We start from the raw sequence: 136,965 nt of genomic DNA, 5'->3' as shown, positions 1-136,965 counted from the left end.
GAGTTCTAACATTCCATTAAAATTAATACCTTAGATTTGTTCTCAGTGGTTGTTTGTCCCAAGGAAAAAATGAGAACAACCAATTTCTTTGAGCTTTTGGTCACCCCCAAAACCAACCAAACAAATAAACAAATCTATTTGGCCCTTGAAAAAGGACACATCGGATAGAGCACCAGCCCTGGATTCAGGAGGACCTGAGTTCAAATCCGGCCACAGACACTTAACACTTACTAGCTGTGTGACCCTGGGCAAGTCACTTAACCCCAATTGCCCCACCCCACCCCCCCAAAAGAAAAGAAAAGAAAAAGAAAAAGGACACATTACATGAGTTGGACAATCTATCTATAATCATAATATTTATGGTTGCCTCAAATAAGGAAAGTTGTCTAGGTTTACAAGGAGAAGGTTGCTATGTATGCATGGACAAAAAACTTACACAATATCCCCAGGGTTACTGTAGTTATTTACACTCATGGAACAAACCTAGTAATAAAACTTACTGGATGTTATAGCGGATTTTCTAGTGTCTCATTGGGAACTAGGTAATGGCAGGTTAAAAACTGGGGCTATAAAAACAAAGGCATTATTTTATGGATCCCAAAGATGTTGGAGTTTTGAAAAGGCAACATATGGGTCAGAGTAAGAGAAAGCAATAGATGTGAAGTGATTTAGATAGAGAACTAGGAGGACACATTTACAGAAAGGTTGAGGAGGTATCGATGCATTAAGGAAGCCAGGGTATCTAAGCTGTGGTTGTGACAAATAGGTATTGCAGGAAATAGACCTAAAGATCTTATCAGTTGATCTCTCACTCTGAGGCATCCTGTGGTGAAAGTTGAGAATAAGAATTAGGTGAGACCTCTTAATGAAGATGAAGGATTTTTAGAGATGTTTTGTTCTTGGGTGGCTTTCTGGTCCATCTCTGTGCTTCCCTATTCTGTGTGTATCCTGAGGATGTCTTGTGGGTTGGGTTTTCCTGTATGTTAAAAAGAGCTTAATCAAAGAGAAGAGAGGGTTTGTGTGGTGATGCTTCTGAATCATGAGATCACTAACAGTTTCATAATGGGCAGAATCCTATAAGGAGCCATTCCCTATTCTTTCAGGGGTGCTTATGTAAGAAATCAGGGACCCCAGTCTTCTTGGCTTTGAGGTCTGATGCATTCACTATACTAAATTGCCTCTCTAGGGTGTGAGAGAGGGAGGGCAGAGAAAGTTACTTCCTGACAACTTTCTTTTGGTAATGTGCCAGTGGTGGTATGGTCAAACGTAGCTTTGTCAAAATGGCTCACTTTGATGTAGGCTTGAGAAAAAGTCGAATTACCAAACCAGGGGCGTGTTGGAGCTGTTGCTGTTCAGTTATTCCAGGTGCGTCCAACTCCTTGTGACCCCATTTAAGGGTTTTTCTTTCCAAAGATAATGAGGTGGTTTTCCATTTCCTCCAGTTCATTTTACAGATGAGGAACTAAAACAAATGGAGTTAAGTGACTTGCCCAGGATGACACAGCTAGTAAGTATCTGGGACTGGATTTGAACTCAGGTCTTTCTGATTCCAGGTCAGATTTGCTCTGATTGGGTCCACTCAAAATTTATGCTACATGACCTTAGCTGGACCCTCAGTGCTACTAGGCAATTCTTCTACATCTTTCTTATCACCTCACTTTCCCACTTAGCTCTTCCAAACCTTTTGGTCCTTCCTCAAACCTCTGATGGCTTCCCCACGCCTTACTCTTTCAACTAAGAACCTTGAATGCTATTTTACAAAAAAAATTGAGACCCTCCACTGTGAGCCCCCTCTTCTCCTCTCCTTCCCTTCTCTCCACTCAAATTTATCTGCCACCATCCCCTCCTTTGCCCCTCTCTCACACAAAAATGGTCTAACTCTTTAACCAAGGCAAATCCTTCTACATATACAAGCAATCTCATTCCATTTCATCTTCTCCAGCAGATTTCTCTTTTTGTCATCTCTATTCTCTCACTAATCTTTCTCTGTCTGCTAGCTACTTCCAAGCCTACAAATATGTCCATGACTCCTCCATTCTCAAAAAGCACTCACTTGATCTTTCCATTCTTACTCTCATCTTCTATCTCTTCAGCCCTTTGTGGATAAACTCTTTGAGACAGACATTGATACTAGGTGCCTTCACTTTCTCTCCTCTCCCCCATAGAGTCTGGCTTCCATATTCATCATCCCACTGAAACTGCTCTCTCTATTATTAATAATGATCTTTTAGTTGCCAAATCCAATGGCCTTTTGTCCATTCTTATTTTTCTTCATCTCTCTGCAGCCTTTGACCCTGTTGTCACCTTTTTTCTTCTTGATACTCTCTTCTCTAAAGGTATTTTGAAACTCTACTCTCTCTTGCTTCTTATCCTATATAAATGACTACTCCTCAAGTCTTCCTTGCTGGATCCCCATCCAACTTATGCCATCTAACCATAGGTTTTCCACAAGATTTGTCCTAGGCCCTCTTCTCTTTTCTCTCTATACTACTCCACTTGGTGATTACATCAACTTCCATGGACTTAATTATCATCTTTATGCTGATGATTCTTAAATCAACCTATCTTGCCCTAACTTCTCTGCTGACCTCCATCCTTGTATCTCCAAATGCATTTCAGAAATCCCAAACTGGATGTCTAAGAGGCATTTTAAACTCATCATGTCCAAAACTAAACCCATTATCTTTCCCCTAAACCCATCCCATCGCTTACTTTCCCTATTAATGTAGAGGGTGACACCATTTTCTCATCTCTCAGGTTCACAAACTATGAGTCATCCTGGAATCAACACTATTTCTCACCCCCATATCAAATCTGTTGTCAAGAACTATCAATTTAATCTTTGTAACATCTTTCAAACATGTCCCTTTTTCTCCTCTGCTACTATCACAACTTTGGTATAACCCTTCATCACCTGATGCCTAGATTATTGACATATCCTGATGGTGCCTCAAGTCTCTTGACACTCCAATTCATCCTCCATTCAGCCACTGAAGTTATTTTCCTAAAGTGCAGGTCCAACTATGTCACATACATGTACACATGTACATGTGCACACGCACACACACACACACACACACCCCTTTCTAGTCTTTTTATATCTTACTCCCCATCTAATAACCTTTGATCTACTGCCCTTCTTACTCTTCCATGAACAAGACTCTCCATCTCTCAGCTCCAGGCTCTGGCTATCTTCCATACCTGTAATGTTCTCTCTCCTCATCTCTACCTACTTGACTTTCCTCAAGTCTCAACTGATACCCTTTCTTCTACAAGAATATTTTCCGGGGCAGCTAGATGGCGCAGTGGATAGAATGCTGGCCCTGGAGTCAGGAGTACCTGAGTTCAAATCTGGCCTCAGACACTTAACACTTACTAGCTGTGTGACCCTGGGCAAGTCACTTAACCCCAATTGCCTCACTAAAACAAAAACAAAACAAAAAAAAAAGAATATTTTCCAATCTCTCTTAATCCTACTGCCTTCTCTCTTTTAATTTTTTTTGCTATCCTTTATATAACTTGTTTGTACATATTTGCTTTCATAGTGCTTCCACCCCCTACCCCCATTAAATTGTGTCTCAAGATACCATTGTATCTAGTAGGACCCTCACCCAACCAACCATTGCCTTGCTCTGGACAAAGTAAATAGATACAGATTCAAAGATGAGCAGTATAAGATTCAGAATCAATAGATACTGCTCCTTGGGTGACAACTTGAAGTTACTTTAAAACACTTTTTTTTTTTAGAATAGTCTACCTCCTGAAACAGTTTCATTAACTCTGGGGAAATTATTTTGCTAAGTTGCCTATACATTGGTTTTTTTTGTTTTGTTTTTTTGGGGGGGATTTTTGGCGAGTCAATTGGGGTTAAGTGACTTGCCCAGGGCCACACAGCTAGTAAGTGTTAAGTGTCTGAGGCCGGATTTGAACTCAAGTCCTCCTGACTCCAGAGCTGGTGCTCTATCCACTGCACCACCTAGCTGCCCCACATTGTATTTTTTTAATGTTTATGACATCATTTTTTATTTTATTTATTTTTTTGTGGGGTAATGGGGGATAAGTGACTTGCCCAAGGTCACACAGCTAGTGTCAAGTGCCTGAGGTCAAATTTGAACTCAGGTCCTCCTGACTCTAGGGCCAGTGCTTTATCCACTGCGCCACCTAGCTGTCCCCTATACATTCTATTTTAAAAGAGTACTAGCTCTTTTTGAAAAGGTAAAAGATGGGAAAGTATGATAATTTTTCTCCAGCTAAAAGGTCCTTACAAGGAAGATCCTCTCTGAAACTTCAAGCAATGACATTTTTGACTTTAGGAATATTGTTGTTGATGACTCCTTTCAGTCATATTCAACTCTTTGTGACCCCATTTGGGGTTTTCTTGGCAAAGATACTAGAGCGATTTGCCCTTTCCTTCTTTAACTCATTTTACAGATGAGGTAACTGAGGCAAACAAGGTTAAGTGACTTGCCCAGTGTCACCCAGCTATTAAGTGTCTGAGGTAGGATTTGAACTCACAAAGACTCAAACCACTGTGCCACCTAGCTCCCCACATTAGGGGGGCATACAGTATATGCCATATATATATAAATTACTGTCCACACATTGCCTTTCCTTTCTCTTCCTGTTTGGAGAGCACACTTAACATCAGCCAAACTGTTCTGGACTGATAGCATCATCTGACAGGCAAGGCATAGTACTCTCTCTTACTAAATGTCTCTTCCCTTCTTATTCTGAAAAGCCATCTAGGAGTATGGGTGTAACCTTGGAAAACCTATACAAAACTAAGCCACATGACTCATCCTCTGACATATGACCTATACTGCTTTGTGTCCAAGTATATCATTAAAGAAGCTCTCGGCTGAACACTTGTTGGCATGCAGGCCGCTGGCTGTGTCCATCTGGGGAATCTCCTACTTTTGTAGCACCTACACAAGGACAGAGGGACAGACTTTGAGGTGAATATACTGTCTTTTTTTTTTTAATCCAAAGGGAAGGCATTTGCTGAAATAGGATAGGAAGAAAAGAAGCAATATAGCTTTAAAATTGGGATATACACTCTCATAAATACACATAGTACTGATGGCCAGGACACAGTCATAGAAGAGTGACTTACCCTCTGATGCTGCAGAGTTGCCACTGTCTTCTGGTGATGCCACTAGCCACTAGTCTCATGAGGCACATAGTCTCTGGCAGTCTTTGTCCTCTACTGGTCCTGTGTGGTCACTGCTCGGTGCTTCTCTAATGGTTGGGTGGTGGTTGTTGGGCACTGACAGGTGTAGCTCCACTGGTCCTGAGATAATGGAACTTCTCCCAGCTTACAGCTTCTGGCTTTGACTGGAATCCTTGGCCAAAGTGCTACTTCTTCCTCACAGTGGTCGTTTAACTTTAACTTTTTCTAGAGTTCTTTTAGAAAAGCAAAAACTTTAATACAACCCAGTTATCAGACTAGGAGAAAAAAAATCCCTAGTTGTTTTTTGTTTTAGGGGATGTTTTTTACTCATCAGGAAGATAGTGTCTATCTCCCAGAGCCTTGGTTATAATGGGCCTTTTCTCTATACAAAAAGATTCCTCCTTGCTCCTGGGCACCAAGCTCTTTGGAACACAGAAGAGCCCCAGGTAAATAGTGCCTTTAGGCTTAAATCTATTCATACTGTCTTTTCTATCCAAGCTCATCAATTGCCCCTTCCCTTATGAAGAGGCCACAAAGAAGCCTCAGGCCAAAAACTGAACTGCAGAGAGCTTAGAGGGCCTAAGTCTGCCTAGGAGAATTTTCATAATTATATCTACCAGTCTTCTTATACTCTTCCCACCTTAACCATTATACTGCTGAGTCAGAGGAAGTCTGAGGAAGGGCAGAAGCCATGAGAGTGGGCTGAAGAGGATGCCATGGGATTTCTTGCTCCCTTTTCCCCCATTGCTGCCTGAAAAAACCTGGCCAACCCCTTACCTGGTTAGATTGAGTTATGGCATGAGTCGTATTCTTTGGGATCCATGTTCATTGAAATACATGCCCCTGTATACACATTTCCCCCCACCTACTTCACTCCAGTATTGCCATATATCAAACCCCCTATAGTGTGATTTAAAACAAATTATTCTCCTATTCATTTTTTTTTTTGCAGGGCAATGGGGGTTAAGTGACTTGCCCAGGGTCACACAGCTAGTAAGTATCAAGTGTCCAAGGCCGGATTTGAACTCAGGTACCCCTGAATCCAGGGCCGGTGCTTTATCCACTGCGCCACCTAGCCGCCCCTCCTATTCACTTTTGTAGCAATTCAAAGGCATCTGGAAGCATAGAATAGATTAAGGGGGGTAGTTCTAGATCCAGTAGATTTTTTTGTTTGTTAACCAGAATCAGCTGAGTATACCAGAGGGCTATCCAAGGTAAGGCTAGATGGTGCCCAGAATGTTTTATCTGAAGATAGAAAACGCACAAAAATGGGTCTATGGAAAAGTACAAACTAAGACACTAGCAACTATAAGATTAAGCCATGCCATTAAGACAGGAACAGTTTCAACTTGGTGAAACTGACATGGGGCTGAGGATGAATCAGACAGAAGAAGCTTCTCCTGTGAGAAGCAAAATCAACAACCAGATAACAGGACAGACATATCGAGAAATCAAGGCACTATTAAGGTTTAGATTGAACAACCAGATATCAGGACAGACATACCTAAGAAATAAGGGGAGATAAAATTCTACAGCAGGAAAGTCACTTAGGTGACTACCTGAGGTGAGCTAGGAGAAAGAGATAACCCCAAAGGTCAGGACTATCATTCCAAAAGAAATCCCCCTGACTCTCAGGAATATGACAAGCATCCAAGCTTTCCCCGCCCCCACCCCACCCAAATAGGGAACTTTCCAGTTTTCAAGAGGAAACCCCATCTATCCTCTATGAAAACTGTTTCCTTTCTTCTGTTCTGAGAGGAGGAGAATGTTTCTGAACCCTCCTTTCCAGGGCTGAAGTCATTGACTTACCCCTTGGTCACTTTTTCTATTGCCAAAGACCACTTTAATTTTAATTGGACTGTGTATGAAAGTGTAATTCTTTATTGAGGAATACCTAAGGACCCCCATCATTTTCCCCCATGATAAAATCAAGGAAGAAGATCCATAGAGAGAATTTCCAGAGTGTAGACAGGACAGATTTTTAACATAGAGTCAGTCAATAGGTTGAAAATAATTTGTAGGTTGATCTAGTAACTAGTACCTGTAGCAAACATGAAATCCCCATAAAAGAGGAATAATATTTTTGGCATTAAAACCAGTCTGGTGGGATGGGGGCAGCTAGGTGGTGTAGTGGATAAAGCACTGGCCCTGGATTCAGAAGGACCTGAGTTCAAAGCCTGCATCAGACACCTGATGCTTACTAGCTGTGTGATCCTGGGCAAGTCACTTAACCTTCATTGCCCCGCAAAACAAAAACAAAAACAAAAAACCAATCTGGTAAGGAAAAGAAGAATGTACCTTTTCTGGCATATAAATGAGAGTTCTAGCCTCTGCATTTTTATACGTGCCTGACACATAGTAGGTGCTAAATATTTTTTGAATGAATGCTTCCAAATCTTTGTTTTATGTGATTGAATTCAAGTTTCCATCTATTCACTTTATATGCTTATCACCATGATTTCTGTCCCTTTCCCAGGAAGGAAAACGAGATAAAGAACATAACAGCATCTTGCTGAGCAAGCTCTATAGATTAGCATGGTAATGTTTGTTCTTTTTTTTCCCTTAAAAACATCCTTACTGATATCTTTTTTTATATCTTTGTCATTTCTGATATGCCTCTCCCCTTGATCTTATCTCATGGGGCCTTCTTGTGACAAATAATAAAAGTTAAACCAACCAACACACTGACCTTGACCAATAATGTATTTGAAACATTCCATGCCCATAGTCTTTCCATAAAAGTATTTTATTATTTTCCAGTTACATGTAGATAGTTTTCAACATTTGTTCTTATAAGATTTCTAGTTTCAAATTTTTCTCCCTCCCTCCTCTCCCTACCCCCTCCCCAAGATAGCAAGTAATCTGATATAGGTTATATATGTACAATCACACCAAACATTATACCCATAGTCTTTCACTTCTCAAGTGAAAGGAGAGAGGGGCATTTTTCATCTCCCCTTCACTCAAAGATCAGTTATAATAATCATGCAGTGTTTGGCTTCACTTTTCATTTATATTACTATAGTCATTAGGCATATATTATATTCCAGGTTCTGTTTACTTAACTCTACATTAATTCATACAGCTTTTCCCATGTTTCTCTGAATTCCTCATACCCATTATTTCTTACTGCACAATAATGTTCCATTATATTAATATGCTACAATTTATTCAGTTAATACCCAGTCAGTTGATACCCATTTTGTGTCCCCATAACAAAAAGTATTGCTATGAATACTTTGCAACAAATATTTTGGGATATATTTTTTGTCTTTGACCTCTTTAAGGTTCATGTTCGGAAATCTGATCTATGCGTAAAGGGTCTGTCAATCAGTTGACAAGCACTTATTAAGGTTCCTATAAAAGGTACTCTGCTAAGCCCTTGGGATACAAAGAAAGGCAAAAACAAGTTGCTGATCTCAAAGGTCACATTCTAATGGGGTGGGAGGGAGGAACAATATACAAACAACTATGTACATAAAGGATATAAAAATGGGAGGTAAACTCAAAGGGAAAGCACAAGCAACGGGGTGGGGGTGGGGATGAGGGAGCCTGAGATAGGACTCTTCTAGAAAGTGGGATTTGAGCTATGTCTCAAAGGAAGCCAGGAGGAAGAGGTGATTAAGGAGAGCCTTCCTGGCATGGGGAATAGCCAATGCAAAAAGAGGACAGGAAAGAATGGATTTTATTAAGTGCCTACTACGTGCCAGGCACTGTGCTAAGCATTTTACAAATATCTCATTTGAGATGCAGAGTCTGGAGATAGAATATCAGAAACAGCTAATCTAGAAGACAAATGTCACTTTTCATTTATATTACATGATATTCATATGCCACAGTGTATTCAGGCAATACCCAGTTGGGGTACATTGAAGAGAGTACAGTATTAAGAAGACTGGAGGGGGCAGCTAGATGGTGCAGTGGATAGAGCACCGGCCCTGGAGTCAGGAGTACCTGAGTTCAAATCCGGCCTCAGACACTTAACACTTAGTAGCTGTGTGACCCTGGGCAAGTCACTTAACCCCAATTGCCTCACTAAAAAAAAAAAAAAAAGAAGAAGAAGACTGGAAAAGTTGAAAGAAACCAAGTTGTTGAGGGATTCAAAAGCCAGAGACTTTTATCTTTGATTCCATGGGGAATAGGGGGCATTGGGATTTATTGTGGAGGAGTGACATGGTCAGACATTCACTTTTGAAAGATTTCTTTGAGAGCTAAAGAGAGTATAGACTGGAGTGGAGAGAAAGTTGAGAATTGGGAGACAGTGGGATATGGCAGTCGTCCAGGCATAAGGTAAGGAGAGCCTGCCTGCACCAGGGTGGCGCTTATGTGAGTGGAAAGAAGAAAACCAGTAGAAGAGGTGCTAGAAGTAGAAAGAACAAGATGTGATAGCAGGGTAGAAAAGTGAGGTGATTAGGAGTGAGGAGTTAAGGTTGACATTTAGGTTGTGAGCATGGGTAAGTAGGATGAGGATGGTGCCCTCAACAAGAACAGGAAGAGGAAAGAGTTTAGGAGGGAAGATATGAAAATATAAAGTTTGGTCTTGTTGCTGTTGCTGCTCCTGCTGTTGTTGTTGTCAGCACTTTCTCCACTGCACTCTATCTGCCTTAAGTGACAGTTTGGTCACTTTCCATATAATTCCATTTTTCTCCCTCAGAATGGCTGGACTAGGACCACTAGGGAGCTGTGTACCAGGAGAGCACAGCAACTTTTTTTTTTTTTTTTAGTGAGGCAATTGGGGTTAAGTGACTTGCCCAGGGTCACACAGCTAGTAAGTGTTAAGTGTCTGAGGCTGGATTTGAACTCAGGTACTCCTGAATCCAGGGCCAGTGCTCTATCCACTGTGCCACCTAGCTGCCCCCCCACAGCAACTTTTAAAGACGATGGAGTGGATGGAATTCTGGGTCTGAATGACTGTTGTTCCACTTGCTGTTTGGCCTGGTGCCCATTGAGTGCCTCTTCTCTTATCTCATGCCCTTTATCAGCAGGATGTTGCTAATAGTATATACATCACCTGGGTGTTGATAGCACTAACCTGTTAATGTCTGTAAACTGGTAATTGCTGACTTCATGAGAAAAACATTAAAGAGCTCTGTACAATTAGTACAAACAGACTGCTCTGGAAAGAACTTGGTTCATTTAGCCCTTCCTTTCAATTATGATGTTTGCTTTAAAAACTATAGCTTCAGGTAAAAAAAAAAAAAAAGAAAAATTAATTTGGGCCTATAGTCTGATGATGAAAGAGGGCTAGATTATACTACCTACCCCACTTAAGTTAGTTCCTATTGACCAGGTCTTTGAATGCTACTGGGTGTGTGTGTGTGTGTGTGTGTGTGTGTGTGTGTGTGTGTGTGTGTGTGTGTGCATGCGTGCGTGTTTGTGTTTGCCAGTTTCATCAAGCAGTTTTTACTAAGGTCATAATGCCTACAATGCAAAGTCTACTACAATTTCCTTTATAGCATTTTACTTCCAGTAAATATCACATAGAAATAGGTTCTCTCCTGTCTTACTGTTAGATTCTCCTTGCTGCTTCAGAACTGGGTAGAAAGTATGGTTGTTGATTAACTGTCTTTCCATAATCCTCAAGACACAAAACACTTACCAAAAGCCCAGTTCCATTTCAAAATGGTAGACACAAGATGCAAATTCTGGGTTGTTTTTTACTATCACCTATCAAAGTTGCGGCCTCTGTCGTCCAGGGTAGTAAATTTTCTGAACTGGGGCTCCGACAGGAGCAAACTTTTATCATAGTTCTTGTCAACACAAATCTTTTGATGGTAAAAAAAAAAAAAAAGTCAAAAGAGAAGGGCCCATAAGTTTCCCTCATATAATAACTAGCATAAAAACTACTATTTAATGGCTCATATTTATATAGCACTTTAAGGTTTCAAAGTGCTTTACCTATCATTCAATTCTCATACCGAGCCTGTGAGGTAGATGTTATTATTTTCCCTCTTTTACAGATGAGGAAAGTGAGGCTGACAGAAGACAAACGACTTGTCTGGGGTCACACAGCTAGTATGTGATTGGGGCTGAATTTGAGTTCCAGTCTTCCTGATTCCAAGTCAGTCCTCTATCCACTGCACCACCACTCATTTTTATTATGAAGTGAGTATCTTGGATTAAATCTAATAGTCATAGGGTCATAGATTTAAAGCTAGAAGGGACTTTTGATGCCTACTTGTCCAATCTCCCTTATTTTTTTATTTTTATTTATTTTTTTATTTATTTTAGTGAGGCAATTGGGGTTAAATGACTTGCCCAGGGTCACACAGCTACTAAGTGTTAAGTGTCTGAGGCCAGATTTGAACTCAGGTACTCCTGACTCCAGGGCCGGTGCTCTATCCATTGTGCCATCTAACTGCCTGGAGTGGCATTCTTTTCTTTTTTTTTTTTTTTTTGGTGAGGCAGTTGGGGTTAAGTGACTTACCCAAGGTCACACAGCTAGTAAGTGTCAAGTGTCTGAGGCTGGATTTGAACTCAGGTACTCTTGACTCCAGGGCCGGTGCTTTATCCACTGCACCACCTAGCTTCCCCAATCCCCCTTATTTTTACAGATGAGGAAACTGAGGTCCAGAGGAACATTTGACTGAGATCACACAGGTCATAAGTGGCAAAGCCAAGGTTCAGACCCACGTCCTCTGATGTCAGATCCTATGCTCTTTGAATTGGGCCATACTGCCTTCTGCAAGTGAGTAAGATTTATTCAGGACAAAATGAGTTGTCCTGAAGTTCAACTGCTAGTTCAGGTTAGCAGGTTTTAGCATAATGTGTCAGTAATGGTCTAACATTAGATGGGAATGTTTCCCTAACCAGTTATCCTATCTCTTTTCTGGGGAATATTTACTTGAGGTCCAAGTTGTAGCCTGCCTCTTTGGACAAGCCACAACTCTGGCGATGGCAATTTTCTTATCCCAAAGATCTAAGATTTGATGCCTAATCCTATTTGGGTAAGTGGTTCACAAATGAAGCATAATCTTTCAACAAGTCATAGATCTGAAGTCACAGATAAGTTCAATTGAACATTTATTAGGTATCTTCTATGGGTAAGACAGGGGCATCTAGGTGGTATGGTAGTTTGTCAGACTGGGAGTCAGAAAGACTATAATTCAAATCTGGCCCTAGACATTTACTAGTTATGTGACCCTAGACATGTCACTTAACCCTGTTTGCCTCAGTCTCCTCATCTATAAAATGAGTTGGAAAAGGAAAGGGCAAACCACTCCAGTATCTTTGCCAAGAAAACCCCAAATGGAGCCACAAAGAGTTGGACACAACTGAACAATAAAACATGTATGCGGCACTGCCCTGGGCATATAAAAACAAAACTTTGAAACAGTGCCCATCTTCAAGGACCTTATATGGAAACAAGGAGAAGGATAGAACATATACTACATTACTCTAATCATTTTATTATTACTTTGATGTTGGTATTTCTTCCAATAATGCAGATCATGACACATCTAACCCTGTCCATCCTGTGAAAATATTGTCCATGTCTTTCCATAGGGGAAGATACTGAGAGGCCTTCTCTTATTTCTCTTGACATTACAAGGATACCAATGGACTATGTGGTCTTTGCATAGGTTAATCCTTGCTCTTTCCATGTGACTGAAACATTTTTTCCATCATGCTTAACCTCATCCCTTCCCTCTGAAATTAGCTCTAATTTTTCCCCCTGTATCTTGTTTATGATTAGTTGTTTTCATGCTGTCTTCCCCATTAGATTATGAGCTCTTTGAAGGCAGGGACTATTTTTTGCCTTTCTTTGTATCTCTTTCTTTGTAACTGACTAGAAAATGGGGTGAAGCAAGAGAGAAAAAGTCAAGGATAACTGCAAGGTTGCAAGACTGGGTTATTAGAAATAAGGAAGTTTAGAGGAGGGATGTGGGGCAAATAATGAGCTCTCATTTGGACATGTTTAATTTGACATGATGAGGGAATCATGTAGAGATGTCCAGCAGTCAGTTGGTGATGTAAGACATGTCAGACTGGAGATGAGGAGAGAAATTAGAACTGAATAAATAGATTGGTTTGCAAAGAGATGATAAATGAACCTCTGGGAGCTGATGAACTTTTCAAGAGAAAGAGTGCAAAGATGGAAGAAAGCCCAGGCCAAGGGCCTTAGGGGACACTCATATCTATAGGATGGAAGATGAATGAAGATTAAGGTAAGGGGACTCAGGAAGAGCAGTCAAATAAGGGGGAGGAAGAATAGAGTATAATTATAGTGGTGTCATGGGAAAAGAAGGTATCCAGGAAGAGAGCAACAAATGATATTGAAAGCTTCAGAAAGGTCTAGTAGCATGAGTACTAGTAGGAAACCTTGGAACTGAATGCTTGAGAGATTTGGGGTAGTCTTGAAGAAGATAAGGCTAAGAGATTGAGGACATGATATGTGATTGGTACAGGGAACTACCCTATACCTCATTAGTATAAGGAAAGTCCCTTTACCAACATAGGTTGGCATGTTTTCTGCAACTTATAGTCCTAGAAACCATTGAGAGGTTGTGACTTATCCTAGGTTATATAGACAGTATGTATGAGAGGCAAGACTTAAGCATGTGTCTTCCTGGCTTTGAGGCTGGCTCGCTATCTAATATAGCACATTGTCTCTATGTTGGAGAATGCACTCCCCCTGAGGGGTTAAGATGAAGGCCAGATTGCAAGGAGATGAAAAGGAAAGAAAGGAAATGGAAGCAAGCGTCAGAAGCTTTTTCTAGGAGTTTGGCTATGAAAAGTTGAGAAGATGATAGATTAAGGGGATGGCAGAGGTAAAGGAAGCTGATTTTTTTTGAGGAGTGGGTTTGTTGTTGTTCAGTCATTTTCAGTCACGTCTGACTCTTCGTGACACTTTTTGATGTTTTCCTAGCAAAGATACTAGAGTGCTTTTCCATTTCCTTCACCAACTTATTTTTACAGATGAGGAAACTGAGTCAAACAGGGTTAAGCAATTTGCCTAGAATCACACAACTAGTGTTTGAGGCCAGATTTGAACTCAGGAAGATGAGTCTTCCTGACTTCAGTTTCAATATTCTATCCACTACATCACTTAGCTGCCCAAGGATTGGGTGGACCTAGACATATTTGAAGGTATAAAATAAGGGGAGAATGAGGAAGAGAGGGGAAATTGAAGTGTTAAGTTCCTGGAGGAATCAGGAAGAAATAGTATCAAGGACCAAGTAGAAGAGTTTATTTTGATTGTTGTTAATCCTTTGAGTGGCTTTCCAGCTGCCACTGCTGATCTTCACAATTAATGAGCCTTCTATCCCTTTTCAAATAATGGAGTATATTCTGGGTTCCTTTCAGGGGACTTTGGCCAATTGCTAAGTAAACTATTATTACCCCCAAAATACCTCAATTCACTGAATTTACTTTTGAGGGAAGCTGCATCTTTTTTCCTTTGAAATAACTGACAGTCTGCTATTTCTAAGCTTTCATTTTGTCTTATTTGGCTTTAAATTGTTTCTTTGTCTTATTCATCTTCCAATGGGAATAGCTTAATGTGTTTTGGTGTCTCATTGAAGATAATCAAATAGACTCCTATTGTTACTACCCCTATTTCTACTGCCTAATCACCAAGAAACTCTATTCTGACATATTGGAACAGATGATTTTCAAAGTCTCATCAGAAATCCTGTGATCCAAGAAATTAGGGAATTTGAGCACTTTTTATGTTCTGTAATTGAGAATTATCTTTTCATAGTTATATTTAATAGCTTTCTGGTACATAACCTAATTTACTCTAAAATATTAGGAGTTCCAGTCAGTATTCCTGTACCCCACCAACCATTTTGAGTAATGAATACATAAAGGATTAAATATTACTGAATGCATAACAGAAAAGCCATCTATTTTCTAAGATGAGCAAAGGAAAGGAAAATGTCCTAGTTAAACATTGCCTAAAAACTATTAGTGAAAGCATAACATTCACACTTTTAAATAGGTATGGGTTATGAAAGTTCACTTGAGACTTCTTCCTTTGAATTCCTTTAATGATAATCAGGGGGAGGACAGGGAGAAAAGCACCTTAAGGTAGGGGGCATTTGCAATTTCATAAGATAGTAGTTAGAACATCATGTTCTAATGCTAAAGAATGTAATAAGAATAACTTGCCTTGGGAAACTGTGAACTCTAATAACCCAAGTGGTAAAACTAATTAGCAAACTCCTGATTTAAGAGATTTTGTAATGGGTACCACAGAAAATCAGACAGGACCGTGCAAATGTGTCATGGGAGGTAAAGAGAGGACCAGGCTCATATCTATTTCCATAGTCCCCAGTGTTACAGTGACTCTCTGTTTATTACATTAAAACTCTTTTCCTTTGCAAAGACATTAAGATTACAAATAATATTGGGGGTAGGGGATGGAGAGGGGCCAAATCTTTGATTTTATCAATGCAGAGAACTGTTTTGGGGAAATTTCTGCTGATGCAGATCCCCAACTGCTCTGTAATTCATGATAAAATGAAAGGTTAAGGCACTTGTCAAGAATCATAAAACCAGTATGTGTCAAAAGTGGGAGTGGTATCTGGATCATCTTGATTCCCAGATCAACCCTCTATCCATTAAGTTATAATGTCTCCCTTTTCCAAATTATGTTAGTGTTCAGTCATTTCATTCATGTCCAGTTCTTCACGACCTCTCCTGGGGTTTTCTTGGCAAAGATACTGATGTGGTTTCCCATTTCCTTCTCATTATACACCAGATATAAATAGTATTCCTAAGCTGGGTTGAGTAAGGTATGAATGAGGGGTGAGAATGAAGTGGGGCAAGGTTGTATTTTCATGACATCATGAGAGAATGATTGTCCAGAGTCACACATAGTCCAAACAGTTCAGGAGATCCCTGGGACATTTCTATACCCTCAAGGTTAGGCAGCACTATACTTTACCTAACTTCTCTGGCATTTATCAGATCTGCCCCTTGACCATGCTAGAAAGCAGCAAAAGTCAAACTTTTTTTTTTTCATTTCTAAGAACCACAGTTGTCTGATTTATTGGTGTTTATTTTCCTGCTATTTTAATAAATATCCTACACTGCCTCTAAAGGAAGTTTTTTTTTTTAATCCTTAATGGTGGTGGTATGGAAATTTTTGAATGAAAGCTCAACATGAACTATAAGTAACCTCATTTTATCTTTTGTGTTGGTATCAATAAATTGTGGTGAGATGTCCTGAGCATGGGTCATCTCTTTTCATCAAATTCATAAGTGAATCATAACAGATAAGGACATAGATTATACATCGGCATCACTTCTGCTACAGGATCCAACCAAGCTGAGTCATACATTCTCCTCAGCGGACTGTTGCAATGTAGGTTGTTGACAGTTGGATACAGAACAGCTTATATTACATTTCTATTAGTAAATAGCAATGGCTAACATTTATAAAGGGCTTTAAGGTTTGTAAAACCCTTTACATATGTTAACTCATTTGTTCTTCACAACTCTGTGATGTAAGTGCTATTATTGTCTTCATTTTATAGATGAGGAAACTGAGGCACAGAACTGTTAAGTGACTTGTCCAGAAAAATTGTCTGAAGCACGATTCAAATTCAGGTCTTCTTGATTCCAAGTGCAGCTCTCTATGCCCTGACCATCTAGCTGCACCAGTGGTTAAGTGTTTGTTGTTGTTTGTCCTTCATTCTTGAAGGGGACCATGACATCAGGGCGATATCATGACTTGCAATGAATTGGATTTTCGTGAGGGAGGGCTGTGAAAGGTCACCAATCTCACTCTCTCCTCCAGAGCAATCTGGGTCCAGTGGCAAGACAAGAGTCAATATGACTGGGGGCAGAACCAAGATGGCAGAGGAAAGACATTAAACACACAGAGATCCTGACACAATTACCCCCAAAACAGCAATAAAACAAGCCCTGGAGCGGCAAAAACCACAAAAAGACGCTGAGATTAGTTTCCAGATTAAAGGGGGCTGTACTGGGCTGCGAGCAGAATCTAACCCCCGATCATGCTGACACAGACCCAAACACGCTACACAAGGGGAATTTACCCCTATCCTCTGAATCAGCTGAAGCACCGGTGTCTTCTGGAACTAAGCTTACTGTCAGGTGAGAGGGCTGAATGGCTGGCCTGCGGGGGAGGCACAGGGGTGTCTGTGGGACCTGAGGAGGAGTTTCGATATCTCACCCCAGCAGGGAACCAGGAAGAAATATCGAGTGGCAGGAGGCCCAGGTGGGGGAAGGGCACAGGTTCATCAAAGCTAAAAACCACCACAACACTCTGCTGGTTGGTTAACTAGCAAGTTGGATGGAGGTTACCTTTGGACCAGAGAACAGGCCAGGAGATAAAAACCTACCCTCCCTCAAACCAAAACACCTGGGACCCTCTAAAGCTTGACACAATGTAGCTTGCAAGTAGGGCCCCCCTGTAAGAGGGAGTTAAAAGTCAAGTAAAAAACGGCAAGATGAGCAAGCAAAGAAAGTTGAGAACAATAGAAAGCTTCCTTAGTGACAAGGAAGATTGAGGTGCACCCTCAGAAGAGGATAACAACCTCGGGCCCCCTACATCCAAAGCTTCCAAGAAAAATATGAATTGGTCTCTGGCCATGGAAGCACTCAAAAGGGACTTTGAAGAGAAAGTAAGAGAGACAGAAGGCTTAGAGAGATGGAGGAAAGAATGGAAAGAGAAATGAGAGCAATGCAGGAGAACTATGAGAGAAAAGTCAACAGCTTGAAAAGCCAAATGGAAAAGGAGATAAAAAAGCTGTCTGATGAAAAATATTGCCTAAGAACTAGGATTGAACAAATGGAAGCTAGTGAATTTATGAGAAATCAAGACACAGTAAAGCAAATCCAAATGAATAAAAAAAATGGAGGGTAATATGAAATATCTCCTTGGAAAAACAATTGACCTAGAAAATAGATACAGGAGAGATCATTTGAAAATAATTGGACTACCTGAAAACCATGACTAAAATAAGAGCTTAGACACCATCTTCCAAGAGATTGTCAGGGGAAATTGCCCTGATATTCTAGAAGCAGAAGGCAAAAATGGACATTGAAAGAATCCACCAATCACCTCCTGAAAGAGATCCCAAAAGGAAAACTTCCAGGAATATTATAGCCAAATTCCAGAGCTCCCAGGTCAAGGAGAAAATATTGCAAGCAGCTAGAAAAATGGAATTCAAATACTGTGGAGCTCCAATAAGGATAAAACAAGATCTAGCAGCATCTACATTAAAGGACAGAAGGGCATCGAATATGATATTCCAGGGGGCAAAGGAACTGGGACTACAGCCAAGAATCATGTACCCAGCAAACCTTACTATAATCTTTCAAAGGCAAAAATGGGCCTTCAGTGAAAAAGAGGACTTTCAAGCATTTGTGATGAAAAGACCAGAACTGAATAGAAAATTTGACTTTCAAATACAAGACCCTGGAGAAGCATAAAAAGGTAAATACGAAAAAGACTTTATGAGGGATATTAAAAGATCAAACTGTTTACATTCCTACATGGGAAGATAATACTTCAAACTCATAAGATATTTCTCAGTAAGGAATTCACAGAAGACATAGGTCTGAACTGAATATGAAGGGATGATACCTGTAAAGCATTTATATTTTGTTCTTTGTGGGGCAAACAGGGTGGGGTGTCTTATGTCTGGGGTCCGATTTGGTCTTGGGGCCTCCTGGGTCCAGAGTTGGTGCATTGTCCACTGTGCCACTTAACTAACCCATGATGACATCATTAAAATAAGGTTGAGGTGTAGGAGGAATAGACTAGGGGAAAGGGAAGGGGAGAGATAGTTTGGGGAGAGGTAGTTCACATGAAGGAAACAAGAAAAAAGCTTATGGAGGAGAGGGGAAGAAGGGGAAGGAGTAGGGGAGTGAGTGAACCTTAATATCATCAGAGAGACTAACATACATACTCAAGTGGGTATAGTAATATATTTTTTCCCTGAGGGAAAGTGGGAGGGGAGTGAGATAAGGGGGGGGGGGTGGTGGAGAAGAGGGGAAGGAGGGAAGGGCAGATTGGGGGAGAGAGCAGTAAAAAGCCAAATACTTTCAAGGAAGGTGAAGATGTTCTACATAACTGCACAAGTATGACATATTGAATTGCTTGATTTCATAGGGAGGGTTGAGGAGGGAGGGAGGAAGACAAATTTAGAACACAGAATTAGCTCAAAGACCTCAATCTCATCAGAGTGGGCTCAAGGAGGGAATAACATTCACACCCAATTGGGAGGAGTAATCTATTTAACCCCAGAGGAAAGTAAGAGGGGAAGAGGATAAGGATAAGAAGGGAGTGCAGAGCAAGGGAGGGGACAGTCAGAAGTAAAACACTTTTGAGGGGGAATAGGGTAAAAGAAGATAGAAAATAGAATAAATATCATGGGAAGGGAACAGGATGGAGGGAAATAGTTATGATGATTGATTATAATGGCAAAACGTATGCTACCTACTTTGCTGGGCTATTATGAAGAAAATTATTTGTCAAGTTCAAAGTACTATACACAGGTTATGATGAACAGGATACTATCAGAAAAACCTGGAAAGACCTACATGAACTGAAGCAATACAAAATAACAGCAATAGTGGGGGATGATCTGCTGGGAAGCATGTGGTTATTTTCAGCAAGGAAATGATCCAATATAACCCTGAAGGACTTATGAAAATTGCAATCCAAGAGTCAATATGACTGGTGATGGCCCTGGATGTGATCCTGGGCAAGTCACTTAACCCTGATTGTTTCAAGAAAAAAAAATTAAAGATGAAGACTAAAGAAATTCTTTGTCTACCAAGAAAAAATGGTCCAGAAATTACTAGGTTTCTTTACCCAAGAATGTCCAAAGAAATTGAACTTGTTACTTGGACTTGTGATTGAAGATAAGAATAAGAATAAGAGGTCAAATCACTCACTAGTTAGGATAAAATAGATGTCCAGCTCTGGACTTAATATAAGCAAAGAGATGTAACTTTTAACCTTTTAATTGAATGGGGTATGTCCATGTTATAAACTTACAAACTGCAAAAAATATATATAGTCCAATAGTAGAAATGATATGATGAATTGAACTAGATATTCAGAAAGTATATTAGGAAGTGTTTACATGCAAAGAGGATCAAATTCCTTTCTTTAGCTTATCCACACTTATTTTTATCAAGCCCATATAAAAGAAGAGCTTTGTACCTCAGTTACCTGTTTTCAGTAACAAAAGGCCAACATCAAAATGCCCACTTAAGGCAAAAATGAATCATTTTAGGCAGTGTGATCAGTTTTCAACTATGACACGTCTTCCAGTATTGTCCATTTCTATCACACAAACAAAAAATTCTCCTTAGGCCATCTAAGCACATAGAGAAATAGGATCATAAGAACATGGTTTTACAACTGAACAAGTTCCTAGATATCATCTTCTCCAACTCTTTCACCTTATAGATGAGGAAAAGAAGGCCCATTGAGGGACTTACCTAGCTACCCAGGTAGTAAGTGGCAATAGCAGGGATGTGCTGCAGCCTGTTAAAACAGGTTTACCAGAACCAATTGTTAAATTTCAGGCAGAGCATTTATACCCTGGAAATTGGCAAATGTTACAAATCAAGGCTTGGCTTATTGTTTTTTCAATAGTATAAGCTTAAGAAAGTGATGAAGAAAATGTTAATAATGCAGATTAAACTTAAAATTATGTCATGTGTTCATTTTTTGAAGAGTTGGTTGTTTAAACATACCAATATATGCATGTCCTGTCCTTCTAAAAAAAAAGAGAGGAAGCAAGGAAATTATAGACATTTAAAAATCAATAACAACGTTATCACATGAATATTCTTAAATCTTGTATTCTCAGGAAAGTATTTTACAACAGTTTGTTTAATTAATGTCTTAAGATTCAGATTACCCTTATCAACTACTTTAAGAGTCAATTTCTTCTTCACCTTTTCTGGTCATCCAAGTTTCTTACAAAAGAAGCAGTCAAAAAAATCTTTCATTCTTTGTTATTTTTAGGTGGTCAGTAGCACAATTGAGTTTCATTTGGGCAATAGGAAGTAACAGCTTCTCATAGCGGTGTGAACTTTTCATCATCTGAAGCAAAGGCTCTGTTAATACGTCCTTCCTTGGAATCCAGAGTATCACAGGGAATACCATTTTCTATTGTCACCATCGTTTCATATTTGTCTTCAACATCGCCTGTTTCTGTCGATGCTTTGTTCTTTCTAAAAGCACAAGAAAAGACAGATGAAATTCGTATCCACCTTGACTGATCATAGAGTTTTCCACGCACCTATGAAATCGTGAAATTTTGGCACTAGGACTGATCATTAACAAAATCAAAATTCACCTAATTTTAGACCTATGGAGCTAGCTTATCTCTTTGTCATAGTAATGAATAGACACTATACAAGAGAGAAGTGACATTTCATTTTGTTGTTTAGTCAGTTCGGTTGATTTATTCCTTGAAAGAATCTTAAAGGTCATTTAGTCTAATTCTCCAATTTTACATATAAGGAAACAGACTTTTAGAGACAGTGACTTGCTCAAGGTCAAACAGGCAGTTAACAATAGAGAAAGAAAAAAAAACAAAAAAAACCCACGGGGCAGCTGGGTGGCGCAGTGGATGGAGCACTGGCCCTGGAGTCAGGAGTACCTGAGTTCAGATTCGGCCTCAGACACTTAACACTTACTAGCTGTGTGACCCTGGGCAAGTCACTTAACCCCAATTGCCTCACTAAAAAAAAAAAACAATAGAGAAAGGATTTGAACCCATGTCCTTTGACTCCTGTCGTTTTTTTCCTACTATATTACATTCAGAATCAGGTTTTCTGGCACTAAATCTAGGTCTCTCACGTAAAGAGCTCTGGATTTGGAATCCAATTGGATTCCAGCTCTGTCATTTACTATCTATGGGCAAATCAATTTATCTTTGATAGCCTAAGTTTCCTCATCAGTAAAATGAAGAGATTAGACTAAAAGGCCTCTGAGTGAATGAGCCTATGTTTATGAAATTCAAAAATTAGTAAGTTTCCAAGTATTAAAGATCTCTGTCTTCATATTCTTCTTCCTTACCCTGGCCCTACCCAGAGGGAGACTCTTAAGGAAATGAAAAATGATGAGGCAGAAAATTAGATAGTAACAATAAACTGCTCATCTTTAGATAAAAGTAATCTCATCATCAAAAAAAAGGTACTGAGGGAAATTACCAGAAGTATTGATCCAAATGAAGCAGTGTCAGCAGTAACCATACCCACATTGTTCTTTTTTTCTTTTTTTAACCTTTAGATACAGCTGTTCAAAGTCTGAGAAATTGCTGTGTTCCACAAAATGCACCAAACTTAGGGCCATTTGGAATGATAAGAAGCTCAAAGGTTGCCTCATAGTAAAACAGTGCTCTGCCACATCTCATAGCACATACCATCATAAACTGACTCATTCACAGGCTATGTATTATTCCTAATAAGTATAATAAAACTCAATTATATCCCTGGAGACATCCTGATTGATTGTTTTCCTAAGAGTATTTTTCCTTTCTAAAAGAAACATTGAGTGTTAATTAGTTTCCCTCTTTCTAGAGTGGTGTGCAAATTACTTGGGACAAGAAAGAATTTTTAGGTGGCTTCCTTCTGTGACAGCCATAGAAATGGCTGTGTGTGTGTGTGTGTGTGTGTGTGTGTGTGTGTGTGTGTGTGTGCTTCCTACTGATACCAGGCTGTCTCAGAATGTTTGACTTTGACCACATGAAACCAGATTGAGCTGGTTTCTCCCCCTTTAGTTGTCTTTGCCCTCTTTTCTTATGTTTTTAATTCTGTGATTTTTAAGAATAGATATCGGGGCAGCTAGTTGGCCCAGGGGAAAAGCACTGGCCCTGGATTCAGGAAGACCTGAGTTCAAATCTGGCCTCAGACACTTAACACTTGCTAGCTTTGTGACCCTGGACAAGTCACTTAACCTTCATTGCCCCACCAAAAAAAAAGAAAAAAAGAATAGATATCACTCCAGGTAAATGTGAGGAAGTTGAAACTCTTTAAGAGTACACTTCAATGAATGTTAGTTGTATCACAGTGGCTAATAGTATGAGGAAGTCAAGCCTCTCAAGGTTCAGGAAAGCCCACAATGAAACAGGATCAGTTGCACTAAAGCACAAAGGAAAGTAAAAAATGAACAATAATACCATGAACTGGAAAACTACTGCTGCAAAAGAGCCTAATTAACCCTCAGAAAACAAGTGAGGACCTTTAGAGTGACCTGGCACCTTCGGGGGTTGTTATTGATTCTTCTAAAGTGTAGCATAGACTTCTTGAAGTTGAAAGACCAGGGAGAAGACCAGTTAGCAGTTACTAACCATTGCTATGTAGAAAAAATATTTGTCAGGTAGGATGACACAAAGACTAGGATACTGAAGATGAAAAAAGGTAATTTTTTTTTTTTTAGTGAGGCAATTGGGGTTAAGTGACTTGCCCAGGGTCACACAGCTACTAAGTGTTAAGTGTCTGAGGCCAGATTTGAACTCAGGTACTCCTGACTCCAGGGCTGGTGCTCTATCCACTGCGCCACCTAGCTGCCCCCAAAAAGGTAATTTTTAAGGTGAAACTTCTTTTTTCATTTAAAGTTATACCAGAACACTGTCACAAGAAGTCAAAGTAAGCCCATAAGATCTGGGCATCTTCATTAGAGTGTGAAGCACATACACACAAGGAAATTGATGGGAGAGGGAATTTTTTTTAGAAGTCTTGTCCCTATTAAGGGAGTGGTGAACTCTGAACAAATATATTGTTATACTGACACAACATAGGTTTAAGAATTACCTGGTACCCTAAGTACACTAGGACCTGTGGTTCAGACGGATAAACATTCTCTCTCAGACCAGAGAGTGCTATTTGGTTCTATCATGATGTTTGAGCCAGAAGGTAGACCTGAGTCCTGACTGGGAGTTCCAAAAGGAACACACATAGTTTGTGAGAGAGTAGCCTGAGAGGAAGGAGCAGGAACTTCTATTGCTGAGCAGAACCAGCAACCATGGGGAGACTCCCAGCTGCACCTGGGACTTAGTGACTGAAATTGAAAGAATCAGAGGCCGAAAGAGAAACTGAGAGGACAGGGTTGTGGTGGAGAAGGAAGATTGGGGACATTGGCAAGCATGTTGGGATAGAAGACTCAGACTGAAGAACAGTTTATACCAAAGGAAGAAAGGGAAGTTTCCAAATAAAGTCTGATCTTTCCTCAACTTTTCCTTCCCATGACTATCTGACTACAGACATTGTAATATACTCTGCTTGCTTCTTTTTTATTTAAACACTTCCTGGATCCTCAATTTTGCCTCAAACATAAAGATGCCAAGGGTCAATTAGAGATAAAGAAAACTGTTAATTGAAGCTGAAAGCAAAATCTCTTTCTGAATGAATTTTTCTAACCAAGGGCTCCTGTATACTCTAATTGTATTGTTAACACTTTATCTATTATAAGGTCCAAAAAACGAAGCGACTCTGTGGACCTGAGGCCAAGTAGATTGCTCCTAGGCTAAAAAGCAAGCACATTTTTACAGAATAAAGTGGATGAAATCACTAGAGAGAAAATGATGAAAGAGAAAAGGGGTACTGAGGAGAAGGGAGAAGGGGTGACTGGAGAAAAGATCACAGCCTGAATCATACTCCTTGGAAGGAGACAGGAAAGTACTGAGGAAGATTTAGCCCTTCAGCCCTTATCTATCAGGGAGGGAGTAGAACTCTACCTTACCCAGCAACATCCACTGGTACCACATTGAAAAGCAGAATTGTTTCAGAATTCCCAAATGGGAATGGAATGCTGCAACACAACACGCCATGATTTTTTTGTTTTGTTTTTTTGTTGTTATTGTTTTTTCTTTCTTTCTTTCTTTGTGGGGTAATGAGGGTTAAGTGACTTGCCCAAGGTCACACAGCTAGTAAGTGTCAAGTATCTGAGGCTGGATTTGAACTCAGGTCCTCCTGAATCCATGGCCAGTGCTTTATTCACTGTGCCACCTAGCTGCCCCCTGGTTTTGGTTTTGTTTTGTTTTGTTTTTCACAGATTGGGTCTCCCTATCTCAACCAGGCTAGAAATACAGGATCCACTCATGGGACACTCCCACTGCTGACTGGCCCAGAACCTTTGGTCTGCTCTGTTTCTAAACTGGGCCAATTTTCTCCTTGTTAGGCAGCCCAGTGGTGCCACCCACCCTGCCAAACCTCACATCTTCTTGCAGCTGAACTATCAAGCTCAAATGATCCATCAGCCTCAGCCTCCTAGTAGAAGGGGTTATAGATACATAGAGAAGTCTAGTATGGCCTGAAATGTTAATAATTTTTTTTCCAAGTAATGGAGATAAAGATGCTCCCCAAACCTCATAATTTACATGATTGAAAACTTAGAGGCTATAATCAAAGCTGGATTTGGAAAAGTAGACTGTCAAAGACATACATAATATCTCATGTTCTAAAAGTATGGTTTCATGTTGAAGAGCTAAAGAATATGTGACAAAAATGTTGTGAACTAGAAACATATTGTGTCTATTATAGAGTCCTTCTCTTCCTTTAAGACAGCTTAAGAACTACCTTCTTCATGAAGCTTTTCCTGGTCCCCCCAGCTGTTAGTGCCCTCCCTCACAAGCTACCTTGTATTTAACAGCTTTGAATTTATTCTCTTTATTATTGTTTTTGTTGTTCATCCTTCCTTCTTGAAGAGGACCAATGGCTTCATGAGGGTGATGTGTATATCTACACTACATCTACTTATTTATGCCCTTGTTATCTTCCCTGTTTGAATGCAAGCTCTTGCAAGTAGAGATTATTTCCTTCTTTGTATTGTGGAAACATATTTAGAACCTCCTTTTTAGTATATCTTAAAATATTAAGAAATAGTATTTTCTTCCATAGTTCTTTCCAAAATTATCAGGAAATCCTCTTGAAAGGATCAGGACAAAAAGAAGGAAACAATAAAGCTCTTCCATTAGGTTAATGGATGGAATAGTAACCAGCAGTTGAACAAAGAGTACCTCTTGTGTAGAGAAGCTCATTGCCTTCCCTACCTCTGAAGAGATAAGGTTATTGAGTCATTTAAAGGCAATATCCTTCAGATTGATTAGGCCAAGGTTCACCACTTGGGAAATACTCTCTTCCACTCAATGGGAAGTACTGATAAAGATTTCTGGGAGGAACTCCATTGATTCTTCCAGAAGAATAGTCTAGGAGGAATGGGACCATAATTTGGTTACTCAACAAATTCCAGAATATACATTTAAGATTTATTTTCCTTGTTCAAAATATGTTTCAATGTTTTTTTCTTTCTTTTTTCTTGGTTAGAGTTTTTACCCCCACCAAATGACTCATATGGAAATGTTTTTCATGATTGTACATGTATAACCTATATCAGATTCCTTGTCTCAAGGAAGGGGAGGTGATAGAGGGAGGGATAGAATTTAGAACTCAAAACTTTTTTTAAAATGTTGAAAATTGGTTTTATATGTAATCAGGGAAAAATAAAAGATTATTTAAAAAAAGATTTGTTTTAATGTCACTTGAAACCTTGAGGCAGAGAGTTATTTATGTCAGAGGATATGGAAGACAATGTCATCTCTAAATGTATTCACTGGGTATGGAAAGATACATGATTCCTGGGAAATTTGGAAGTATCCAAATGACAAGCTTGGTTAATTCAGGGAAAGAACGCCTCTTTTTTTTTTTTTTTTTTTTTTTTTTTTTTAGGCAATGGGGGTTAAGTGACTTGCCCATGGTCACACAGCTAGTAAGTGTCAAGTGTCTGAGGCCGGATTTGAACTCAGGTACTCCTAAATCCAGGGCCGGTGCTTTAACCACTGCGCCATCTAGCTGCCCCCAAGAACGCCTCTTTTTAAGAATTGTTTGGATTAGTTTTCTGGGTCATTCCAAACTGACCAAAAAAGAGTAGGTCACTTCTTGCATACAATCTGATCACCTCCCACTTATCTATATTTAGTGAATACATTGTTATAGCATAGGAATGGTAATTTTATTTGGGGGCTTAATATTTTAAGATGAAAGTGGAGAAAATAGAGAGTCTAGGGAAGAACAATGAAAATGATGAAAGTATTAGAAAAGAAAATTTGTGGGAAAAAATGAAAGGAAATAAGAAAATAGTTTATAGAATTATATTTGGAGAAGAGAGGGATACATGAATTTAAAACACAGACCTACATTGTCATATGAGAGATTAGGTGAGGCATAAGGAAGGACTTGGTATTTCTTCCACTAAACTTTTATCTAATTTAGATGGTTTAGGTGCTCTCCTGCATGGCCATGGGACTACATGAGTTATAGATTGATCCCTTACAGGCCTATGATTTTTAGGGTCTTTACTTAACCAGCCCATTTCCAATGTTATCTACTATACTAAATTAGACTATTTAACTTCTATCTAGCTTTCTGCTTTTCATATTGACCTTTCCCATGTAATCCTTTCTTTGCTTTCCCCTTGTCACCTGGAGGAGAGAGATGAAAGGTGACTGATAGAGTCTCCTTGCAGAGGCAAAGAAAGGAAATTTTGGACTCTATTTTTATCCTGGATCCAAAGAAAAATGGAAAAAAGGCCTACTGGATAAAGAAATATACATGGATTGTGATTTGTACAGTTAGAAGGGAGTGGCCACAGGGATGAGATCACAAATAGATTAAAATAGTGGAATATCTTTTAAAGAAAAAATATTCCTTGATAGAAACCATGAAGCACGTATAACTAAAACAACGGTAAATCAATTTATCTCCAGGGTTTTGTCATAATTTTTCTTACTACATTTGCTAATTATTGAAGAACTTTGTGTTTGAACAGGAGAGCTCCCATCTGCTTTTGGTCTTTGAGCCTTCGTGATTTTGTAAGGCAAATTTATGACACTACATTCACTTCTCCTTGGCAACAGAAAATGATGCTACAAATACAATTATTATCTTCTGCTGGGTATGCCCTGAGGAGGAGGGAAGGTTTTATGTCCATACAACTATCTGAGAAACAACAATAACTAGAAACTCATAGAAAGGTAAAGGATGGATGATTTTTTAAATTTCAAATAACTTTTTCATAAGCTTTTCTAGATATTAACTCACATTGAAATAAATACAAGAAGTAATAGCAAATCTCATAATTAAGCTACCCATAAATCTGAACTTTATTCATTATTTCAAGTCAAATTACCTTATATTAATTTGGCACATATTGGGTATATGCTTACATATGGCTGGGGCCCAATTAAGGTGAATAATGAAGCTGGTAAAGTGTTTGCATTATTTGAATTCACACTCCATCTTTCCATTGGACTGGAATCAATGACTATATTTTGCCTAAATATAACTTCAAATAGTGTGAGTGGCATGCCTACGGCAACTTTACAGGATTCATTATTGCACTAATTGGTACCTAACTATATGTATATGTTGTTTTCTCTAACAGAATGCAAGCTCCTTGAGAGTAAGGGCTGTTATACTGTTGTTGTTTTTTGTTGAGTCATTTTAGTCTTGTCTAACTCTTCATTGACTCCCTTTTGGGGTTTTCTTGGCAGAGATACTGGAGTGATTTTCCATTTCCTTCTCTAGATCATTTTACAGATGAGGAAAGTGTGGCAAACAGAGTCAAGTGACTTGCCCGGGGTAACTGGGGCCAGATTGAACTCAGGTCTTCCTGACTCCAGGGTCAGCACTCTACCCACTGTACCACCTAGCTGCCCTGTCTTTCTATATTCCTGTTTTTTCTATTCTCAGCACTTGACATAGTATTTGATACATGGTAATATAGCATAATAAACGCTCGTTGGTTAATTTATTGATAAATAAATGGTACATTGTGATGAGACTTTACTAGACAGAAATCAGTGAAGTCACGGGACTCATATAATATAGGGCTAAAGGTTTATTGAATGTAATATGGGTTAGCATCGGTGTAATACAGTCAAAATGTTTTTTAAAAGTAATATTATTTGAAGCTACACAGAACTAGAGTCAAGAAGGTTATAAATAAGGTATGATAGGAAAAGAAGATGGGCTTGTTAGGTCATGAAGATGAGGCTCACCAGTGAATAGCCAACATGTTCCATTGGTATCCTTGAGATATTAGCAAAAATTGAGCAAGACCTCTCTTGATGAACTTATGGGAGAACATGGAAAAGAATAACAACCTGCGTTCAGGCACTGAAGGGCTGTATTTGCATGGTTGGATGGAACATTTACATGTATGAAATTACAGATCCATTTGAGTGGTCAAATACTGTTATTTAGGGAGAAAAAAGGATACTCTTGAAGTCAGAAAGACATGGGTTCTTCAAGACATGCTTCTCATACACACACACACACACACACACACAATTATGTGACCATGGGCAAGCTGCTTATCAATCAGTGCCCTAGACATCTCTCTAAGACCATAAGAAATCATAGGTAAGGACCCAAAATATCATTTGAACTTCCAATAAAATCTAACTCTGACACCTCCTCATGGCATGGAGAAGACCCAAGATTCTTGAAAGCATATGCAAGCAAAGCAAAGGTTCTGGCTCATCATACTATGCCATAAAAGCTTTAATTAGAAGTATGATTATGGGCTATATATCTGTCACTCATGGACCAGGCTAGCTGAATCTGGAGAGTTCTGGGGAATATATATGGTTAATAGGCATGACCTGGATGATGATCCAGTAAAGAAGTCTAAGAAGAAGTCAGACAAAAAGGAGAACCATGAGAGAACAGTGTCACAGAAACCCAGAGGGCAGATGGCAGTCAGGAGGATTATTCATGGGGCAAAAGTTTGTGTGAGGTCAAAAAAGATGAGGACTGAGAAAAGATCTTGAGATTTGGCAATTAGGAGAGCAATGGTAAATTTGACGAAGGCATTTTCAGTTGAACGATGATGCACTTATGTAATATTGTGTATTTCGGCTATGTTGGTTTCATATCCCTCTATGGGATATACACTCCATGAAAGCAGAAACTGTATTTTATCTAAATTATTATCTCCCCAATGCCCAGTACAGTGCTTGATCCACAGTAGATGCTTAAATATTTGCTACCCTTATTTTAAGCAACATAATGTTATTTGAAACTGTTGGATCATGAGAGTTCTCACCTGTCTTTTTCTATGGGGGTATAGGTAGAAAGAATGGTACTAGAATAACCTAGAAAAGTTCCAACTTCTACCCCAAAATCTTTCCAGGTTCTGTAGATACCCAAGTCCAAATGTATGCAGCACTCTCTAAGGGTAGTGTGGTATAATGGGTCAAGTGCTGGACTGTTAGACTTTGGTTCAAATCTCATCTCAGATACTCACTGATTCGAGCAAGTGAATTAATCTCTCTGAATCTCAGTTTCCCCATGTGGAAACATCTCTATGTTGTTATTCAGTCATATCATGCATGTCTGACTCTTTGTGACCCCATGTGGGATCTTCTTGGCAAAGATACAGGAGTGGTTTTACAGATAAGGAAACTGAAACAAACAGGATTAAGTGACTTGGCCAGGGCCACATAGCCAGTAAGTGTATAAGACCAGATTTGAACTCAGGAAAATGAATTTTCCTGATTCCAAGCCCAGTGCTCCACCTAGCTGCCCCAAAAATATATATAATGATACATAATGTTCTACCTCATTTACAGGATTGTTATGAGGAAAATCCTTAGGAAACTGTAATTATTTAATTTTTAAAAAGTATTGGCCATTAAGTTCCTTCAGCGACTGATTGGACTCTTGTTAGACTCAAAGTAATGAGTCTTTTTAAATTCTGTTACATCTTGCCAAAGGCCTTCTTTGCTTCTGAATTCAAATACCTTGGCTTGCTGGTGTCCCCAATATATGAGGACCTTAATCCACTTGGCACTCACACCCTCAACATACCATTCCACCAATTTTATTTTTCTTTTCCCAAGTAGCATATTCTTTTTTTTTGTTTGTTTTTTTGTTTTGAGGGGCAATTGGGGTTAAGTGACTTGCCCAGGGTCACACAGCTATTAAGTGTTAAGTGTCTGAGGCCAGATTTGAACTCAGGTACTCCTGAATCCAGGGCCGGTGCTCTATCCACTGCGCCATCTAGCTGCCCCAAGCATATTCTTCCTAAAGGCTGCACACAACACTTGTTGCTTAACTTTAACATTATTCATTAAGGAAATTCCTGCACTGTGCTATTTCTCACTACATCCCACAGTCACCAAAAACAACCCTTTTCATGCTGTTGTTTTGACATTTTATTCTTTAACTAGACAAGTCACACATTTAATTTCTTTAAATTATCAATTGAGAAAACAATGGAAAAGTACAATATTCACTAAAAATGCAGATGTTGGGGCAGCTATGTGGCACAGTGGATAAAGCATTGGCCCTGCATTCAGGAGGACCTGAATTCAAATCCAGCCTCAGTCACTTTACACTTACTAGCTGTGTGACCCTGAGCAAGTCACTTAACTCTCATTGAACTACACAAAAAAATGCAGATGTCTTCTGTTTATAATATGCATCATATAGCTGAGTACTAAAGAGAATCTGAGGGAAAAAAAACATACATTAAACTGGTAGGAGATGATTTCTAGTCTTAGTTCAATCACTGATTTGCTGTGTGATATTGGGCAAGTAGTTTGCTGTCTCTGATCCTCATTTTCATCATCTGTAATATGAAAAGGTTGGGCAAAATATTCTCTAAGATCCTTTCTAACTCTATTTTACAATCTGTACTCTAAACTCTATGGTGCATTCAACCATCCACTCTCCAAATGTGCAGAATGTCAGATGTGGGTTTTGGAAGAGAACATTTTCAATTTAAAGATAAATTTGATGCCAATGTTTAATCTTACTTCCCAAGATTCTACTTTCTAGGGCCCCATTTGTGGGAATTGTGTGCTAACGAGAGCCCAGAAATAGTTCGGGGACACATGAACATCTAAGGAACTGAGGTGGGACAGGGTAAGATAGATACATAGTCAGCATCTGGAATCCCCAGAGAAGCCAATGGCCCCACATACTCCAGGTTGGTTGTGGTCCTGCCAGTTCTCCTGTCAATAGGCCAAGGCTTGAATTGCTGACAACAGAGGCAACATTTAAGCAGACAATGGAGCTTGGGGGGCTGAAACCCCCGCCAATCATCAGTTGCCAGCTGTTACACAGCCTCACAGTCAGTGCTATGAAGTTGCAATCTGGGGAGCAATGCAAGAAACACCTAATAGCCTGGAAGCAGTCTTGCATGTCATACACCTGGATTCGCGCTATCCAGGGGCCACTTCCTCCACCTAGAAATAGTTAGACTAGGCCTATTTCCAACAGCCTCAGTGAACGATGAGCTTATCAGCTCATATTCTTTCTTCTCCCCAGTGTCTCACTTCCCATGCCTCACTCCAGCTCCCTGTGGGAAGGGGGCTTACAGAGAACTTCTGTATAATTCTACAGCTAGAAGACAGGGACCGCTCTGGGATCCTTCCAAAGCCCACAGGTGAGTAAGGAGAGATTGTGACCAGCAGGCCGTCATCATCAAAGGATGGCTAGCCTCATTCACTGCTGATTTAAACCTTTGAGCCACATTCTTTGATGCCCCTAATGGAAAGAATGCTTTCTATTCTGAAGACTTACTGTTCCATTGCCCTCTGATTATATTCTCCTCTATAGGCCCTAGAATAGTCCTATTGCTTGCAGAAACCAGTGGCTGTATCTGACCTTGGACTTACCAGGTGATCTGCTTTCTCATTCCCCTTTCAATTGTTTCAGTCCTGTCTGACTCTTTGTGACCCCATTTGGGGTTTTCTTGGCAAAAATGCTGGAGTGGTTTGCCATTTTCTTCTCCAGCTCATTTTACATATGAGGAACTGAGACAAACAGCAGCAATTGACTTGCCCAGGGTCACATAGATAGTAAATATCCGAGGCTAGATTTGAACTCAGGGCTTTCTGATTCTAGGCCTAGGGCTCTATCTACTGTACCACCTAGCTGCCCTTCACATTCCCCTAAGCTTATCTTTACCTTCCAGGTTTATTAATTACCCACTAGTCAGAAGGGGAATGGGGAGAAAAACACAGATCCTTTCCTCCCCTGACCCTTTGTATGAGTTTGTGTGATCTCTTCAGGGTCAGAGCTTCTTTCCTGTCACAGGATGTATCTTTCTATTCGTGGGAGATGCCTGCTAGTCTGGTCTATTGGTAGTTGGGTGGAAAGAGTCAGGAAATTGGCCTGAAGTAGTTAGGATTTAATATAGAGATTCTTAACCTGGGGTTAAGAAATTGATACAAACATACATCCATACACACGTGCATGCATGCATGTATGCACATGTGCATAATACACATATATGTACATGCACACATATGTATTGTTTACATGTATGTATATATTTGGATAACTATTTCCATATAAGTGGTTTCCTTTGTGATCCTATATACTTTATTTATGCCTTTAAAACATTCTGGGAAGTGCCCATGACCCCCCAAAATTTAAGAACTCTGTTATAAAGATTGATAAGTCTGGATAACAACGTCCCCAGAGTAGGCTAATCGGGCTCCTCGGACTGACATCCAGTCTCCAAACATCATATCAACATGGGCTCTATAGGATAGGTAAGTTCCAAAGAAGAAAGCATAGGGGGCAGCTAGGTGGCACAGTGGATAGAGCACCAGCCCTGGATTCAGGAGGAGCTGAGTTCAAATCCGGCCTCAGACACTTAACACTTACTAGCTGTGTGACCCTGGGCAAGTCACTTAACCCCAATTGCCTCACCAAAAAAAGATAAAAGAGAAGAAAGCATAGTAGACTAGAAGCTTTTAGTGGTCAAGGAACATCCTGAGGGCAGAGGGCCTAGAAGAAAGTTTCTAGGGTCATAGGGCATCTAGGGTAGATGCTCAGGGCGGGATGAAGCCACTGAAGACTGTGGATACTTCAGAATCTCCACTTTAAAATCTGACCATTTTGGACCAGCATCCTGACTCTTTCAAACAGCTATGCTAGATCAGACTAGCAGGGATTTCCCATGAATAGAAAGATTAAATACATTCCCATTTTTTGAAAGTGTAGAAGTTCTGGGCCTGGGTGGGTCACCCAAATTCACATGAAGGGTCAGATGAAGAAGATATCTGTGCATTTCTCCCCACTCCCACTAATGTATAATTCCCCCTCCCAATTTCATGCCTAGTAATGTTCCTTATTTTCCTGGTTTATATAATAACATTGTAAGTTATAATATCCCTCAAAAATCATTAGGAAGATTATATAGATTGTTGTTCATCCTTCATTTTCAAAGAGGAACAGTGACATCACAGATGATGTCTTGACTTGCAAGTAAATTGGATTTAAGTGAGGCAGAGCTGATCAAAGTCATCAGCCTAACTGTTGCTGAGTCAACAAAGTTCAGTGCCAAGACAAAAGTCAATGTGACTGTTGATGGCCCAGGATACAGTCGATGACCTTTGTATCTTTGATGTCTGACCGATGTCAGCTTCCTTCGTGGCCACTGGAACAAATTGTTCTCATCTGCCCATTTCACTGAGGGAATTCTTCATATGCTTGGGGTAGACATCTTCTTATGGATTTTTTTTTTTGGTTTTGGCAATTCTGACACAACTTATATTTTTCATCTTAATAGTATTTTATTTTTTTCACAATTACATGTAAATATAGTTTTCAACATTCATTTTTGTAAGATTTTGAGTTATAGATTAGTTTGAGACTGTCAGTCACCCTCAACCACGTTTAGCCTGTCTGCTGAGATGGTTTTACCAGGTGTGGCCACTGCACATGCTACAGCTTCTTGGAGCCACAGGTGAGAGCTAGGTAAAGGTCACCAAAGGTGGATGAGCAGCCCTGAAAAGAGCTCAGCAAACACTCCCACCAGAGGTGCTAGTCCTCCCTGAACACTTCGGGTATTCTCATAACTAGGGCATGGAGTAAGGAGAGGAACCCTTTTTAAAATGCCTTTTGCATTCTTATATGTAAGTAGAAACCATGGTGTAATTATTTCAGTATCACCAGTTTTCTACAGGTTTTACCTTTTGGCCAAGACAACCTCCACCTTGGGAAATAGTCATCTATATATATATTTTAACTAAAAGTATTTTATTATTTTCCAGTTACATGTAGAAATAGCGTTCAACATTTGTTTATATAAAATTTCCAATTCCAAATTTTTCTCCCTCCCTACCCTCCCCATATATTTCTAAAAGCACACAAATAGAGCAAAACAAAATGAGTCAGCTCTCAATTTTCTCAACTCCCCTCATTTAGAAACAGTTGGCCATATACTAAGTTTCTTACCTCCTCCGTTGATGGATTCCTGACATAATCAGCAATACAATTCCAACTATGACAAGGCAAAATACCACACCAAATATGATTATCCAGATAGGGGTTGATGGTTGAGTGGGGGGTCTGAGGGTGGCAGGAACTTCTAGGAATTCCAATGTCTGGTCATTCAAAAGGAAAGCATTGTTGATCCTATTTCTGTTCATCCTAAAGGGGCAAAAGCAACAGTAAAACAAGTGCGATTATAAATTACTTCATCAAGAGAACGATACAGTATATATAATGTCTTTCCCTGTGACTGTTTGCTGAGTCCCAGGTGTGCTCTAGGTTTCTGTGACTGGGTGTGGGGGCTGCTAGAAGCCAATAGGGCAGCTGGCCTTGGTGCCGCTGCCCTCTGCCATAAGAAATAAATTTTCAAGTTGTTAACTGTCTCTGGGGCAAATTAAGTTACTTGGGCTACTCCAAATTGGTAGATCACAGAATCACTGAATTGGCAGCAGGCTGAGTCCTCAGAAAAATGGTGATGGAGATGCATTTGCCTACCCCCTCTATACTCCATACTCTATACTCTTGGTGATAGCCCTTCTACTCTGCTCTTTCACAAATTCTCTAGGGTGCTCCCCAGCAATGATCTAGTTAATTCATTCTTCCTGAGGTAGAAATGACATAAATATTAAGGTGTTATCTTTCCTAGGTTTACTTGTTTTTAAGGCTTCAACAATCCCATTGGAATAAACCAAAAGAAAGCATTTTTAAAGCTTCAGCAAGCTAAGTGCAGGTGGATTTTTAGAGAATAGAAGATAAATCCGGGAAATCACTTTACAAAAGTATCTAACCCATCTGCCTACAGGTAGAATCTAAAAAAGCTACTGATTTGGGAGAAGACTCTTATATAATTGAGAATCTCATCCTAAATCAGATCTAGATTACTATTTAATATGGATATGAGTCATCATGCAAATACTCTAAAACACTGGGTCATTTAAAGTAATTTCTACTTCATTTGGAAATATTTCTATATCCATATTCCAATATGGATGACTCAGGGGGGGTGATATTTCCAAGACAACAGTGAAGCTCATTGTATAAGTATGACATGCACAAAGATGAAAACTTGTCTAACTTTTCCATCCTACTTAACTGTTCAAATTTTTCCATTCTTCGAATGGATTATACCACCTCAAAAACAAATATCAAACTTCAGTTTAAACAGTCTTTCCCTTTAAAATGCTATTTCATATCTTCCCTGGGACAGGGAGGAAGCTGTTTTGGCTTAAAGTCCTTTCTCCTCTACATTCTGCTGGGCTACATTAAATATTCTGCTTATATTAGCAAAACACCAAGGAAATAAGGCAACAAATTGAAATCAAAATAGTTAGCTGATGGATCATCCTTAATGTGATAATAGGCATACCCAACCTAACATCATTAATTGAATCCAAGAAAAAAAAAATCACTTCAGGGAGATACAGTTCTGAGATACACATTTTATACTTAGGAAATCTTAAAAATTGGAAGAGAAGGATAGGGAGTGGGAAAAGAAGAAAGAGGGAAAATGATGTGTGTGTGATAGGCAGGGGGTGGAGAGTAGAGGTAGAAGACACAGTAACTGTCCAGAAAAACACAAAAGAAAAATTTTGGGAAGATTTTATTATAATCTATTAGCAATGTTACTGTGAAACAAAATAGAGCATTATCTATAGCTGTGCCCTAGAATTTGATCAACAGTCAATAGTCAATAAACATTTATTAAGCAATTACTAAGTGGAGCAGTTAATTGGTACTGTGGATAGAGTACCTGGCCAAAGACTCATCTTCCTGAGTTCAAATTTGGCATCAGACACTTACTACCTGTGTGAGCCTGGGTAAATCAATTAACTCTGTCTGTTTTGTCATCTGTAAAATAAGCTGGAGAAAGACATGGCAGGGGCAGCTAAGTGGTGCAGTGGATAAAGTATAAGCCCTGGATTCAGAAGGACCTGAGTTCAAACCCAGCCTCAAACACTTGATACTTACTAGCTGTGTGACCCTGAGCAAGTCACTTAACCCTTATTGCCCTGCCCCCCCAAAAAATGCTTGCTAAATAAACATTTTAGGGGCAGCTAGGTGGCGCAGTGGATAAAGCACCAGCCCTGGATTAAGGAGGACCTGAGTTCAAATGCAGCCTCAGACACTTGACACTTACTAGCTGTGTGACCCTGGGCAAGTCACTTAACCCTCACTGCCCTGCAAGAACAAGAACAAGAACAAGAAAAACAAGAACAAGAACAAGAACAAGAACAAGAACAAGAACAAGAACAAGAACAAGAACAAGAACAAGAACAAGAACAAGAACAAGAACAAGAACAAGAAGAACAAGAAGAAGAAGGACATGGCAAACCACTCCAGTATTTTTACCAAGAAGAGTCCGACACAACTGAAACAACTGAAAAACAACAAAGTGGCAGGCACTCACCAAGAGTTGAGGATAGGGGGAAAATGCAAAAACAATTTCTGACTTCAAGGAACTGACTTTATTTTAAAAGACCTGCATAAACTTGCATTTCTAGCAACAAGATTAAGAGGTTGAGCTAATGAATCTTTCAGAGTACTTGCTTGGTCAATAACTCAGGTCCAAATACTTGTTTCTTTTTCATTCAAAAGCAACAGATTTTAGAAAATAAATTAGTAATACATCATCGAGACTGCTTTAATTTCTCATTAGTCTTTACCCTTAGTCTTTATAGATCTGTTACAGTTTGTTGTGAAGCAACAAACCAGTGGAGCAGTCGATTAGTTCTCCAAGTTACACTTGTCCAGTGTAATTGACCACAAGGTACTTGAAAATGAATCCTGCCTAGAGTGGTCAGTAACAAATAATTTGAATTTTTATTATTTTCATGTAATGAAGAGGGAATGTGACCCCTCTCTTCCACTTCAGTTGATGGAGATATATAATGCAGTTGCACATGATCAAGTATTAATGTGATCCCTTCATGAAATGGAATTACTTCTCTGATGGAGTCAAGAAGGAAACAACAGGATTAGCTGTGCAAACAAATTAGCTTCACTGGTGGAGACTTTAAATAGCTAAGCCCTGGACAAATTTCAAAAGTTTCAGAGTGGGAGAAATTATATCCCTGGAGCTGCCTGGGGAGAGAGAATTAGGGGGAGTGGGTGGAAAGAAACAGGTAATTTCTCTTTTCTCCCCCTTGAACCTAAAAAGTATTTCCCATCATCCAGGGGTCAGCAAGCAAACTAGGGCCAGTATTTTAAAATATTTTTTTAAACCCCATTCTTAACTTGGTAGACCTAGAAATATAGGAGGTGGGCTGTATATTATATATAATAATGACTCTGGGTAGAGTTTGCCCACCACTGCCCTGTGAATAACAATATTTAAAGGAGATAAATCTTGTTTTTACCATTCCCCCATGTCTCTAAGGAGAGCTGGGTGGCCAGCCTCAGACCTCAGCTTCCTGCTTCCCCTCCTGGCAGGAATCAATCTCCCTTAGAGAAGATCAGGGGATGGAGAGAGGAGACTCTAAAGATACTACTGTAGTTACAACCCTGTAAGCCACATCTAGGCAGAACCATTCGGATACAAATAACCTATGTGAGCAAAACACAGCACAGCATACCACTTACATCATTCCCCACTGCACTGCACTCTTCTGTCCTCCATCATGCCCTTTTACTAAATACTTATTCTCTTTCTTCCCCTTCTCCTCTCTCTCCTCCCCTTTCAGCTTAATTTTGGGTTGATTTCAAGTTCTTTGAGGGCAGGAACTGTCTTTTTTTTTTTTTGGTCTTATATTTGTATTCCCACAATTAGCACTGTGCCTGATACATGGTGTTTAATAAATGCTTGTTGACTGACTTAACTGACTGACCCTCCCCCCTATCTTACAACATTGACAATGTAGCTTTGAAGGGAAATTACTAGATCAGTAGAAGATACTGCACCCAGCAATGTGCAGATACATGCATCCCAGACAGCCATGGACACAAAGACAGGTGTCGTTGCTTGTCCTTCTTTCACAAAGCGGATCATGACTTCAGGGTGATGTCATGACTTGCAATGAATTGGATTTAAGTGAGGGGGCACTGTGCAAAGTCATCACTCTCACTCTCTCCTCCAGAGCCATCTGGGTCTAGTGGCAAGACATACATCAGGATGACTGGAGATGGCCCTGGATGTTTAAGGCAATTTGGGTGAAATGACTTGCCCAGGGTCACACACTTAGTAAATGTTTGAGGTGAGATTTGAATTCAGGTCCTTGACTCCGGGACCAGTGTTTTATCTGCTGAGCCACCTAGCTGCCCCCTTCAAAGAAAGTTACTCAAAGAGGAAGCACCTTCAAAATGTGACCCCTCACAGCAGAGAAGAAAGTCACATTATGGAGAAGGACAGACCCGGGAACCCAGCAACAATGCTGCATACAACAAGGACTCTACAAAGAAAGAACTTCCAGATCCTGTAACACCGAGAGTTGTCTTATAAGATCATGCATGTCTTACATTTATGTCTCATGACTATGGTATTTTAAATTTATTCCAATCCATCCCATGGATGCTATGTGTATTAGTAGGAGAAGGCATCCCAGCTTTGAGGGGGTGGGGATGTTTGTAACTGCTTTTGTTGCTATGTTGTTTAGGTACATGCCTTTGCTAAAAGCTTACTGGATCTACTGGCTGATTGCTAATGGGAAGCAGTAAGGCAAGGGGAGAGAGAGGGAGCCCTAATATAATATCCTCTTATAATATAAACTATTATAATAGGAGGGCAACTTGGTGGTACAGTGGATAGAGTGCTGTGCCTGGAGTCAGGAAGACTCATCTTCCTGAATTCAAATCTGGCCTCAGACACTTATTAGCTGTGTGACCCTACACAAGTCACCTAACCCTGTTTAATTCATTTTCCTCCTCTGTAAAATGAGCTAGAGAAGGAAATGGCAAACTACTCCAGTATCTATCTTTGCCAAGAAAAGCCCATATGGACTCACAGAGTCAGACATGATTAAAATAACTGAATAACAACAAAATTATAATGAGAATATAACCCTATAACAATTACCCCTTGAACCAACAAAGTGGTAATCACTCTCTGGGAAAGTAACCTAAGAGAGGCTGCATTAGTAATAAAATGCAATTTTGATTGATGAAATGTCAATAAGGTAGTCTGGTATTGTGTTGTAATTTAGGGCATGCCAGTTAGATTCTCTCTAGCCAGAACCCTTGCCAAACCCTTGGGGGTTAACCACACATACAATCTGGAATTCCTTTGGAGGCTTTGCTATCTATTGAGAGAAGACAGCCCTGCCAGAGGAGAATGATAAGAGGGACCCCAGACTGAAATGATGAAGGCCTTCTTATCTAGACATGGACAAGTCTGGTTAACCAGTGGGTTATACAGATAGCCCTAAGAGACTATAGCTTTGCAAAGCTAGGGTAGCTGGGTGGTATAGTGGATAGAGAACTAGGTCTGGAGTCAGGAAGTCCTGAGCTCCCACCTGACCTCAGACACTTACTAGATGTATGCTTAATCAACTAGAAAATGCAGGTAACACTAGCACCTACCTCCAGGGCTGTTGTGAGGCTCAAATGAGATCGTAATTGTAAAGTGCTAAGCACAGTGCCTGGCCCATCATAAGCACAGATAAATATTAGCTAGTGTTATTATTAAAATATGAGGCTGGGGGCAGCTAGATGGCGCAGTGGTTAAAGCACCGGCCCTGGATTCAGGAGTACCTGAGTTCAAATACGGCCTCAGACACTTGACACTTACTAGCTGTGTGACCCTGGGCAAGTCACTTAACCCCCGTTGCCTAAAAAAACAAACAAAAAAACAAAAAAACCCAAAACCCAAAACAAAAGATGAGGCATCTATAGTAGGTTCCTGAGAACTTTGCTATATAAAAATGCTAAAATGGAAAGGGTGTAGGACTGAGAGTGAGTTCGAACCCTTGCTCTTCTGCTTACTGCCTAAGAAATATAGGAAAGTCGATTCATCTCTTCTCATCTAGAAAATAATGGGCTTGGCTTAATGCCCTCTAAGGTGCTTTCCAGCACTAGATCTCTGATCCTGTGGAGCCCTGGTCCTTGGCCCTATTTTATATCCTTACTTCACTAACTCAGGGTAGATATAGGCTTTCTTAGAACTTGGTGCTTGACGACACAGTGAGCAGTCCAGGCTATCTTATGAGGCTCTTGTCTTCTCATCTCTCCCATAGCACTCAGCCCTTTGTGACCCAAACCAGAAACCCTGAGATGTATAGACCAAAGCTGGCTCCACCTTCCAGATAACCCAGGCACAGTGATGCTCTATACTAAATATTTTCATTAGATTGGGGGGGGGGGGCAATGGGGGTTAAGTGACTTGCCCAGGGTCACACAGCTAGCAAGTGTCAAGTGTCTGAGGCCGGATTTGAACTCAGGTACTCCCGAATCCAGGGCCGGTGCCTTATCCACTGCACCATCTAGCTGCCCCTCATTAGATTTTACATCAAAAAGTCAACATTTGGGGATATCACAGTGTACAGCACACACTGTGGAGTAAGAATTAACACAGAAGATAGATGCCAAAAACTGGGGGCCCAGAAAATATTGCCAGAAGTATTAAACATGTAATATGAAGTAAATGCTGTTTATTAAATGTCATCATAAGAGTAAAAGAAAACTAATATTTTCAGTTGCTTTTTAACCATGTCTGACTCTTTTGTGACCTCATTTGGGGTTTTCTTGGCAGAGATACTAGATTGGTTTGCTGTTTCCTTCTCCAGTTCATTTTATAGATGAGGAAACAGGCACACATGGTTAAGTGACTTGCCCAGGGTAACAGTGCTAGTAAGTGAGATCACATTTGAATTCAGGTCCTCCTGATTCCAGGCCCTTCACTGTATCCACTACCTACCTTCTTATAGTTACAAATTGTGAGAACCAGAGTGCCACCCCCTGCTGAGAAAGACATTGTGAGAACCAGGGCGATGCTCCCTGACGAGGAAGCATGTGACTAGCGTCCTGAAGCTGCCTGGCGTCTGGAAGTTACCTCTATTCATATACAATCAATGGACTTGAATGTGACCAGCCAATTAGCTTGGAGCTGTGTGTGGGGACCGCTCCTTTTCTGGTCAGGCAGGGAGCTTCAGCTGGAGGAAACTCTCTTTGGTTTAGAAAGGAGCTTGTGGTGGCAGAAGGAGGAAGGTAGCCAGGTTTCCTAACTTTTGCAAATTCACTCTCTTGGATAGCTAGGTGAAGGCGGCTTTCTCTCTCTCTCTCTCTTTGCTAACCCCTAATACACTTTAATAAATGCTTAAAAGCCTAAACTGTGGGGGCAGCTAGGTGGCACAGTGGATAGAGCACCAGCCCTGGATTCAGGAGGACCTGAGTTCAGATTTGACCTCAGACACTTTACACACTTACTAGCTGTGTGACCCTGGGCAAGTCACTTAACCCCAATTGCCTCTCACACACACACACACACACACACACACACACACACACAAGCCTAAACTGTGGCTGAATTTAAAAATAAACTTTAGCTAATTCTTCACACACACACACACACACACACACACACACACACACACACACACACACACACTGGGGTGGGGGGGGAGCAGGTAAGGCCCATTAGATTTTTAAACATCACAAAAGTTACCAAATCAGTTAGGAGTTCTCATGGTAGGAGTACCATACAGAAATAAATTCATAGGTCAGGACAAAAAAAAAAAATCCCTTCACAGTCATGCATGGATGGTCTTATCATAACTCAAGAAGAGAGACTGACAACTTTACACAATTCTGCCTCACTTAAATCCAATTCACACACAAGTGAAAATATCACCCATGATGGCATTGGTCCTCTTTGAAAACAAAAGACCACTACCACCACCAACAACGTATGACTTCTTATTTCTTTAGCTATTACTCTGTTTTCCCTTAAAATGTATATGATTTGACTCTATATAGTTGCTAAGTACCAGGTCATATAATTTTTTAAAATTTAGTGTTGTGAGAGTTATTTGCTCATCTATTTACTTATTTGCTCATTTATTTGTTTATTCATTCACTTATTTATTTGTGTTTATTCATTTACTTGTCTATCCATTCATTCACTTATTTATTCACTCATTCATTCATTTATTTATCTGCTTGCTTATTTATTTAATCATTCATTCCTTTATGTATGGGTACTGTTTCTTAGTAGACTATATCATGCCTTAAAAAAGACATGGACAATACTTCAGAAGGTCATGTCTAACAGCTACAGCTAATAGGATGCAATTTTTGATCTGTTGGCCCACTTACATAAGGGAGGAAAAGAATAGAATAGCCTTATCTGGCATTCATACATATATGTGTATATATACATATCTTTTAGATAAATCAACTTGTTTGTTCACCAAAAACAAGAGCAGTTTAGAAGAGAATAAAATTGAGTGACAATTACCTTATGGCTGCCTGTACTTCACCTGCAGGAAGCGTCTGATTTTTAGAAGGGTCTGTAACTACAAACCAGAACGACACACGTTTCGTAACATTGCAAACCAGGACATTGGAAATTCTGTAAATGTTGGGGAGAAGGGAGAGAAAATGCATTATTATTATTACGACAGTGGTATAGGACATTAGATAGGGTATACTATACTGCTATTACCAGTATTCAATGATTATTTAAAAAATCTTCTTAGGTACATATTATTTGTAAGCCATAGAACTCCCAAAAGAAAAGCAGTATACTCTCTGCTCTCAGGAACCTACATTCTAATAGGGAAAGATAACACATATAATGAGGGTTAAGCTGCAGGGAGGATGGAAAGGCCTAGGGGTCCTTGGGTACACATGCAGGGAACATGGCAAGAATCAATTCTCTTGAAAGCTTTGAAATAATTCAATATTTGTAATTTAGCCTATGATTTCATTGGTATGAGTACCCCTTTAACCAATGTAGGTCTCAAACCCTTCACCCCTCCTTATACAAACATATACTTTAGGAGGCCATTTTCAAGAGAAACTGTGACCAAAAATACTTCATCACCTCTTGGTCAATTTAGCTAGGCTGGTCTATAGACAATAGCCATGCCACTCATAACCAGGCATGAGTGCAGTATCATAGGACCTACCAAAGTTTGTACTGTCATAGCTGTTAAGCACCCAGGATCACTTCCATATCAAAGTAAAACTTACATGTTTCTTAGGTATGACAGAGAATATCTTATTTTTATGCAACTCATCAAGTCACACCTTAAGTAACTAAGGTATGAAGAGGTTGCAATTTCTCCTAGGGGAAGGAGTCTCCATAACAACAAAATCACAGATTTCTTTGAAGTGTTGAAATGAATAATAGAGAAAAAATGACCCCATCTTTTGGTTAGAATTAAAAAAAACCCCTCAAATAACAAGTAATTCTTTACAAATTCTTCTAAATATTTGCCAAATAACCTAAGTTGACTCTCAGAATCATAGCTCAATACTTTTGATTTGCTTAAGTCCATGTAAACAAGTGCTGTTTTTCATTTTGTTCTTGTTCAATCATTTCAGTTGCATCCAACTCCTCGTTACTCTATTGGAGTTTTTGGAGGCACAAATATTGAAGTGGTTTGCCATTTTCTTCTCCAGCTCATTTTAGGAGGAAACTGTTAAGGGCTAAAATTCTAGCTAGTCTGTCTAAAATATCTAATGAGTGGTCGCCAATAAATTATAAGCTTTAGCAAGAGTTAGGCTTTAAGCATTTATTAAGAAGAATTAGAATTTGGTAAAGAGAGAAAAAGGCCTACATTCAACTATCTATTAAAGGGAGAGCACGTTTCTAGCTCCGCTCTCTGCCAGAGTCCCTAGGAAAGTGCCCCAGACAGAGCACCAGTCTCTTCCTTCTTCCTCCCACTAGCCAATGTCACTTCCTGACACCAAAGAAAAGACTCCTGGTCTTGCCCTCAAAGACCTTCCTTTCATGGCGGAACTTTTCTACAGTAAGTCTCCAGCAGGTGGCATCAATCCAATCATTACAAAACTGAGGTAAATAGTGTTAAGTGACTTGCCCAAGGTCACACAGCTAGTAAGGGTCCGAGTCTAGATTTGAACCCAGGAAGATAAGTCTTCCTGTCTAGGTCAGGAACTCTATCCACAGCAACCTAGGTGTTCTTGGGCATTTAGGTGGCACAGTGGATAAAGCACCGGCCCTAGATTCAGGAGGATCTGAGTTCAAATCCAGCCTCAAAACACTTGACACTTGTGTGACCCTGGGCAAGTCACTTAACCCTCATTTCCCTGCAAAAACAAACAAAAAACCTAGCTGTTCTTTAGGTAGCCATTATAAATTTTCCACTTTATAAGCAAAATGAGTAAACTAAGGAAAATTTTCTAGTTTCATCATAGGTTTTATTTGTAATAAGTCATTTATCTAGCTAGGAGAGATAAGGGCTCAAATAAATTCAGTAAACATTTATCATGTACTGTACTTAAATGATGGTTTTTCTTTTTTTCTCCAGGACTGTGATTTCATTAGTGTAGGAAACACCTGAAATTTTGCAGGACTCCTGTAAGAGATGTATAAACCTTCAAAAAAGGTTGGTCTGATTGTCCAACCAGAAAGGCCACATGGAGAAAGAATGTCATTTGCTCAACTGGATGGACCTCCATAGAGCTTGTGATCCAGTATCTGTAACACAGTTCTCAGAGTCAGCATGCACACACACACACACACACACACACACACACACACACATACACACACACAACACAACACAACATACTATAAAAGAAAAAATATATAGTAAGTGCATAAGAGAAGTATGAAAGGGTTATGAGAGGTTCAAGGAAGTAAAGATCATTTCTGGCTCAGTGACTCCAAGAAGGGATCATGAAGGAAGGATCATAGAAGTCAGTGTTACATAGAGAATAGAGCACTAGACCTAGAAGACCTGTGTTTGACACTAACTGTGGGACCATAGTAAGTTACCTGATTTCTCTCATGCTGTTTCTTTATCCAGAAAATGAGGTTAATCACAACTGACATTCATATTATAATGGCTAACATTGCTATATAATCTTTAGGTTTGCAAAAAAAAAATGCTTTGAGGTTCATCATAACAACAACCCTGGGAGGTAGATGGTATGATTATCACCATTTTATGGATTGAGAAAATTAAGTGACTTCCCCAGGATCTCAAAGCTAGTAAGTGTGAGAGGCTGGGCTTGAATTTAGCACTTCCTAATTCAAGCTCCTGTGTACTATTCATTGAACCACCTAGATGCCTCACATTCACCTGGAGCTTTAAGTTTCATTCATTCATTCATTCATTCATTCATTCATTCATTCAATAAACATTTATTAAGCACCTACTATGTTTCAGGCACAGTACTAAGCACCAGGCATACGAAAGGAGATTAATTTGAGCCTCATACAATCTTGTGAGATAAAAACCCATGTACATTTCCATCTTACTATTTAGGAAACCTGAGGCTTAGGAGGAATGACAAAATTTATTGGCTGGTGGCTTGAGTGTAGCACCACCTAGTGGAAAAATCATATTTTCCAAGAACTTAATGGTCAATGAATTAATTTAAGCTATCCGTAAATGTAGGGAAAGTACGCTATGAGATTGGGGGCTGCCATTGTCCTCTGAGATGTCCACCACTATATACTTATCATGGACTATTTTCATATTTATTACATGGGAGAGTTCTGGGGTGGGGTGGGGGTGGGGGATGGAGGAGAATAGTGTAATTTTTAAAAACAAAGAAAACAAGACTTTTTTTTTTTTGGTGAGGCAATTGGGGTTAAGTGACTTGCCCAGGGTCACACAGCTAGTAAGTGTCAAGTGTCTGAGGTCAGATTTGAACTCAGGTCCTCCTGAATCAGGGCCGGTGCTCTATCTACTGTGCCACCTCGCTGCCCTGAAAACAAGACTTTAAAAATAATAAGAAAGTACTTTGATTCCCAACATCACAAGTGCATGTGTTTTGGGGTCAGTGGGTGGAGAGGGAAAAATAGTTCTTTTAGCTTTAAAGGAGAAAGGAGGTAATCAATTTATGATTATACAAAAGTAGAAAATGGAAATATGGTAATAATAATAATAATAATGATAGCATTGTGGCTAGTTCTGATACATAAATCACAGAAGTTATTCACCACTATAAATTGAAATGAATATCATTAACAACCACTCTAGAGAAGACTATATATCCCCAATACAGATAAAACTGGAACACTATTATTTTTATTCCTCTGAAGATTATTGAAGCACAATATGTTTGTTCTTTATTATGATGACAAAGAATACCTTCTCTTATTAGGTTAACTTCAGTTTTTATGCCCTCTTAAAATTATTTTATTTTTCTTAAAAACTAAAGTAACTGTGGTTTTATTATTGCACAGAGTGTTAAATTTCCTTCCTCTAAGAACCATTTCCTATGATATTGTTTCACAGCGATCTCTATGGGTAGAATTAATTGAGCTTAGCTCAATTTAGGAAAATTCCTGAAAGGTCTTATAATATAATTCTAGGCTACTTCTATGCAGGTAAAAGGAATTGGATAGTTGAGGAAATTAACTAAATAATTCAGCCAAAATATCACCTAAGAAATTGCAGGAAATGTCTGGGACTTGTAGGTAGAGTAGGACTGGAGGATATCTCTTAGGGCATGAACTAAGCTTTCCTGAATGTTTATTATTTGCTACATTTACTGACTCAGCACTGAAAGACTCAGGTAATTTGGGAAGACTATGGATCCCTTGATCCCATTAACAAGTGGTTCTGTATCAGATGGATTAACTACTAAACCAGGTGCCCACTCAGTGCACCATGAAGAAGGTGTCCCAGCCCTTTAGCTCTTTCTCTTACTTCAGAGTTTCTTTTCATTTTGTTCCATAATATTTGTTTACTATCAGTTTCATGCCATTATTTAGCTTTAGATACTTTACCATCTACTTTTGGCTGCATTCCCAAGCAACTCAACTCTAAAAAGAACTGGTTGCATCTGTGGACTGTGTCTTGAATAGAAGGACTGACCCTGGGGCGGCTAGGTGGCACAGTGGATAAAGCACCGGCCCTGGATTCAGGAGTACCTGAGTTCAATTCCGGCCTCAGACACTTAACATTTACTAGCTGTGTGACCTTGGGCACTTAACCCCCATTGCTCCGCAAAAAAAAAAAAAAAAAAGGACTGACCTCTCTGTGGTTTTATACTATCTTGAATTAATAAATTTTCCTTCAGTCCAGGATCTGCCCATCTCTATATTTCTATTTGATCAGTATGGAAGGAGCATTGGGCCCAAGAGAAGACACATATGCTCTCTGAAATGTGCTGGCTTCATGGTCAGGGTAGGGGGAAGGGCATGGGCCTCTCCTCTATGCCTTCACTACAATTCATACTGTCTTTAAGGTACACTGAGTAGACCACTCCTCCTGCCTCAGTGGTCAATCTTTTTTATGCAAATACCCCTTGTTGTAAATAACTCATGACAGGACCATAGGACTAGCCAAAAGTGAGTCGTAAATTCCATTGCTTCATTATAAAAGAGCCAGAGTCATGCAGGATTGAATCAGAACTAAAATGACTAACCAGAAGTAGCCAGGACTGTTCATCTGATGCTCATGGAATGTAAAACAGTCCAACTCCCACTTACTTATTTACCCTACTCTATATTCTCACTTGTTTCACTAACTAGCTGTGTGATTGGGGGGAAAATCGTTTAACTTCGTTTTCTGATATGTAAAATGAAGAGTTGTACTAGATGGTCCATTAGCCCTCTAACATTTAAAAATTATAATTTCCTTAATTCTCCCATTTTTCAGTCCCCGAGGATTTGTACTTCCTCTCAAAAATAAGGCTGTCAAAATATTCATTGTACTTTTTTTTTAAGCAAAAAATCATTTTATTAACTGTTTTAGGGGGAAAGCTGCCACATCTATTCTTATTATATAATTTTAGTTCTGACCAGTAGAACCAAAACCTCCTGATCCACGTTCAGTGTCATCTAGGCCTTGGACTTCTTCAAGTTCTGGATAAAAAACCCTTTCACAAATCAGCTGTGCAATCCGATCACCTTTCTTCACTTCAAATGTTTCTTTGCCAAAGTTAAATAGAACGACACCAACATTTCCTCTGTAATCTTCATCTATGACACCAGCTCCTACATCTATGAAATGTTTTGCAGCCAAGCCAGAACGTGGAGCAACTCTACCATAACACCCAGGAGGGAGAGAGATCTGAATGTCTGTTTTCACAAGGGCTTTCTCCATGGCCGGTATTGTATAATCATAGGCATTGTAGAGATCATAGCCCGCATCCCGCGCCGACCCCTTGGATGGGGCCGTGGCGTGCTCCGAGAGGCGCGCGAAGCGGAGGCGCACGGGGGTCTCCTGGTGCTGCTCAGACCGAGGCCTCTTGCTGGGGAGACGGCTGCGGGGGTCGCTTCGGAGCAGGGCATGACTGCGGAGAAAGAACAGGAGACGAGAGGGGCAGCGCAGCAAATGAATCACTCAGTCCCGTGGCCAAACCTCATTGTACTTTTGATGGTCATTTTGCTTTCCAAAAAATGAGGAACAAAGTAAATGGCCAACACTTGGGATATATCTAAACACACTGTGATTTATGAATATAATGGAATTATTAGTATGCCATAAGAAATGACAAACATGAGGAATTCTGTGATGCATGGGAAGCCATATAGAAACTGATCCAAAGAGGAGTAAGCAGAATCAGGAAAACATTAATTACACAGCCACATGGAAACATTATTATAGTATTTATAATAATATTTATAATAATTACTCTAGCCACATAGAAACAAAAAGCAAAACTGAATACTGTATAATTATAATAGCCTATCTTAGCTCCCTGTTTTGTAGAGGCAGGGCATTATGGGTGTTGAATATTGCATAGATAGCTATATATAGTGAATATATCAGTTGGTTTTGCTGAATTGTTTTTTTTTTATTTAAAAAATTCTTTGTTACAAGGGATAGCTTGCTGGATAGGAAAGAGACTGATTCAGAAATGAAGGTGCTGTAAAAACTGAAGATATCAATAAAAATAAATAAAAAATTTTAAACTTATGTTATTTATATTATAGATTAATTGCAATGAATTGCAACATGCAATTCAGTATGTTTTAAGAAAGCCATTAACTGAAGAACTGAAATTATTTATGTCTTCTGCAAATAAAATAAGGCTCTTTTACATACACACAAAAACACAACGATTCTTTAAATTGTTCTAAGGATGTAGAAAATATTCAAATTAAGTAGAAATCTGTAAGGAAGCTGTTTATATTTGGATATGTAGAATGGTAGAAGGGGCCTGAAAATGGCCATCAGGAGACTGGCCACTAATAAGCCCTGGAACTCTGTGCAAGTTATTATTTCCCTTGGACCTTGGTTTCCATGTCTGAATACTAGAAGTTTGGGTCAGATGATCTCTGAGGTCCTTTTCATCACTAAAATTCTATCATCATACTTGAATAACTATTCTCAGTCAATTATTCTTTCTCCTGTTTTGGGGAAGGCCACATCTGGTAGTGTTATATAGTCAGTTTCCATAGAAACCATTTTTCTTTTTATATTGAGTTGGTTTTTAAGAAATGTATGTTGTGCATGATGTGCTTTGTTTTAGATATTTAGCATATATATTACTTTTAAGTTTCCATAATTCTTCCCTGCCTATTTAATGTTGTTACTAACACTGCAGTATATTCTAAATAAACCTAATTTCTAAGCTTCCCATTACTTTGACAGCTATTTATTTTAAATGAATGGTTTGAGAGAAGACAAAGGATTATAGCACAAGTTGGCTTGGATGGGGTGAAATGAACTTCAAGAACATGAAATGAGGCAGCAATGACTGACTTCACAATGCTGATTTGGTACATTACCTTAGTAATGACCTAATGGATGTGAAAGCACTTTAAAATGGAAAAAGAGTTATATAACATAAGGTACCAGTGTCCCTTCTTTGTAATTAAAGAAAAAGTCAGCCAGGGTATGTATAGAATGTTGGACCGGGAGTCAAGAAGACACGTGTTTAAACCCTTACTCTGACTTATGTGACCATAAGCAAGTAACTTACATTCTTGTAACCTCAAACAGCTAAGTCTGAGTTATTGACACATTGCAATAGGTAAGGAAGTTATTACACCAATGTATTGTGTACAATATAGCAAGGTTTTATTTTTTAAAATAACTTCAGAGGGGGTGGCTAGGTGGCGCAGTGGATAAAGCATCGGCCCTGGATTCAGGAGTACCTGAGTTCAAATCCGGCCTCAGACACTTGACACTTACTAGCTGTGTGACCCTGGGCAAGTCACTTAACCCCCATTGCCCTGCAAAAAACAAAAAAACAAAACAAAAAACAAAAAAAAAAACTCAGAGCAATTATTTGTCTTGTATCTCCACTATTTCCCTGCCTGTCCCCTACAAAATTTTTTATGTTTGTCAACCAGTTTGGTGGAGAGGATGGGGGAGTGGAGTATAGATAGATTTCAGCTACTTCAGCCATGCGTAAATCAAAATATTATAAATAGGAAATCAATATACTATTTCTACTAGGAATTATTTTTTCCATCCATAACACATGGATTTCTACTGGCCTAGAAATAATCATATTGCTGATATTTCATTGACTCAGAGATAATGTCCCCAAAATAATGAAAGTCAACCCACCTTGGATATATAGCTGGAGAGAAGCCAGCAAAGAAAACAGAATTAAGAATCAAAACACACACACACACACACACACACACACACACACACGCACACATGCACACATGCACACATGCACACGCACACACAGATTGAGACTCCAAGAAAGAAGCATTTAACTACCTTGGGAAAGTTTCTTTGTCTACATGTGATAATGAAGAAATACACTTGTGCAAAGCAAAACAAATTAATACACACTAAAAGAGTAAGATGGAAGATAGTAAAAATATTACGTATCTATCTATATCTATCTATATATGTACATATATTTATACCTATTTGTAATAACAATTCACATTTGTAAAGCACTTTAAGGATTGTCAGTCAGTCAATAAGCAGCTAGGTGGCACAATTGAGTGCCAGGCTTGGAGTCAGGAAGCCTGAGTTCAAATCCAGCCTCAGACACTCATTAGCTCTGTGACCCTGAGTAAGTCACTTAACCCTATTTGCCTCAGTTTCCTTGTTTGTAGAATGAGCTAGAGAAGGAAATGGCACCACTGCAGTATGTTTGCCATGAAAACCCCAAATGGTGTCATAGAGTCAGACATGGATTCAACAACTAAACATTCATTAAGCACCTATTATGTGTCAGACTAAGTGCAAGGGATACAAAGAAAGCTGAAAAGCACTTCCTTGGTCTCAAGGAGCTCAAAGTCTAATAGAGGAGACAACATGCAAATAACTACATATAAATAAGCTACATATAGAATAAATTAGAAATAATCATTAGAGGAAAAGCACTAAAAATATGGGTTTGCAAAGTACTTTCCTTACAAAAGTTCTATGAGGTAGGTAGCATAAATCTAATCATTCCTATTTTACAAATAAGGAAACAGAGGCTCTGATAGTTTAGTATGTAAGAGAGAAAGTAAAAGGATGAATAAGTAGTAGAAGTTTGGGGCTACCTGGAAGATAGGAAGAATGGGTCACTGGGGAGAGAGTAAATGTTCAATAAAATAATAATTCTTCAAAGTAATTAACAATAATCATGTCATGAGCCAAACACCACCTACCTCTCTTCATGAAGATTATAGATTGTATCCAGATGGAATCTAGGTTATTTTCTATGACTTGTGTGTGTGTGTGTGTGTATGTGTGTGTATACGTATACAGACATATATACACACATATATGCACACATGTGTATATGTGTGTGAGTATATATGTATGCATAGGTATATATAAATTATTATATATAGCTCCCAAAAGACTTGCTCAGCATTTATGCAACATGAATAGCAAAATCAGTCAGAAAGGTTTTATTAAACAAAACATGACTCCACTTTAGTACATTATCATTAACTATTTTAATTTATTTTTTAAACCATCATGCCCTCAGTACAACTGAATATTGAGAATCTGTATCAATAATTTTCACATTTTCCATTGTATCTTAAAAAATGCATCATAAAGTGAAAAAACTTGCAATTTCTTCAACAAAAATGTTGAAATAATTGTAATAGGCCAATATTATTAAAGCAATCTCAACTTTATAACCTTCTCCCTGCCAAAACAAAGAGATGAAAATATAAATTTCTTTTATCTCCCAGTATAAGAAGTGCTGGTCTAATACTCTAAGATTTGGCTCTTTTGCCACTTTGCATCAAGGAAGCCTAAGAGGCAAATCGATCTAAGCTACAAAAACAAACTAACTAAAAAATCCCCAAACTATTGTTTCTGGAAATCAAAAATTGCAGAGGACGCTGAGATAGATTTCTGTTGTACAGGCCCAAGGCCACTAATCTCTTTATCATGGATACACTAAGCTGTTCTTTTTCAATCACAAGACTTAGTAACATAAGATCAAGCATATGACCAAACAGAGGAAGAAATCTACTCAACTTCTTAACTATGAAAGGATTATTTTGGATTAGAAAATTTTTTCACCATTCTTGCTAAAAATCATGAGTTACTCTTGAAGAGCTGGTATTTTAAGAAATTTGGTAAACAAACCAGAATGATTTCTAGAATGAAACTAAATGTAGATCTTTAACATCAATGTATCCTTTAGTAACTTATTCCAATAATTAAATAACTGTTAGGAAGGGTTTTTTTATACCACAAGATAAAACCGATAATTTTAATTACATAAAACATAAATTCTTCAACAAATGATAAGGAATAACTAGTGACCTTTTTTTTTTTTCAATATATGGTTCAGAAAAATCTCAGGTGACCAGAATCCACCTTATTTGAACATTCAATTTTCTGGGATTCCCATCATTCCCTATTCTTTATTTTTAAGGGAAAGAAGCAAAGTACAAGAAATATGTTAATGGAAATGCTTTACTTTTAAAGATCTATGGTTTTATTGGTATGGGTCTTCTCTCCACTGATAAGTTAAACAAACAAACGTATTAACTCTCACTCTATGCAACACACTGCACTAGGCTCTGAGGATGCAAGCTGAGATAAAAAAGACAGTTCTTACTCTCAACAAATTATATTCTAGTATGGGGAAATAAGACCCCTTTATCCAAGGAGTCAGAGTACAGCTGAAACGGATGCCTATAGAACTGGGTAGAAACCATTAATTTATTTCAAACATTAACATTGCATTTTTCCCAGAAAATGATGAATGTCCCTTTCCCCTTGTCCCAAAGGAGAAGAGCTGAAATCTTTCCAGAGGAGAGAAATGTGCAAGCAAGCGAAGGGATGCTAAAAGAGCTGAGAAGCTCTGCTGTTTTAATGTATGAGAGAGTTTGCATCCACTCCTCCATGGCTGCTGCCCTGACTGGGGAAAAAGACACTTGGAAAAGATTATAGCTGAACAATTCAGGGCCACTCAGAGTCCTGACAAGACTGGAGGGGTCCTTGTTTACCCAGAACTACAATAATAATCCTCCTCCTCAACCCTCTCCCCTCTCCTATCCACCTCAAAACTTATGGCTCTTTCTTGAAAGTGTTTTGCATTTCTGATGATCTAGTTTCTTAAAATTTATATTAATATCAAACTAATGCACTACTGGTTTGTATGTATTTCATTTGTTCAAAGATACTGAGAGGCAATGCTTAGCCACACAGAGACCATTTTTCATTTGCTGGAATTTTTTAGCAGCCAGGACTAAACCAGAGATTTTTATTGATCTATATTCTTATACTTCTTCAAAAGCAGGTAAAAGATTAAACAAATCCATACCAAAACCAAACCTGGACACTGAATGTGTTAGTAATATTCTGGTGAGAGGTTGGTTTGGTAAGTAGAGAACCGGTTTAATTTTCGTGTGTTAAAGAGACCCATCTTTCCACTTCTGAAGGACGGTGTAGAGGGAACTAGACTAAGGGGAAAAGTCAGTCTCCAGGCACCCCTGAAGGAAGGAACCAGAAAAGAGTGGTTCTACTCACAAGGAGGTAAGGACCAGAGTCCCCTCCGCAATGTTCCTCTTTAGACACAAAATTTCTACCACCAGCCAGTTACATACAGATAACAACATAAATGCATGAAAGGTCCAACCACAATGGATTAGGTCTTTGATAGAGGAAGAGTATATGACCAAACAAGAAACAGAGAGGATCACAAAATAAAATAGATAATTTTAATTACACAAAACTAAAACTAAAAAGGTGTACAAACAAAACCAATGCAACTAAAATTAGAAGGTAATTGGGGAAAAAAATCTTTGCAGCAGTTTTTGCCTGAAAAGGGTTTTATTTCCAAGATATAGAAGGAACTAATTCAAATCTATAAGAATGAACCATTCCCCAGTTAGTAAACTATCAAAGGGTATGAACAAGTAAGTTTTCTAAGGAACAAATACAAGCTGTCACTATAAAGACATGTTCCAAATCAGTAATAGAGAAATGAAAATTAAAGCAACTTTGAGGCTCTGCCTCATATTCATTAGATTGTCAAAGCTGGCAAAAAAAAAATGACAAATGACAAATTTTGGAGGGACTGCAGGAAAATAGGCACACTGATGCACTTTTGGCAGAATTGGGAATTGGTACAGCTGTTCTGAAAAGTAATTTGGAATTCTGCCCAAGAAGTTACTAAATTGCACATACCATTTGACCCAATAATGCCATTACAGGTCTAGATCCCAAAGAGATCAAAAAAAGAGAAAAAGGACCTATATCTACAAAAGCATTTATAGCAGTTCTTTTTTATAAAACTATTTATAACTACTACTTTTTTTTTACAGTAGCAAATAACTGGAAACTAGGGGAGGTGTCCATCAATTGAGGAATAACCATATAAATTATGGTATAAGAATATAACAGAATACTATTGTGGCACAAGGATTTATGAGAGACAATTTTGGTGAAACTTGGGAAGACTGAAATGAACTACTGCAGAATGAAGGGTGAATAACAAGGAGAACCACTTATATAAGAACAACTTTATAAAGAAAAACAGCCCTTAAGAATTCTGATTAACACAATGACTAACCATGATTCCAGAGCAACGATATTGAAGCATGCTACAAATGTCTTGATACAAAAGTCATAAGACTCAGGGTGCAGAATAAGATGTATGATTTTTAGACATGGCCAATGTGGGAATTGCCTGTTAGAAGGGTCTTATTTTAAATTTTTTTTAATTTTCCAATTTGGGTTAGAGTTGAGGATGGGTGCAAAGGAAAGAAAATATATTTTTCTTCATGGGAAAAATTTAATCAAAAAGAAAGGAATAGTCCAGATTATCAAAAACAACAGAGATCAAGGAGCATAGAGCTTGAAAAAAAAAGGCAACTGGATTTCCCTATTAAGTGGTCATTAATGATTTGAGAAAGCCTTTTCAGTAGAGTGGTAGATAAAAGTCTTTGTAGGTCCTATACAGCTAAGTGGTAAAATGGATAGAGCATTGGGTGTGGAATTAAGAAGACTGGTCTTCATGAGTTCAAATCTGGTCTCAGACATTGACTAGCTGTATGACCCTGAGCAAAAGGTAATTTAACTTTGTTTGCCTCAGTTTCCTCATATGTAAAATGAGATGGAGAAGGGCATAGCAAACCACTCTAGTATCTTTGCCAAGAAAACTCCAAATGGGGTCACAGAGAGTCAGTCATGACTCAATAACAACAACAGGTCCTATAAGCCTCTGTTTGAGATCTTTTAGTGGATATAATTTTATAGGCATATTTTATTTTGCAATGAAAAAGTCTCAAAGTTTTTCTCCAGTGTTAAATAATTTCTTTCACTTATTGATATGACACTTTTCTCAGTGTATACTGTCCCTATCTTTGCTGTGCATGTTTGTGTTCATGTGTATGCATGTGCATGTGTGTCTGTGTGTGTGCATGTATGTGAAATTAGGGACTGTGCATCCACAAAATGCATCAGGGTACCTGACTTGTGAAATGTCATCCCTTTTATGTCCTCACCACTTTCCTAGAATCAGGCTCCTTAGAGTCTTCATTTGGGGAAGCTGACTGAGCCAAGCACCCTGAGATACTCAGTGCATGTCAGTCCATTACAAATATATGCATATTTCAAGAAGAAATCCTTGTTAATACTTTCATTGTAAAAATTTAAGAACCACTATGCAAATGTAATATCTCATTGCTTCATTTGATTTGACCTAAAGATGAACATACTGGTGAACCTAACACAGTCCCCAATCATCCAAGATTCAATTGTGGTCAATAACTGTACTAATTAAACCTGGAAAGCATATCAATATGTATTAGAAAGGTTTTCAACAATGGCTTTCTCCCCCTCAGAAAATGCAATTAATTATAACACCCTCCCTTCAAAGCATTATAGTTCACCAAAAGTTTACTTTAAGAGCACCTAGGTTTAAAAAATCATTACTATTGGGGCAACTAGGTGGCTCAGTGGATAGAGAACCAGCCCTGGAGCCAGGAGTACCTGAGTTCAAATACGGCCTCAGACACTTAACACTTACTAGCTGTGTGACCCTGGGTGAGTCACTTAACCCCAATTACCTCACTAAAAATAAATAAATAAATTTTTTAAAAAAAAATCATTACTATTGCACCATAACTATTTTTTTTCTCTAAGAAAAATAATCCAGTATTTATTGATTATTAAGGAACTTGATGAAATCAGCACCATGTCATATGCAAACAGGGGCATTGGAAAACCTCAATTACATGAAGCCCTGGAATACTGCAGAGCCACCAAGGTGAGATAAACACACACATGCACGCACGCACACACGCACGCACACACATGTACACACAGATAAGATTCTGGTTGACCCATCTACCCTGGAAAAAAAGCAAGCAACTGAAGAATGTGTATTTGAATTGTCTGTGTTTCAGCTAGATGAAAAACCAAGCATAAGTGCTTCTTTTGGACAGACTGTTCAAAGGGACAAACAGCTGGACCCAGAGTTAAAAGGGAAAAGGAGAATAGACTGGCTTTCTGAAGAAAACTTCCATTTTTTTTCAACACAAATATTTTTTATGTGGCTGTTAGTTACAGCATGGCACAATCTCTAAAGAATTTAAGTTGATCACTCAAAGGGAGAGGGAGAGGCACAGGATAGAAATGAGCAGTCTGCTGCACATGGTAAATAAGATATTGTGATGGGTAAATAGTGTAAAAATTGTCATTAACAACATATGAGTGGAATGTGGAAAACTGGCCACTCACTGGAGGAAGAGAGGGATAAACAGAGGATAAATGACTCTGCTTTATGGGTTTCCTTGCAATGCCAAGTAATCCAAAGCAGGACTTCTTAAATTTTTTCCACTCAGGACCACTTTAGGCCTGAGAAATTTTTATGCAACCCTGGGTATATGGGTATATAAAGGAGGTATATATAAACTTTTACTGTTGCCAAATTTTTCATGACCCCCATATTCAGTTATATGACCCCATATAAGTTATGACCCACAGTTTAAGAAACTTTGATCTACAGAATGGACTTAGGGATGTTGAATGGACACTCTCTAGCAGATTTATAGGAGGTCATAGAGAAGAGTTACATTGGACCAGCATGATGGGTCACAATCTGTATTCAATTAAATATAATGAGAGTTTATTGAGCACTTGCAATGTACCAAACATTATGCTAGGTGTTTGTTATTTACTGGAGGGTAGCTAGGTGGTACAGTGGATAATGCACTGGACTAGGAACCAGGAGACTTAGCTTTCTGAGTTCAAGTCCAGCCTCAGACATTTACTAGCTGTATGACCCTAGACAAGTCACTTAACCCTGTTTGACTCAGTTTCCTAATCTATAAAGTGGACTGAAAAAGGAAATAACAAATCACTCCAGTATCTTTACCAAGAAAACCCCAAATGGAGTCATAAAGTCAAGGAACATGACTGAAAAACGACTGAACAACAAGGAAGGAAATGACCTACACACCAAAAAGTTGATTTAAAATACAGGAAGTGTAAATACAAAATAATTTGTGATCAGGGGAAAACACCAACAACTGTGGAGCTCAGGAAAGCCCTTCTTTAGGAGATGGGATCTGAGCTGTGTTTTGAAGGAAACTACGGAATCTGCAAGGCAGAAATGAGAAAGCAAAGTATTCTATGAATGGCAGACCAGCTGTTTAAAGACACAGTGGTGAGATATGGAAGATCATGTATGGAGGCTGGGACTCAGAATACAGGAGAGAAAAAAAAAAAACACAATAAGCCTAGGAAGGTAGGTTGGAGCCATAATGTAAAGGTTTTAACCAAATAGGTAGCAACTAGGTGGTGCAGTGGATAGAGCACTGAATCAGGAATGAGGAGGATCTGAGTTCAAATATAACCTCAGACACTTACTAGTTGTGTGACCCTGGGTAAGTCACTTAACTCTTCCTCGAAAAATATTTTTAAAAAGTCAAATAGAGGGGGAGGAGCCAAGATGGTGGAGGAAAGACATTAAATACACAGGGCTCCTGATAAATCACCCCAAAAACAGCAATAAAAGAACCCTTGGGCCAGAAAAACACCCAAAAATTCGGGCTGAGAGTTTTCTACAGCTATAGATAGATTTCAGGGGGCCGTGCTGGGGCATGAATAAAGCCTAACCCCGCAATCTGGCTGACACACCAGACACCCGCCAGAGGAATTTGCCCCAGTGCCTCTGAATCAGCTGCAGCACCGGCGTCTTCTGGAACTGAGCAGGCAATTGGGCTGAATGATTGGCCTGGGGGAGGGGGGTGTTAAGTGCAGGAGTACCAATGGACTGGGGGGAAGGATTCCACTGTCCCACCCCAGCGGGCAACCAGGAAGAAATCCTGAGCAGCTGAAGGCCCAGGTAGGGGAGGGGAGCAGGCAGGCTCACAGGAAGCTAAAAACCACACCACAGAAAGTTTTGCTGATTAGTGGCTTAGTAAGTAGGCCTGAGGTTATCTCCAGACCTGAGAACAGGCTAGGTGAGATTAAAACCTGCCCATCCTCAAACCAAAACACCTGAGACCCTCTGAAGCTGGGAACAGGAGCTGAGCAGAGAAGCAGCCCCACCTACCCCCCACCCCACAGTGGAGAGTTTAAAATCAAATGAAAGTGAGGCCAGGCAGGCTGAGAAGAAGCTCAACCATCCCCTGGGCCATGCTGTACCTAGAACAGTGTGTCCTGGAAGCAGCACCACACTAAAGAAGGAGTTAAAAGCCAAGAAATAGTAAGCCAGGATGAGTAGGCAAAGAAAGCAGAAAACTCCTTTGGGGGTAAGAAAAGGATAATAACAGGGTCAAAGCTCCAACATCCAAAGCTTCCAAGAAAAATATGAACTGGTCTCAGGCCATGGAAGCTCTCAAAAGGGACTTTGAAGAGAAAGTAGGAGAGATAGAAAGAAGATGTAGAGAAAGGGAGGAAAGAATGGAAAGAGAAATGAGAACAATGCAGGAGAGTCATGAGAAAAAAGTCAACAGTTTGAAAAGCCAAATGGAAAAATGGATTAAAAAACTGTCTGATGAAAACAATTGCCTAAGAATTAGGATTGAACAAATGGAAGCTAGTGACCTTATGAGAAATCAAGACATAGTAAAGCAAATCCAACTGAATGAAAAAAAATAGAGGGCAAGGTGAAATATCTCCTTGGAAAAACAGCTGACCTGGAAAATAAATCTAGGAGAGATCATTTGAAAATCATTGGACTACCTGAAAACAGTGACCAAAACAAAAGCTTAGATACTATCCTCCAAGAGATTGTGAGGGAAAAATTGTCCTGATATTCTACAAGCAGAAGCTAAAATAGAAATTGAAAGAATCCACCTATCACCTCCTGAAAGAGATCCCAAAAGGAAAACCTCCAGGAATATTATAGCCAAATTCCAGAACTCCCAGGTGGAGAAAATACTGCAAGCAGCTAGAAAAAAGGGAATTCAAATACTGTGGAGCTCCAATAAGAATAAAGCAAGACCTAGCAGCTTCTACATTAAAGGACCGAAGGGCATGGAATATGATATTCCAGAGGGCAAAGGAACTGGGACTACAGCCAAAAATCACGTACCCAGCAAAACTGAGTATAATCTTTCAAAGACAAAAATGGGATTTCAATGAGAAAGAGGTCTTTCAAGCATTTGTGATGAAAAGACCTGAAATGAATAGAAAATTTGACTTTCAAATACAAGATCCTGGAGAAGCATAAAAAGGTAAACAGGAAAAAGACTTCATGAGGGATATTAAAAGATCAAACTGTGTACATTCCTACATGGGAAGATAATACTTCAAAATCATAAGAACTTACTGAGTTTCTCAGTAAGAAACTCAGAAGACACAGGTCTGAACTGAATATGAAGGGATGATATCTGTAAAGCATTTATGTTTTGTTCTTTGTGGGGCAGACAGGGTGGGGTGCCATGTCTGGGGCTGGATTTGGTCTTGGGACTTCCTGGGTCCAGGGCTGATGCTTTGTCCACTGTGTCACCTAACTAATCCATGATGACATCATTAAAATAAGGTTGAAGTGTAGGAGGAATAAACTGGGGGAGGGAGAAGGGGAGAGAGGGTCTGGGGAGAGGTAGTTCACATGAAGGAAACAAGAAAAAAGTTTATGGAGGAGAGTAGAAGAGGGGGAAGGAGTTGGAGGAGTGAGTGAACCTTAATATCATCAGAATTGGCTTAAAGAAGACTAACATAAGATACTCAAGTAGGTATAGTAATATATTTTTGCCCTGAGGGAGGGGAGGGAGATAAGGAGAGAGGGGAGGAAGGAAGGAGGAAAGGGCAAGATTGGGGGAGTAGAGCAGTTAAAAAGCAAAACACTTTCAAGGAAGATGAAGATGTTCTGCATTACTGCACTAGTATGACATATTGAATTGTTTGATGTCATAGGGAGGGTTAGCGAAGGGAGGGAGGAAAGAAAATTAGAACACAGAATTAGCTCAGGGACCCTGATCTCATTGGAGTGGGCTCATGGAGGGAATAGATTTCATATCCAATTGGGAAGAGTAATCTATTTAACCCTACAGGAAAGTAGGAGGGGAAGAGGATAAGGAAGGAAGGGTGAAAAAAAGGGAGTACAGAGCGAGGGAGAGGATAGTCAGAAGTAAAACACCTCTGAAGAGGAATAGGTAAAAAGAAGATAGAGTAAATGTCATGGGAAGGGAGTGGGATAGAGGGAAATAGTTATGATAATTGATTATAATGGCAAAATGTATGGTACCTACTTTGCTGGGCTTTTATGAAGAAAATTCCCTGTCAAGCTTAAGGTACTATATACAGGTTATAATGGACAGGATACTATCAGAAAAACCTGGAAAGACCTACATGAACTGAAGCAGAGTGAAATGTACTGTATACAAAATAACAGCAATAGTGGGGGATGATCTGCTGGGAAGCATGTGGTTATTTTCAGCAAGGCAATGATCCAATATAACCCTGAAGGACTTATGAAGATTGTAGCCCATCTGCAGAGAAAGAACTGATAGTATCTGAAAACAGATGAAAACACATTAAAAATTTTTTTTTCTTTTCCTCTTTGACAATTCCTTAATCTGAAGTTTTGGGTTTTTTGACTGTTTGCTCTCACAACTAGCTAATATGGGAATTTTTCCATGACTACTCATGTATAACATATTTTGAATTGTTGAGTTCTTATGGGTGAGGGGTGGGAATGGAGGGGGGAAGAGAAATTGGAACACAAAGTTTTAAAAAAATTGATTTAAAAATTTTGTTTTTACATATATTTTGGAAAATAAAATTCTATTCAAATTAAAAAAAAAAAGATTGCATTAACTCTCTTGCTCAGACTCCATCCAACCATACAAGGAATTTAACCTAGTGTGGGGAGGTTTATTTTATTATGCTCTGGCTTGGGTGGAGATGGATTCTTTTGTCTAGATAACTGAAGGTGGTTTGAATAGAGATAATCTTTTTGTTGTGGGGTCACTCAGGTTCTCTATCCCATTGAAAGGGGTATTCATTTTTTGAATTGATAGCTTAAAGCTATGGTTGATCTAGTATAGCCCACCTCTGAATACATTAATCAATTAGATTTTATTGCTTTTTGATGAACCACTTACTGTTTCAAAGGGTATATGAACTATAAGCCCACCACCACAATCATCTTTGCTCTGAGAGAGATGGCCATCCTTTTATTAGTAGACTACCTGCCTTATTAATAAAATGATTAAATTGTCTGTAAAAAAAAAAAGTCAAATAGAATGGTTTGTATTTTATATTGAGATATAATAAAGAGCCACTGAAGATTCCTGAGTAAAGAAATAACACAGTCAGACTGATGGCCACAGTGGGGTCACTCCTTTTTGAGTTTGGTCTTGATTCTGCCAGCTAAAGGTCCTGAGTGGGACTTTGGTTTTTTTTCTTCTCTCCTTTTTCAATGGCATTTTGAATCAATTAAGTGAGAATCTGAATCCGAACCCTCCTCCCTTTAAAAAAAAAAGGGAGGAAAATTGGATTTTTATACGTCTTTTTAAAGAAAAAAGAGACCAATTAATCTGGCTCAAATTATAGGTCTTTAAGGATAGGAGAGGACTTAATTTGTGCATACTAAATTATCATAAGATTCTTTACCATTATTGTTTTTGTGTCTGTCCTTGTAGAATGCTATTTGTGTTAAAAGGTTCTATATGTGCATGTGTGTCCATTGCTATTCAAGCTGAGTCCTTTATCTTGCACTTGGTTAGCAGTCCTCTTTGCCACTTAAAGTACAATTGTCAGAAAGGTAATTTACACAGAGAGGCAGTTAGAGAGACTATATCTTGATTTTATTTTTACCTGTTTTTAAGAAATTTGTTAAAACTTTAGTTGAGAATTGATCTCCAGTATTAGTTTAAATCCAGGTTTTATGAACCCCAAATCATGGTTAATCGGGTTCTATTTAAATTTGGGGAACCATCTGGCTTCTCAAGTCACCAGTGTTTATCACCAGGTAAAAATGAGTTTATTGATAATAATGGTCTGATATTGAAATGATAGGAGATGGACTTCAGATAAATTGAGAATTTTACCATATGGAAATAGTTCCAGTTGTAAGTGAATTCTATTCATCTTATTTTAAGTGAAATATGTCTTCTAATAAGATGTGTGGGGTTTAAAGTCACAGTTTATTTTGCATTAAGATAAAGTGTTTAAAAAATTTGGATCTGGAAATTTAATTGCATGATCTTAAAGCAAGTTACTTTAGTTTGTTAATCTGTAATACAGATATGTGATAATTAAATTGTTGTAAATGCAACTGTTAAAAGAATGTCAAATACTTGAAACTGTTTGCTTAAATGCAGTACTACTGTGAATTCACAAAGAAGTGATCTCAAAGTCTGGGTTTAAGTTCTCCCTCTGGGATACTCCCTATCTAGGTATAATGAATGTTTGACTCTGGGGAAAATAAGAACATATTTTAAAATTATGAAAACTGGAGGTTTCCCTAATATGCCAGAAAAACTTCCATTTAGCAGTGGTGCTGTTTCATAGCTTTTCTCAATAACTGTTAAGCAGTAATAATTACACGCATTAATAATGCTATGGTAGTTAAAAACAACTTTGTTTTAACTTTGTTAAACTTTTACTGTTTTCTTTCTTCAAGCTTCACAGGTATTTCAAGTTTTCATACCCCTAGCAATTCAAATATTATGATGGTTTTGTGTGTTTAATAACTTTTAATGTTGGAGTAAGTTTTATTTCAAAATAGGCTATTCCACTGTAATTTGTTTTACTATCTGGTGTTATTGTTAAATACATTTATGCTGTTTTAACCTTTTTCTTTGATAGGATCACAAATTTCCACAGCATTCATCTACCTTTTAAAAGTTGTCCTATCAATGGTATTTTTAGGCAAAAAGTGTGAATTATCAGAGCCAACTTTAATGACATATTGTCTATTTTTTTTTTGCTGAAATATATGATTACTGTTAGAATTAATTTCTAATGAAAATGTAAAAAGATGCACCTCCCCACCTTCTAGGCCATGACTTTCACCAGATATAAATGTTGTGGGGCCCAAGTCCACCAGAAGTTCTCTGGGGCACATTGAGGAATCTTCTCCTTGAGAAACTAAACCAGAGGGGCAGCTAGATGGCGCAGTGGTTAAAGCACCAGCCCTGGATTCAGGAGTACCTGAGTTCAAATCTGGCCTCAGACACTTAACACTTACTAGCTGTGTGACCCTGGGCAAGTCACTTAACCCCCATTGCCCCGGAAAAAAAAAACAACAAAAAAACAAAAAAAACAAAAAAACAAACCTAAACCAGAGGACAGATATGCCTAGAGAGATAAGCGGAACCAAATGGGACAGAGCTAGCTTTGGTACCTCCACCCTTCATTCTCATCTCCCTTACCCCTGGGGAGATAACTTTGGGTGTGGTTGTGTCCTGAAGAGAGAGATGGCTTGAGAGATCTGTAGCCATAGGAGATGGTCCTCCACTCCTCACCCAACTCCTTTAGCCACCACCAGTGGGGGATGGTCCTCCCTTACTAAAGGAACTTTCCACTGGCAGATGGTCCACCCCCTATAAAAGTACCTGCTGGTCTCCTGCTCGAGGAGATTGGTACCTCAGAGCCACATGCTTTGTTCCATACCTATCTCCCCATGAAAAGTCCAAAGATTTCTTTCATGGTTTCCCTTCCCTCCCTGCTTCCCTTCCCTTGCCCCTAAATAAACTACCACCTTATTCTAACTGCTTTTGTGTGCAAGAGGGTGTCATTCTTTAAAGAGGAATTCCTAAGAACCCCATTTCCCCCACAATATATAGAACTCTTTAATTCTCTCCCCACGATGATATCCAGCTCTCCCTTCTTTCTGAAAAGCTCTCTACCTTCCCCCATACCCTGACAACTCCTGTCTTAATCTGCTCTTCCCCACCTCTGGAAGAAGTCCCATCCTCCCCATGGGCGTTTAACTCTTCTGAAATTGGAAGGTTCTTAATGTCTCTCCAATCCAGATTCAGTTGGATCCCTCTAAACTTCTTCCTTGAATCTCACTCTATCCCCTTTCCAGAGGCAATTAGGAGCATTAGGCTTCTTATTAAGGACTACCTATCCTCTGGCCTTTTAGTTCTCTGCCTAGGTTCTGATCCTTCCTCTTTGTGAGCTCATGTGACTGCTTGTCCAAGACCTGAGCAGTGAATGTTCCTGTGATTCCTAGAATCCCTGTGGTCCCTAATCACTATACTCTCCTGAATATAATTCTCCATGATTCCACTATTTTCACCTTTGATTTCTCTAGTGCCTTTTTTAGTGGATCCTTTTGTTGTGAATTTGTCAGTTTTTACTTTTTACTTTAACTTTACCTGGGGAAGGCCTGCAGTACACTTGGGCTGTTCTGCCTCAGAGAGCCCCTTCTACTTTTCACAAATTTTAAAAGTAGATCTTGCTGACATTAAGTTTCCTATAGGCTCCACCCTCTCCAGTATGTGCATGAGTTGCTCCTTTGCTCCCTGGATCTCCAATTTTCTTTTTTCTTTCTTTTTTTTTTTTTAATTTTAGTGAGGCAATTGGGGTTAAGTGACTTGCCCAGGGTCACACAGGTAGTAAGTGTTAAATGTCTGAGGCCGGATTTTGAACTCAGGTACTCCTGACTCCAGGGCCGGTGCTCTATCCATTGCGCCACCTAGCTGCCCCTGGGATCTCCAATTTTCAAAAGCTTACTCCATGTTTCTCACCCCATGCCATAAAGTATCTTATTCTCAGGTTTTAAGTTTTTAGGACATCTGATATTAGCCAATAGTCTCTGTCTTGAAGGATTAGAGATCTCTCTACTATCCAAAACTGAGATAGAAAATCCAGATTATTCCTGGTACATTGATGGTTCCTGTCTCAAATGATGCTGGGTATGCTATCACCTATACAGAAGAGGTCATTGACCCCTTCCTTTGGCTTTTCAGCACAACAGGCTGAATTTGAAGCCCTGACTGGAGCTTGTGAATTAATAAAAGGAAAACTAGTGAATATTTTTACTGAATAGCAGGTATGTGTTGGGGATTTCGGGATGTTATGGAAATATAAAGGGTTCCTGATGTCCCCTGGCAGTCCCACATGTCTAGAGATTGCTTGACTCCCTTTTGTTGCTAGCAGCAGTGATTGTTAAAATGCCAGGACACTCCCATGAAGATTCTCCCCATGACTGGGTTAATACCCTTGCTGACCTGCATGTCAAGCAGGCCCTTTAGAAAACCCCACTCCCTATTAGTCTATCGTCCATTACATCCCCTGGACCTGGCCCCAAGTTAATACTGACCCCAGCAAAGCTGGCTGTAGTCCAAAGGACCACGTCCAATCCCATCCAAGACAAGCAAAAAGTAGAAGGGTGTAAAAAGGGTAAAAACTCTGGGCTCTGGTATGGGCCAAATGGATGCCCAGTCCTCCCCAACTCTTTCCATTGATCTGTGAGGGAATACCTTCACTCTTTAAGTTACTGGAGTCCTGACCAACTGCTTAGTTTGGGCTGCAAATATTGGTGGTAAAATTGAGATGAGCTGCATATGACATTTATCTACAATGTAAAATCTGTCCTAAATATAATCTAAGCAAGTCCCCAAAACCTCCCCCTGGAAGATTCCCTCTCCCCAAGGCTCCGTTTCAAATCTGGCAGATTGATTTGATTCAACTTCCACCTCTTTCTAGTTATAAGTTTGTATTATGGTTTTCATGTTCTCCCATTGGGTAGAAGCTTTCCCTTATAGGAAAGCTACTGTAACAGCTATAGCCAAGTGCTTATCAGAAAATATTTTTCCCGCCTGGGGAATTCTTAATAAAGTTCACACTGATTGAGGTATTTTACTTCCTGGCCAGTACTTCAACATTTAGACTGTGCTTACCACCCCCAATCCTCTGGTTTGGTAGAACTTATCATTGGGATCATTAAGGTTCAGTTTGGAAAGTTTATGGATGATTTGAATCTACCATGGCCAAAAGCCCTTCCCTAGTTCTTCTGAACCCTGGGAAACCCTTTTTGGTAAACATTGTCTTTCATATTTTGAAATCATCTCTGGGTGTCCTATGCCTCTTTTCTCCCTCAAGTGACTCCATCTCCATCAAGGTCTCCCTTCTGTCCTATTGGGGTTTTTTTGTTGTTGTTGTTTTGTTTTTTTGTGAGGCAATTGGGGTTAAGTGACTTGCCCAGGGTCACACAGCTAATAAGTGTTAAGTGTCTGAGGCCAAATTTGAACTCAGGTCCTACTGACTTCAGGGCCAGTGCTCTATCCACTGCGCCACCTCGCTGTCCCCCTTCTGTCCTATTGTAAGGGGCTCACACAAACTCTTCATCACCTTAATCATCTTGTCTCTTAGTGGTTCAATCCTAATTCAGTCTAACCTACAGTTGGAACCTGGAGATTGGGTCTATTGGAAAAGGCACCTGCACAAGGATTCCCTACAGCCCAGATGGAAAGGCCCCTACCAAATCCTGCTGACCAGCCCCTCTGCCACAAAGCTGAAAGGGATAGACGGCTGGATCCATTGATCACATCTGAAGAAGGCTCCAACTCCTGAATGGACTGCCAGACACACCAGCGATACTAAATTTCATCTGACCAGGAACAAGAAGCAGATGACATCAGTGAAGACTGCTGTCCCAAGATATCCAGACATGGCCTGAGAATCCTGTTTCATGCCCTAATGCTATTTTTGGCCATCGACGAATTCCAGAATCTGTCTTGACCCAGAAGAGGGAATGAGAACTACAAAATTTACTGAGAGCTGATTCCCCACCCAGTCCCCTTTTTCCCAGGTAAATGAATTGCCTTGGGCTGACTGACTTTGTCATTTCCAGACTCTTTTTTTGTTTGTTTGTTTGTTTTGCCAGGCAATGAGGGTTATGTGACTTGCCAGGGTCATGCAGCTAATAAATGTCAAGTGTCTGAGGCCAGATTTGAACTCAGGTCCTCATGAATCCAAGGCCCGTGCTTTATCCACTGCGCCACCTAGCTGCCCCCAATTTCCAGACTTATGGACCTTCCCCCAAGCAACTTATCCCCTCCCAATGTTCCCCACTTTACTCCCCAGACTTTATGTTATTATGTAAAAAGTTGTCCACCTACATTAAGTAGTTTCTATTCAGAGTCAGTAATACCTATACTTAACTTAGGAGCTGTCATATTATTCCTTTTGTGGAAAGTTCATTTACATTAATTAGCTATATGTCACTCTGGAGCAATCTTTTGGTTCCCCTTTTGTTCTGTTACCCATTAAAAACCTTGTCCTCGGGGCAGCTACTTGGCATAGTGGATAGAGCACTGGACCTGGAGTCAGGAGTACCTGAGTTCAAATCCAGCCTCAGACACTTAACACTTACTAGCTGTGTGACCCTGGGCAAGTCACTTAACCCCAATTGCATCACTAAAAAAAAACAACAAAAAACTTGTCCTCCATTCCCATCTTTGGGTATTCCTAGCTTCCAAGCTTTGTGATACCGCGAGCTATAGTTCCTCTGCTCCAATTAAAGACCTTATTTTCTCCTATATTTATATATTTATACATGCATATATCCATCCATCCACTCACCCACCCACCCATCCTTCCATCCATCTATATATCTCTATGTAGCTAGGTGGTGCAGTGGATACAGTGTCCAGCCTGGAGTCAGGAAAACTCATCTTCCTAAGTTAAAACTGGCCTTAGACACTTACTAGCTGTGTGACCCTGGTCAAGTCACTGAACCTATTAAACTCAGTTCCCTTACCTATAAAATGAAATGTGCTGGAGAAGGAAATGGCAAACCACTCCAGTATCTTGCCAAGAAAACCCTAAATGGGATCCAGGAAGAGTTGGACAGAACTCAAGTTACTGAACAACAACAATACATATGTATATACATACACATGCATACATATATAGATATATACACATATATGTATATGTATTTAATGCATAACATGTACACAAATAAGTAAAAAATTAAAATAAAGTAGGTAAAGACTAGCAACTGAGGGAATCAAGATAGGCCTTTTAAGGAGACTGTATACTGAGCCTTGGAGGAAACTGGAGATTCTAAGAATCACACATATATATATCTATATATACACACATATGTATTGCATATGTATATGTACAAATATGTTTGTGTGTGTATATTGCTATAACTAGGAATTCATGAGTTTGTGAATAAATCTTTAATAAACTCCAAAGGATTATAAAAAGCTTTTAGCCATTGGATGAAGCAGAAGATAGCATATAGAAAATATAATTTGATTATCTGAAGGAATCAGATACAATTTGGGGCCTGTGTACAAAAATAACAGTCTATTTATAATTAAAACTTCAGTTTTCTAAAATATTAATTAATATGTATTACCAGCTGTTACTAAGTGTGGGTTGTTGAGTGAGTCATTAACCTTTCTAGTTTTTTTATTTTTAAAATGAAGTTGGATTAGATGATCAGCAAGGTCTCATGATTCCATGGTATCTATCTGAAAATACAGACTTCATTAAAGTTATCACCAAAGAACAAGTTTAAAACCAATATATTTAAATCCAGGTTGCAATGATAAAACTGAAATGAATGGAAATGGTCTATAGCCCAAGGTCTGGTGGTTGATCTCGCTAATATGCACACACATTATATAGTATGTGCAGGTGTGTATGTAGATTTTAAGCAATACATGTATGTTTGTGATATCTATGTATATTTACATTTTGCATGTATATTCATGTTATGGGCCCAGGGCACCCCAGAAGTTCTCTGGGGCACATAAAGGAATCTTCCTCTTGAGAAACTAAACCAGAGGATAGACACACCTAGAGAGATAAGTGGAACCAGATTGGACTGAACTAGCTCTTTCACCCCCACCCTTCATTCTAGTCTCCCTCAACCCTGAGGCAATAAGATTAGGTGTGGCTGCTTCTTTTGTGTCCTGAAGAGATGTCTTGGGAGATCTGCAGACACCCCTCACCCAACTCCTCCAGCCACCACCAGTGGGGGATGGTCCTCCCTCACTAAAGGAACTTTCCATCAGTCCTCTATAAAAGTACCTGCCCAGTCTCCTGCTCGAGGAGATTGGTATCTCAGAGCCACATGCTTTGTGCCATGTCTCTCTCCCCATGAGAAGTCCAAGGATTTCTCTTGGTTTCCCTTCCTTTCCCTTCCTTCCTCAGCCCCCCCAAAATAAATTACTATCTTATTCTAACTGCTTTTGTGTGCAAGAGAGTGTAATTTTATTTATTTATGTTTTTAGTGAGGCAATGGGGGTTAAGTGACTTGCCTGAGGTCACACATCTAGCAAGTGTCAAGTGTCTGAGGCCGGATTTGAACTCAGGTCCTCCTGAATCCAGGGCCAGTGCTTTATCCACTGTGCCACCTAGCTGCCCCCACTTTTTCTTTCAATAAGCATTTATTAAAAGCTTATAAGCTTGGGAGCAGCTAGGTGGCACAGTGGATGGAGTACTGGCCCTGGATTCAGGAGGACCTGCATTCAAATCCAATCTCAGACACTTGACACTTACTAGCTGTGTGACCCTGGGCAAGTCACTTAACCCTCATTGCCTCAGAAAAAAAAAAGGGGGGGGGGGAGCTTATAAGCTACCAAGCACTGTGCTTAGCACTGAGCTACCAAAACAAAAAATGAAAGTCTCTGCCTTTGAGAAATGTATAGTCTACTTGGGAAGAGGATGCAATGAACAGCATATACAGAGATAAGTAAATACAAAATATGTAGAAAATTAAAATAAATACAGTTGCTACTGAGAAAATTTAGATAGGCCTTGGAGGAAACTGGAGATTCTAAGAAGTAAGGACACTCTAAGTTTGGGGCGTAGAAACAAGAAATTGAATATCCTATAATAGCAGGACTAGCAACTAGACTAATTTGACTGGAATTTAGAATGCAGAGATTATAAAACTCAGAACCATTGCCTAGAGCCAGAATATAAAGGGATTTAAATGTCAAAGGAGTTTGTATTTTATTCTTGAAACAATGGGAAACCATCAGTTCTCCTTTTTGAAAAGCTGAATAGTTATACTTTTCTCCTAGTCTTCTGTATAAGAAAGGTTTTTGAAACAGAAAGAAATTAAAGCATGGGATTTAGCATATGAACTGAAGACAAAAACCATTAGTACTTCTTAGAATTGTTTTCTATATTATGCAAATGTATCAGAGTCCCAGATACATAGTGAGTCCTTAAAGATTTAGTCAAGTTAATTATGATGATGTATTATCTGTTAAATTTCCTATTTTTCAAAGAATAATTTAATATGGTATAATTATGCTATAAAATAGCAGTATCTTTACATCAGGACAATGAGAATTCTTTTTTATCTCTACAACTAACTAAATGAAATTTATTCTTTAAATCTAAGAAGCTTTACAATCTTTGTACTATGACATTAAAAAAAATGTTCAGTGAAATAGGACCATTTCTTTGAGTGTGGCAAGCAAACCTAATTAAATAGCCTGCTTTAAGCACCATATTATATTATCATCACAGACTGCCTGTCAAAAGGTTTCCATTAGGGTCATAAAATGCTACTTGGAATTATTCCCTATCAGGACTACTGAAAGCACTAGTTGATTAAAAAATGAAAAAGTATAAGGTTATAGTTAATTACATTGAGATTTATTGGATGAATGAGTACTTGAAAAACCAAAGAGTTTTTTTTTTTAGTAAAATTCTTAAGAAATCACAGTACTGGAGAAAAATTTATAATATGAGTACTAGTAAGAAGAGCTACTATATTTTTGAATGGGCCACACTCAGAACCGGTCTGATATTTCATGTGTAGGACTGGAATAAAATAAAACGAGTAACTTGAGGACCATCTAACAGTTAACAAAAACAAATTTACTTAACCATAACATGGAAAGGATATGCAGCATGGATACAGCATTGATTCAGCTGGATGCAGTTTCCCAGCATCTGTGTTAGCCATGCTGTTATACTGGTCAGAAGCTGATGGGGGAAGTTCCTAACTGCTCACCCACTGACTGGCTTTATCTTGGGCCATAGGAAACTATGTCAATGATTTGAACCTTAGCTTCTGGACCAATTAAATATCAAGGAAGAAATATGAGGCTACTTTGTCTAGGGGGAAGGCTAGCCTGAAATACATGATGAGGCCATGAGAAAAGGTGGCTTAGCCTGTATGGCAGAGATCCTAGAAGACATTATTCCTATGATAGTTACCTAGACTCAAATAATCCAGTGCCTCAGAAAGTTTGGGTAAACACATTTGATTTGGCTTCATTTCTCTGTGCAAATGTAATATTTAAGTATAAAGCTGTGTAAAGACAGAATCTCAATGTGGTCTTAAGTATAACTAGAAAAGTTTGCTAAATTCTTTGTTCAGGGTAATCATGCAGGCTGCTGATAGTCAAAGAGTAATTATTTATGTTTGTTTCTTTTGTTTCAGCAAAGGACAAAGGGGAAAATATAAGTAGGGAAAGGAAAATGGCCTCTTTTCCTTACATACATACACATATTCACTCTTTTTTTTTTTTTTAGTGAGGCAATTGGGGTTAAGTGACTTGCCCAGGGTCACACAGCTAGTAAGTGTTAAGTGTCTGAGGCCAGATTTGAACTCAGGTACTCCTGACTCCAGGGCCAGTGCTCTATCCACTGCGCCACCTAGCTGCCCCTCACATATTCACTCTTAAGTGGAGGGAATAACAGAACTTTATGGCTGTACTAATGAGAACACAGGCTATCTTCTTCAAATAAGGCAGTTGGGGAAAAATAATCAATTATTTGAAAAATTAAGTTAATTCTAAGCACAGTTTTTAAGAGCAAACTGTGAGTGGCCAAGATGTTGAAGTATAGGTTGGGACCCAGATGAATTCTTCCAACATTCCCCATTCAAAATAATGTCTCAAATCAAATTTTGGAGAAGCAGAGCCAACCAAAGATCAGAGGAAAACATTTTTCCAGCCTAAGATAACTTAGAAGGTCTTCAGGAAAAGTCAATAACACTGTGGTGGGTGCAGGGAGTACACAAGGAGCAGGTAACTGTGAAAGCAGCAGCAGCAGCTTCAAGAGCTCTCAGCTCAGGGACAGAGCATTGGACAACTGATCAGATGGAGATTAAAGGGGATCCTTTGTTGGTACAAGGTGCAGCTGGCACTGATTAGCAAGTCTGTTGCCCATAAACAATTCTGGGTCACAGTTCCAGGACAGCAAGGAATGCTTGTGGTTGGTGACAAGGAAGCAGGGGACCTGGTCACAGTTCCAGGGTCAAGAGGAGCATACTAATACTTGTGCTTTCAGGGGAACAGAAGTCTATTCTGGGTAAAGATAAGAGCTCAGACCAGAAAAACAGTGACTGCACTTCTCCCTGGATCCCACCACCTTGGAAGTACCAAAAACTTGCAGACCCTCAGAACTAGCTCTAAAAACAGCAGCATTTAAAAAGCCTGAAGCTTTGCACAGTACTTCCCCACCATAGATAAGCAGAGCCCAACTTTAACATGAAGTTAAAAGTCAAGAAATAGGCAGAGAAAATGAGCAAACAACAACAACAACAACACACACATACACACACACACAAAAGAATTGGACCATAAAAAGCTACCACAGTGACTGTGAAGACCAAGACACAAACTTATAAGAAGGCAAGAATATAAAAACAGCTACAAACAAAGCCTCAAAGGAAAATGCTAATTGGACCTTAGGTCATAAGAATTCCTGGAAAACTTAAAAACATAAGAATGGTAGAGAAAAATTTAAGGAAAGAAATGAGAATGATGCAAGAAAATTATGAAAATAGAATTAACAGCTTGGTTAAAGAAGCACAAAAAAAAATATTGAGGAACTCTTTTAAAAGCAGAATAGGCCAAATGGAAAAGGAATCACAAAAGCTCACTGAAGAAAAAAAAACTCCTTAAAAAGCAGAATGGGGGGGGGGGGGGCAGCTAGATGGAGCAGTAGTTAAAGCACTGGCCCTGGATTCAGGAGTACCTGAGTTCAAATCTGGCCTCAGACATTTAACACTTAGTAGCTGTGTGACCATGGGCAAGTCACTTAACCCCCATTGCCTAAAAAAAAAAAAAAACAGAATTGGACAAATGGAAAAAGAGGTACAAAGGTTCACCTGGAGAATAGATTGAGGAGAAATAATTTAATAATTATTGGATTAATTCCCCAATTGAGAAATGATCAAAGGATATGAACAGGCAGTTTTCAGATGAAGACATTAAAGCTATCTATAGCAATATGAAAAAATGTTCTAAATCACTATTGATTAGAGAAATACAAATTAAAACAACTCTGATGTACGACCCTACACTTATCAGATTAGCTAATAGGACTGTGAGAAACAAATTGTGAGAAACCCCATTTTAAAATTTCTGGAACTCAGTGTTAGAGAAGTATCAAAGGCCTTTATTTATACATTTGCACATGAATGGGCCAACTCCCTAATGGAAATGGCAGGCAATCTCTTAATGGACTGGCTCCACCCTTCTTCCTCAGTTACAATCTTTCTGCCAAGAAACTGGTGCCAAATGCTAGCCAATCAGACTACAATATAGCCAAAGGGGCAGCCCTCTAAATTCCTCCCCCACGTGACCAGCCCTGGGTCTGTCTCTCTCTCTCTCTCTCTCTCTCTCTCTCTCTCTCTCTCTCTCTCATCATGTGATCCTGATTGCTGGGGATGGGGAGGAAAGGAGCCATTAGTAAGCACCCTTCTCCCAGCTGAAATTCACTTCCCAGACATTCCCCAGACAACTTCAATCAGCTTTTGAGGGGGGCCCATATTTTTCTCACAAGGACAAAAAAGGAAAATGATAAATGTTGGAGATGTGGGACAGTTGGAACACAATGTGTCGATGGAGTTGTAAACTGATCTAACCATTCTGGAGAGCAATTTGAAACTATGCCTAAGGGCCATAAAACTGTGCATACCAGCAATACCACTACTAGGTCTATATCCCAAAGAGATCATTAAAAAGGGAAAAGGACCTAAATATACAAAAACATTTATAGCAGCTCTTTTTGTGATGACAAAGAAATGGAAATTGAGGGGATGCTCATCAGTTAGGGAAATGACTGAACACGTTGTAACACATGATTATGATGGAGTACTCTGGTGCTATAAGAAATGACAAAGGGGTGGTTTCAAGGGGGAAACATGTCAAAACCTATATAAACTGATGCCAAATGAAGTAAGAAGAAATGGGAGATCATTGTACACAGTAACAGAAATGTAATGATGATCAACTGTGAAAGATTTGGCCACTCTAATCAATACAGTGATCCAAGACAATTCCAAGGGACTCATGGTGAAAAAATGTTATCTACCTCCAGAGAGAAAACTGATGTACTCTGAGTGCAAATTAAATAATTTTCTTGGGGTTTTATTTTTGCTTTATTTTGTGATATGCCTAATATGGAAATTTTACCTGATTTCCATGATTACATGGAATTTTACATATGTAAAATTGATATCATAATGTCGGCCTTCTCAATGGGTGTGGAAGGTGTGGGAGGGAGAGACAGAATCTAAAACTCAAAATTTAAAAAAGAATATTTTAAAATAAATAATAAATACATTTTAAAAAATATTAAGGTCAAATCAATTTAGAATGTATTCTGGACTGTGGTGTACAGTGTTAGTTAGTCTAAGCCCAATTTCTGCCAGACTGCTTTCCAATTTTCCCAGTAGTTTTAATCAAATAGGGAGTTTTTCCCTTGGTAACTTTATCCTAGCTTATTTTCATAATTTCCATTGATATTCCAGATGTTTTGTTTTTCCAAATAAATGTTGTTATTATTTTTACCAAGTTCTATGAAATATCCTTTGGTATTTGGTGTATTTTTTTAAAAAGAGTGAGCTGCAAAATAAGGCACTATCTCCAATAAAACTGCCAATAAGCATTTTTGAAATTCCAACTATTTGCTTACTCTATTGTTTCTCTGTTGGAAAATGTTCGTAGAGAAAAAGCCACCATTGCCTTGAATAGGTATTCTTCATTTCCATTCCAGTCATACTGTAAAATAAATAAAGAGAAAAAAAAATGTCAATTTAAGAAAAAGAAATGTGGGAGAGCAGAATGAAAAGGAGGTCAATTATTTTGCAGGCAAACCATGCTTTTAGATGCAAAATGTTCTTAAAGACCAGAAGATTGATGTTAAGGATATGTCTATATTTGCCTTGTAATTTGACTCCATATTTGCTTTTGCTTTCATCTGTTTGGGATTCAGTGGAAATGGCGAAATGAATGGCTGTAAGTGGGGAAATCCTTAATCATAGGTGTTTTTTTTTTAAATGGTGTCAAATGAGTGGAAAGGTGGAACAGAAAGTAGCAAAACAATGGTATTGTTTCTACATCAAAATAGAATAGAATGATCATTTCTGTGAACTCAGTAAGCAGGACCTTTCTACATCTCCAGAGCCATTCCAGCTGAATGATGGTCCTTCCCACAAACATGGTATACAACATTGTCTGATAGAATCAGAAGTTATCATAGCATTTGAAAGAACCTCAGAGGTCATCCAATCCAACACCACTCAAATTGTGAATTGTACATACAACATTTGAAGACTCCTAGTAACAGGAGACTTCCTGCCCACTCTATTATCCCAACATATTTCTCATCCCATCCTGAGAGTCCAATCCAGTTTAAGACAGTTTTTGGTTTTGGTTGGGTTTTTTTGGGTGAGGCAATTGGGGTTAAGTGACTTGCCCAGGGTCACACAGCTAGTAAGTGTCAAGGGTCTGAGGCCAGATTTGAACTCAGGTCCTCCTGAATCCAGGGCCATTGCTCTATCCACTGCGCCACCTAGCTGCCCCGACAGTTTTAATTATTAGGAAGACTTACGTTGACTCAAAATCTGGTCCTCTAACTTCCACCTATTGATCTAAATTGTGTCCTCTGATGATATGCAGCACAAGTATAATCCTCCTTCTACAGGATAATTCTGCAAATATTTAAAGATTGATACTGTCCCTCCTATGGCTTCATTTCTCCAGGTTTCCTTTCCTCTCTACTAAAGGTCCACAGTCTTTACCTAGTTCCTCTCTAATTCCATCAAACCCCAGTCCAGAAAGCCATTATATTAGAAACTTATCTCTTCTATCTTCCCCAGCCCCCTTCCAGTCCCTAGTATTGGATACTATGGGAAGTTTTGATAGATGAAAAGGGTAGAGACCTTCAAAAGTGCTGAACACTAATGTTTGGGTTCAGCACTATCAAGTTCATCTCTTTAAGACCTTCTCACAACTCTTGTTCTGCCAGACAAGTAACTAAGCTTATAAGACTAGTTAGAGTATGATGGGAAGAAAAAGCATAGACTGAAAAATACAAGAATTTGAATAGGTCAGAGATTTCAGTCTCTGGCTAAATGCTAGGACTACTAGTTGAGGGCACCAGAGCTGACTTTTTATTTTTTATTTTTAAGGTCATTTTGAAAAGAATCTGGAATAGATTGGGGCCCATCTCTCCATGGGGTCAAACCACGAAGAGAATGGAATAGGCATTTATATAGGACCTGTTGTGTGCCATGCATTGTGCTAAGAACTTTTTACAAATATTATTTCATTTAATCTAATATGAACTAATCTTTTTCTTGAATCTAGGATGGACTGATTTACATATTAGTTCCTAATCTGAGAATCTTCACATTCTCCCTTTCCCCCCATCTCTACCCTATACAAGTATATATGCATACTACAAAGAGAGAAAGGAGAGGGATGAAAGAGAGGAGTAGTGGTGGTGGTGGTGGTGGTGGTGGTGGTAGTAGTAGTAGTGGGAGTAGTAGTAGTAGTAGTAGTAGTAGTAGTAGTAGCAGTAGACGTAGGGACCAGAATGAAAGAGTATAGCCTCATGGGAGGAGGTAAGTATGGTCTGCAAGGAATCTTGACTTTTTTACTTCCAGTGAGGAGCCAGCCAAACTCTACTGCACAGCAACACCTCTTGGTTATATAAGGAAGACCAATATTCTTTCAACCCTTTCTCCATGTTCCCATTCCCATAAATCCTCATAGCTTCAGTTTTCTCCTTGTCTAACCTGAACCCCATGATCAACTATTATATGAGTTCTATCTTTAAATCCCAAGAATTCCCCTCTTGCTTGACTTTCTACTTTTCTCAACTTGCTAAGCCTTCAAAAAAATCTAACTGGGCACCAGACCACCATGCCACTGCCTATAGTATCCCTCATTCTCAGACCATCTAGACCCACTGGAAACTAGGAATCCACTCCTGCTGGACCACCAAATCCAGACTTTTTTTTGCCTGATCTAGCCAGGAATCAGATCACTACATCCCTCGTTTCAGTCTTTTCACCTGCATTCCCTCCCCTCCAGGTATCCTCATTCTTTCTTTTCTTTTCTTTTTTTTTTTAACGAGGCAATTGGGGTTAAGTGACTTGCCCAGGGTCACACAGCTAGTAAGTGTTAAGTGTCTGAGGCCAGATTTGAACTCAGGTACTCCTGACTCCAGGGCCAGTACTCTATCCACTGCGCCACCTAGCTGCCCAATCCTCATTCTTTCTCGCACTTCTTTATATATTGCCTTCTTTTGTTAAAATGTAAACTCCTTAAGGACACATCTATCTTGTTTGCTTTTTTTATATGTATCTTGAAAGCTTATTATGGTGCCTGACAAACACTAAATGCTTAATGAATTATCTCTATCTATCTATCATCAACTCTCTACTTTTTTCATTCCCATTCCTGGATCACTGAAGAAAGTCACGGTGCTGATTCCACTAGAAATCCATGCCATCTAACTTTGGAAAAGCCTTTTCTGCTGGTTGACAATCATTTTTCTCATATCTTGTTAACTCATTACATTCTACAAAGTGGCAGTTCCACACTTTTTGACTTTCCTCAAGTGTCTACTTTCATTCTACCTGTTAAGGGCTAAAATTCTAGCTAGTCTGTCTAAAATATCTAATGAGTGGTCGCCAATAAATTATAAGCTTTAGCAAGAGTTAGACTTTTAAGCATTTATTAAGGAGAATAAGAATTTGGTAAAGAGAGAGAGAAAGGCCTAGATTCCTATCTATTAAAGGGAGAGCACATTTCTAGCTCCCTTCTCCGCCAGAGTCCAGAGGAAAGAGCCCCAGAGTCAGCGCCAGTCTCTTCCTTCCTCCTCCCACTAGTCCGCGTCACTTCCTCCCGCCAAAGAAAAGACTCCTGGTCTTGCCCTCAAAGACCTTCACTTCATGGGCAGAACTCTTCTACAGTAAGTATCCAGTAGGTGGCATTATTCCAATCGTTACATACCCCAGTTGGACTTAGCAAATGATCTTCTTGCCTGAAAAGATTAAGGCCACCATCTTTCCTCCTCTCCGTTTCAAAATCTTTTGGCCTTTCCTCTTGTCACAGAGGAAGAAACATCCCTTTCCTTACCAACATTACACTTCAATTATATAGTAAGTAAGTACTGGAGATGTGCATACACAAACACACACATATACACATATGTCTACATATGTGTGTACATATATACATACACACATTGTATATACTCCACGACTTACTTGCTATGTATCTACTCATTGTACGTGTGCATATATGTTAGTGTGTATATACATATATATATATATACATATATACACACTGTATATATGTATACACATTGTGCTCTTTTTGGGGGTGGGGGAAACAATTGGGGTTAAGTGACTTGCCCAGGATCACACAGCCAGTGTCTGACTTGGGATCAGTAAGATCTACGTTCACATTCAGCCTCAGACATTTGTGAGATGTGTGACCCTGGCTAAGTAACTTATTGTGCCTGAGTCTCAGTTTTCTCATATATAAAATGAGAATAATAAAAATGTCTAATTTACAGGATTCTTGTGAAAATCTGATGGGCGAATACATGTACATCTAGCAGATCTAGTGTCTGAGGTCAGATTTGAACTCAGGTTTGAGTTCAGATTTATATGGTGCCAACTAGCACCCACATTGTGTTCTAAATAAATAAAATAAGTATAAGGAGGTGGTATTTGACCAACTCTGCTCCCCACCCCCACCCCCAAGCCCAGGATGTAATCCAAAGGTATTAACAAATTATTAAAGTAATTGTAAAGAAGAATCATTAACAATAACAACAACAACAACAATAAATAGCTAACACACAGCACTTCTATGTACACTTTGCTAAGTACTCTACAAATACTATCTCATTTGTTCCTCAACAATTCTGGAATATAAAAGTATCATACCCAAATTCCATGTTCTATCAGCTGGGTCATCTAGCTTTCACTAAAAGGAACAGTTCCATTAAATAAGTCAAATGTGGACTCTAAACATGTAAGTCTTGAAGCAAGCTCCAAGCTTGAGGGCACTCACTTTGTCTAGGAGAGCCTGCCCCCTACTCCCAATGACCATGGCATCTAGCAGTGACTTGTCCAGATGGAAAAAAACCTCACTTAGTAGTTTGAAAGTTGAAGAGAGTTTGAAGCACAGTTGAGATACATTCAACAGATATAAGACACACACACACACACACACATATACACACACACACACACACACACACACACCAGACAAGAATGGAAACAGAAAAGCAATCATTTAAGGGATGTAGCAGCTTCCAAGAACAGAAGCCCTGAGTGCAAACAGCATGTTATGGACTCAAGAAAAAGCTAATACAATCTGGGAACCCAGCTGAGCAGCACACTCAGCAGAAATGGTATCCCCAATGGAAGATGAATGAAGAATCTACAAAACACCTAGCATTTAGCATTTACATAGCACTTTAAGGTTTGCAAAGCACTTTATAAATATGATCTCATTCTTTTCCTCACAACAACCCTAATAGACAAATGCTATTATTTTCCCCCTTTTTACAGAAGAGGAAACTAAGGCAGACAGAGATTAAGTGACTTGTTCTAATAAATATGTGTGGCTAAGTTTGAACTCAGGTCTTCCTGACTCCAGGTCCAGAATTCTATCCACTGCATTAACTAGAGAAAGACACTAGGGAACAGTTGGAAATGCCTTGTCCAGATATGTTTCTTTCATGTGTGGTTCACTACCATTATAATCTAATTTGCAATCCACTCTTTTATAGGATACTGTGTGCATTTGTTGGATCATGTACCAGAAGTTTGTGGGGGGAGAATGTTTTGTGCTATTTTTATTATTCTATCTTAATAAATGCTTCTGTTAAGGCCTATTGGCTAATTATTAATGGGAAGCAAACCAGGTGGGGCTCATGGACTATAGTTTTAGAAAGGTGATCCCACAGCATTAAACCCTTGAACCTGAGAATCACAGACATCCTTTGGATCTACAATGTGTGAGGGAAAATTGGAGGTAGCCCAGAGGAAGCATTACATAATTTTTTTGTTTTTCACTTGTTTCAGTCATGTCCAACTCTGTGACTCCATTTGGGGTTTTCTTGGTAAAAATACTGAAGTGGTTTGCCATTTCCTTCTCCACCTCATTTTACAGAAGAGAAAACTGAGACAAATAGGTTTAAGTGACTCGCCCATGGTCACATAGCTAGTAAATGTCTGAGGCCAGATTTGAACCCAGAAAGATGAGTCTTTCTGACTCCAGGCCTGGTGCTCTATTCACTGCACCACCTTTCTGTCCTACTACATAATTAATAATATTAATTTATCATAATTTCCTCAGTTATTTCATAGTGTGTTTATGGAGAAGGATGCTATTCCCTACTGGGTGTAGGATGCATGAGCAAGGGTATGAAAGCAGGATAAATATGGGATATGGGATGATACTGAAAAGACCTGATGACTAAAGCAGAAGGTAAATGTGGGGTAAGAATGGTACATCAAATTGGATTAGGAGTGTGAAACTAGATTGGGGTGAACAATGAAAGCCAAGATAATGACTGCACTTTCTGTGGAGGACAATAGCCATTTTTTTTACATTCATTTTTTTTATTCAATTCAACAAACATTTATTATTTTAAAAAATTATTTTTTTAACATATAAGGTATTTTATTTTTTCCGTTACATGTAAAGATAGTTCTCAACTTTTGTTTATACAAGCTTTACAATTTCAGATTTTTCTTCCTCCCTCCCCTCCCTCCCCCCTCCCCTAAACAGCAGGTAATCTGATATAGGTTATATCTATATATCTATATAGATATAGATATACACACACACACACACATATATATATATATATATATATATATATATACACATAATAACATTAATCCTATTTCTGCATTAGTCCTGTTATAAGAGAAAAAATCAGAGCAATGATGAAAAAGCTCAAAATAGAAAAAAAAAACAACAGCACCCAAAACAAAAGAAATAGTATGGTTCATTCAGCATCTATACTCCACAGTTCTTTTTTTTTTTCCCCTGGATTTGGAGATCCTCTTCTATCATGAGTTCCCTGGAACTCTTCTGTACCATTGCATTGGTGAAAAGAATATAGTCCATCACAGTAGGTCAGCACTCAATGTTGATGATACTGTGTACAATGTTCTTCTGGTTCTGCTCATCTCACTCATCATCAGCTCACGGAAGACCCTCTAGGTTTCTCTGAACTCCTCCTGCTCATCATTTCTTACAGCACAATAGTATTCCATTGTATTCATATACCATAACTTGTCCAGCCATTCCCCAATTGATGGGCACCCCCTCAACTTCCAATTCCTTGCCACCACGTAAAGAGCAGCTGTAAATATTTTTGTACATGTGGGTCCCTTTCCCCTTTCCACGATTTCTTTGGGAAAAAGACCTAAAAGTGGTATTGCTGGGTCAAAGGGTATACACAGCTTTATCGCCCTTTGGGCATAATTCCAAATTACTCTCCAGAATGGTTGGATCACTTCACAGCTCCACCAACAATGAATTAGTGTTCCAATTTTCCCACAGCTTCTCCAACATTGATTATTTTCCTTTTTTGTCATTTTAGCCAATCTGACAGGCGTCAGGTGGTACCTCAGAGTTGTTTTAATTTGCATCTCTCTAATCATGAGAGATTTAGAGCATTTTTTCATATGGGAATAGATAGCTTTGGTTTCTTCATCAGAAAACTGCCTGTTCATATCCTTTGACCATTTCTCAATTGGGGAATGACTTGGATTCTTATAAATTTGATTTAGTTCCCTATATATTTTAGAGATGAGGCCTTTATCAGAAGCACTGGCCTCAAAAATTGTTTCCCAGCTTTCTGCCTCCCTTCTAATTTTGGATGCATTGCTTCTGTTTGTACAAAATTTTTTTAATTTAATGTATTAAAAATCATCCATTTTGCATTTTATAATATACTCTATCTCTTGTTTGGTCATAAACTGTTTTCCTTTCCAAAGATCTGATAGGTAGACTATTCCTTTTTCTCCTAATTTACCTATGGTATCACCTCTTATGTCTAAATCATGTATCCATTTTGACCTTGGCAATAGCCATTCTAAGTTATTATGCAGGAAAGAGAGGTGATAAAAATTTTAGGAAAATTAATCTGGCAGTGGTAGGCACCATGAGTTGAAGTGGTAAAAGAACAGAAGACAAGGGAACTGGGTTACAAGTCATAAGAGTTAACTAGCCACGAAGATATGAGAGTCTAGACTACAAGGCAGTGACAATGAAAGGCAAATTCTAGCATTATATTATTATTTTATTACTCCAAGGTTTTTAGAAACTTAGGTTGAGGGACTAAAAGCAATAGTTGAAATTTATTTACTGATTTAAGGTTTACAAAATACTTTAAATGTATTCGCCCATGAGATTTTCACAAGAATTCTGTAAGTTGGACAGGTTTATTATTCTCATTTTATATATGAGAAAACTGAGATTCAGGCAGAATAAGTTACTTAGCCAGGGTCACACATCTCACAAATGTCTGAGGCTGAATTTGAACATAGATCTTACTGATCCCAAGTCAGACACACTATTCATTATGTAATTGATGGAAATGATGGAGTTGGGAAGGACAGCTACTCTGTATAAGAAAACATTGATTTTGGTTCCCCTGAGCTAAGGAGCATCTTCAGCCTTCTGTGTGGGGATATGTTTGGCTTAACTGGAAAAACAGACTAAGGAACACACAAGAATCTAGAACTAGAAAAATATTTTTAGAGGGACGGTTATGTGTTCTACATTTCTTTCTCTTTTTTTTTTCTCCATGTAAGTGTATAGTCATCTGGGTTTGGGCGCATGTTTGGATCTTTCTGTATTTCTGGGTTTTGTTACAGATCTTTCCTTTTCTCTTTGATCTTTGTGTTTGTGTGTGTGTGTCTGTGAGACAGAGACAGTCTCTTTTTCTGTCTGTATCATCTCTCTTTAGATTTGTTTCTCCCTTTCCTTCTTGTCATTCCCCTACTCAATAAACTCCAGTGACTCCCTGTTACCTCCAGGAGCAAATACAAAACGTTCTCCTTGTCATTCAAACAAAACCCTTCATAACCTTAGCCCCTTCTACCTCTCCTCTCTTCTTACACCTTACTCCTAGACTCCTACTTTTTGATCCAGTGACCCTGGCTTCCTGGCTGTTTCTGGTCATTATCTCTGGATGTTCCCCATTCCTAAATGTTCCTTCTCCTCTGCTCCGACTTCTAACCTCCCTGGTTTCCTTTAAGTTCCTACTAAAATTCCAAGTGCTATAAGAAAACTTCTCCTACCCCCTTAATTCCAATGCCTTCCCTCTGTTAATTACTTCCTGTCTATCCTATATATTGTATATATTTGTTTGCATCACAATACCTCCCCCATTAGATTGTAGGCTTCTTGAGGGCAGGGACTGTCTTTTGGTATTTTTTTTTTAATCCCCATTGTTTGGCACAGTGTCCAGCACAAAGTAGATGCTTAGGGGGCAGCTAGGTGGTGCAGTGGATAAAGTACGGGCTCTGGATAAGCACAGGCCCTGGATTCAGGAGGCCCTGGATTCAGGAGGACCTGAGTTCAAATCCAACCTCAGACACTAGCTGTGTGAGCATGGGCAAGTCACTTAACCCTTATTGCCCTGCAAAACAAAACAAAACAAAAAAGCAAAGTAGATGCTTAATAAATGTTGACTGATTTCCTATTCATTTTGGTTTATCTTTTCTCTCCCCTCTGACTTTTAAAAATTATCCATAACCAAAATAATTTTTTATTATTTGTTGGATTTATTAGTTTGACTCTTTCATAATTTTAAAAGTAGATTGAAATATTTCCTACTTCTTTCCAGTTAGAAATTAAATTAAAATCATTTTTTGTTATGTGGTCCTTAACTGATTTTATAAGTAGGGTCAAATTTGAAAGAAAAAAAGACTATTCATTTCTAGAATAAAAGACAAAGCTTGTCATTACTGACAATGAACAAGTATGGATGCAATGCTCCAGGGGCAAAATTGGGATTGTTTTTCTGCAATCTTCTTCCATACTGAAGAAACATTATCACTTTTAGTAACTCTCTGGCTGTTTCCCAAAGTTCATAATGATTCAAGGTAAGGAGCACCAAAAAGTGACTATTACGTAACCTTTGAAAAAATAATAATTTTTTTTTTTGGTGAGGCAATTGGGGTTAAGTGACTTGCCCAGGGTCACACAGCTAGTAAGTGTTAAGTGTCTGAGGCCAGATTTGAACTCAGGTCCTCCTGAATCCAGGGCCAGTGCTCTATCCACTGCGCCACCTAGCTGCCCCGAAAAAATAAATTTAAAAAATAAACTTTTTTAAAAAAAAATCAGTAAATTGCCTCTTCAGGGAAATAAAGACATCTCTGCACTGTACTAAAAATTCAGAACTCCTTTGGCCTTAATACCCAGAAGATCAATGAATAAGGAATAGGACAGAATAGTATTTGCTTTTACATAATACTTGACACATACAGTTTCTCAAATATTTCAGACTAATGATCAAAGGTTCTTTGATATCACCTTGCAGGGAAGGCTAGTCACACACAAAAATCTACCACTTAAAAAAATTATCCTAAATCTGTTAAAGTTTTCCTGATCTCCCCACATACTCTAAAACTAAAATAAATGGTCTTGTAACAAGAGTCGGATAGCTTTAATTATCAAGATTTTAATGAAGATCCTATTGTTATGATTAATTTATTTACATTTTAATTCTTCAAAAGATTCATAATTTTATCAATGCAGGTATTCCTCTTTTTAATTATAATTTTAAAATCAATTTTCCTTTATCATCACTTCTGCCAAGTCACTTTCCTGCTCAAACACTTAGAAAGGTTCCCCCCAGTGCTTCCAAAATAAAGTCCAACCCCTTAGCCTGACATTCACTGTGCCATCTAGCTTCCCCCTAAATATTATCTTTTGTTGTCATTGTTGGGTCTCACTGTTGACTTTCTTTACCTTAGAAGTTGTCCTGTGGATTGTTCTTTTGACTCTGATTCCTTCACACTGCTTCTTTTCATACACATTCTTGTGTTTCTTTGAATTCTTCCTGTTTATCATACCTTATTTCAATATAGATAGATCAGTGTTTTCTTCAATGTGACTGTTTCTTCTATTGATGTTGTTTGCAACCCATTCATACATATTAATCCATTTCATTCTTATTCATGTCTTATCCATATCATAAATCTTTCACAGAGGGTCCACCCAACATTACTTAGATTCTTCTTTTGTTTTCTTTTTCCAAACTATTGACTTTCTCTTTCATAACTGTCATTTCTTTTCTTAATTCTTCTTCCACCTCTTTTATTTGGTTTATAAAATTCTTTTTGAGCTCTTCCAGGAGGGCTTTTTGGTCTCAAAACCAATTCTTCTTCTCCTTTAAGGCTTCACATGTAGGAGTTTTATCACTGTTGTCTTCCTCTGAGTTTAGTTTTATGTTTTGATCTTCCGTGTCACCATAGGAACTGTCAATGGTGAGGGTTCTTTTTTGCTTCTTATTCATATTTTTATTTCTATTTTAGCCTCTTTTGTGCCTTTTTTTTTTTTGGCGGGGCAATGAGGGTTAAGTGATTTGTCCAGGGTCACACACCTAGTAAGTGTCAAGTGTCTGAGGTCGGATTTGAATTCAGGTCCTCCTGAATCCAGGGCCGGTGCTTTATCCACTGCGCCATCTAGCTGCCACTCTTTTGTGCCTCTTAAGGTTGAGTTCTGCTCCTGGGGTATAGTGTGCACTGTCTGGAGCTTCTTTTGCTGGGGGTCAGGGGCCAAATCACCAGCTTTCTTCTCTGAGGCGTCAGCAACTTGTGGCTTCTCACTACACTGGGGTGGGGCAGCTTAGTTGGGCTCATTGGGTAGCTGATATTCCAGCTTGCAGATTGCCTTCTGTATTGGGGTTGGAGGCCTCTCAACTGGCCTGCTGTGCCACTAGCTTGCTGTGCTAGGACCGTGGGTCCTCATGGGCTAGTCTGTGTGGTGACTAAGAACCTTTTGCTGGCTTGGGCAGACACCCTCTGCACTGAGCTGTGCTCTTCTTATGCCAGATAAACAGGCCTTTCCTGAAGATCTTCTAATTATCTTTTTTTTTTTTTTTGCGCTTAAAGTGGATAAATTTTAAATATATTTTATGTACATCACAGTATGTCATAGCTAGGGGTATATCTGAGACAGCCTGCAACCCAATTGAACCAATGAAAGCCAGTTGTTAAATTATCAGTGTGCTCTTTTATACCTTGGAACTGACAAACACTACAAATGAGGGCATAACTGTTTTGTTGATTTCTAGACTTAAGAAGTGATGAAGAAAATGTTTATAATTCAGATTAAACATAATAGTGACTCATTCTTTATTTCTGGAGAGTTGGCTGTTAAACATTTACTAGCACATCCTGGTCATAGCTGCAACAAACAGTAACATGAAATAAATAAAAGCAGTCACAAACTAGATGTCCACGACAGGCTTCTCCAAACAGTTGGTTCATGTCTAAGCACCAAAACCGGTCAGCAGTCTGCCCAAGATTAAAAATTCTGATGGGTTATTCGATGGGGATTGTCCATCTAATAGCATAGTTCATCTGGCTAATAGGTGTTATTTATCCATTTGGTCTTTCATTTGTAGAGTTAGCCCGAAATCTTCTGTTTTAGGAGGCCTCTGAAATGTTCTGGGACTTGGTACAATTGGTAGTAGATCATATGTAAATAGAAGAATCCAGAGGACCTCATCACTGTCTATAAATAATCCTCTTCCATTTGTAGTCTGAGTTGCATATCCTCAGGGATACTGGCAAGATGTTTAGCAAGCAATACATCTGTCTCCCTACTTTGTGAAATACTTTGTTGTAATAATTATTGCTGTTTTTTCCATCTTTCAAACAATCTTCTATAGTTTTGACACAAGGATGAAAAAAACTTGTTGGAGAAAAGCATTTAAAGAGACATTTTGCTCTATTGAATCAAGTGTTTTTTTTTAATAGACAGCAAATCATAATCAGCACAGAGGGAACATGTTTTTTTTACACCTTTCAGTCAGTTGTATGTATGTAAAGATAAAGTATGCTGTAGAATATCATTTACAGATTCCCTCCCAAACCTTCAAGAAAGCAATCAGACTGTGCGGATGCTCATAGAAGTTTGTGGAGAGAAATTTATATCATGCATAAATATTGTAATAAATGTTCAATTCAGAACGGCTTCCAAACTTAAATCAACAAAATGACCAACCAGGACTGGAGAGGACTGATGAACACGGCTGCCCAACTTCATGATAGAGAGGTGATAGAAAATAGACAGGATGAGGACATACACTTTTTGGATGTGGTCAATGTGGAAATTTGTTTTGCTTGAGTATGGCTTATTGATACAAGGGTTCTATATTTTTTCCCAATGTATATGTGGATAGAGGAATTGGGGGGAGATGTTTTGATAATTTTTTTTTAATTTGCAATATAACTTCTTTAAAAAAATTTGGGGGGGGGATATGAGAAAGCAGATATGTGGGCAGCTAACCATTGATATTTTATTGTTTGCTTTCAGGGAGTAATCATAAGGTCAGAAATTTCTTCTAATATGATATTTTCTCCTCCTTTGGAATATTAAAGAAATCTATCCATCTCCAAAACTCCAATGCTGTAATGCCTGCAAAATCATCAGCTCAGAACCTTCTCTGTGTAAGTTTGACCTAATTAAGCTGCTATTTCATCTTGTTTTCTTCAGCACCATTTTTACTTTCTCACTGGAGACTGTAATGTTTAGTCTAAATGTAATAAGAATAATAGTAATGATAGCTAGCATTTATATAGTGCCTACTATGTGCTACGCACTATTCTAGGTGCTTTTAATTATTTATTTATTTATTTTTAAGTGAGGCAATTAGGGTTAAGTGACTTGCCCAGGGTCACACAGCTAGTAAGTGTTAAGTGTCTGAGGCCGGATTTGAACTCAGGTACTCTTGACTCCCAGGGCTAGTGCTCTATCCACTGCGCCACCTAGCTGCCCCTAGGTGCTTTTATAAATAACTCATTAATCATCACAACAATCCTGAGAGTGAGGTAAGGAAACTGAGGCAGAGGTTTAAGTGACTTGCCCAAGGTTACATAGCTACTAAGCATCTGATACTGGATTTGAACTCAGCCTCAGACACTTGTAGCTCCTTTGTCATTGATGGGGTGGGGTGGAGGTGGGGGAGAGAATTTGTGATAGAAATCTTAACACCTTTTTCTTTTTTGTTTGTTTGGTTTGATTTGTCATAATTCCATTCTCTTTTCTGGGGTCCTAATTATAGTCACTGAAGAAGTATTCCCATTTCTAAGAGAGTTCTAGCATTCTTTTCCAAATCATGTTTTTGTTTGTATTACAAGGTTGTCTTTGCTGGTTTACTTGTACAGTCTCTTTGTTTTATTGTAGAGATTTCCTTGTGAAGATTTTCTGTTCCCTTAGTTCTTGTTGCTTTTATTCTACTTAGTGCATTTCTGGAGCTGAGCTTAGACTTTTTCTCAGCTGTTTTGTGGGAAGGACTCAAGAATGGTATTATATATCTTTGTATTCCCAATACCAGCTATTTTATGTGCACAAAAGACATTTAATAAATGATTTTTTAACATTTTGTCTTGTTTTGCAAAGTTGGGGCTTAAGCTCTGTTGGGGGTTAAAATTCTAGCTAGTCTGTCTAAAATATCTAATGAGTGGTCGCCAATAAATTATATGCTTTAGCAAGAGTTAGACTTTTAAGCATTTATTAAGGAGAATAAGAATTGTGAAGAGAAAGAGAAAGGCCTAGATTCCATCTACCTATCAAAGGGAGAGTGCATTTCTAGCTCCGCTCTCCACCAGTGTCCTCACAAAAGAGAGCGAGAGCGCCAGCCTCGCCCCCTCTTCCTCCCACAAGCAAACATCACTTCCTGAAGCCAAAGAGTGGCACGTCTTGCCCTCAGATTCCGTCTCCTCATGGTGGAGCATCCTGCAGTAAGTCTCCAGCAGGTGGTGTCATTCTAATCGGTACAGCTCCCACATCTATCTGCAATCTGTACCTCAACACAACCTCTTTCCCTGAAGACTCAAAGAAAAGTTCTCTCTCTTTCTGCCCTAAAATTCATTCCTCCAACTGGACATAAGATGCCATTTATGAAGAAATTACAGAATAGTTCTATTTTTAACCTATGAACATCTCATTTAAATGTATTTTTTTTTAATTTATTGTCCTTTTGGTAGGGCAATGAGGGTTAAGTGACTTGCCCAAGGTCACACAGCTAATAAGTGTCAAGTGTTTGAGGCCAGATTTGAACTCAGGTCCTCCTGAATCCAGGGTCAGTCCTTTATCCACTGCACCACCTAGCTGCCCCTCTAAAATGTATTTTTAAATGTAGATTCTGAAAAAAAAAATTTTAAATACCCTTTTTAAAAACTTATTTTAAACATAATTCCATTAAAAGCCTTGTAGGGTAGTTAAAGAATAATATTAATCAAGTCTATACAAATTTACTTCTACATAAAAGCAGGTGGGAGGAGGGAGTAGAGCGAGTTAGTAAGGATGGTTGCTAAGGAAACCATCTCCTGATGGTAAAAAAAAAAATAGTAATGCACTATAGACCTGCACACAGCATGGTTGTAATCTTCCTTGTTTTTCTCCATCTCTTGCCATGAGGAAAAGACTAAGAATGCTCAAAGTAGAATCTTAGAATTAGGAGGGCAGATAAGACCTTTCCTTGGGGAATCAGAGCCACATTGAAAGATCTGTACTTCCAGTGAGAAAATAAAAGGCTGAATGAAAGCTGCCTGTAACAGCTTTTAACACCAAAGCTTCCCTGAAGCCATAAGGAACAGGCAATAAACTGCATAAGCCCTGGTAGGCTTCAGACATAAGGGAAAGGCTCAGGGTAAATGAAGGTTGTTTTCACCTTAGACCTGGTAGGGGAAATGAGGGTGTAAAAATACTGAATACTTGAAAAATGCTTGAAAAAATAACTGAAATCAGAACACTAAAGCTCAAATGACATGGAGAAATGGACTACCATGGGAATTGATGTCAAGGCCCTGATTTCTCATCTCAGCAATGTACCCTTACTTCCTGTGTAATTTTGGTAAAATAATTTCATCTATCTGGGTCTTAGTTTTCTCATCTGTAGAATAAGGGGATTGAACTAGAGGGGATTGGAGTAGAAGACCTCCTAAAGTCTTTCACAGTGCTAAATCCTATGCTCTATAAATTCTTGCTCAGACATTTAATGTATTTTGGGGGGAAAGGCAATGAGGGGTAAGTGACTTGTCCAGGGTCACACAGCTAGTAAGTGTCAAGTGTCTGAGGTCAGATTTGAACTCAGGTCCTCCTGACTCCAAGGACAGTGCTCTATCCACTGCGCCACCTAGCTGCCCCAGAGGATAAATATGTTGGTAGAGGTTATATATACATTAAGTGTTGGGGGCAACTAGGTGGTACAGTGGATAAAGCAACAGCCCTGGATTCAGGAGGACCTGAGTTCAAATCCAGCCTCAGACACTTGACACTTACTAGCTGTGTGACCCTGGGCAAGTCACTTAACCCCAATTGCCTCACCAAAAAATCCAAAAACACACACAAATATATATATATATTCTCCTTGAGCCTGTTTCTTTATCTGTAAAATTGGGGTAATATTTGTACAACTTCACTGAGTTGATGACAGGAAAATAACTAGATGAATAGGACCTGTTATTAATGACACTTGAAGCTGGGTAAGCAAGGTGTCCAACCATTGCATCTAGATAGTAGACAAGCTATACCAAAAATGCTATTGAACTTCAATTTTTGGAGTTTTCCTTTCCATTTTATCCTTCTCTTAAAATCATCTAAGAATGAAAAATTATGGCTTATTATCTTGAGGACTTTTTAGTAGAAAAAACATAGCTCCACACCAAATATAATAAAGTAAAATAATAAAATGAAGAATAAAAGAATTAATAATAAATATAAAATAATAAATAAATAAAATAAAAATAAAGTTAATTGATATCTTTGTATTTTACTTCATCTAAAGTCTCCCCTATATCCTTCCCAGAAAACCATTCCATATAACAAAAAATAGTTGTTTAAAGAAAAAGAAGGCATTCAGCAAAATTGATCATTATATTGAAAAAAGTCTGAAAAGGTATAAGGCTATAGAGGTGTGAGATCCCTGCAAAGAGTCAGGGGGAAGTATTTTCTCATATATCTTCTTTAGGACCATGCTTGTTCTTTGTAATTTTACAAAATTCACTTTGGATTATTTAGTGGTTGTTAGTCTTTCCAACTACATTGCTGTAGTCATTGGGTATATTGATTTCTTGGCTCTGCTTAATTCACTCCAAATGAGTTCATGCTTCTCTGTATATCTTATTTTTTTTCCATATGCCACAGTAATTATTATATTAATGTACCTCAATTTGTTTAGTCATTTCCCTTCATTCCTTTCAAGGTTGCGTTTCTGACTCTCTGGATATCCTCTACCATGTTGCCATCCTACCCATATTCCTTTTATGTGTTGTATTCCACAATTAAAATGTAAGCTCCTTAAGGGAAAGAATTATCTTTCTTTCTGCTAGTATTTGTATTCCCAGCAGCATAATCTCTGGCATTTAATAAGAGTTGGGTTTTTTTTTTTTGGTTTGTTTTTTATTTTTGTTTTTTAGTGAGGCAATGAGGGTTAAGTGACTTGCCCAGGGTCACACAGCTAGTAAGTGTTAAGTGTCTGAGGCCGGATCTGAACTCAGGTACTCCTGACTCCAGGGCTGGTGCTCTATCCACTGCGCCATCTAGCTGCCCCATTTAATAAGAGTTTAATAAATTCTTGTTGACAACATGATTAGACTTCCCCAATCAATAGGCATATTTGTTTCCAAACTACCACCACAAAAAAAAATGCTACTATAAATATTTGGGTACATATCAATACTTTGTCTTACTAATGTATTTATTGGGGCCTAGTAGTGGAATCTCTGGGTCAAAGACCCAGAATTATTTGCATAATTCCAAATTGCTTTCCGAAATGTATAAATGGATAATATTTAATAAAACCTGCAAAGTGATGGCAAATGTCCCATGGCACCAGAGATTTAGAGCTGGAAGGGGCTTTGGAGGCCATCTAATCCAACCTATTCATTTTATAATTGAGGAAACTGAGACCCAGGCAATGAATTGATCGAGTCATGCAGACAATAAGCAACAAAACAAAAATTCAATCCCCACTTCCTCTGACTCCAAATCTAGTGTTTTTTTGTTTTGTTCTTTCCCCTGTGAACCAAGCTGTTCTCCTGAAGGAGTTTATTTTCAAGTTTCTACCTCTTTCTTCATCTTCAATCTAACACCTTCCTCTTTAAATATTCCTTGCACTCGCCTTTTTTTTTTTTTTATAGTGAGGCAATTGGCATTAAGTGACTTGCCCAGGGTCACACGGCTAGTAAGTGTTAAGTGTCTGAGGCCAGATTTGAACTCAGGTACTCCTGACTCCAGGGCCGGTGCTCTATCCACTGCACCACCTAGCTGCCCCCTACACTCGCCTTTTTTTAAAAAGAAAGTCTTGAACTTGAATATTTACCATCCTCTAGCCACTATCATAATCTCTTCTTTCACTGGAAAATTTGTTGAATTAGTAGTCTACACCCACTGCTTTTAACTCTTCTCACTGCCACAACCTGAGCAATCTGGGTTCTAGCATCATGATTTATCATCTCTGTCTCTGCCTCAGTCAAGAACAGAACTCACCTATAGGCCCCCATGTTCCTTCTGTGCTTACTCAGTAACTGAGAGCCAAGAGCCAGCCACACTCAGCCAGCAGTATAAAATACTGCAAAGAGCAAAGTGCCTTTGCCTGAGGATCAGCCTTCACTGTTTTATTCACTCTGAACCCTATGTGTACTTCTCTGTCTGCCTAAACTTGTATTGATGGTTTGGTCTACTTCCTGTCTGAGCTGATCTGCTTGGACATAGCCTTTTGCTTTTCAAGATCTACATTTGCCTATTCTTCCATGTGTTCCACTGGAACCTGACACCTTGTTAGACTCTGGGGATGATGCACTTGAAAGGAAAGTTACTGTGTGCTAAAGCAGAGGGTTCCCAGCTGGCCATAGCACTGATACATTAACTTCAGGGTAATAAGAGAGCTCTTGATGCAGGGAATCTGTGTAGTGTGTGTGATTGGAAGCTGGCCCCTGGGTGTTTGTGAATAGGAAGACAGAGAGTTTTTGGTTTGAGTGACTTTGTGAAAGCTGAGGAAGTCGGTACATGTGTGCCAGGGGAAAGATAATGATACGTTGAACCTGATGTGCTTAAAGGATATCAGGTTAAAACATCTACTGGGCAGGTATCAATGCAGGAATGAAACTCAGGAGAGAGACAAAGGCTCTCTCTCTTAGGAGAGACAAAATAGGGATCTGAGTCATCTTCATAGAAATAATAATTGAACTGATGGAAAGTGAAGAGGTCACCAAGAAAGGGAAAATAGATATAGTTTAGTACAGACCCTTGGTGCATACCCTAAAGTATTTTATGTTGTTCAGTTGTGTCTGACTTTTCGTGACATCCTTTGGGGTTTTCTTTGCAAACATACTAGAGGTATTTGCCATTTCCTTCTCCAGCTCATTTTACAGATGAAGAACCTGAACCAGACTGGGTTAAGTGACTTGCCCAGGATCAAACAGCTAGTAAGTGTCTGAGGCTGGATTTGAACTCAGGTCTTTCTGACTCTGAGCCAGGCCTCTATCCACTGTCCCACCCTAAAGTTAGGGGGTGAAATAAATATAATATTTCTGCAAAGGAACCTGGGAAATACTCAGATTAGTCAGAGAACCAAGGCAAAGCAGTGCCATGAAAACCCAGAGAAGAGAGTTTCCAGGAGGACGATGGCAGCAGGTCAAGAAGAATGTGGATTGAGAAAAGGCCATCATTTTGGCAAAGGGATAATGATCCCTTTTACTTTGGTGAGAGCAGTTTCAGGTGGGTGATGGAAAACAGATCACAAAGGGCTGAGGAGTGAGTCATTCAGTGAATGAGTTGGTGAAAGGAGATGAATTGGAAGCAATGAGTCTAGACAGTATTTTCTGGTTGTTAAACAGAGGAAAGATACAAGATAATTGTTTGAAAGGATAATAGGGTCAATAGAGGAAATTGTAAGGCTAGAGAAAGTCTAGTGTGTGAGGAGGCAGCAAGGAAGGAGTCTGATGGGGAGAGAATGAAGGTTAGAGAAAAGGAATGATTGTATGGTAGTCTGCTGAGGGGAGGATAGAATAGGATAAGATCAAGTCAAGTGCAGGGTCAGCCTTGACAAAAAGAGTGATGGCTTCACCAAAGACTGGAATGAAGGGAAAGCAAATGGGATATGGTATGTAGAAGGGAGAGAACATGACAGGGAAAAAGATCAGCAGGGCTAAATTGTCTTTCCAAGTGGGAGATCCTCTTGCAATATCTCTTCTTGCTCATCTTTTCATTGATAGTATATATAATATATATGTATATATGTGCATATATGTGTATGTGTATATATATATATATTTGCTGGAGAGTGTGAACTAGGTCTATGGAGGGATGCTCAGAGGTGAATCCTCATGTTATGTTACTTCAGAGCATGTTTTTGCTCTGATCTATGTCTTTGAGCTGATTATTGAAAGGTAAGTACATTGGTGGTAGTTAGTGAGCTATAGTTTTAGAAATTCTGATCTACAGAGTCCCTTAAATTTGGGGTACTCCTCTTCTGGGGAATCAAACTGGCTTGTGTGAGGTGGGAGTATGGATGAGGGTAGCCCAGAGGGGCTCACCATAGAAACAAAGAAATGAATACAAGAGACATTCTTAAGAAACAACAATAATAAAAATAGCTGATGTTTACAGCGGCTTTAAGGTTTACATACATTCTCTAGTCTGCAAAAACTCTTTGAAGTTAAGAACTAAGATTTAGGTTTTAGAATTTGAAGGGTCTTTGTGGGTCAGTCTAGTCTACCTGGTTCATTGTTTTTTTGTTTGTTTGGGGTTTTTTTGGTGGGGCAATGAGGGTTAAGTGACTTACCCAGGGTCACACAGCTAGTAAGTGTCAAGTGTCTGAGACTGGATTTGAACTCAGGTCTTCCTGAATCCAGGGCTGGTGCTTTATCCACTGCACCACCTAGCTGCCACCCCCCCCCCCCCATCCCCACCCCAACCTGGTTCATTTTAAAGAAGAGGACATATGAAACTCCTTGAATTTAAATAACTTCCCTAAGGTAACATGAGATCCACCACTTCTCATTCCCATCCTTATCATTTCTACTCCCCCCCCCCCCCGCCTCCCCCCCACCTAACTATGTCCATGCCACTCACTCCCATTGTATTCTCAAGGATACAATATTTATTAATCTAGCCTTGACAATCCTAGACTCTTTTCTCCTGCTGCTTCCAACTAATCAGTGGCCTCATGGGCCAGGGGTCTGTTGGAGACCATGACTGTTAAATTTTCAGAGTAAGTATTTTATACTTCATAAATCTGCAAATAACACACATCAAGGCTTGTTTTGTTGCTTGTTGAGATTTAAGAAAGGGATGGATCAAATGTCAATAATGCAGATTAAATTTTAAAGTGTGCAAAAACATACATTGCCCCTCTCCCAGCCAATTATTAAACATTTACCAGCAACTGTTCCCAGAAGACACTACATGTCAAGATATCCTTTCTTGTATTGGTTGTGCCTTCCGTGAAGCCCTTAAAACACCTGTCCCTAGGACCTTGCTCCCTATTGCTGATTCTAGACCTTCCCTCTTCCCCCAACAAGTGGCGACTTCTCTTTTGAGGTTCATTTCATCAGCTGAAATCCTAGGATAACTGCTGACTCTTTGAGAGTTATGATTAGTTTTATTATGCATTTCACATGTATATTTAAGGATGTCACTTTTGTACATATGCTACCATGCATATCATATTTTCTGTTTTAATTCAACTGAAAATTGGGAAGTAATATTAGTTATTCATATTGGAAGGCAAAAATTGAGCAATTATTTATTTTTCATTAACTACACAATGGAAATGAGTTTTAGAGATTTTCTACCCAGGGAACAACTCTTTTGAGAATAGATTAAGAGGATTATGACAAGTTGGCAACGACCAAAAAATTTCCAGAGGAGTTGGGAAAATGTAATCTGAAACTATTTCCCTTTCTTTCTTTCTTTCTTTCTTTCTTTCTTTCTTTCTTTCTTTCTTTCTTTCTTTCTTTCTTTCTTTTTTGAGGTGGGGGAGGGAGAAGAACACAAGGGCAATTCTGGAATTATATACAAATAGATAAAAAAATAATTTAGCTGTCTTTTCTTGCTCCTCCAAACATTCTAATTGATTTAATACTTTTTAATGCTAATAAATAATTCACTTTAGCATTATAAATAAATTCAATCTTAGGGTAACTATTACTGCTAAAAAAAACAAACAAAAAAACAAAAACTAAACTCCCAGGGCCAAGGGAAGAAACTTTCTTTTTTTTTTTACTTCCTCCAACCTCCTCCCTCTCCCCATCACTTTACCACTTGAGTTTTCTTTTTAATAACATTACAAGGCCCAATCTGAAGTCTTAAAGCAGTATTGTGGAGTTTCTTATCTTCTCATTGGGGTGGATAGTTGGTAGAAACAGATGATTCATATAAAAATGAAAATGTCACCTAACCAAAGACATTTGTCTAAAATATCTATTATTTTTCCTTAAATTCTCTTAATTTCTTCTTTTGCATATTACATTAAACTATAGTGAAAGTTTGTGGTCAGTAGGGAAAAAACCCAAACAACAACCTTGTTCTCTCTCTTTCAAACCTGTTTAGTGACATTTATACATAAACCAAAATGAGAAATGACAAAAAATAATCAATAATAAAAATAATAAATCAAAGATCTGTTATTCCCTCAACTTCTCTGTGACTTAATAGTTGATGATCTAAACAAATGGTCTCTTAACTGGTAATAGGTTCTCAGAGAAGAAACATAAAGCTGATAGATGGGACACACCCAAAGCTTTTCTAGTTTGGTCAGACCCACTGAAGTGAATGCTCTGGTAACATAGCACTGAGAACCCAGAGCTACTGACACCCCACAATTAGGTATCGGAGTAGAATATTATGGAGCAGACCAATCAGACAGAGCCAAATTATTGCTCTTGAATGTCAGTATTAGATGCCAATTAAAAACACTCCATTCTATTTAATGTGTCTACTCTATATCTATAATCTAATAATGTGATTCTTGTACTGAACATGGAAATTTTAAAACAACAAATATGTAGCATGGTTGTTTTATTTCTTGTCAAAATTTGATTTTCTCAGCACTAATAAAAACAGCTATCCATGTAACTCATTTTAATCATCCAAACGCCTAAAACCAGAAAGCAAATATACCCCCAAAATGGCTATAAATGGTGCATAAATATTTCTGAGGCATAGAGCTTTAGTGTGGCATATGAATATAGTGCAATCGGGAAGAACAAGGCTTGAAATTCACCTCTGACCCTTACCCGTGTGTGTGTGTGTGTGTGTGTGTGTGTGTGTGTGTGTGTGTGTGTGTGTGTGTGTATGTGTGTGTGTGTGTGAGAGAGAGAGAGAGACAGAGACAGAGATTTATCAAGCCCTTGAAATGTGGTGTGCACTCCAATGAGAGCAAACGCCTTAGCTTCTAAGAAGTCCAACTTCACTTTTATCTATTTCTGATTGTTAAAGGGCAACTAGGTCTTCTCTTCCTGAGTTCAAATCCAGTCTCAGACACTTACTAGCTATGTGACCCTGGGCAAGTCACTTAACACTGTTTGCCTCCGTTTCCTCATCTGCAAAAATGAGCTAGAGAAGGAAATGGCTAACCACTCCAGTGTCTTCACCAAGAAAACACCAAATAAGATCACAAAGAGTCAGACACAATTGAACAACAACAGTTGTTAGAAGGTTTTTTCCACTTCCATAATTTTGCCTAAATCTGCCTCTGCAGTTTCCATCCTTTGTTCCCAATTCTGTTCTCTAGGATGACCTAGAACAAGTCTAATACTTCTACATAACTTCCCTAAGACTTCTCTTCTCCAGATTTAAACATTCCCAGTTCCTTCAACAATCTTCATATGGCATGAATCCAAAGCAAACTCCTCTGCATGTACAAATGATCCCATTCTATCCCATCTTTTATAGTGTTGCCCCATTCTATCATTTCTCTCTCTCACTTATCTTCACTCTCTTCCTATCTCCTGTCTGCTTCTCCATAACCCATGTGAGATTTTCCCCATCCCTTAAATATGTGATTTAACAGTAGTACCAATCAGTTTTTAGACAAAAAACTGTGATTTAAAATATTTAGGCATTTTTAGCAGCTTAAGCAAATGATGATGAATTAAGAAAGATATTGCTAAGAGCAAATGCAAATGCTATATTGTCAGTTTGTCTTCTCTACAACTTACCTAGAATGCATCTATCTGACCTCCAATCGTGGTTAGGTATAACTACCAATCTTGAAGGTCAGATACCTACAATATTAACTTCTGAGCTATAAGAGACTGATCAGAGCTGGTGAGAATATGCAGAACCATGCTTAACCAACATGGTGGAAATTCTTGATGGAAGAAAATAACTCAGAGGAAAAGAGGTAAGAGAGGCATCGTCCAAGATGGCAAAGATGCATTTAGATAGATGGCTTCCTGTGTTATGAGCCTGTTACTTAGGAACAGGGCTATTTTAAGTAGAGTAAATAGAAAGGCAAGTGATTATGCTGGTATCTGACTGATGATTTCTTTCTTCCTATTTTATACTTATTGTATTTGTACCACTTGGATTGTGTTGGATTGTGGGAGGAGTCATCATGCTTAAATATACCTGGATCCTGGGGCTTGGGGTTCTGACATCCTAGACCTGAGACCAACTTTATTGTGAGGCAGGATCCCTCTCTCAATAAATCTATTTTATTTTGGCTTGGAGACTGGTTTTTTCTTTGTCTAATACTTCGACTTAGAAATTTTCTCAACACCTACAAACATCACATAATCCTCACTTGATCCATCAATCTCCACTAGCTATTGTTCCATATCTCTTTTTCCTTTTGTGGCTAAAATCCTTGGGAAAGCTGCTTATAATTGAGGTCTACACTTCCTTTCCTTTCACTCTCTTTGTAACATTCTGCAATCTGAATTCTGACCTCATTCAACAAAAACCATTCTCTCCAAAGTTTCCATTGATCTCTTAATTGCCAGATCTATTGAACATTTCATTGTTCATCTTTTTTGACCTCCCTGAAGACTTTGATACTGTTGATCATCTTCGTGATACTCTCTTCTCTCTAGGTTTCCTTTCTTTCTATCTTTATTTCTTTCTTTCTTTTTTTTGCAGGGCAATGGGGGTTAAGTGACTTGCCCAGGGTCACACAGCTAGTAAGTGTCAAGTGTCTGAGGTCGGATTTGAACTCAGGTCCTCCTGAATCCAGGGCTGGTGCTTTATCCACTGCGCCACCTAGCTGCTCCTCTCTCTAGGTTTTCAGGATACCACTCTCTCCATTTCTCCATCTACCTATTAGATCACTGCTCACTCTCCTTCATTCAGGTCATACCTGCTTACCAGGGTGGGGCAGGGGAGGACCCCAAGGCTCTCTCCTAGGCTTTCTTCTCTTCCTTCTATACTACTTAGCTTAGTAATTTTGGACATTTCAAACCGGATGTCTTGTAGACGTCTTAAACTCAAAATCTTCAAAATGACTCATCATCTTTCCTCTCAAACTCTCTCATCTTCCTAATATATTTATTAGTTTTGAGGATACCACCACCTCCCAGTCACCCAGGCTTACAACCTAGGTATCATCCGCGAATCCTCATTCTTTTCACACCCCTATATCCAATTTGCTGTCATGTTCTGTTATTTCTTCTTTTGTAACATCTCTCATATATACCCCCTTCTCTCCTCTGAACCTGCAGTCTTCCTGTTGCAGGCCCTCCCTGATCCATCACTATGCCTGGACTATTGCAATCGCCTTCTGGTTGGTCTTCTTGCCTCTGGTCTCTCCCCACTCCAGTTCATTCTCCATTCAGTCATCAAAGTGATCTTCCTGGGGGCAGCTAGGTGGTGCAGTGGATAAAGCACCGGCCCCGACTTCAGGAGGACCTGAGTTCAAATCTGGCCTCAGACACTTGACACTTACTAGCTGTGTGACCCTGGGCAAGTCACTTAACCCTCATTGCCCACCCCCCCAAAAAAACGATCTTCCTAAAACACAGATTTAAGCATGTCACTACCCTATTCAAAAAGTTTCAGTGGCTCCTTATAACCCTTCGAATCAAGTATAAAATCCTTTGCTTGGCTTTTAAAGCCCTTCCTATATTTCCAATCTTCTTACACCATATTTTTCCCAATGTATTCTTTAATCTTATGACACTGGCCTTCATGCTGTGCCTTGCACACAATATTCTATCTCCTGATGTCCAGGCATTTTCATTGATTCTTCCCCATTCCTGGGGCTGTTTCCTTCCTTTTCTCCACCTCTTATCTTCTCTGGATTCCTTCAAATCTCAGCTAATGTTGCACCTTCTGTAAGAAGCCTTTCCCAGTCCTCCTTCATCTTGGGGCCTTCCCCCTTAGATTATCTTCAACCGACTCTGTTTATATTTGGTTCAAACACAGCTGTTTGTATGTTATCTCCCCTGTTAAACTATGAGCTCCTTAATAGGAGGGCTGAGGATTTTTGTTGTTGTTGTTTTATTTTGTTTGGGGCTTTTCGTCTTTCTTTATATTCCTAATGCTTAGCATAGTACATAGCACTTAGTAGGTGTTTAATAAATGATTGTTGACTGACTGACCATTTTGACCATTATTATCCTCTATTTCTCTAATCAGTAGTGATTTAGAGAATTTTCCATTTGACTATTCATAGTTTTGATTTTTTTCTTCTGAAAGTTGCCTATTCATATCCTTTGACCATTTATCAACTGGGTAATGGCTCTTATTTTTATAAATTTGTTTTGGTTCCTTATAGATTTGAGAAATGAGGCTTTATCAAGAAACACTGTAACCCCCCCACCTGTTTGCTGCTTTCCTTCTAATTTTTGCTGCATTTGTTTGTGCAAAAACTTAAAATTTCATGTAATCGAAATCGTCTATTTTACTTCCCATGATCCTCTATCTCTTATTTGGGCATAAACTATTCCCTGATCCATAGAACTGACAGGTATATTTTTCCATGTATCTCTAATTTACCTGTGATATCACCCTTTATATCTAAATCATTTATTCATTTGACCTCATCTTGGTATTCAACATGAGATGTTGGTCTATGTTAGTTTATGCCAAACTGCTTTCCAATTTTCCCTGCAATTTTCGTAAAATGATAAGTTCTTGCCCAAAAGTTTGGATGTCTGGGTTTATCAAACACTAGATAATTATGGTCATTTACTACTGTGTATTGTCTACTAAATATACTCCTCTTATCCAACACTCTATTTCTGAGGCAGTACCAGATTGTTTTGATGATTATTACTTTGTAATATTGTTTGAAATCTGGTACTACTAGGCTGCCTTCCTTCCAATTTTTTTCATTGATTCCCCTGATGCTCTTGACTTTTTGTTTTTCAAGATGAATTTATTATTATTATTACTATTATTATTATTATTAGGTTTGGCACTGAATAGTTAAATTAACTTAGGTTGGATGGTCATTTTTACTATATTGGCTTGGCCTATCCATGAGCAATTATTATTTTTCCAAGTGTTTCAATCTGTCTTTATTTGTGTGTAAAGTGTTTGAAAAGAAATTGTGTTCATTTAGTCCCTGGGTTTGTCTTGGCAGGTAGACTTTCAAGTATTTTATATTGTCTACAGATATTTTCAATGGAATATCTCTTCCTATCTCTTCTTGCTAGGTTTTATTGATGGTATATAGAAATGCTGATGATTTATGTAGATTTATTTTATATCTTTCAAATTTGCTCAAGTTATTGTTTCAACTAGTTTTTTAGTTGATTCTCTAGGGTTCTCCAACTATATCATCATATCATCTGCAAAAAATAATAGTTCTGGTTCCTTGTTGCCTATTTTTATTCCTTCAATTTCTTTTTCTTGTCAATGCTATAGATAACATTTCTAGAACAATATTGAATAATATGGTGATAAAGGGCATCCTTATTTCACCCTGATCCTATTGGGAAGACTTTAGGTTCACCCCCATTGCAGGCAATGCTTGCTTTTTGTTTTAGATAGATATTACTTACCATTTTAAGAAAGGCTCCATTGATTCCTATGCTCTCCTAGTATTTTTAGTAGGAATAGATGTTGTATTTTGTCAAAAGCTTCTTCTGCATCTATTGATATAATCATGATTTTGTTGTTTTTGTTATTGATATGGTCAATTATACTGATAGTTTTTCTAATGTTGAACCAACCCTACATTCCTAGTACAAATTCCATCAGATCAAAGTGTATGATCTTTGTGATATATTGCTATAATCTCCTTGCTAGTATTTGATTGCATCAATATTCATTAAGGAAATTGATCTATAGTTTTCTTTCCATGTTTTTGCTCTCCCTGCTTTAGGTATCAAAACCATATTTGTGTCATAAAAGGAATTTGGTAGGACTCCTTTACCTATTTTTTCAAATAGTTTATATAGTATTGGGATTATTTTTAAAGTATTTGATAGAATTCACCTCTAAATCCATCTGCTCCTGGGGATTTTTTCTTAGGGGTTCACTGATGGTTTGTTCAATTTCTCTAAGATACAGTGATTTAAGTATTCTATTTCCTTTTCAGTTAATCTGAGTAATTTATATTTTTATTAATATTCATTAATTTAACTTAGATCATCAGTTTCACTGGCAATAATTGGGCAAAATAACTTAATAATTGCTTTAATTTTATCTTCATTGATTGTACATTTACCCTTTTCATTTTTAATAGCAATTTGGTTTTCTTCTTTCTTTTTTCAGTCAAATTAACCAATGGTTTGTCTTTTTTATTGTGTTTTTTTTTTCATAAAATCTCTAATCTCTCCTTTAATTTTCAAGATTTTCATTTTGGTGTTTAGTTGAAGATTTCTGATTTGTTCCTTTTCTATTTTTTTTAGCTGCATGCCTAGTTTATTAATATGCTCTTTCTCTCTTTTATTGATGTATAATACATTTAGAGACATAAATTTTCCCTTAAGTGTTGATTTGGCTGCTCCCACAAACTTTGGAATGTTGTCTCATTGTTGTCATTCTTGTTAATAAATTATTTATTATTTTTATGATTTGTTTCTGACCCATTCATTCTTTATGAATACATTATTTAGTTTCTAATTAATTTTTTCCAATTAATTTTTAATATATGCTTCCACAGTCTTTTATTTTTTTAATGTATTATGGCCTACAGAGGGTTCATTTAGTATTTTTGCTTTTCTGCATTTGGTTGTGAGGCTTTTATTCCCAAATATATGGTCAGTGTTTATGATGGTGCCATGTACCCTGAGAAAATGTATAGTCCTTTCTATTCCCATTTAGTCTTCTCCACAGTTTCTCCAGTTTCTCCTCTGCTCAAAAAAGAGGTCTATCATACCTAAATTTTCTAAGATTCTAGTCATCTCCTTAACTTCTTTCTTATTTATTTTGTGGTTAAATTTACCTGGCTCTGAAAGGGGAGAATAATATAATTTTACTATTTATCTCCTCCTATAATTCTTTTAACTTTTCCCTTAAGAATTTGGATACTATGCCATTTGGCACATATATGTTTATTATTGGTATTACTTCATTTTCTTATGGTGCCTTTTAGCAAGATGTAGGTTCCCTGCTTATCTCTTTCAATTGGGTCTTTTTGTTTGTTTGTTTGTTTCTTCTTTGTTATGTTCCTATTTTCAATGGTACTGGCCTAAAAACAGATTTATGGGGCATGGAATAGGAGTGCTGTTGATATCCCAGTTGATATCAAATCATCAATGACTACTCTGAATTGTAGCCATTCAACCAGTTCTGAGTATATCTAAATTATGCTACAGTTTAGCTCACATCTCTGCATCTTTTTCCAGAAGCATAGTAGAAGAAACTTCATAAAAGCTTGCTAAAAACCCAAGCAGTGTGTGTGTGTGTGTGTGTGTGTGTGTGTGTGTGTTTATATAAACACCCCCCTAGGCATTCACATGTATAGATTGGGTCCCCAGAGGGTGGCTGCTACCTTAAAATCTAGAGGTAATCCTATGGGTGGCAACTTCTACTCTTGTGGCTCATGTACCTCTACCAGAGAGCTTCCCATGAACAATTAGCCCACAGTTTTAATGAGTTCTTAGCAAAGGCATTCACTAAGATGTCTTATTAAAGAGAGTAGATACAATACAACCCCTCCACCAAAACCAGGATCTCATTCTCTCATAAATTCACATCAAGTCCATAGGAAAAGTATTAAGAATAAAATTTAGAATACAGCAATAATGAATCTCAAATATAGGATTGATATTTGGTAAATACAACTCACAAATCCTGGTAGTACAGGGCCTAAGAGTCCTTTCTCTCTTCATAGTGCCTGTATATACATTCTTAGGTACAGTATCAGCCAATCAGGTTGCTCAGCTTGACACCTAGGGTCCATTCCTTTCCAAGTCCATTTCTAGATCTCTTCTCTCTTGTAAGGGGTTATATATACTACCTGATGTTGTTTCTTCTCTCACGTGACTGACTTTTTGTATCTGTATATGTATAGAGTAGAAGTGTCTTCTCCCTAATGAAGCAGTGTCTCTTACTGGTCCAGTAGCTCCAATGACGTGACCAATCCATGGCAAGGGCATATGAAGAAAGGGAAAACATTCTCTCCACCAAAACTCCGTATCAGTCTCTTCAGACAACTTCTGTTTTTCTTCTTCTTCAGAATTGTTTCTCTTTGTTTCTTCAGAATTGCTTTATTGAGAGCTTCTCTTTCCAAGTGGATTGACTTGCCTTACAGAATTCTAGTCCCTGGGAATCCTATCTTTCCTCTGAACCCTTTGAAATCTGTGAATGATAGACTATCTCCAGCTGACCTCTCTTTTATCACAAAAGGAGGGAGTGGCTATTTCACCTTTATTACCTAAAGTTCCTACCATTTCCTCTCCAATTACTTGCCGAGGAAAATTAGATTCAGAGTAGAATTTCTCTTTCTTAGTCCCCACCACTTTCTGAAGGATGAAATTATTATTGAGATAAGTCAAACTGTTACTAGTTCCTCTGCTTTGGGCAGAGAGAGCTCCAGCAAATGTCAAGAAAACTCAAATCCCCCATCATTATTTTAGTCTACCTCTAGGCCAGGCTTGTGTTTTGTTTCCTGAACTTGTCTACTTCTTTTTTGTTTGTTTGTTTAGGTGGTGTAGGTATGCTCCAATAACAACAACAAAAATGCAGGGGGGAGTTGGACTCAATGATCTCTGAAACCCCTTCCAAATGAAATTGAAAATGATTCTAGGAATCAATGGAAATAAATCCTATGAATTTTTTCAATAAAATGGAAACAAAGGATATTATGACAAACTACATAGTAAGTTAGAAAAATCTTTTAAAAATATTTGATTCAGATAACAATGAAGGAAGCAGCATTTTCCTGTTCTAGTGTACAACTAAAAACTTTTGTAGTCAATTTGAATTCCCTAAACTTCTGAGTCCCTTTCCATATATTTTTCCTTTTTAATTTTAAAAATCAGCCTCAAGCAGCTAGATGGCACAGTGGTTAGAGCACCGGCCTTGGATTCAGGAGGACCTGAGTTCAAATCCAGCCTCAGACACTTAACACTTACTATCTGTGTGACCCTAGGCAAGTCACTTAACCCCAATTGCCTCACCCCCCCCCCCAAAAAAAATAAATAAATAATCAGTCTTTCTGGGTAAGGTCTAATTTCTTAGAAAAGAACTGAGTAATTAATTGATTCCCAAATAATGGAGATATAGTTTACCTTTGCTATATTTGTTCTGGTTTTTACCACTATTCTTTCCTGTATACTTCATTAGACTATATCACATTCCACATGTCTGCCTTCTCATCTTTTTCTCAAAGACAGATGGTTTTGTCCCCTCTAAGGATAAGCTCTTCAGTAATATTCCAGAAAACATTGATTTCCACATCTTTTGATACCAGTAAACTACAATTGTCTATTCCTCATTCACAAGCCCTACCCTTCAGTAGATTCCTTCTTCTCTATCTTCAGTCATACTAAAATAGTGCCTATCCCATATATACTTACTTTGCTTGAGCCAGCAATCCCTTTAACAACTCAATTTAATAAATATTTATTAAACACATATCGCAGAACACTGTGGTAGGTCATGGGAAAGATCAAAAGTTAGATAAGATTATATGCCACAATTTGTCCAGCCATTCCCCAAGTGATGGGCATCCCTCAATTTCCATTTCTTTGCCACCACTAAAAGAACTATTATAAATATTTTTGTACATATAGGACCTTTTCATTTTTCTTTGATCTCATTAGGATATAGATCTAGTAATGGTAATTTTGGGTCAAAGGGTATTAGGCCCAAATTTATAGACCTTTGGGCATAGTTCCATATTATTCTTCAGAATGGTTGGATCAGTTCACAACTCCACCAATAGTGCATTAGTGTTCCAATTTTTCTACATCCCCTCCATCATTTTCCTTTTCTGTCATATAAGCCAATTTGATAGGTGTGACATGATACCTCAGAATTGTTTTAATTTGTATTTCTCTAATCAATTGTTATTTAGAGCATCTTTTCATATCATTATAAATAGCTTTGATTTCTTCTTCTGAAAACTGTCTGTTTATATCCTTTGACTAGGTCACAATCTATTGACATATCTTTGATTGTTCTCTCTGTTCATCCTGCATATCTCAAACTTCACAAATCTCAATGTTTCTTCTTTTAAAAATTCTCATTCATCCCCTCATGTCTAATTAACAATGTTACCACTCCATTGTATGTTGAAGATCCCTTTGAAGCCCATGGATCCTATCCCAGAATAATGTTTTTCAGTAATTCCAGGAAATACTCAATTTCAGTTAGAGGTTGGTGAAAATAAAGATGTGATTTTTTTTCCCCATCCAAGTTCATAGATGCCCTGAAATCTATACTTAGATGTCAGGTTCAGAATACCTATGCCAGATCCATATCATCTTATTCCTGGATAGCTTGAATGACCTCCAATGTACTCTCACTGACTACAACCTCTTCTTTTTGCTCCAGTAAATACTCCTTTATTTGTAGTTTTGAGTTCCAAATTTTATTCCTCCTTTCCTCTTCTCCTTCCCTCCCTCCCCTCTCCCCTCCCTGAGGTGATAAGCAATCAGATATAGGTTATGCATGTGCAATTATGTAAAACATTTCCATATTAGTCATTTTGTATAAGAAAACTCAAATAAAAGAAAAAAATGAAAGAAAGTTAAAAACAGCATGCTTCAATCTGTGTTCAATATCAGTTCTTTCTTTGGCGGTGGATAGTTTGTGTCATCATTAGTCCCTTGGGATTGTCTTAGATCATTGTATTGCTGAGAATAGTTAAGTCATTCACAGTTCTTCATCAAATAATATTCCTGTCACTGTGCACAATGTTCTCTTGGTTCTGCTCACTTCACTATACATCAGTTCATACAAGTCCCTCCAGGACTTTCTGAAATCAGCCTGCTTGTTATTTCTTATAACACAATAATATTTCATCACCATCATACATCACAGCTTGTTTAGCCATTCTCCAATTGAAGAACATTCCTTTTATTTCCAATTCTTGGCCACCACAAAAAGAGCTGCTATAAATATTTTTATACAAATCAGTTTTTTACTCTTTTGGGGGATGTCTTTGGGATATAAACCTAGCAGTGGTATTGCGGGATCAAAAGGTATGCACAGTTCTATAGTCCTTTGGGCATAGTTCCAAATTGCTCTCCAGAATGGTTGGATCTTTTTACAACTTCACCAACCGTGTATTAGTGTCCCAGTTTTTCCACATTCCCTCCAACATACAACATTTTCCTTTTTTTTGTTATATTTTTACAACCTCTTCTACTTCTTTTTTTTTAGTGATTTTAATTTATTTATTCATTTATATATTTATTTACTTATCTATTTATTTATTTATTCATTAATTCATTCATTCATTTGTTTGTTTGGCGGGGCAATAAGGGTTAAGTGACTTGCCCAGGGTCACACAGCTAGTAAGCATCAAGTGTCTGAGGCTGGGTTTGAACTCAGGTCCTCCTGAATCCAGGGCCGGTGCTTTATCCACTATGCCATATAGCTGCCCCAACCTCTTCTACTTCTAATCTATTCAGCATATAGGTCTGTCACATGAATTTCCCTAAAACATTTCTTTAAAAACACTCACACCCAAACACTTACATTGCTTTTCTATTATATAGCCTGTCAAGCTCAAAACCCTCTGATCACGTTTTCAAGCTCTACTTTATCTATCTACCTTTACTTTCCGCTACTATACAATATCACCTTCTATTATAGTAAGTCAATCTCTCCTTTGACCTCCCCATACAACATATTTCAAAGTCTGTTATAGCTTAAAGTTGTTTATAAAAGCTTAAAACTACACTGACTTTGGAATATCCTGAATATCGCAAACTTCTATCTGCCTCTTTGTATTTGTTTGTACTATTCTCCCTGCCATGAATACTCTCCTTCCTCTATTCTGCCTCCTGAATCCTACCCATTATTCGAAATGGGGATCAATTCACTTGTCATAGAAGACGTCTTTTCTACTTACCTTTGTACACACTGGACTCCCTGTTATCTGAACAACTATACCCTTATGGTAAATACCAAAAAGGTTAATCCAGAATTGATCACTTTCATTGAGGGTTATTTTTGTTTCTCTGGTTACACTGTAAATCCTTTGAGGACTGGGATGAAGAGGGCGAGAACTGTTTTCTAATTGCCTTTGTATCACTGACATCTAGCATTGTGACAAGAATATAGTAAAAACTTAATATTTGCCAAATGACTGAATCTCATGGTTAGGTACATACAGAACACAGTCAACACATTATTAGGCACATACAAGATGCACAATAACTAATCTTTGAACAAAGTTTGGATTTTATACGTTATAGCAAAATTTTCTTAAGGTTTTTCCTAGAAAATATTTTCACTAGCTAGATCTTATAAAAATACATCCATGTATTCCAAAATGTATTATTTACATCAAATAAATTTTTATTAAACCACTGTGTTAAGTAAACAACATTGAGTACATAGGTTCACAAATTCAAAGCTAGAAGGAACTTAGAAGCCTGTTTTGTTCAACCCTCCTCATTTCACAGACAGGGAAACTGAGGCTTAGGACACTAAAGTTACTTGTTCAAAGTCACTGAAGATACAGCTTACAGAGCCAGAATTTGAAGCCAGATCTTTGGATTCTATATAAAGTATTCTTTGCACTGTGTCAAACTATTTATTATTTTCTACTACCCTAATTTAAGAGTGTTGTGAAATAATTTCTCATGAACAATTTATTACAGTTTGCAATGTCTACATAAGATATCGCCATGTAAGGGTTGCTACTTAAAACACCATTTTATGACGTAACTGAAAGAAAGAATATAATAAAATGTTCAACTTACGGCTTTATCTCCCAGAGCAGTTTTGAGACTAAGTCTCACTTTAAAAGCATTTTTTGAATCTGCCATAGAGAAAGAGAACAACTCATAAGAAAACTTTCAAACAATGAACAATACATGTTTGAGTCAAATACACTTGAAACAAAAAGAAAACACATCAACATTCCTGGAATGCAACACTCCACGATAGATTTTTCACTGGAAGTTTTCTTAGAATTATTGTAGACCACCAGTTTTAAATTTTGTTTAGGACTCATAAAATAAACATAGGCTATGCTATAAGATACATGAAGATTTACTGAAGTAGACGGATTATCAAGCTAGAAAATATGTTAATCATTGAGAAAGCTGTTATCTTATTTTCAAGACTCAAGGAAGCTTACCTGGTTGACAGAGCTGAGCATGAATAACAGTAACCAGGGACAAGATAGGAAACAAAGCCACTAACATCCTGTCAGAATGGTAACCTTAAGGCAAACAGAAAAAAAACTACCACTGTAAGGCAGTATTAAACTTTCTGTGACCTAGGATTAGAACATCAGCCCAACAAATAAGCCACCAACTAAAAGGTTTAATAATTAACCCATATCACTTCAGCTAATACAGTTATAGAAGCAGACCATCCCCTGTCAGTTATTTACTAAAATCTGTTTGGAAAAAGGAGATGGGTTTTTCTTCCCAAACTCTACTCTAAAAAAAAAAAAAAAACATTTCTTGTGCTGACCAAAATTCTTTATCCTTATCTTTTTAACTCATGGTCCCAGTCTATGTATATAGCAAAGAAAAGAACCCTATTATAAAATTTCCTTGGATTCAGCTTGGTTTTGAGGGTTAAGATAGTTTGCTATTAGATAGGACATGTGAATTTACCAAATTCACTCTCACTTTTTCTTTGCTGAATGAAGAACGACATTTCCATGAATGTGTTCATCTCAGTCCTTACCACCACAAACCACAACCTCAGGAAAATGTTCATTTCAGAGACATTTTCACTTGATCATGAGGTTCAGCAATTATGTGACATCTTTTTTTTTTTAAACAAATAAAGCTCTTAATAATGGAGTCCCCTTGGTCTACCTAGTTATTAACAAACCCACAAACAGAAAAATTAGAACAGGAATTTGATTTTAAATAGAAAATGAGTGGAACACATCATGGAGTAGTTTCAAAATACAAGGGTCAAATTTTGATGAGTTTTTCAAGATCATAATTAAAAGCCAAGTCCACAATTGTGCAACCAGAATTGTAAGTTCTCCTCTTCCACACCTTCCAACTCAGAGATTATATTTTGACCTACTAACCTTTGTGGATGATTCCAATTCAGTAAACATCTCTCCTGTCCTTCTCCTCAGTTGTAAGGAATGACATTATTTATTACATTTGTGGGAAAAGATGTGGTAGGGGTGGAAGAAACAACAACAGTTATTCTAGTTTTTCAGTTCAAAAAATGCCATTTTGAATAGCATATCCTTGGCACATGCTCATAGATGAGATGGAGATTTGCCAAAAAAAGATGAAGTTATTCTCTAACCTAAAAAAAAAAATATTAGGACAGATAAACTTGGTTTTTATACACAAATCACACAGATTTAAGCTGTAATCAGCATAGTGGATTAGTAGCAACAAACAACATTACCATTCTGGAGACCTTCTAGGTCAAGCTGAACTCTGGCTGTTCCTCTACATACAGCCACTGGAATTTGGCCAAATACCTCATAAAAGTGAGGAGCTCGATTGTTCTTTCCTCCTCCCCACCAGTCTTCCATGTGACTATAATTGGAGAGATTAGGATGGAGAGTTTTGGTCAACATAAGAGCATCTAGTTTCATAAGCAAGATTGGAAAGGAAGTAGAATGTACAAGGCAGGCACCAATTAATATTTTGATCAACTGGTCTTAATTCAGTCAAAGTGAACCCATCTTTCTCACAACAGGAAAAAAGTTGATGATTATTATGAAAAAATTTAATACCTAGTACATATTTAAATTTAGATTGAAAAAAAAACACTGATCTATCAAATTAGTCAAAATGGGAAAATTAGGAGATGAATAGAATATGCTGCATTTGGAGTCATACTGCATTGTGCATGTACTAAATACATAGTTTATGTTTATATTTATTTTATTTTTTTTTTATAGTTTAAATTTAGAATAAAAACCCCCTAGTCTATCAAATTGTTCAAAACAGAAAAATTAATTTAGAATATGCTGTATTTGGACTGAGGAAGGCTTTGGTTTTATTCACATTTCAGATATTATCAGCTTTGTAATACTGGACATGTCATTGAACCTCTATCAACTTCAGTTTCCTCATTTCCAAAATGGAGATAATAATGACACCAACCTCATGAGCCTCAAATGAGATAACTAGGTAAAGTTCTTTGCAGATCCTAAAGTTCTGGATATCTATCCATGAGCTGGTGTCATTATTAGAAACAAAGTAAGAGCCTGAGATATGAAATATAGGAGTCTACAAAGAATTAAAAATTAGGATCATACAGAAAGCAATGTAGAGGCACATGGTAAATGTGAGCAGGCTACAACATAAAAACAATGAGGAACCTTTAAGAAAAACAGGAGTAGAAGATATTATGGAGGAATATTATGAAAGGAAACAATGATGGGCTAGTCATGTAGTAAGGACAAGGGGTGATAAGTGAACAGGCATAGGGTTCTACTGCTACCCTAAAATGTCAGAAAAAAGGGAGGGAGGACTCCAGTATGTTGGTTAAACATAAGGGATGAGTCTCAGAGGATGAGAAGGCATGGATGGGGTTTTGTTTTTAATGTTTTATTTTTTCCCAATTACATGTAAAAATAATTTTTAACATTAAAAAAATTTGAGCTCCAAATTTTCTCCCTCTCTCTTCACCTCTCCTCTCCTTGAGAAGGCAAGCAATTTGATATGGTTTATACAGTGCAGTCAGAGAAAATGTATTTCCATAATAGTCATATTGTGAAAGAAAACACAACCCTTCAAAAAAAATCCTAAGAAAATAAAGAAAATAAAAAATATGCTTCCATCTGCATTCAGACTCCACCAGTTCTTTCTCTGGATAGCATTTTTCATTATGAGTCATGGATGGGTTTTGATCTGTGTCCTTGGAGGGAATTTTCAAACTGATGAGATCACAGGCCCTTTTTAGTATTTGAGAATTAGAAAGAATGCTGGCTTAAAATTCAGGTGCTGGGGCGGCTAGGTGGCACAGTGGATAAAGCACTGGCCCTGGATTCAGGAGTACCTGAGTTCAAATCCAGCCTCAAACACTTAACACTTACTAGCTGTGTGACCCTGGGCAAGTCACTTAACCCCCATTACCTCACTTTAAAAAAAAAATTCAGGTGCTGTTACTTGTTACCTGTCTGACTTAATATTTCTGGGCCTTGGTTTCCTTATCTATCAAATGAAGGGACTGAACTAGATGACTTCTAAAGTCTCTTCCAGGTCAAAAGCTTTCATCATGCTAACATCTTATAGCTGAGAATACTTTATAATGATGTTCTTTTTGTATGCCAAAAACTGAACTCGCTTGGTTGAAGGGTCCAAACAGAGTAATTTTTGCTCTTAGGGTAAGAAGCAAGAGAACTACCCTCAGGAGAAGCAGTAAAGACAGTGACTCTGGGAAATTTACTTAGGTCACTATGTGAAAGATGGAAAGAGGAGAAACCAGCAACTAGGCATTCAAATAAGAAGTTGTAACTATTACAACAGTAGAGGAGGGTGTGCTAAGGACCTTAACTAGGTTGGTGGTCCTATGAAAGAAGAGTCAATAAGCATTTATTAAGCACCAACTATGTACATGTGCTGACTATGTTAAATACAACGTGTAGGTAGAAGTTTGAAGAATCTATGAGATTTGGTAACTGATTAGATATGATGAATAACAAAGAGGGAATAATTTAGGATGTCACCAAAGTTGTGTACAGAGATTACCAGAAGGATAGTGAGTGATTCCCCTTCCTACTTTTATGATTACTTAAAATTTTCTGTAATTATCTAACTAGTAGATAATTTGGAGTTTTCTACCAACTCATATAGACATTTTTTATAAGTTTCAGAAGATTTCATTTAGTTGCTGCCTTTCCAGGAGCCTTAGCAGTAGAATTAGCTGTCATTTCGGTTGCTTGCTTAGCCATTTTTTCTTCTTTGGCATCCTCAATGTCTCTTACATTGAGCCTTTTCAATTTCAGAATTCTGATACAGCTTTGCTATTATATCCTCCACAGAAGCACCAGCAATGATGGCCCTCTGAAATTTAATAGCCTCCTGAGTTATTTTCTTTCAAATTTCTTCTATTTCTTCTTGTGTTTTCTTCTATACAGAACAATTCAATAGACCAAAAACAGAGAAATCTGGAGGAGAAATTGGTTTGGAGGAAAATAACAAGTTCTGTTTTGTTATAGAGAGTTTGATATGCCTACAGGACAATCAGGTAGAGATGCATAAAAGCCTCAAGAAAGAGATTGTGTATATATGTGTGCATATACACAAAAGTACATATACACACATATCTGGGAATCATCTACAAGGAGGTGATAGCTGAATTAATGGCGACTAATGACGTCACCAAGAGATAAAATGTGTAGAGAGAACTCAAGGACAAAGCCCTACATAGAAGATTAGATAATAATGATGTCTCCAATGAGGAGACATGATTAGAAAGGTAGGAGGAGAACCAAAAATACCTTCAGGAAAGATGAGAAAGAATATGGTCTTCAGGAGGAAGGGCTGGTGAAAATTGTGAAAAGTTAAAGAGAAGTGAATGATTAAAATGAGAAAAAGTTAGCAATCAAGATCCCTGATAACTTGGGAGAGAGCCATTTTAGTGGAGTATTAAAGGTTGGAAAGCATATTAAAAGGGGTTGAGGGGCGACTAGATGGCGCAGTGGATAGAGCACCGGCCCTGGAATCAGGAGTACCTGAGTTCAAATCCGGCCTCAGACACTTAACACTTTACTAGCTGTGTGACCCTGGGCAAGTCACTTAACCCCAATTGCTTCACTAAAAAAAAAAAAAAAAAAAAAGGGGTTGAGAGTTACTCAACTCCAAAAGCCACTCCAATGAGTGACAATGATGTGGAAACAAGGGACTCAAAAGACTTTTCCTGAAACATTTAGATGTGAAGGGGAGGGGAGACAAAGTATGATAACTTCTTATTTTAATTAGTCATTATGTGGGGGTGGGAATTGGTGATCAGGGGACCCCTGATCCGCTGAGTCCCTCAAAAAGCCTGCTGAAGTTCCAGACTTTGAATGGCCCAATTTGCACAATGTAAAGGGCAGGCTGCAAAATGAATCAGATATAAGTATGTGCCCCTTCTGGACTTTGAGTGGCTGTATTTGCACCTTGAAAAGGAAATGAGATTTTGAGCGACCCTTTTGTACCTAAAAGGGTCAGAAGATCAGGTGGAGTATAATTAGAGACAATGGCTTTACCTCAGGTCTAGATAGCATTGGCTAGCAATAAAAGAGGAGGGACATGATTTAAAGAAAGTGCCCTTCCTCTTTCATCTGCCAAAGGCTCCTAGGGAGAGGCTAGTGAGTGGACAAGGGTGTTAGTCCTTCTTCCTTCTCACTCCTGTCAATCTGGACCTGCTATAGCATGGCCTAACTAGCAGCTAATTAGAGTATTGCTCCCCTGGGCTACCCCACCAACTTAAACTTTTAGGTTGTGAGTTTGGATGATGACCGTCCCAGGTTCAAGGTACCCTCTGGGTCCATATTCCTAAAACTGTAAATTCCAAGCCCCCACTGAAGTACTTCCATTAAGTAGTCATTTAAAGCACACAGTTTGCCTTGAGTTCAAGGCAAAAACTTTCTGATATGTCATAGTAAGCAAAGTATCTAGAAAACATCTCCCTGGGGCATTTCTATACCCAGAATAACAAACAGAGTAGGTTCATATAGAGTTCACAAGTGGAGAGACCCACCCATAGAGGATAGATGTAGCCAAAGAATTTTACACTACCAGCGACACAGAGTTCCCCAATTTTTTTCTTGTGATATCTTTGTAGTCCTCCTCCCAGGGCATGGGGTCTTTTCAGCCCTCAGTGCATAGCTTTGGTGTTTAACCATGATCTCCACCATTACCAGCTTTGGGGGTAGTGGAAATCCTAATGTAGGATGCTCCTACACTCTTTTTTTTGTGTATGTGGGGCAATGGGGATTAAGTGACTTGCCCAGGGTCACACAGGTAGTAAGTGTCAAGTGTCTTGACACTTGATTTGAACTCAGTTACTCCTGAATCCAGGGCAGGTGCTTTATCCACTGCGCCACCTAGCTGCCCCCTACACTGGGACCCACTATCTCCTTGCTAAGATCTTAGCTCCAGGTGCTGGATACAACTCCTCTCACTGATTTGACTTGACTCTGCAGTTGGACCCTTTCCAATACACATTGCCACGTGCTTCTGCAATGAGATGCCATTGTCAGTGGGAGGAAAGAAAGGGAAAGGTGTTCCCTCCCACATTGCTGCACTTTCCAAGAAGAAAGAAAAAGCAAAGAGCAAACTCAAAAGCCGAGTCCCTCCTTCATAGCTAAGCAATGGCATAGATAGAGAGATGGGACTGGAGTCAGAAAGACTCATCTTCCTGAGTTCAAATCTGGCCTCAGACATTTACTAGATGTGTAACCCTGGGCAAGTCACTTAACCCTGTTTGCCTCAGTTTCCTCATCTGTAAAATGAGCTGGAGAAGGAAATAGCAAACCACTTCAGGATCTTTGCAAAGAAAATCCCAAATGGGATCACGAAGAGTCAGACATGATTGAAACTACTGAATGACAATCTTTAGTAAATCCTTAAACTATCCATGTTCTGGGCGATACTCTAAGACTATAAGTGAAAAGAAGACATTGACCTAAATTTGTAGAGGAAATTTTCTTATCCAGGGAATTCCCCATAGCAAAGAAATCATAGGTCCAGTCCTATCCTCCATTAATATTTTCATCATGACCATGTTTCTTTGAATGTTTTCACTGTGGAGTTTTATTCCTAACATGAAAACCCAGAGACACTAAAAAAATAAGACTCTACATCTGAAATCACCTCAACATCACATCCATTTTTTCCTTCTTTGTTATATTCTATTAAGAAGATGTGTCCTTTTTCCTTACAGATTCCAACCTTTCTATTGTATTCTTAATCCTATCCCTTCCTATCTCCTTTGGAAGCTTGTCCTCTCAAGGATCATCTCCCTTTTTTCCTTAATTTTCAACCCCTGTTTATCCAGTGGTTCCTTCCCTTCTGTTTAGAAACATGTTCAGATCTGGCCTCATCCTTAAAAATCTCTTACTTGATCCTACCATACCTTCAATCTATTGTCCTTTATATCTCCTCTCTTTCAGAACCAAAGTACTAGAAAAAGTTATCTGCATTAGTTGTTTCCATTCTGCCTCAGCCACACATAGAGATAGTCAGTCACACAGGAGATTTCAACATTTGTCACAAATACAGGTATTAACCACCTATCATTTTATCTCCCCCTATGGCTCACTCCTCTTAAACCTATTCTTTGTTCTCATCATGGTCTCTAATTCCTTCACATTGTAAGGGACTAAAATTCTAGCTATACTATCTAAAATCTAATGAGTGGTCACCAATAAATTAGAAGCTTTAGCAAGAGTTTAGACTTTTAAGAATTTATTAAGGAGAATAAGCATTTGGTGAAGAGAGAGAAAGAGGCCTAGATTCATCTATCAAAGAGAGAGCACATTTTAGCTCCACTCTCCACAAGAGTCCAGATGAAAAAGTGAGCCACACCTCCTTCATCCCACAAGCCTCCTGTGAAACTGGGAACATCCCCTCCACTCACACACATATCTCCAAGCTAATTGGCTGGTAGCTTGGATAGACAGTAACCACAAGCAAATGTCACTTCCTGATGCCAAGGACCTTGGCCACATGGCTTGCCCTCAGACGTCTTCTCCTCATGGCAGAGCTTTCCTACAGTAACTCTCCAGCAGGTGGCATCATTCCAATCGTTATAACACCAAATACTTTCTCAGTCTATTACCTCTATTCTGATTTCACTTTGACTCTTTTCCCAATCTTGACCTTAAAGTTAACCAATTTAATTGAATAGTCTTCTACTCTTTGCTACTCCCTTAATCCCTAGTCCTATCTCTACTCATCCCTTGCCAAATCCAAATCATAAATTACTGCCTCTTGAAGTCTGTTTCATGTGCTAGAGAACAGTTAGAGGAAGTCAAAATTGAGTTGACTCAATACACTAAAAATGTATATTATCTCAGTTGGGTTCTCACTGAAGCAAGGCAATACATCTTCTCCATGATTGATTACTATCTCACTCCTCACAGAAGCTATTCCAAATCATCTCTTCTTGAGCCTCCCACAACTCTGACTTCCCACCTATCCCCTCAGCTGAGGGCATTGCCCCTTACTTTAACGAGAAAATTGGACCAAATGCTATGAATTCCCTCTTCTCTCCTTTTCATCTCAACACCCCTTAACATAAACCACCTCAATAATCCTTAGGACATCTATCACCTGAACATATCCCTGTATTGTACTGGGCTCTCTTCACTTTCTTTATTATCTCTCCTGGTGGGTTTAATTTTCACCTCTATCAGATATCTAAGCCACAATTATTCTTATTGAGATGTAGTTCACCAGCTTTCTATTGGACATATCCAACTGAATGTCCAATATCAAGCTCAATATATCCCAAACAGAACTCACTGTTTATTCACTGACTCCTTTAACACCACCTTCTACTTAAAGTCTTCCCTAATTTTTCCAACTAATAGTACCCTCTTTCACAGACTACCTTATATCACACTACTTTGTGTTCATTTATATTTATTCTCTTTACAGTTATTCTATATATCCTTATATATACATTTGTTATTTCTCCCAATAGGATGTAAGCTCTTTGAGGGTAGGGATTTTCTGTATTTTGCACAGTGCTTGGCATACATGTTTATTACACTTGTTAAGGGGTCATCAGTCACATCTAGCTGTGTTCTACTGGGCAAAGTTTTTATATTCCTACAAGGGTTTATGAATGCACAGTAGGCTATTGCTTCTATCTCTACTTTCCTGCTGTTAAGGGCTAAAATTCTAGCTAAACTGTCTAAAATATCTAATGAGTGGTCGCCAATAAATTATAAGCTTTAGCAAGAGTTAGACTTTTAAGCATTTATTAAGGAGAATAAGAATTTGGTAAAGAGAGAGAAAAAGGCCTAAATTCCTAGCTATTAAAGGGAGAGCACATTTCTAGCTCCGCTCTCCACCAGAGTCCAAAGGAAAGAGAGCGCGAGACTGAGCGCCAGTCTCTTCCTTCCTCCTCCCACTAGTCCGCGTCACTTCCTGACTCCTGAAGAAAAGACTCCTGGTCTTGCCCTCAAAGACCTTCGCTTCATTGGCAGAACTCTTCTACAGTTAGTATCCAGCAGGTGGCGTTATTCCAATCGTTACAGTCCCTCCCTGTTGTTCCTCAAGAAACAAAATGTTTCCTGACGGAACAGTAAAAAGAATATAATACTATTGCTAGCTAATAATATGTGAACAACAATATAGAAAAGGAAGAGAGGAAAGTTTTGTCCAGAGGGGCGATTTTTTTTTTGTCCTCATGAACCGACGCTTTGACATTAGTCTTGCAAAGGGAGGGCCTCTGCAGAGAGTACATGTTACAGATGGTGTATATTATAACAGAAAGAGAAAAAAAACAACAAAAACAACAAATCAAAACTGTTCATTTAAAGTCTCTGAAAGTCTTTTCTTAGATGTCCTCTAGGTGTAGTCGTGGAATGGAAGTCTTTTCAGGGTTGATGTGTGGATGCTGGTAATCAGCCAGGAAAATTTCCTACAAAATTGAGCTTAACACAACTTTAAAATAGCTTTGTCAATAATCAAATCCAACAATGAAAGTTCTCAAAAACATGTCTAAGGGAATTCAGAATCTTAGTTGTTACACATGAAACATATAATAAAACAAAAATTGAACCATTCTTTAAAATTATAATATTACTATAGTCCCCCCTTATGGAGGGTAATTGAGAAGATAATTGCTGCAATATTAATTAATAAAAATAATTTTTATCTTTGTTTTATCACTTTTTGCATCATCTGCCTAATTATCCTCATGCCATTATGAGAAATTAAAAAATCTAATATAATTGGTAACAGGTGTCAAGGCCAAATTCAACACTGTATTTATCATGACACCTGAGATAATTATGGGGGTTACCATAAAAAGAACAGAGAAATGATGGGATATGAGCATTCCCACACTTGAGCAATATGTACTGCCCATACAGTATGCCAGGCTTAAAATAGGTGGATGGAATATATGTCCATGCCACCGAACATATTGGAAGAAACTGAGTCAGACTTAATCAGATGCATGGGACTGAGATGTCCATGGCATCAGGCATATAGGAGGGAGCATGGAAGCCAGGTGTAGAAGTGAGATGGGTGGGATGAATACTTCCAGCCATCTGTACAATATTGTGGGGATAAATAAAATAAAATATTAAACCAAGAGAGATCCAACCTCAACATTAGTCAAAAGCCGTTCCCTCGCCATACCTTGACTTCATGCATGTCTCCCCTCATGTGACAATTCAGTGTCTGCTCTTGCATGTATTCCTCTTGTGATTGGATGGCATCTTGGCCAACTGGCATCTGATAACTCAGAATAAAGGCAATTAATGTCTTAAATGATAAGTTCCCATAATCCAAGTCTCATATGGATTTAAAAATTGAGGATAATAAATGATTGCAAAAAATGTGAATACATCTTGACTCAGAACACAATATATAATTATGCAACAATTTCAAATAATACCCCTTTTTTTTACTTAGTATACAATTACTTTTTTTGAAAAATCTGAACATATTTAAATAAAAGTTAAAGCACAACACAATCTCAAAGACAACTTTTACAAATGTTCCCCTCTTTTTTTTTTTTTTGGAATATGCTTATCAAAAATAATACTTCTAGAATCAATTTACACTTGCCATGGCAAACAATTTGCCAGGGAAATGCTTTAAAGAGTTTGATCAAATAATCAGTTGAGAAAAAATAACAAAAACAAACAACTCAGAATATGGGAGCACAATACTCCTAGAATTAACATTGTATAATAAAATCAAAACCATCTTGCAATGTTTCAAAAATTAGAGATGAATAAATAGAAAAAAAATACACATGGAACAATAAAAGACAATGAAATTCAAACTAGGGAAATCTAAATGAATATGAACTTAATATTAATAAGAGTATTATAAAATATAAACTTGATCACATGACTATAAAAAGCTTTTACAAATATTCTCCTTGTTTTAAAAACTAAGTATAAAACACAATCTCAAAAGCATGAAAATCTCTATGAAAATAAACCCATACCATTAATTTCAAAATGTAGTGTAATAGCATAGAAATCCTATGTAACCTCTGAACTGATACTATTAATAATCTGAGTGAATTTAGAACACTTTTGATTCCGATATCTAAAATCCCAATACTCATATCAATACCTTGCTTCTTACTTCTACATTTCTGTAAAATATATATACTTCCATGGCAAAAGAAGCAGAGTCTTGAACTATGTTGATTGTTTTATTCTTATTCAGCTTAACTTTTTCTTCTTTAACCCCTCTATATTGTCTGTCAGTCTTTCACCATACAAATGCTTTATAAGATTACTAATTAAAGACAAAAGCAGGTAGGCAAAATTATGAACAAAACGGAGCATATCTGGAATTTTAAAGGGTTTTCTAAGGTTGTCTCAGAAGCACAGCCAGGCTGGGGAAGGACTGAGCCTGAAGCTGCAAATGTATTACAGAAAGTTGATGCATGCGCATCAGATCTCTGGACTTCCCAGGCAGGGGAAGCAATGGGCTTGGCCATAGGAGGAGTAGAGGGGTAGGGTCCTTGGAGAGGAGGGGAGGGACCAGAGCAATTTGAATCAGACTTGATTTTGAACTCAGCCTGGATTCCTCTTCCCCCACTTTGCCTCCAGGTGCTAGGGGATTAAAAGCTTCTAGAGGGTGGGTCATTGCCTCCAGGCATGCAAAATTAAAGCAACAATTAGTGTTAAGAACTGGGAAAGAGCTGCGGGAATCTCTTCAGGTTTCTCTGAAAAAGCATGGTTGGGAGAGGGAGAGATATTTCCTTGTGTGAGTAAGTTGCTGGCTCTTTTAACAAAAATAAAAAGAAAAATAGAAAATCCACAAAAACAAAGCATTAACATGATCTTATCTCCCATTTGTCTGGTTAAACAGACTAAAATCAAAAATAGGCTAATTAGGGAGTTTAAAAGGTCCATTCGAAAAAATTTAAAGGGAAAACACAGCCAGTACGCCAGTACTTAGCAGTTAAAGGGAGAGGGAGGGGAAATTTCTTACCCAACCAGAAGATCAGAAGACAGGTTTAGCTTTCCTCTTCGTGGTCAGCCATCTGTTAAGGGCTAAAATTCTAGCTAAACTGTCTAAAATATCTAATGAGTGGTCGCCAATAAATTATAAAGCTTTGCAAGAGTTTAGAGCTTTTAAGCATTTATTAAGGAGAATAAGAATTTGGTAAGAGAGAGAGAAAAGGCCTAAACTTCCTAGCTATTAAAGGTGAGGAGGCACATTTCTACTCCGCTCTCCACCAGAGTCCAAAGGAAAGAGAGCGCGAGACTGAGCGCCAGTCTCTTCCTTCTCCTCCCACTAGTCCGCGTCACTTCCTGACTCCTGAAGAAAAGACTCCTGGTCTTGCCCTCAAAGACCTTCGCTTCATGGGCAGAACTCTTCTACAGTTAGTATCCAGCAGGTGGCGTTATTCCAATCGTTACACTGCTGTTAAGGGCTAAAATTCTAGCTAAACTGTCTAAAATATCTAATGAGTGGTCGCCAATAAATTATAAGCTTTAGCAAGAGTTAGACTTTTAAGCATTTATTAAGGAGAATAAGAATTTGGTAAAGAGAGAGAAAAAGGCCTAAATTCCTAGCTATTAAAGGGAGAGCACATTTCTAGCTCCGCTCTCCACCAGAGTCCAAAGGAAAGAGAGCGCGAGACTGAGCGCCAGTCTCTTCCTTCCTCCTCCCACTAGTCCGCGTCACTTCCTGACTCCTGAAGAAAAGACTCCTGGTCTTGCCCTCAAAGACCTTCGCTTCATGGGCAGAACTCTTCTACAGTTAGTATCCAGCAGGTGGCGTTATTCCAATCGTTACAGTCCCCCCTGTTGTTCCTCAAGAAACAAAATGTTTCCTTGACGGAACAGTAAAAAGAATATAATAACTATTGCTAGCTAATAATATGTGAACAACAATATAGAAAAGGAAGAGAGGAAAGTTTTGTCCAGAGGGGCGATTTTTTTTTTGTCCTCATGAACCGACGCTTTGACATTAGTCTTGCAAAGGGAGGGCCTCTGCAGAGAGTACATGTTACAGATGGTGTATATTATAACAGAAAGAGAAAAAAAACAACAAAAACAACAAATCAAAACTGTTCATTTAAAGTCTCTGAAAGTCTTTTCTTAGATGTCCTCTAGGTGTAGTCGTGGAATGGAAGTCTTTTCAGGGGTTGATGTGTGGATGCTGGTAATCAGCCAGGAAAATTTCCTACAAAATTGAGCTTAACACAACTTTAAAATAGCTTTGTCAATAATCAAATCCAACAATGAAAGTTCTCAAAAACATGTCTAAGGGAATTCAGAATCTTAGTTGTTACACATGAAACATATAATAAAACAAAAATTGAACCATTCTTTAAAATTATAATATTACTATAGTCCCCCCTTATGGAGGGTAATTGAGAAGATAATTGCTGCAATATTAATTAATAAAAATAATTTTTATCTTTGTTTTATCACTTTTTGCATCATCTGCCTAATTATCCTCATGCCATTATGAGAAATTAAAAAATCTAATATAATTGGTAACAGGTGTCAAGGCCAAATTCAACACTGTATTTATCATGACACCTGAGATAATTATGGGGGTTACCATAAAAGAACAGAGAAATGATGGGATATGAGCATTCCCACACTTGAGCAATATGTACTGCCCATACAGTATGCCAGGCTTAAAATAGGTGGATGGAATATATGTCCATGCCACCGAACATATTGGAAGAAACTGAGTCAGACTTAATCAGATGCATGGGACTGAGATGTCCATGGCATCAGGCATATAGGAGGGAGCATGGAAGCCAGGTGTAGAAGTGAGATGGGTGGGATGAATACTTCCAGCCATCTGTACAATATTGTGGGGAAAAATAAAATAAAATATTAAACCAAGAGAATCCAACCTCAACATTAGTCAAAAGCCGTTCCCTCGGCCATACCTTGACTTCATGCATGTCTCCCCTCATGTGACAATTCAGTGTCTGCTCTTGCATGTATTCCTCTTGTGATTGGATGGCATCTTGGCCAACTGGCATCTGATAACTCAGAATAAAGGCAATTAATGTCTTAAATGATAAGTTCCCATAATCCAAGTCTCATATGGATTTAAAAATTGAGGATAATAAATGATTGCAAAAAATGTGAATACATCTTGACTCAGAACACAATATATAATTATGCAACAATTTCAAATAATACCCCTTTTTTTTACTTAGTATACAATTACTTTTTTGAAAAATCTGAACATATTTAAATAAAAGTTAAAGCACAACACAATCTCAAAGACAACTTTTACAAATGTTCCCCTCTTTTTTTTTTTTTTGGAATATGCTTATCAAAAATAATACTTCTAGAATCAATTTACACTTGCCATGGCAAACAATTTGCCAGGGAAATGCTTTAAAGAGTTTGATCAAATAATCAGTTGAGAAAAAATAACAAAAACAAACAACTCAGAATATGGGAGCACAATACTCCTAGAATTAACATTGTATAATAAAATCAAAACCATCTTGCAATGTTTCAAAATTAGAGATGAATAAATAGAAAAAAAATACACATGGAACAATAAAAGACAATGAAATTCAAACTAGGGAAATCTAAATGAATATGAACTTAATATTAATAAGAGTATTATAAAATATAAACTTGATCACATGACTATAAAAAGCTTTTACAAATATTCTCCTTGTTTTAAAAACTAAGTATAAAACACAATCTCAAAAGCATGAAAATCTCTATGAAAATAAACCCATACCATTAATTTCAAAATGTAGGTGTAATAGCATAGAAATCCTATGTAACCTCTGAACTGATACTATTAATAATCTGAGTGAATTTAGAACACTTTTGATTCCGATATCTAAAATCCCCAATACTCATATCAATACCTTGCTTCTTACTTCTACATTTCTGTAAAATATATATACTTCCATGGCAAAAGAAGCAGAGTCTTGAACTATGTTGATTGTTATTATTCTTATTCAGCTTAACTTTTTCTTCTTTAACCCCTCTATATTGTCTGTCAGTCTTTTCACCATACAAATGCTTTATAAGATTACTAATTAAAGACAAAAGCAGGTTAGCAAAATTATGAACAAAACGAGCATATCTGGAATTTAAAGGGTTTTCTAAGGTTGTCTCAGAAGCACAGCCAGGCTGGGGAAGGACTGAGCCTGAAGCTGCAAATGTAGTTACAGAAAGTTGAGCATGCGCATCAGATCTCTGGACTTCCCAGGCAGGGGAAGCAATGGGCTTGGCCATAGGAGGAGTAGAGGGTAGGGTCTGGAGAGGAGGGGAGGGACCAGAGCAATTTGAATCAGACTTGATTTTGAACTCAGGCCTGGATTCCTCTTCCCCCACTTTGCCTCCAGGTGCTAGGGGATTAAAAGCTTCTAGAGGGTGGGTCATTGCCTCCAGGCATGCAAAATTAAAGCAACAATTAGTGTTAGAACTGGGAAAAGCTGCGGGAATCTCTTCAGGTTTCTCTGAAAAAGCATGGTTGGGAGAGGGAGAGATATTTCCTTGTGTGAGTAAGTTGCTGGCTCTTTTAACAAAAATAAAAAGAAAAATAGAAAATCCACAAAAACAAAGCATTAACATGATCTTATCTCCCATTTGTCTGGTTAAACAGACTAAAATCAAAAATAGGCTAATTAGGGAGTTTAAAAGGTCCATTCGAAAAAATTTAAAGGGAAAACACAGCCAGTACGCCAGTACTTAGCAGTTAAAGGGAGAGGGAGGGGAAATTTCTTACCCAACCAGAAGATCAGAAGACAGGTTTAGCTTTCCTCTTCGTGGTCAGCCATCTGTTAAGGGCTAAAATTCTAGCTAAACTGTCTAAAATATCTAATGAGTGGTCGCCAATAAATTATAAGCTTTAGCAAGAGTTAGACTTTTAAGCATTTATTAAGGAGAATAAGAATTTGGTAAAGAGAGAGAAAAAGGCCTAAATTCCTAGCTATTAAAGGGAGAGCACATTTCTAGCTCCGCTCTCCACCAGAGTCCAAAGGAAAGAGAGCGCGAGACTGAGCGCCAGTCTCTTCCTTCCTCCTCCCACTAGTCCGCGTCACTTCCTGACTCCTGAAGAAAAGACTCCTGGTCTTGCCCTCAAAGACCTTCGCTTCATGGGCAGAACTCTTCTACAGTTAGTATCCAGCAGGTGGCGTTATTCCAATCGTTACACTGCTTTAAGTAAATTGGATTGGAGATAGATATGACATTGTGAGCTTTTAAAAGTCAAGAGAACTAGCCACTAGAAATTTAGGATCCAGAGTCCATAAAAAGGTTTGTTTGGAAGTCACATGGTGAGGATTGAAATGCAGCTTGACCCAGCCCAGTGGCTCCTGAGATGTAGGCTCATCCAATGCTATATCACACTTGAAAGAGAACTTGGTGGAGTAAACATTCTGTAAAAACTGCTTCAAGTTTGATTTCTCCTCACTAGGGACTGGGATGGCATAGGAGAGGATCCCCAAGGGCAGGTAATGATGATAGGGAAATGTTTGTACTTCTTCCTATATCTTCATAGTAAAAATTTCTTTGTGTTAATTGATTGATAATAAGACTCTTCCTTTTACTCCAGTTTCAGTGACTAGTTCCTAGAGGATAGGCCTATTTGACTTGATTACTTTCTAGAAACATAGGATAACAGACTCCATTCCAACCCCATCATTTTATAGATGAGGCAAACTAAGACCCAGGAAAGTTAAGGGACTAGCCCAAGGTCATACAATTAGTAAGCATGACTGGATTTGAAGCTAGGTCTTCTGAATCCACAGCCAGCAAGTATTCTTTCTACTGCATCTTTGAGAGCTTAGGAAATATTAGATAATTATAGTAATGATTTTGAAGAAAGCAATTTCAATTAGCCTTTGTAAATGCTAATGGTGATAAAAATTCGTGTCATTATAAAATCACAGGATTCAGACTGGAAGAGACCACAGAGGTCATTTAGTTCATCCTTTCATAGTCCAAAGAATTGCCTGGGGGCACATATGGTCTTAATGATCTTATTTTAAATGACTGAGATAATGATGTATTATTATTTGAATGTGCAACAAAAAAACTGGACCCTGAAGCAGAGAAAAGCTTATTGATTCTCCAATTTCTGTTTGTTGTCTACTCTACACCAACCTGAAAAGCATTTTCTCAGCATACATCTATTGATTTGCTGCCTGCTTAGGTAAACAAAATCTGAGTTTATAATAGGATAGCGCGGGCATTTTTCTTTTAACTCTTACAATATGTCATTTAACAGGCATAATAAAAGCCCTGGGGGAGACATATGTGACATTTTTCTGCAATTAAATGATTGAAGCAACAAGCCATAGCAGACAATGTGCCGTCTTTGGATTCAGTAAGATGAGGGCTAAAAGTCCTGCCTCTCATATGACCTGACTGTGTGATCACATGCAAAGTCATTTAATGTCTCAGTTCTCCAAGGCAACTCTCTGAGACTCTAAATGACAGAACTTATTATTGCCCTGCTGTAGAGTCTTCCCTACTGATAAAATCACAGATTTCATTTAAAACAAACAAAACAAACTCAAGGATTAGATCACTGGATAAACATTTTTATCTTGACCCAAATCACACATACTGGTCTTTGATAAGATTAGAGCATATAAATTTATGATAGGACTTTCAAAACTGTGCTAGCATTTCCAAGTTTAATCAATAATCTGAAATTTGTTCAATTTGGAAAGGAAATGTTTGGGGGTTTTGGCATACCACAAGTATGCCAGTAGTAGTTTTTACCACTAGTAAAAACCTTGCTATCTGAATGTAGGAAGGGCTTAGATCAGATATGGATCTTATATTGTTGGAAACTATTATCTTAAGAAAATATAGTTCTTATTTAAGGGCTATACATATAACTTGAATTCTAAGTATGCATATAAGAGCTGTAGAACTGAATTTTAAGTGTTGTTTTAGGGGATGCAATATGCTGTAGTGGAAAGAATACTGAACTTTGACTAATAGGAACTGATTTTGAATCTGCCCATGACTGTCTATCTTACTTTGTGAAAGTCATTTAACTTTTCTAGCCTCAGTTTCCTCATTTGAAAAGATAAATGATGTTGGACTATATAAATTTCACTGTCTCTTCCAAATTTAGGTAGGTGAGTACTGGAGTCAGCTCCAACTGACCTCAAGATTGTCACATTTCAGAGTGAGCATTTACACTTCGAAAATGATCGAACACTACAAATCAGGGCTTGTTTTTACTCTTTTGCTGATTGTCTAGATTTAAGAAAGTAATGGAGAGAATGTTAATGATGTAGATTAAGTTGAAAACTGTATAGTGCATACATTTTTTTCTGGAGAGCTGGGCATTAAATGGTTACCAGCATACTCCTGGATCTATGCTCCTAGGATCTGTGTAACTGAATAATGGAAAATATTCACAAGGTATATAATCATTGGCACAGTACTCTCAGTATATTAAGTAATAGTTTTAATCTCACTTAGTTTCAATCTCCTGGAATTTTAGGTTATTGGAGGGTGGTCCCTCTATGATGTATACTGGGCGAAAACCCAAATTCCTTTAAATATGAGACCCTTTGAATGGTCCAAAGACTTTTGTATATCAGGTTCTCTGTACCTTTCTATTTTCTCAAGATTAGAAATAACAGGGTTTAGGGACTTGTTTATTAGAATCAGTAATTAATTTAGTGTTGACTGTAAAACTTGAGCTTCCCTCACCTAGGTTCCAGGCACTGTGTGGGTCAGAATTCTCTCTCAACTATAACTCATGGCTCCCATGTAAATATTTACTTTTACTAGTTAGCCAGAAGACACATTTATTTCATGTTATATAATCTCAATTGGGCCCATGCTGATGGATGGCAAACCTCCTTCCTGACTATATCCCACCTCAAACCTTTTCTTCTCTCCTCAAGTTACCTACAACATTCCTTCCCCTTCCCTTTCAGCAGAAAACCTTGCCATATGCTTGACTGAGAAAACTGAGGCTATTCATTGTAAGGTCTCTCTTCTCCTCAATTCTACATCTCAAATCCCCTCACCATCATCCTTCATCCTCTTTATCTTTGATCCAGTCTATGAGAAAGGGGTGGTGGTTCTTTCACTTGTCAAGGCCAGTTCATTTTCTTTTTTTTTTTTTAATGAAAAAAGATTTATTTTTCAGTGAAAAATTTAAAACATAGAAAGCCTCCTAGGACATCAGGGAGGACAGTGGTTTAACTCTCCAATGGAGAAGGGGAAGAAATCCCTATTTTCCTATGTCTTTCTTTCTCTCTTGCTCAGTAGGATACCCAGGTGCCCCAGGTGTCCCAAGCCCCAGAAACCCAGTGGCTGTGCTGAAGAGATTAAGGGGAGTGGAGCCATCTGTAATGAGGGTTGATTTCAGTCCAAGACCCTGGAGCAGTTTCACCTGTAGTTCAGGCCCAGCTATTACAAGAGAGTGCTGGGGCCCAGTGCCTCTGTCATCAACTTGCCCTGTTCAGTTCCAGCTCCAGCTGGGCCTTGGTATAGATGAGTTCCTGTTCAGTTCATTTTCTTTTTTCTTTATTTTTTTTTTTTAATTTTGCGGGGCAATGGGGGTTAAGTGACTTGCCCAGGGTCACACAGCTAGTTAAGTGTCAAGTGTCTAAGGTCAGATTTGAACTCAGGTCCTCTTGAATTCAGCTTGGGTGCTTTATCCACTGTGCCACCTAGCTGCCCCCTCAGTTTATTTTCTAATGATGCCTTTGATCCCTTCTCTTCCTGTCTCTTCCTGAAACTTTCCCCCTCTATCATCCCCTCTCTCTATTCTTCAGTTGCTCTTTATCTACTACCTCCTTTCCTTCTATCCACATAAATGCCCAAATCTTTCGCATCCTGAAAAAAAAACACTTGACCTTGCCACACACTTAAGATAACAACTCATATTTTTTTTCACTGTCAAATTACTAGGAAAAAACTACACTCATTGCCTCCACTTCTCATACTACTTATGTCTCAACTCCTTGCAGTCTCAAATAAACCATCACTCAAATAAAACTGCTTTCTAAAAAGTTAACAACAGTCTAATTGATAAGTCCAGTCACTTTTTCTCAGTTGAAATCCTTTCTGACTGCTCTTCAGAATTTGTGATTTTGGCCATCCCACCCTCCCAGGTCATTTTTCTTCAGTGGGTTTTCATGACACTGCTCTGTCCAGGTTCTCTTCCTTCTTCTCTGATCACATCTCAGGTGTCTTTTCTGGGTCATTATCCTTGTCCCACCTTCTTTGTGTAGATATAATCTCATCTCTTCTCCCTACACTTTCTATCTTAATGATCTTATCAGCTTCTGTGGATTCAGCTGTCATCTCTATGCAGATTACTACCAAATCTTTCCTAAACTTTAGTTCCTTATTACCAAGTACCAGTTGAACATATATCCAGCTGGTTTTCCTAGGATTTTTCTCACTTCTATTATCATCACATAAGATCAGTTACCAAATCTTATCAGGTTTACCTCTAAAGCATTATCTTGCATCTTTCCCCGTTTTTCCACTCATGGCCACCACCCTAGGTCAGGTTCTCAACAATTCTAAGATAGACCATTGTAAAACATTTTCCTACTTGGACCAGTAGCTTCTAGTCTCCTTTTCCTCCTTGGCACAACTGCTAAACTTATTAAAACTCAGGAACTGTTAGTTACGCCCTAATATCCTTTTAGATAAAATCTGAACTTTTCAGTTAGTTCTTCACAATCTTACCCTTGCCAACCTTTCTAGGTTTATTTCACAGCATTGTTCTTCGTACACTTTCTGTGCAAGTCAAATTGGCTTATTGCTCCCTGATGCCTTTGCATAAGCTACTTCCCAAGCCTTTGTTACCTCTCAGAATTCCTGGCTTTATTCAAAGATCACTTCCTATGGGAAGACCTTCCTGCTGTCCATGGTTGTTACTGTTCTTTCTCTTCTCATGTAATCTTGTGTACACTAGGCTATTTCTAGGTTATAGCCTCTCAGTAGAATCAAAGCTTCATGAGAACAAGGATTATTTTTTCCTTTTGCCTTTGTATCCTGGCCTGTAGTCTACAATCCCTTAGACATATTGAGTATTTAATAACTGTTTATTAGATGGGATGGTCTAGGTCATCATTAGTCTAATTGGAGGGCTATGAAGGTTATATAGTTCTCTCTAGCATTTATCTAAGCAACATCTCAAAATTGCACTTTGATTTTTTTTGTTTCCTCTAGTTGAAGAAGTAGACTTTACTTTTTTATAGATTTTTATAACTAAATAACCTTTAAATAGCCTTCTTATTAAGTAGGCTTTTTTTTTTTTTTTTGGCAGGGCAATGGGGTTTAAGTGACTTGCCCAGGCTCACACAGCTATTAAGTGTCAAGTGTCTGAGGTTGGATTTGAACTCAGGTCCTCCTGAATCCAGGGCTGATGCTTTATCCACTGCACCACCTAGCTTCCCCCTTAAGTAGGCTTTTAATGTTAATGTTCAATAACATATGTTGAAATTTCCTTTAAGTCAAAGACTTTTCTTATATCTTTTTGCAGAGGGATTTCTTACCTTGGTCATGGTCTACTTCCATCATTGCAATACAGGAAATGTTACCTATTCCCTTCTCTGCTCTTCGGAGGCACTTGGGTCCTAGACAAAACTGGTTCATGAGAAGAAGAAGGCAGTTCCTATGAGGAGAGGGAGACTCTAGTGCCCTAGTCCTTTGCTGAAACTAACCAGGGCCTAATCGAGTTTGTCTCAGGTTGTTAATATTTATGGGAGTTCCATTTCCTATATATTGCAACTACCATGCCTGTTTTTCACCTCAAAGTCCTTTACTTATACCTGCAGATAGGGAACATGACCACACTCAGGGAACTATCCACAAGGACTCAGTGCTTCTCTCCTGAGACCCCTCATCATCCCCAATGTCATGAGAATGAAGGCTAGATTCTCTAGGGGATGAGTCATTCCCTTTCTAAATGTGACTGTGCTCTTTCCCTCCTTGCCTCCACCACTTTGGACAGAAAGTCTCCTGTACTACTGTCTTTTTGTTGTTCAATCATTGTCAGTTGTATATGTCTCTCTGTGAACCCATTTGGGGTTTTCTTGGCAAAGATATTAAAGTGGATTGCCATTTCTTTCTTATTTTATAGATGAGGAAATTGGGTTTAAGTAACTTGTCCACTTGCTAGTGTCTGAGACAAGACTTGAATTCAGATCTTCCTGACACCAGGCCTGGCACTCTCTCTACTGTGCCACCTAGCTGCACTGTACCCTGCCCTATCCTCTTCCTAAGTGATAAAAGTCTTTGTTATACCTCTGCTCCCAACCCTAGCTTTAGTGGGATAGTGAAATAGTGAAGATGGGCAATGGAGAGTCTAAGACTAGCCCAAGCAGATGGTATGAAAGAAAGGAGAACCTCTCTTATCCTATAGTAATCTACTGACACTCTTGTTCCCACTAGCTAAAAGCATTAGCATTCTCACTGTTTATTTACATCCTGGGGCCTAACACAACCTTGAATAAAGCAAGTACTCAATAAATTGCTATTGTTGTTGATGATGATAAACTATAGTGTCTATTTCCTTAGAAATAATGAGCCTTCTAACCTTAGACATCTGGGACTCTCTGAAAGATAAGAGTAATTGATTATAAGACTATGTTAGGCTTGAGGTGGTTTCCCTTAAAGCATGTTTTTACTAATACCTTATTTCTGAGTAAGCTTACAAAATAATTAATGATTTACTTAAGGCTAAATACAAAGCATTTTAAAATCTATCTTGATTTATCAGCTATTTTAAATAATGTGGACTGTTCATTCTTCTAGTCTTCATGACTTTAATACAATGGTTTGCCAATTATTTCTTTAGCCCACAAATTCTTAACCTGAGGTCCTTGAATTCAAGTTGGTTTCTTTCTGGAGGGTGGGGGGGAGTAATACTTTGAGAACTGTATTTCAATAACTTATTTCCTCTGTCATCCTATGTATTTTTGTTTTATGCATTTAAAAACATAATTCTCAGAAGGGGTCCATAGGCTTCACCAGAGTGCCAAAGAGATCCAGAAACACATATTGCAAGGTATTTTAATATTATTGTAGCAGCATAGTCACCTCCAGTTGTAAAATTCTTTTCTTTATGCTGTCTCCATGATATTAAGCTCACTAATGAAAAATAGCATCCATATAAGAAGCCCAGATATACAAGAAACCATACAGTGTTGTCTTCAAAAAGAACAGGCCTGGGGCAGCTAGGTGGCACAATGGATAAAGCAGCAGCCCTGGATTCAGGAGGACCTGAGTTCAAATCTGGACTCAGACACTTGACACTTACTAGCTGTATGACCCTAGGCAAGTTACTTAACCCTCATTGCCCTGCAAAAAAAAAGAAAAAAGAAAAAAAGGACAGGCCTAATGGACAGAGACAATCCCTAATTGAGGCTTTTTCTCTACCCCTTCCCCTGCCTTTTTTTTTTTTTTCATTTTCACAATTCTTCTGTTTTTATCTGCCTTTCTTATCCTCCTTCCACATATAAATTGTGTGCCTTGAATTACACAAGAGCAAGAGACATTTTTTTCTTCTTTGGACCCAAGATAAGGGACAGTGGTGCCTGTGGTCTTCGTTCCTTATCTTCATGCCCTCTTAGCATCAGGAGACCCCCAGCTTCAAAAACTTATCTGATCGTCTTTTGGAGAAGTATCACTATAGAAGCCACCCCATTTTCTCCCTTAAATTTGCATGTGGGATCTCAAGTGCCAAAACTCCATTTCTCACAGAACTTCTTCTCTATAATCCTAATACTGACACAGATTCTACCTTGCTTTCTTCCCTTATCCAGCCTGTGTGTGTGTGTGTAGTAAATCCTGTGGAGACAGGCCTGTTTTCTGTCTGGTCTGGGTTACTGAGTTATCGAGGAACTTAATCTGCTCAAGTGTCTTTCTCATGACCAAACAGAGGGCAGGAATTTTCCCTCAGTTCCATCATTTACTGCAGACTAGAAAAGATTTCCGTCCCCCCCATTCCTAGAATTCTCTTCCTTATCATCTCCATCTCTTGGCTTCCTTTAAATCCCAGCTAAAATCCCAACCTCTAGGAGAACTCTCCCATCCCCCTTAATGGAATGGTAGTGCCTTCCCTCTGTGATTATCACTGATGTTTCCTCCCTATATTTTGTTTCTACATAGTTGTTTCATGTGTCTTCACTATTAGATTGTGAGAGTAAGGGCAGTTTGTGCCCATCTAATTCTCAACAACTCTCAGTACAATATCTGGCACATAAGTGCTTAAAAATTGCTTAATGACTATGCCAATCACCTCGAAAGCCCCTCTCCCTATCAATATTTCCCTCTTCCCCATAAGACCATATCTTCTTTTTGCCTCATTTCAACCTGTATATCTTTTAGTAACTTTTTCATTTCCCTACTTGAGTTCAGCTGAGTTTATCCCTCCACTTTTTACTCTTATTGTCAGTGAATCTGCTGAGTTATTGCCAAGTATGGCCAACCTGGAGGGTGGCAATGGGATGCTATCACTCTAATGTGAATTTTTGTTCAAGAAAAAGATGTACTTAGTCCTCTAATACTAGCGTTGTAATGGGTTTTCCACACCAAAGG

At 38.4% G+C, this 136,965-nt stretch overlaps 2 protein-coding genes across 2 annotated transcripts; both read right to left on the bottom strand.

Annotated features, from left to right (window-relative positions):
* Nucleotides 1-20,976: 20,976 nt before the first annotated feature.
* Nucleotides 20,977-112,495, bottom strand: CLTRN (collectrin, amino acid transport regulator). Its single transcript, XM_043996778.1, has 6 exons — nucleotides 112,429-112,495; nucleotides 112,049-112,107; nucleotides 77,179-77,264; nucleotides 43,788-43,901; nucleotides 35,369-35,563; nucleotides 20,977-21,340 (listed from the first exon to the last, which is right to left on the bottom strand). The coding sequence occupies exons 1-6, from the start codon at nucleotides 112,493-112,495 to the stop codon at nucleotides 21,184-21,186; spliced, it is 678 nt and encodes a 225-aa protein (XP_043852713.1). The 3' UTR covers nucleotides 20,977-21,183.
* LOC122750116 (deoxyuridine 5'-triphosphate nucleotidohydrolase, mitochondrial-like) lies at nucleotides 49,212-49,769 on the bottom strand. Its single transcript, XM_043996779.1, is given in 2 exon segments — nucleotides 49,212-49,733; nucleotides 49,736-49,769. Coding segments are annotated over 2 exon segments (501 nt in total). The 3' UTR covers nucleotides 49,212-49,266.
* Nucleotides 112,496-136,965: the final 24,470 nt, after the last annotated feature.

The sequence above is a fragment of the Dromiciops gliroides genome, chromosome 3 (assembly GCF_019393635.1).
Source record: "Dromiciops gliroides isolate mDroGli1 chromosome 3, mDroGli1.pri, whole genome shotgun sequence".
In the NCBI taxonomy this organism is placed as follows: domain Eukaryota; kingdom Metazoa; phylum Chordata; class Mammalia; order Microbiotheria; family Microbiotheriidae; genus Dromiciops; species Dromiciops gliroides.
Note: the sequence above shows the minus strand (reverse complement) of the source record. Positions and strands in the feature narration are given on the sequence as shown.

Excerpts from the sequence above, each read along its gene's own strand:
- CLTRN (XM_043996778.1), bottom strand. The coding sequence starts at position 112,495 with ATGTTAGTGGCTTTGTTTCCTATCTTGTCCCTGGTTACTGTTATTCAT. Across the intron at positions 77,265-112,048 it reads CTGCTCTGGGAGATAAAGCC|TATGACTGGAATGGAAATGA; the intron begins GTAAGTTGAACA and ends TTTATTTTACAG. Across the intron at positions 21,341-35,368 it reads GGAATCCATCAACGGAGGAG|AAAGAACAAAGCATCGACAG; the intron begins GTAAGAAACTTA and ends TTGTGCTTTTAG.